Here is a 105,492-nt window from a genome sequence, read left to right as displayed (position 1 = left end):
GGGTCCCAGGTACTTATGTACTCTGACAGTCCTTTTAAAGTTGATGTTGTGACATGGAAGAGGATTATTTGACAACAATTAAACATCGGGCTATGGGGTAGTTTTGCCTGCCGACAAAGAACTTCAGATAACTTGCTTTCTGGGGGGGGGGGGGGGGGGGGGGCGGGGGGGAGGGAGAACAGCTTGACCACACAGCTACCATGACAGGCTTAGAGGCCCAGACACAGCTTCTGGCAGACAACACCTGGACCCAGGAAAAAGCCATAAGCTGACTCCACCCAGTGGGGCCTGCATCTAAGGGGAAATACCTGACATTCCAAACATTCCTTATACCCCTAGACAAATGTCAGCCAATCAGGGTCCTGGACCCTAGAAATCCCCTCACCCCAACCTCTGCTATGATAAAAAAAAAAAAAAAAAAAAAAAAAAAAAAACACGTCACCTGCCTGGGCTCCGGGCTCTCTGCTCTCACTGCTGCATCTGACAAAGAGCCCAAGTTCCAAGCTTGAAAATAAAGGCTCTTTGCTTTTACATATGGGATTCGGTCTCTGTGGTGGTCTTTTGGGGGTCCCCACGATCTGGGCATAACACTTTCCAAATCTCTGGCATTGCTCCCTCTGTTGGCTTTGGCTTCACCTCCCTGTGGTACATAACCTTCATGCCTGCTTCCATCGGGGCTCACTCCAGTGCAGCCCCCCACCCCCATCTGAACCACTGGCCTTGCCGAGCCAATTGCAAAGCATCCAGCACCTTTTGTTTTGGAACGTTTTATCTATAATGGGAAAGAGGTGGGATTACTAAAGAGCTTTAAAGCTAAAGTGATCTCAGTGAGTTAAGACTTAAATCGAATACTCAAACAGGGGTAAGATCCCTGAGTGTGTGGCCCACAGTGGAAAGGGTGGAATTAGAAATTAACTTAAAAGCAAGTAGCATTCTTTGCCTTTTTCCTCTATGACCCCGCTGAGACAGGCAGTGGACACTGTCTTGGGCTTCTGCTACCTAAAGGGCTTCCCTCCACGTTCTCACAGCTTACCCAGTCACCCTCAGAGGAAGGCCTGCAGTGGGCTGAACATTTCGTGTAGGTTATCTCAGCAGCCATCAAAATGAGAAATGTGCCCCCTGTACTCTACCGATGAACGCCTGAAGCTGTAGAGGGCAAGGTCAAAGTGGGCTCAGCCAGTAAGAGACAGAAGTGAACAGGGGTAAAGGCGTCGGAATCCAGGCTGACTCCTGAGAGGCACCCAGCCCACAGCAGTGAGGGAGGGACAATGTGCTCTCAGATAACAGAATATCCTGCACAGTAACTTACAGTTTCAGTTTGACTTTTCTACACCCTCTTTTCTTCCCTCCCTCTCTCCCTTTCAGTACTCGAGATTGAACCCAGGACCTCACACATGCCAACCAGAGAGTTCATACACTGAGCTAAATCTTCAGCCCTCTTTTTACTTTTTATTTTGAGACGTGGTCTCATTGGTGAATGAGGAAAAAAAAAAAGGCATGAAACTGGAAGGACATGACTGCTCCTAGGTATGGTAGAGGAGAAGGGCTTTTGTAGATAAAGGGGAGAACACAGCCAGAGGCAGAGACATCTGGGAGAGTCCAGAGTGAATATGACCTTGAGCTGGACCATGAGAGGAGAGGTGGGAGGGGAGACAGGAAGGGAGTGGCTGACCAAGAAGGGTGGCCTGGGCCAAGATCCAAAATTGCTATGATTGGCTGGATTATATAGGGAAGGGCAGCCCAGTCCTTTAGGGTAGAGGGTAGAGTATGCCAGCCTGTCACAGGAAGGGACTGGGGGATGCTGAGAGAACCTGGCAGCCAGGTCTGCTTTGATATGTTAAATAGGGACCTTAGTTAGTCATTTGTCCAGGGTTTGAGACCTAACAATTAAATGTCCTAGCTAGTTTTTTTGTTAGCTTGACACAAGGTACAGATTTGGAAGAGGGAGCCCCAACTAAGTAGATGCTTCCATCAGAGTGACCTGTAGACAAGTCTCGATTGATGAGTAATAGCCCAGCCCACTGTAGACAGTGCCGTCATCCCTAGTCACATGGTCCTGGGCTATATAAGAAAGCCAAATTAGCAAGCCAGGAAGTGCAGGCTGGGAAGAAGCACTTCTCCATGGCCTGTCCTTCAATTCCTGCCTTCAAGTTTTGTTGTGGAATATTAGTGTAAGCTGTGTTACATTGGTTTATGCTGTGGAATATTTGTTTAATGATGCAAAGATGTGTTGCATTCTTTTATGTTGCATTTGTTTTAACTCTGGAAAGCTATGTTACTTTGCCTGCCTAAAACACCTTGATTGGTCTAATAAAGAGCTGAACAGCCAATAGCAAGGCAGGAGAGATAAATAGGCGGGGCTGTCATGCAGAGAGAATAAATAGGAGGAGAACTCTAGGGAAGAGTGAGGAGTGAGAAAAGGAAAGGAAGGAGCCAGGGGCCAGCCACACAGCCACACAGCCATCCATGGAATAAAAGAAAAGAAAGATATGTAGAATAAAGAAAGATAAGAGTTCAGAAGCAAATCATTCCAGAGAAACGGAATAATTTAAGTTAGAAAAGCTGTCTAGAAACAAGTCAAGCTAAGGCCGAATAGTCATAAGTACAAGTCTCTGTGTATTTATTTGGGAGCTGAGTGGCAGGTGCCCACAAGAGTAAACAAACAAAACAAAACACACAACATTTCTTTCCTGAGTTCCTGCCCTGGTTTCCCCTGATGGACTGGAACCTATAAGCCAAATAGAACCTTGCCTTCCCAAGTTGCTTTTGATGATGATGTTCATCACAGCAGTAGAAGAAACATAAGTAGGAGACTAGTTTGTTCAGGATTACCTTGAACTCACTCCGTAGCTCAGGCAAACCTTGAATTTAGACCCCTGCTCCTGCCTCCTGAGTTCTAGTGTCCTAGCCTGTCTTGTTCTCTTTTTAATTCCTGGTTCTAGATCAAGACCATAAACTGACATGTTCACTTAGAGAAGACTCAAAGTCCCAGTAGTTAGAGATGTCCCACTGCTGAAATGAGTCCCTAGTCAGGCCCCTTAGGGAGCTTTGGAGTTCACAATCTGCTGTATGAGCCTGAAGCCATTATGTAACATGTTTGGCTCAGGTTATTTCTGGGCTTGTGCCCGTGATTCAACACCTTGTCGGGACTTTAGACACCTTTGTTTTAGGAGACTCAATCTTGAGATAATCAAAGAGAGAATGCAGTAGACCAGCCCTGGGTTCACAGTAGGAGAAGACAATGAAACAAAATGAGAGTGAGTAAATTGAAGTATTAACTTTTTAGAAACTGAGGGCTCTCGAACTAAACAGCAAGAGTAGCAAAGGAGAGGCCAGCCTCAGAGTCAGCTTATGCAGCTCCTGCAGCAGCATGTTTAACTGGACCCCAGCTTTCTTTCTTCTCTGCCCTCCTATTAATGTCACAGGCAACAGCATCTACAGAAATCCCTTTGTGGTATCAAGGAATTCATCTGGCCACCGTGAAACTGTCCGTTTCTGGCCTTATGAGCTTTAGGGACGCTCTTGACTTTGCACAACAAGACAGTTGTTATCAGTGGAAAACCCTACCCAATATATTTCTAGAGAAGATGTTCAGAAACTGTTCAGTTAGAAGATGTTAGAGGTTCTGTATAAATAAACCTGGAAAATACGTGCAGCTATTCAGTTAACTTCACCCTTAATTCCACCTCGAAGAAATACCAGCTACATTTATGACCTTTCCATCCAGGTCTGTGTTCTTTAGAGGAAGACTAGGGAGGGGGAAAAAGAGTTTATTTTTAAATAGGTTTTGATTTTGAGATAGGGCCTTCCTGTGTAGCTCAGGCTATCTTTGAACTATCAATCCCTCACCCTTGGCTTCCTAAATACTGGGATTGCAGGCAGTGCCCCTAGGCCCAGCTAAGAGGTTTCATTTTTTTAAATAAAAGTGCAAGTCCTATTCCTATGTGGAAGTAAGGGTGCAGTAAAGAAATCACTGACCTGGCCACTCCATGGTTAGGGAGAAGGTTTTTGTTGTAGGTAGGAGAGAGAAAGGGCAGTCAGAGGCATTTGGACACGTCTAAAGCAGAGAGAAAAAGAAGCAGACTGGACATGGCCAGGATTAGAGAAGGGGGGGTTGGCGGTGGAAAAATGGAAGTTATAAGGAGCACGAATAGATGGGGAAAGGATGCCTGTGAACTAGAGCAGAGTGGGAGTCCAGGGTAGAGGAGGAGGTGAGAAGGCCAGGAGGCTAGCACGGGCTTTGACATGTTATCCCAGGCATAGTCAAGGGAGCTGCCCTTTCTGGAAGACAGAAACCCATTTCAGAAGTTCCTAAGGAATGTTGCCTGTGAGCTTTTCTGTCTCCAACAGCAGCCCTCTTACAGCCCAGCTTGAGCTAAGCCAAGACTGGCATTTTGGGGTTCCCTTTGGACCCAACACTATGATTTAAATATGTCCCCTCTCAAATTTATGTTGCAACTTAACTCCCCTGGTGGCAATAGTAAGAAACAGGGTCTTTAGAGAGGTATTGTGCTGCACACTTGCAATTCTAGCACTTAAGAGACTGAAGCAGTGGGGTAGCCATGACTTGAAGCCCAGCCTGGGCTACATATTGAGTATCAGGCTAGCTAGGGCTACAGAGTAAGATCCTGTATCAACAAAACAAAACAAAACAAAACAAGAAGAAGTAGGATCTTTGGGTAATATAATTGAATCATAAGGGCTCAGCCTTTATAAAAAGACCTGGTACAAATTAGATTAGGCCCCTTTCGACCTTCCGTCCCATCTGTCATATAAGGACACATCAGTCCTCTCCATGATAAGAACCATTCAAGGCTTCACCTTAGAAAAGAGACCGAACCCTCACCAGACACCAAAACGACTGACATCTTGACCCTGTACTTCTGGAATTGTGAGCAACAGATTCCCATTTTTTTATTCATTATGTAGTCTTGGACCATTTGTTGTAACACAAGCGAACTGAAACATGGCATATGTACTGCCCTGCATCCCACTGCTTTATTTTTTGGTATCACAGTTATTGAATAAACATTTATTGGACATCCACTCTACACTAAGAACTGTGCTGGGTGCTGGATACAAAAAGTGGAAAAAGGAGACATGATCTCTCTCAAAGTAAGTGTTCAGAGGCAGCGGGGTGGCTCAGTGGGTACGAAAGCTTCCTGATGACCTAAGTTTGATCCCTACAACACAAGTGATGGAGAGAATAAATCTGAAAGTTGTCTTCTGACCATTACAATCTTTCCATGACAAGTGCATGCCCCACCACTAACATAAATAAATAAAATAAATAATAAAATGTGTAGATGAGTGTATAGCATGATGCAGAAGATGTATTCAGCAAATAACGGCTTATGTGAATGTATAGTTATCTCAAATACTCTGAAAGTCTAGGAGCAGGTGCTATGCAGATACATAATTAAAAATTTTCCTTCTGGATACTTGCTCCTTATCTTTCTCACCAGCCCTCATCCTCCTGTAATTTCTAGTTTGAGTTGGGAGACTCAACACACACATGAACTTTATAGGTAACAAGTGACCCAATCTACATCAATCAGAAATTTGATTTCTTACATTAATAATTATTAATCTTCAAATAGGTGCATGTCCACGCCCAAGGAGCCCAAACTAACAAAACTAAACTCTAGGATATTTGGAGGGTTTCTCTGGGAGAAAAATATCCATTTATTCCTGTTGCTGTAGCTGTTAAAATAGGGGAAGGATTCATTTCTCTAAGTAGCTACCATCAAGAACATTAGACCAGGTAGAGTGACATAGAAATATCAACAGGTATATAAACACCAATGCAATAGCACAAGCAACATGAAAAACAAAAAGACTCCCCCCAAAATACTAATCCTACAAATAGCATCCAAAGAGTGAGTTAGATGAAGTCTCTGATAAAGAATGCAAAAGAATGATTATAAGCATGTTCAAAGAAATCAAAGAAGAAAATGAGCTCCTGGTGGAGGACACAAATAGCTGGATGAAATAAGAAAGATCATGCAAGGTATGAAAGAAGAATTCAGCAGAAATAGAAATACTGAATCAAATTCAATGTGAAAAAAGAATACATGACAATGGGGAGATGTGTTGGGGGTGTCTGGGGAGAGTAGGGGAAATTTGGGGTGTAGATACATTATACATGTATGTCATTGACAAAGAGTAAATATATATATTGAATTTTGAGACAGGGTTTCTCTGTGTAGCTTTGCACCTTTCCTGGATCTCGCTGTGTAGACCAGGCTGGCCTCGAACTCACAAAGATCCATCTGCCTCTGCCTCCCGAGTGCTGGGATTAAAGGCGTGTGCCACCTCCGCCTGGCTGTAAAATATATTTTATAAAAGAGAATGTTGCGTTAACTGGTAGAGGCATGATCAAGCCCTGTTGAAATTTCCTGAGGCCTGGCTCAAGCCCCGAACTTTTTGGTTACTTGAACCGGTTTGGAATATTGCTTGTTACCAATTTGATTCTGGACAAGAACTGGTCAGAAAAGGATCCCTGGAGGTAGAGATGTGTCAGCTGTGACCCAGAATAGGAAACAAAACAAAAGGAGGCTATGAAAAGCTCACATAACAGAAAGCCTGCAAGAGTGAGTTTCAGAAGCACCACTCAATTATTATTTAGTGATCGTTGTGCTTGACGTAGCACGGCAAGATGAACATAAGGGAGCAGAAGGAATGGTGGATGAGAAGACGCAGGACCCTGGCTGGGAGTTCTTCTTTTTTTTTTTGGTTTTTCGAGACAGGGTTTCTCTGTGTAGCTTTGCGCCTTTCCTGGAACTCACTTGGTAGCCCAGGCTGGCCTCGAACTCACAGAGATCTGCCTGCCTCTGCCTCCCGAGTGCTGGGATTAAAGGCGTGTGCCACCACCGCCCGGCCTTGGCTGGGAGTTCTTAATGCTTTCCACTGCAAAGTGCTGTGGTGGCTTGGGAAAATGGATCGTAATGGATTTTTTTTTTCCATTACTGTTACACTGTGAGATTTTCCTGTGGTCAATTTCTAGTTTGAAAAATAGTATTTAAAGGATATAAAATAGTCCACTATTGGACTTTTCATATCCCTTTTGTTACTCAGCACAGAGATTATTCCCGGTTTTATAAAGGTTATATGCAAGTACTGTAACTGAAAAAGCTCTGTGATTCCTGGAGTCCGTGTCTTCAAAACTAAGGAAATTGTTCCCCATGTTGTCAGGACTCACTTTAAGTTCCTGACCACGAAACTCCGCCGCCTGAGGCTCCCTGGCAACCTCACTCCTCCGGTTCTGATTCTCCCTCCTCTGAAGGACTGCTTCAGCATCTCCTCTTCTTTCCTCCTTCTTCACATCTTTTGAGAAAACAGAAGCAATCAAAAGAGCCCTTCCTTGTCCCTAACACACCAAGCGCCCCAACCCAGCCCTGCCAGTCCCCATCATCCACAGGCTGTCCTTATCACAATAATAAACAACCATCTGCATGAGCCCTCCCACTGAGCGCAGTGGGGTGCTCTCTCCCTCACATAGACAAAGATCTAACCAGGCAATTTCCACTTACATCATCATTTCCCCTGTCTGGGGATTGTTCAAACACACAGCAGTCCTCTTATCTTCTGAAAACAAGGCGTCCTCAACCTCCGCCATCTTAACTTCTAACAGACACCTTCATTTTCTGCTCCTCTCTATTTACTTCCTTGCATTCTGCTCGACCCTCTCCCATCTGTGCCCATCCCTCCATGATGGGCAGCTCCCACTCTTCATTGCATTCTGTCTAAACTGCTCCTTGATAGGAAGTATCATTCTTCCGCAGGCACGGACTCCTGCTTCCTTGCTCTGGTCCTTCCGCCTTTGCTAAAGCCCCTCTTACTATGCAAACCCCTAAGCCATATCGCGCTCCAGCTGGGTCTTTGGTCTACTCCTGCCTCCCCCTTCATGACATGTGCAGGAAAGCAGGATATTGGGACCAGGCAAAAAGCACCTTGTCCTAAGTACTGCCATTTTGACTTCAGACTCCATTTTACCTGTAGGGTGAAACGAAGTTCAGGTTCCCAAGCCCTAGGGGAGCTGGAAACCTTCCAATAGCTGACCCACCTCTTCCTTAAACCATAGAAATAGTCATTATGCGTCTTCAGTTCTCTAGAAACATCATGACTGTTCCTAAGGACAGAAAGAACAAATGGATCTGATTGGTTGGACTGCCAAGCTTGCATTGTATGTTGGATTGACAATAATGGAACCCTTAAGGAAAGCCCCTGATCTTTGGATTCTGGTTGGTGAAAATTGTAACTGTAACTTGGCAACAAATGTTTATGATTTTTGTGCTTAAATCCTTGCTTCAACTGGCACTTGGAGTCGCAGTTCAGCTCCGGAGTCTGTTCTGGGGCCCTGATCAGCCCATCCCCCCTTCCCCTATTCTTTTGCACTGCCCTTCATTAAATCTTGCCTTTCGTGGTAACCTCTTGAGTCTGCTTGGGTTGATTCAGAGCCTCGAACCACAACAGGATAGTGTGTCTTCCAAAGCTGATAGTGTAAGTTTGGGTCTTTAAAAGGACAAGGAGGCCGGTCAAGTAATTAGACAAGCAGGATGTACCGTAGGATGTTAAGTCAAGATAAGGATAGAAAGAGTGAGGGAGTAGGTTAGGGGTTAGTGTGACTGGAACAAAGCTGTGCTTGAAGATTAATTTGAGAAGATACTTGGCCATGGGGCTTAGGGACATAATGGTAGGAGGAACTATTCAAACTACTGTGAGTATATCTGGTGAACATTTAAGAAAAATCTGTACCTTTAAGATTTGAGAAGCACCTAGTAATCAATTGGGAACAGAGATTCATTGTATTTATGTAACATAATGCGTAAACATACATGTTTATGTATGCAACACACATACATGCATGCGCGCACACGCGTGTGCGCACACACACAGGTTTACAACGTTCTACAGAGTTTGCATTATGCTTGTATTGCCCCTAGAAATTAATCAACAGTCAAGGTAGTATACACACTCTTGAGTTGTTTTCACTTTTACATGAGTGCATGAGTACATTTACAACATGCTTTCCCTGCAATCTGGGTTTACAGGAACAGGGGTGCATGCCCTAGAGCTCGAGCTATAGGGGGGACTAGATACATCCTCAAGGAAGGTGGCAGAGTCAGTAAGACAGATGTCACAGGTAGATCATCACCCAGCATATTCTCCATGGTGGATCCCTTTCAGGGAAAAGCCAAGTCTGGATCATTCATAAGTTAACTTTGTCCACTGTCAGTAAACAACATCAGCTCTCTTAAAACATGCATATCGATGAGAGAGGCCTGATTTCCCTGATTTTTTTTTTTTTAGTGCAGATATTGTAGACCAGTAAGAATGTGACATTATTAAGGAATAGCACAACAATCCTATGACTACCTTTATCTTTTTATAAGAGGTTTAGCTACCGATATCTTAATCTAGCTGATCCCTATATACTGGTGGTATTTTATCGCACTATAAATGTCTGATTGTCTTTAAAAAAGAAAAAGAGCACACAGCCAAAGGCACATAGGTATCTCTTGTCTTCTGGCTATTCCTGAAGCCTAATGAAGTCTTACCAACAAACAGTCTTTGGAATCTGCAAATAGACTCACCTGGAGTCATCAAACAGGACTTGTTGGGAAATAAACAGGTCTTTGCTTTCTGAACAGAGGCCATTGCGGGAGGCTGGTTAAAGGCTAACCAAACTGAAGATAAGTGGGCCTCCTGAGGAGTAGCCACTGACTTCCTCATCTGTTTAGTCTTATTAACTACCAAGTACCTCAAAAATGCATGCTGATGGTTATCACCACCACATGGAAAGGAACACGCTAAGTGGTGTGCATGCGCACCTTAGGAATTAGCTGGCAGCTAAAGCCACAGAGGAAAGTGCACCATGCCAGGGTCATGAGTGCTGAGATGTGGAGCCTCCGAAAGCATGGGAGCATATATGTGTGAGAGAATCAGCTTTGATTGGCTTTGCAGTTCGTGCTGGTGGACTTGCCTTCCTGCCCCCTACCTTCAGGATCCCACTCTGCCCTGAGTCCTGGTGCCACCCCCTCTTTCCCTACAACCATCTTACTTGGGAATTCTGAATATTCAAACAAGTGGACCCTCTGGAAAGTCTCAGCTCCTGGGCAGTTGTAAAGACTACAGATCAAAATCGTAGGTGATCTGGATGAGTCTCCTAAGACATAGAAGACGTTGGGGCCAGAACTAGGAGTGTGTAGGGGAGGCCGCCTCATATATACGTAAAGTCCTTAAGTGTGACTTCAACCTGTTGCCACATTGGTGTCTTACATTGTCATCCTGCTATGGAATGTTTGTTTGTTTGTTTGTTTGTTTGGGGGTTTGTTGTTTGTTTTGACACAAGGTCTTGTGGCTCATGCTGGCTTCAAATTCACAATCCCTCTGCATCAGCTTTCGGTTCAAGTAGTTGGGATTACAGGCATGGGCCACCCTAACTGGCTGATCACACTTAAATTCAACAGCAAGCAGAACTGTCCCCGTAACACCCTTTGTTTTGGAAACTTTAAGACAGATCAACTCCCCTTGCAATCTTTTGACCCTATGAAGGCTGAGCACGAAGTGCAGAGTCACTGGGTAAATTCATGGGCTGGACAATGGACTGAACCTCAGGACAGCAGTTCGAAATCTAAAGCAGAGTTGGAGGAAGGGCAGAACACAGTCACTTAGCCTCCGGTGACTTGGGTCAGGGGAAAGGTTGAGGACAAATCCCTGTCCAAGATCATGGACCATGACAGACATGTCCTGGCTCCGAGTTAACCTCACAGGAGGAGAGGTAGCCAGAGGGCTGTAGTGACCATTCAGTCTCTCTGACCAGCCAGGAGAGTCTCCTCATATGTAAAATAGAGATAACAACTCCTACGTATCTCAAGATGCTTGCAGGATTAAGTAGTCTGTACTCAGTAATTACAACTGTTACTACTGATAGTAGACTGCCATTAGTGTGAGCCTAATAAAGAAGCGTCCTTGCTTAACCACATCCTTCACCTCCCCCTTCTTCTTTCTTCTCACACTACTCGTTACAGGCCTGAGATTGTCCCAGATGTCCTGTGCACATCACTGTTCCTCTCACATTTGGGGGAACTGAGACTCAGAACGGTGAAATGTGTATCTATAGTCCCAGCACTCAGGAAGCCGAAGCAGGATGCAACAGACGCAAAGCCAGACTGTGTATGCCATGTAGTCCGTTCAAGGACAGTCTTGGCTAGTGTGTCGGATCCTATCTCAAACAAATGAACAACAAGAAAAGTCTTCTGATAGCTCACATCTGTAATTCAATGCTCTGGAAGCTGAGGCAGGAGAATGGCACATTTCAAGAGCCTAGGTTACACAGTGTAAGAAAATGGAGACAAATAATTTACATAGAGATGTGGTTTATTTTCACTTACTGCCTTGGAGGTTCTAGTCTGGGCCTCTGAAGAGGGGGTACATCACAGTGCACATATGTGGCATGGAATATGAGCAAAATTTGAATGAGCACAATCCCTTTCAAGGGCATTCCTCCAGTGAATTAAGGGGCTTGACTGGTCTCCATCTCTTAAACATTGTATTTCCTCCAAATAGACCCACCCTGTGTCCTATGCCTTTAATACATTCGTCTTTGATGGACAACCAATGTGCCAATCATAGCACAGACCTTTCAATGCCCAGTCAACTGGCCCAGTGGAACACAGGTACAGTCAGTCCAAAGGCTCCCAGTGAGGTGGCAGTGGCCTCAGATGACTGCAAAGCATGGGTTTCAGTTTTGCCTCGCTGTGTTGGCTCTGCCTGAGCTTCCTCATCTGTACATGGAGGTGATAGCGGTGGCTGACTCAGTGTCATTGTGAGAGCCAACCACAAGATACCTGGAAATTGCTTACTAAGGTGCCAGTTTCTAGTACACTGAGTAAAAGTGAACAGCTCTGGTTGGAACCACAGTTCATAAAGCTCGGCCCTGCACCAGTGCGTAGCTCTCACTTGGACCCTGTCTGCTCAGGAGGACCGCTACTAAGCTCAGGTTCTTACTTTCCTTCTCTCCCTCATTCAGCAAGCTCCAATGTGAGTTATTTTTCAGTTCACTTTGTCCCAAATACTCAGCGATTTGCTTCGAGTCAACCCCTGATAAGAAGGCCTGCCTGGGTTGGAAATAACAGTGTCAAGGCAGAGGACGTATTTCACTCTTATACGTTAATGAGTATAAAGAATTTGCATTAATTAATATGCTCCATTTTTTAATATACTGGCTGCAAGCTTTGCATTATTTATTAGTTAATGAACAGTTAATTACTAGACTACTGGAGGTGGCTTCCCTGCTTACAGGAATCCACCTACCATTATTTATTTCCTTGTTGAACCTGCTGAAGTTCTCTGGTCTAGCATGGTGCAAGATTTGGAATGGGGCTGGTCCTTCTGCCATACATGTATTTATGATCTAGTGTTGGAGCCAACAGGCAGGCAGTACATGACAGAAATAGTGTGTCTGGAAAGCTGGTAAGGGCCAAGATAGACAAAGCCAAGGGCGGGGATAGGGAAGAATGAGAAACATACTTGACTAGGGAATTTATGAAGAGATTCTGAAGAAGGGACATTTACCCTGAAATCTGAAGGGGGCCAGCTAGGTGGGGGGCTGGAAGTGAGTATCTGAAGGAACCCAGGTAGGGCTGGAGCGCAGAAGGCAGTAGGTGGTACAAGATCTTGGTCTCAGAGGAGCCTGGCCTTCTGGATTCTGATAAGAAGCTGTGGTTTTGTAGAAAAAGAAACTCCTTTTTCCTTTCTGAACAGCATTTATGAACTGATTCCTTGCCCACTCTCTCCTACCATTTCTCTTTGAATTCACTTGCAAATTATATGGAAACAAAGGCCGACCAGCAGGACCACAGCAGCCCACAACACAACACGCAACAGCGCATGAGATCCTTTTCTCTTGGGAGGTGGCTATTGGGAATGCCCTCCACTTTCCAGTATGGCCGTCCAGTCATTCAACATTGACCTGGATGGCCCTGCTGAAACCTGCACACCCAGGCAAAATGCCGTGTGGATGTCCGCTTAGAGTCGGATGTCTGATCAAATGAAGCCCAGAGCGGTGAAGAACCATGTTCTAGTTTTTTGTTTTTTGTTTTTTCAAGACAGGGTTTCTCTGTGTTATTTTGATGCCTGTCCTGGATCTCACTCTGTAGACCAGGCTGGCCTCGAACTCACAGAGATCCGCCCGGGCACTGAGATTAAAGGCGTGTGCCACCACCGTCCGGCCTCATGTTCCAGTTTTGTCTTCAACTTTAAAAACTGGGTTCTGGGGTTTGGGATTTAGCTCAGTGGTAGAGCGCTTGCCTAGCAAGTGCAAGGCCCTGGGTTCGGTCCTCAGCTCCGGGGGGGGGGGGGGGGGGGAGACAAAATAACAAAAAACTGGGTTCCAACAGTCTTGGGAGATTTAAAGACCAAGGTTTTTTAGGTCACAACATGGCATTGGGGACATCTAGTGTTCGTTATGAGTAATAGCTGCCAGTAAGAATCTATTTTTCTTGCTTTTTTTATTTTCTTTTTTCCTCACTTTCCTTCCTTTCTCTCCCCCTACTCCCCATCCCACATTTTATCTAAAGCGAGTAAAGTGTTCTATGGGGGAAATATTCTTTATGTACCAGGGCCACTCAAAAACATCTTCACTGACTCTCTGAGTATATATGGTTGGAGCCTTTCCAAATACAAGGAGCAGGATTTAGTGATCTCCTGGGGACTTCTGAAGCAATTCACATTTTTGTAAGTTTCAGATTTTCAAGATGTCATCGCTACAGTTTCTCCAAGCCTGTGATCCTGTGCAGTCCTGGTTGTGAGGCTGGGCGCTCAGTCCAATTAGAGTGTGGGCTAGCCTCAAATGAAATGGCATAAGAAAAGAGATCAGCGGGGAAATCAGTGAAGGAAGATTCAAACATGAAGCCCTGAGAGGTAATGTGGGCTTCTCAAACTCCATCCCTCAGGACCGGAAATCCAGGCTCCACTCAGTATTATTCTTATGTTGATTGGCTGCCGAGGAGTAAAGCCCTGATCCTATTGGAACAATGCCTGTTATGTTTCACACTGCTGATCTGACCCAGTCTGGCACAAACAAGCAGACAAGATTTCCGGAGAGGTGACATGTGGCAGGCAATGCTGAAACACCCACAGGCAACAGCTCATTGCGTCTTTGCTACAGCATTCTCTGCAGGTAAGTTTTCTCCCAACCCGGTAGACACATGATTAGAAGACAGTGCTCTGGGGAGTTAACCAGAAACCCACAGTCTTTGTGCCCTCCAACTCCTTCCCCAAGCCCTACATGAGCTACAGCATTTGGGCTCGGTGAGTGTATTCTGATTGAACCAAGATGAAACTCACACCAAGACCCTACTGAGGAAAGGCTCCGGATGGCCCCAGCACTTTGCTATGCTTTCTGGGCTGTGGAAATTCTCAGTCTTACAGCTCATTGCCCCTCCACTGTCCTTGGAGGGTTTTTCTCCCGTTGAGCACTTGTGGCTACCCTTGGAGAGCAGCCTCATTCAAACCCCAGCCTTGTTCAGTCTCCATGAGTTTCTTTTTTAAGAAACTAGGTATCAAACTCTCAAGGGCTGGCTCTGAGAATTCATGCATGGCACTGCCCACAGTAGACCTTATGTGAAAGCCTCTGTGTTCTTTCTAGGCAGTGAACGAGGAATTCAGCATGGAGCTAAACCACACATCTCAACCCTCACTACAGAGTGAGTTTGGCCTCCCAGTCTCCCATCCTAGGCTCTGTTTTCTTCCATCTCCCTTCTCCAAAGCAACTTCAAGTCTCAAGCCATTTCTGTCACTTCCCAGGGAAAGGAGGGGGAAAGGGAAACTAATACACATTCTTTGTAACAGATTCGAAGTCAACTACAGCTACTCTACATGCTTTCTTCTTCATTAGGCACACATTCTGCAGGTGATAAAAATGGCCAGTGTCTACAGTGGTTGTGTTACTTGTGAATGTTAACACAGCCAGGGACATGGCCAGAGATGGAATTTAAAGACAGTTGAATCTGGGGCCAAAGCCCAGGCTCAAGCTATTTCTACCCTATGCCAACCAGAAAGTGTTCCTTAACAGGTCTTCTCGGATAATTCTGCATTCTGCAATCCCTGGACAGAATAAGAGGATATATTTTGGAGTCAGAAAAAGTAGAGTTTGAGGAATGCTTCGCTATCTGTGAAATGGGAATAAAAATAATTGCTAACTCCGAGCTTTCTTGAAAGGGTTAAATAAAAGAGTTCAGGTAAATAATTTAGCACTGGAATTGAAAAAGAATGACAAGCCATAATAGCAATCTCTGCTCCCATCCCCTTCCACTCTGGACTTAGGTGACCCAATGCTGGGCCTCACATAAAAGACGCAGTAATATGAAACCATTTAAAAAATGCTGGGGCAGCGGCAGTATACCTCTGCACCCATCCACACAGCTTTGACCTCAAATATGCAGTCTCAATTCACGTGCTGACAGCAAATATTTGTACAACTTTATATCCAGACAGGCCTGGACTCAAATAAGCAAAATCTAAAATCATAGGCTGATGGCAAATGTGTTTTGAATAGAAAGATTAGTTCAGTTCTGGTTCAGGTTTTTAAATGAACTGCCTAAAATCAAACAGAGGAATTGCAAAGAGAAAACAGTAAGAAGAATATAGAACATTGAAAACACCATGTATCCAGATAAATGTCCTAACTCTTCTCCCACTAAAGTGCAAGTATTGAATAAAAAAACAGCATACAAGGAGATGTAGCTTATGTATTTCTTTACTCTTGAGATATACAAAGCAATTCTATGGAGGCATACAATTTCAACTTTATTTTTAGGTAAATATGGCAAACTGGAAGGACACATTCTTCTTGAAGTTTTTTTTTTTAAGACTGTTTTTACAAGGAACTAATATAAGAAAAGTTATAAATTAAAAATAAAAGATTGGCTTAAATTTGCATTTCTAAAGGTTCTTTGGCTTGCAGTGTGGTTTGCATAGTTTCCAACTCACATTCTTCTGTCTGCATCTTTAATGCATCCTTAGGGATGTGTGTGTCAATACACATGTAAGCAAAGCAGTCAAAATATTCATTTTCCTTCACATACCTCTTGGATTTTTTTTCTAAAATTTCTAAAAGGGGTCTTATAAATACCAAAAATTTCACTCTGCAAGTATGAACATATGAATAATAAGACAGTGACATACAAGTATGGGAATGTTATAATGAAACCTATTGTCTTATATGTAAAGTTAATTTTTTAAAAAGATCTATTTATTTATTACGTATACAGTGTTCTGAGGCGTATATGCCTACATGCCAGAAGAGGGCGCCAGATCTCATTACAGATGGTTGTGAGCCACCCTGTGGTTGCTGGGAATTGAACTCAGGACCTTTGGAAGAGCAGCCAGTGCTCTTAACCTCTGAGCCGTCTCTCCAGTCCCTAAAGTTAACTTTTTAAAATTAATTTTAAAGATTTATTTATTTATTATGTATACAGAAGAGGGCACCAGATCTCATTACAGATGGTTGTAAGCCACCATGTGGTTGCTGGGAATTAAACTCAGGACCTCTGGAAGAGCAGCCAGTGCTCTTAACCACTGAGCTATCTCTCCAGCCCCTAAAATTAATTTTAAAACAATTAGAATAAAAGCATTTTTTAAAAAGGACAGCTGGTGACCACAGAAAAACTTAGGAGCTGTTGTTTAGTTGACTTCATAGATCAGAGGATGACAAGACCAATTAAATCTACAAACAGAGCCCCTGGAGGGCCCAGGAGTCTGAGCTGCAGGTCTCCCTGAAGACCAGGGTGGAGGTGAGAGAGGCCACAGTAGTTAGTAGAGGTGAGAGAGACCACAGTAGTTAGTAGAGGTGAGAGAGGCCACAGTAGTTAGTAGAGGTGAGAGAGACCACAGTAGTTAGTAGAGGTGAGAGAGACCACAGCAGTGGGCAACGGAGTGGGACAGAGAGTGAGTGAGGCCTGGGTAAAGCCCGGGACACGTACTCAGTCTTAAACTCTCTGTTTAACAGCTGCTATGTGTTTGTCTGTCTACTTCTTTGCTCCGGGACAAAGAATGTGGACACTGTCCTCTAACCCAAATATCAGCCGGTATCGGTGGAGTTAGCTATGGGGATAGAAGAGAAGCAATTGGCCCTACCACCTCTCTTTCTGTCATGGGACCCAGAAAACAGGGATTCTATAAATCTCTGTATCTGGAAATCTGAGGTGCCACTTTTTTACACCCATCACTAACTCAGCCCCAGACATAGATTGGGAAACTCCAGATCCACAGACCAGGATCACTGGGAGTTGCCAGGAAGCAGCGCAGGCGGATGTCCCCACAAAGTGCAGGTAAGCTCTTAGCGCGAATGACAGGCAGAAACAAGCAGGGATCCTGAGACGGCTGACTTCCGGAAAGAGAAGCAAAGACGAGGCGGCCGGAAGCTGCCCTCAGATTCTGCAGACAGACAGACAGCAGGGGCTTTGCATTTGCGCAACTAGGACAGTAAAATGAAGGTGTTTTGGAGATTCAGAGAGTAACAAAGAGTTCTTGGAAGCCACCGTATCTAAAAGTCAAAATGAAATACTCCCCAGAAAATCATAACAGACCTGAGGAAATCATCCAGAGACTAGAACCGATGACGAAGTGACCGAAGGCAGGAAATGAGAGGAAAACTGTTGCAAGATCTGTCGAAGACAAAAGAACAGAAGGAACAGAGAAAATGTGCTGGAGACACCATGAATGGAAATAATCCAGGGAAATTTCCCAGAATTGAAAGACACAAATGGTCAGTTGTGGGGATCCACTGAATGCCTACTGAGGAAAAGAGTCATCTGAACACATTCCCTTGGCAGTTTCAGAACACCAAGGGGAAAGAGAAGATCCTACTTTTCTTTTTTTTCTTTCGAGACAGGGTTTCTCTGTGTAGTTTTGGTTCCTGTCCTGGATCTCGCTCTGTAGATCAGGCTGAACTCGAACTCACAGAGATCCGCCTGGCTCTGCCTCCCGAGTGCTGGGATTAAAGGCTTGTGCCACCACCACCCGGCACCTACTTCTTTTTTTTTTTTTTAAATAGTCATTATACAATACAATAAAGGAAAATTTTGCTAGTTGTGTTTTTTGTTTGTTTGGGGGTTTTTGTTTTGTTTTTGTTGTTGTTTGTTTATTTTGTTTTGTCAGCTTGACACAAACCTAGAAATGCCTGGGAAGATGGAATCTCAACTGAGGACTTGCCTCCATCAGACTGGCCTGTAGGCAAGTCTGTGTGGCATCTTCTTGATTTAATGATCGACATGAGAGGGCCCAGGTCACTGCGGGTGGTACAAACCGTGACTTCCTTTCCTGGTGGACTACAACTGTAAGCTAAAACGAACCCTTCTTTCCCAGGTTGCTTTTGGTCATGACCTTTCTCACAGTAATAGAAACCAAACTAGAATAAGAATAAAAGAGAAGAAAGGAATCAGAGAGATTAAATTCTTTGTTTCAATATGAGAACCCAAAAGACCATCCTTCAGCATGTTGAGAGGAAAATCCATCCTATGATAACATAAACTGTCACTAAGTATTAGCGAACAATAGAAATAGTTCTCTGATGTTCAAGGGCTATCCTCCACCCTCCAACGCCGTTATTCCCTCCTCTCTTCCCTTCATAGGATTCCAGTACTGCTCAAGTAGGAGAAGATTCCTTGATTTCAGGAATATGAATAAAGTTGTTTTGGTTTGTTTGTTTGTTTGTTTTGAGATAGTGTCTCACAGTGTATCCCCGGCTGGTCTGGCACTCACTATATAGACCAGACTTGGCTCAAGCTCACAGAGATCCACCCACCTCTGCCTCCAAGTACTGAGATTACCATCATTAGCCACCACACCTGACTTGGAATGTAGATTTTTTTTTTTTTTTTTTTTTTTTTTTTGAGACAGGGTTTCTCTGTGTAACAGCCTTGGCTGTCCTAGAACTCACTTTGTAGACCAGGCTGGATTCTAACTTATAGATATCTGCCTGCCTCTGCCTCCCGAGTGCGCTACCACATCTGGTTCAGGAATGAAGAAATCTTAAAGGAATGTTTAAACCCCTCTTGTTGATTTTCCACAAGTTATATTTGAAATGTGGCAGTTTTGACTGAAGACTGGTGCCGGCCAGAGGGGGCTCGTCTCCCAAAGAGGCTTCACACAGTTCTGAGAATGTGTCAGATGATCTTCCATGAGGGATTGGAGCCTAGACAATGACAAGTCAGTGATGGGCAGGGAGGACCACACCTCAGTCAGGTCTGCACAGTTCTGCAAACTTCTTGTCCTCTGTTTAAACCTAAACCTCAGGACTTTAAAGAGGGGTTTGGGGGAGGGGGTGTCACCAGGCCTCTGTATTTGTTCCTTTTCCCAATGTGGTCAACTGTGACTGATGCCATTTGGCCTATTGAGGCCAGCCAAGCCTAGCTTGTGTGAACAGAAGTTTCCAGGAAGAAGCTGTACCTCCAGGGTGATCCTTCTGCAAGCCTGATTAACCAATTACAATTTAATGATTGTGGAGGGTTGAGAATGTTGCGACACCAAAGTCAAATTATCTCGGGCCACCTTTAACCCTCTTCATAGATATTTATTTCTCTCCTTTGTACCCGACATAACAGCTTTGTGACCACTAAGTAAGTCCCTTGGAATGTACAAAGGCAGCATGGCTTCCCTCTGGGCTGAATTAACTTAGCAGACCACTAGCATCTACCAACCAAAAACTGAGTGGCATCAGGTGGCATCTGAGGCTTTAACAGAGGGTTCCCACTTTGTTGCCCCCTGCCTCTCTGATGTTTCCACCAATGATCTCTGAAAAGGGTCTTGATTTACGAGTTTTTTTTGTTGTTACTATAAAAACTTGATCAAACTTCTTCCTCGTTGGAACAGGGAATTATAACTTCCCAGGAATCTCCTGCTGGTGGAGAGGAAAGCTGAAGCCCTGGTACCAGCCTGAGGAGGAACTTGTGTTCCAGGAAGATATCTCGGACAGGCTGACAGCTTGTAGACCACCTTGGAGGAGCGGTATTGATGAAGATGACTCAGTGGTAGACAGAACTACACGAGACGCTGACTGCTTAGTGGGATCACTTTTTATTAGCTCTTCTTCCCAACGTGGCCACATTGAATAAACCCCTTTTCTCTGCTTTTCACTCTTACTCACCTCTATAATTGGCTTGCTGAGGATGGATGGCCAAGCTTAGCTTGTTGGGGCTTCCAGGACTCAGGCTTTGACCCTAAAACCCCTAGTAACAAGATTCACCAACCAATTTAGGTAACACCTAATTTTCCTTCACTTCACCAGAAATGCCTAAGAAGACTCTTTGTCTATTTTCATTCAATTAACTCTCATAAGGCCCTTGATCCCAGAAGAAAGTAGCTAGGCTTCAAGACTTGCTAGAATTGGGTGCACTGTCTTTTATGTTCCCCATTAAGCTTCAATTTCCAGATACTAGGTGCAAACACCAGAAAACATCTGTAATGGTATTTTGCCTTCAGAATGCCGCTCACCTTTGGATCTGGCTGTGCCTTGGTTTTGAGATATCAGCAAGAGGTGTAAATAAATCAATCAGTGCACACCCAGAGCCTCCACGGCCCTCATGAAGACATGGCAGATAGTTTAAATCGTGAGACTCAAGGGTATCCAAAATGACTGCAGGGGCACAGGAGCAACTTTGTGACTAGCAAGAACATCTGTAAATACGCAATTGCATTTTCAACACAGTTAGATGCTTAATTGGATGCTGTCATTCATTAATACAGGTAAACACAGGAAACATTAGACTTCTCAGAGGGCTACCTTCATCTACTGCCTTTTAAAAATCAGAAAAGTAAAGTTTCTTCTTCTCATCTCCTCATAATGGGGTGAATGGTTCATATTCACACAACTATAGTCTGCTTAATATTAGTAGGTAACACTGAAATGTTTTCTTAAATTTTTCTGAGGATTCATGTTGTAAATAACAGACTGGTGGTCCATTTTCAACAGATGAGCAGGATGCAGTAGGCACCTCACCTCTAGTTGGCAGCAATGGCCATCAGAGCAATGAGAAGAAACAGGTAGTTTCAGAGCCCACAATTAAAAAAGGGAGGCAGTCTCAAGCTCCAGGTTATTCATTAAGTAATGAAAAATGATCTGAATCCTGATGTTTTGGGAAGGGGACAAGTCCCAGCCTATAGGAGGACAGGAATTTCTCACCATCTGGCACTTTAAAAACGAATCTCACAAAAAATAAATGTACCAGCCATTTTTGTCTTTTCTCTATGCTGCCATCCCTTCCTGCAGAACTGTGCATTAAAACCTGCTGCATTTTCACTAGTCTCTTGAATTTGTTACTCTTTTACTACCAATACTGTGAAAAGTATATATCTCACATTTCTAGATATCAGGAATAAACATTATTGCGTAATTAGAATTTTAAAATTTGAAGCCAGGCGGTGGTGGTGCATGCCTTTATTCCCAGCACTTGGGAGGCAAAGACAGGCGGATCTCTGTGAGTTTGAGGCTAGCCTGGTCTACAAAGAGAGTTCCACGACATTTAGGGCTGTTACACAGAGAAACCCTGTCTCCAAAACAAACAAACAAACAAAAACAAAATAAAGATATTTAAATTAGTTATACTTGTGTATAAGGATTTGAAACATCTCCCTTTGTTTATTTAGTTTTGTTTTCTTGACACAGGAACACATGATCCTCCTGCCTTGGCTTCTTGCATGCTAGGAACAAAGGTGTAGGCACTATGATTCTTGGCTGGAATGTATATTTGATAATTTTCATTTGTTGATTTTCACAAGTTATATTTGAAGTGTGACAGTTAGAAAAAAACCAACAAAAACTTGAATTCATTAAAACTATGGCACTGGCACCCAAGCTTTAAGGAGACAAAAGGGCAAGGGATAGGACTGTTTAAAAGCATCTTATAGTGGACTGAGTAAATGTCCCCCACAGGGAACATTGATGCTCCCAGTTGGTGCTGCTGTTTGTGGAAGTCACAGAAGCTTTGGGTAGTGGAGCCTTGCTAGAGGAAGTACGTCACTGGAGGCGGAACTGGAGGGTGTACGGCATTGCTGCCCTTCCTGATTCTCTGCTTCCGGGTGAGGTTGAAACTGTGATCAACTAGTTTCCTATGCCCACTGCCACGCCATGCACTCCCTGTGACTATGAATTCTCTAAAGTAAATCCTTTCCTAAGTTACTTTCAGTCACAGGCTTTTCATCATAGCAACAGAAATGTAACTACTGAGGCACCCCAAACAACAAAAGGACTCCGTCAGGAAGCAGGGAAGTAAGCCACTGCCTGTGCTGTGATGTCTTTTGAGCTTGTCACAGTCCAGGCAGGAGTGAAGAGATTTTCAAAAGGCAATTGTGCTGTCCAGCTGTTGGGACAATGAACCCTAAAGAACTAAAATTCCCCAACGATTCTCCTATAAGGAAAAGTAGAAAGGGCTGACGCTCTCATGATGGCAAACGATAAACATGTTGTCCAGGAAGACGTCACACAGTGCTGACAACTTACCTGATAACTATCTTACAAGACAGACTGGAGCAGAGACGACGGATCAGTGACAGTTAGGACCACACTTTCCAGGACTGCTTAGCTGTGCATACCCATTGTGCTCTGTTTAAACCTAAACCTCATGTTAGTTAGTACACTAAAGTTGTACTTGGGAGTTAGTGGATCTCTCCTTGCCTCCCGCTTTTGTGTGTGTGTGTGTGTGTGTGTGTGTGTGTGTGTGTGTGTGTGTGTAAAAGAGCCCTGGCTGTCCTAGAACTCGTTTTGTAGATCAGGCTGGCCTCGAACTCATGGAGATCTGCTGGCCTCTGCCTACGCCTCCACGTCTGGCTTTGACCCCCATTTTTAACCCTTCACAACGTGACCACATTGAATAAAGTTCCTTTCTCTTCTTTCCACTGTTACTTGCGTCTTTAACTAGTATAATAGGGGTGGGTGGCCAGGACTATCTGAACTCAGACTTGGACCAACAACTTCAGCAACACCCTGAGTAACTGTTTTACAAGAAGTAGCATTTGGCTCCATGTGGGAGCCCGTTTTCAGGTTCCTTGTGGCTTTACCCAGTAGGTACTCATAGAGAGGATGATTGGACCACAAGCCTGAGTGCAGGTGTCTGAGATGGTCTGCACTTGGCTGTGCTGAGGGGGAGGTCTTTGCTCCACCCCTTGGTGTCTCTATAAATACCCTGGGGCAGAGACAGTCGGGGCCCGTTGGAATAGGTTCCAGGCCCTCTCGAGGCTATCCTGTATTTTCTATCTGTTTATCTCCACAATCTAAATCTTTCTATCTAATATTTCCTGCTGCTCAAACTCAAGAAAACTCTGGGGAACTGTGGGGTTGGTGGGTAAACGCCCCACAGCTCCAAGTACAAATGATTGGTGCAAGATAAGTATGCATTGTGCATGTAGACAGTAGCACCTGCCCAGCATCACCCATGCAACACGGATTGTTAACTTATTCCTAAACCTATAAATTACCGAGCTAGACTGGGACCGTACAACACGTGGGTTTATTAAAACTGATGGCTATGATGCACGGCGCTGGTGGCAGCACTGGTTACCGGCGGAAAAGTCACTGGCCACGGCCACGACTACCAGAATTACAAAGAGCTTTATTAGAAAGAAAGAGGGGATAGGAGGGAGGAGAGACAGGCCTGGGGGGAGGGAGAGATGGCGGGAGCAGAGCAGAGAGCAGGGAGCAGAGAGGGAACAGAAAAAAAAAAGGGGTGAGGGTCCGTGTCCGGCTTTTTAAGGTGGGTACATAGTCGCCAACGCCTGCTGATGACATCGTAAGACGCAAGTCCCCAAGCTGCGCATGTGCGGGAGTGAGGGCAGGATCCTAACAAAAACTATATATGAAAATCCAGGCCCAAGAAATTATCAAACACACCAGACTGAGGGATACCCCTCAGTGCAATACCCCGTGTCCTATGAAGAGGACACCTAACACTGTGATGGTGCTGTGTGCATCACGGAACTGACAAACAGAAGACCCTACTTGTCTCTAGGACTTCAGTTCAGCATAATCCCCATTTCCCGAAAAGATCCACGAAATCGTCAGTTTTTTGTGCACCCATTCTTGCATCTAGACCTGGTCCTATGCCTGTCTCTGGGGTCCTATTCTCTGTAGACTGGCTGGAAGCTACAGCTCCACTCTGTGCCCCCAGTGGCTGTTGGTTAAGCAGCGTCACTTGTGGCTGGCGGCTGGCCGCTGCCACCATGCCAATGGATGTTGCGGTGGCAGAAGAATCATGAGCCATGGTTACTTTTCTAGAGCTTTATTGGGAGAGAAGGGGAGAGGGAGAGGGAGAGGGAGAGGGAGAGGGAGAGGGAGAGGGAGAGGGAGAGGGAGAGGGAGAGGGAGAGAGAGAGAGAGAGAGAGAGAGAGAGAGAGAGAGAGAGAGAGAGAGAGAGAGAGACCCCACGCACGGAGAAGGGAGAATATGGAAGGAGAGGCAATACAGAAAGAGCACAGAGAGGGCACACCCCCTTTTTAGGCTGGGATGCCATTCCAGGCTGGTGATGTAATTAAGGACATAATCCTTATAGTGGCTCTCCAACTCAGACCTTGCCATTTCTCAGGCCAAACCTTGCAGCTGTCCTTGACTCTTGATTTCCCTCAGACCTTTTATCCAGGGCATCAGGAAGTCATGCAGATACATCCACCCAAATACAAGCAACCCAAGATTCCCCTGTGTTTCCTCTCACCCCATCCTTGACTCACCTGGGCCACCCTGCAGCCTCTCCAGCACCCTCCGTTTGGACACTAACCCCTTACAAACCATGTAGAGCAGCTGCCAGAATGACCTACTCACAATGCACAAGTCAGACCATATTGGTCTGGCACCCAAGGCCTGACACACAACAGGCTGCTAGGTTTAGGGAAAGCCATGGGCTTTTCAAAATTCCTGCATGATGAACCACACTCCCACCCTCCCACCCCCGCCCCGGCCAGCCCTGAGCTTTCCCAGGCTCTGGAGAGACTCCTCCTTCACTTGTCCCATTTGAGATCATTGCTTTTCTCCAGACACATGCAGCTTGCTCCGAGGGCCTGGATCCCTTGTTTTTACCAGGCTTGTCTAGCCCTGTTGACACATCACAATACTGTTGTATCCAAAGTTCATGCATGGGAACTTTGGAATCAAGTTTTTTTTTTAATTGTAAAAAATGAAAAGACAGCTTCCATGTTTCATGTAAATTGACAACTTTGTGCTGGGCTTAATTCATAGCCCATTGGCCACATGCAATCTGGGGGGCAGATTAAACACACACATGGGAGCTATTTTCTCTTCCCCGTCTCTTCTCTTGTTTCTAGCTTCGCTATCTCCCTCACCCTCCTTGAATTCTTTGTACATGTGTCACTCTGATCAGAGTTTGAGTTGGCAAGTTGTCGTCCCACCGCACCCACCTTCTGCCTTCCGTCTCCACAAGCCTGCTCCTTTCTTTGCTTCCTTCCATTTATTACTTCCTGGAACACTGATTACCTATTTGTTAGGTCACCATTTCCCTTGGCAAGAATGTAAATTCATCACAGCGGGGAGCTTCGCCTTGTGCTCAATGCTTTTTCAACAAGTGGAACTGTGTGTCAACAAAAACACAATGCTTAAAAGATAAAAAAATCATGTGTAGTAGACAGGCACTTGTTAGAGAATTCAGTAACTCAAAACGTTTCTGAATGCTCTAATCATGGTGCATAATTTACAAAATACTGTAAAAATCCAGCCCCTCTATATTTAGCCAATATAATAATCTGAGTGTGGCTATCCTATGCTTGGTTCAAAAACTGGAATCAATATGGTTAAAAGAAACACTTCAAAATTTTGGCATCACAGAGGGGAGAAATCTGAAGGAGAAAATGGCAAGGGCTTTGGCCTGTTGGCTTCAGCTAGCCCTTGTGGAAAAGCAGCTGGCTTCTGCAGGAGCTCCTCATCTGTGATCTATCATTGTGTGGTCACAGCTTTTCTTTGGGGAAGACAGCTCTGCATGCTGGTAGTCTGGTGGGAGCCCCATGTTCAGGACACTACTGCTGTATAACAAAGCACTCCAACAACACTCTGACTTTAAAAGACCATTTTATTGCCCACAGTTTTGTGGGTGAGGAATCTGAGAGTGGGATCCCATAGCAGTGCATGTTTCTGGTGTCTCATGATGTTCCAGACGTTGCTGGCTGCATCTGCAGCAACCTAAACACTCAGCGGCACTGGATGTGGAGGATGGGGCACTCCCAAGGCTGGGTGCTTACCCTGGCTGCCAACTGGAACTGTCTGGTTTCCCAAAGACACATGTGAACTGTGTGACATTTTCTGACCTAGCCTCAGAACACACAGTTCCTTTTACTAGTTTCCCAGACAGTTACCAAGGTTGGCCTGGTGAGTCACTAAGTTCACTGAAGTTGATCGGTTTTAAGGGGAAGAAGACAGATACCACCACTTCATAGGAGGAAGGTCTGAAACTCTGTGGAAATAGCTTAAGAAGTACAAAGCACCCAACAGCACCCACACAAGCATGAAGCTGAGGGTGGCGTTCTTACAGTCCCATGACAAGCAGAACCCCCAAAGTAGACTTTGCTGCTTTAGGAAGACCAGAAACACCTCGGCACAGCCTCCATGGCTCCACCTTTATAATCCCCCTGTACCTCCATCTACTACCACTACCAGCCTGCTGGGGAAGATGGCTCTGAAGAGACCACCACCCCAACTGTCCCACGGCAGGCTCACTTTCTGAGAGAATTCACGTCACTTAGTTTTTCATTTATACACAGAGCACCTGATTCGTACAAGTTGAAGCACCACTACTATTATAAACAAGATGTACCGCCATGCTTTAATGATCAACTTCCAAAGGGGTTAAGGGTAGGTGAATGGCAAGTGTGTTCCTCTCCATCTACCCACTCCTCTACTTGGGATTGAACTCAGGGCTTTGTACTTCCCAGGCAAGTACTGGGAACCACATCCTCGAAGCACCATTCAAATACCTTTGCTGAGCCTGATAATAGGTTCATGAGGCCATCCACAAATTCCCTGCTAACAGAAGTCAGCGGGGCTGGCAAGATGGCTCAGTGGGTGAAGGCACTTGCTGCTAAGCCTGAAGACCAGAGTTTGATCCCTAGGACCCCACATGATAGAGACCCAAGTTATCCTCTGACATCCACACATGTACCTTGGCACCCACACATCTACCCTGCCAATAAGTAAATAATTGTAAAAACCTTTTTTATAAATTAGAGAGATAACGATAAGGACAAAGGTGTAGCTAGCTGGGTAATAAGGAGGGAAGTGAGACCATTTTAGAACGCCCACTGTGAATGGTTCAGGGCTGTGAGTGGGTTTACAGGGAACAGCATGATTGGAGTCATGCTGTACCAGCTGTGTGGATAGCCGGCTGACGGGAGCCGGAAGGCTGATGAGAAGGCTAACGGAAAACGAGGAAGACAGTGGCCTGCACATGGTGACAGAAGCTGTCTGGTGAGAAGTGGCTGTGACTGGAATGTTTCTTGAAGGAACAGTTGACAACCTTTGTGCTGAGGTTCGTGTCTGTAAGCCTGCCGAGTTTTACTCATCAGTAATTATTACTTTCTTTGTGTGCAAAATAATGGGTTTTATTATGACATTTTCATACATAAATATCACCATACCTTGGACAAGAACATACATGGACGGACGGACGGATGAACACACACACACACACACACACACACACACACACACACACACACACGTTTTCAGTATACAGTTGCAATTTAGGATTCACTAGGGACCTGAGCAGGACTCCTGGAGAAAAGGTATTAGATAGTATGACCCTGAAATGAAAATATATGAAAGCACAGGAAGACCTTATCACTGAACCCCAAATCACCTGAGACACAGCCTGCAATCCCAGCACCAGGAAGCAGAGGCAGGAAGATCCCAAGTTAAAGGCCACTATCAGTTACATACAGAGTTTAAGGACAGTCTGGACTACATGAAGCCCCGCCTCAACAATAACAAAGTGGGGAGGGGAACTGTTTCCATACAAGTAAATCCAGAAGCAAACACATCTCTACCTGACCATGTGACTTCTTCTCCCTTTAGTGTCACTCGGGTTTGCTGACACAACCCACCTTCCGGGAGCCGCTCTCTAATCCCTCTGCCTCCAACAGCTTGAGGAACACTGCACAACACAGATTCAGCACTCAAAGAATGGGAAGACAGACACTTAGTTCTGTGAATAAGGGGATGGCCTCTAAAAGATCTAGGAAATCAAAGGGTTAAAGGCTTCCAGGGCAGAGGTCTTATGTGACAGACACTTGAGGACACACAGGCTGGCTCCTACTTCAAGAAGCTTTCATGAAAAGGAAGAAAAGCATGTGTGTTACTTGTTACCATGCATGTGTTAAGTCTTAGGACATTGGTTCAAGCATCCAGTAAAAGACTGGGTAGGTCAGTGATTAGAGTATGTGCTTAGCATGTTCTGGGTTTCCGTTGTTAGCATGGTAAGAAAACAACCACAACAAAAACCATGTGGTATCTGGATCATGTGAAGATCTACTTCTAGCGTTCTGAGGAACCTCCATACTGGTTTCCATAGTGGCTGCACCAGTTTGCACTGGTACCCACAGTGAATGTGTTCCCCCTTTCCCACACTGACACTAGCATTTGTCATCTTTTCATTTTCTGACTGGCATAAGATGAAATCTCAAAGTTCTAATTTGTATTTCCCTAAGAGCTAATGGTGGTGAACATTAAAAGAAAAATGTCAGCCAACTTCTCTGCTTCTGGTCTATAGTCTACATGTAACAGGCTAAGCCACAAGCTTCTGCACGCCTGCCATTCCCTGAAACCCAGAGTCAGGGTAAATCCTCCCTTCTTTAAAAATGCTTCTGCCTTCTCTTTATTTCTTAGTATTGATTGTTTTTGATGATGTATATGTGGGGGAGGATGAGAGGAGTATGCACGCATGAGTGCAGGGGCACTCGGAGGCCAAAAGGCGGCACAGGACCTCTTAAAGCTGCATTATTGTTATTAGTAGCTTGATGTGGGTGCTTAGAGCCAAACTTGGGTCCCCTACAAGAGCAGTATCTGATCTGAACCGCAGAGCCATCTCTCCAGCCCCGATTCTTCCTCCTTTAGGTGGCTTATCAGAAATGAGAAAATACAATTTCATGAGGCAAAAACAGAATACTGCTGTACAAACTAGAATATACTGTTGTTGAAATCCACACCCCCACTACCCTTCACCCCTGCCCCAAATCTCACACACACACACACACACACCTCTACCTGGGTGGATGCAGACAATGAATTTACATTTCTTGCTCATGGTGTGTGCACCTGAGGTCCAGAGCAGAAGTGTCTTATGGATGGCTCAGTGTCACACTCCTTCCTCCACGTGCTCCCATGACTACCAGGGAGTCACTCACCTACAATGAGAAGCTTCTTCCCCACTGCTGAGCAGAGCTCAGGAGTCAGAGACACAATTAGAGCAAGAGCCAAGAAAATACACAGCCTCACATGCACAGCAACAAAAAAATGGAAATGTATCAAAAACACTGGAAAGGCATACAGTGGAAGTTTAGTGGTGCTTTCTCTGAGTGGTTTAACTGTTTGAAAAGCTCTGTGTTTCCTATCACTTGGCAGAATCTTACTGTATTGTTTGCTTTTTTTGAGGCAAGGTCTCATGCAGCCTAGGTTGTCCTCAAGTTTTCTGTATGGTTCAGCTCCTTCTGCATATACCCTCCAAATGCTAGGATTACTGGTGTGTGTCACCATGCCCAGGTCCTTTTCTATCATAAAAATGTTTTGACCTGAGAGGAAAGACATGATATCTAGTTCTGAGAAACATACAGTAACTTGACTAGTTAGGCCAATCTATCTTACTGCGTTAGCTGAGGATTCAGTTCTCCTGGGTCTGACCCACCCTATCTAACCTTGTAAGGCTAAGGCGTGAGCACAGAAGTAGAGCTTCTCTTTGCATCTCTGTGCAGTTATCCTGAGCTACACTAACTGGTGACTCCTCCAAGCTTCCCAGACTTCAGGGCTAACAGAGAAGGCACCTGCCTTTAAGTCAGACACAGGGACAGACAGATGGACAGACAGATTTTCATTTTGTCATCTGTAGAATGAAAATGAAAGATAACTTGAGGCATGATGGTAGAATTTAAAAAGATAATGAGGATAACTTGTCCAGAGCATATGGGTGTAGATGTAATTCTGAACGGTTTTATTAAGAAACATAGAGCCAAATGAAGAGTTAAAAGCCCAAGAGGTCAGAGCAGCAGCCAAGAGCTAAGATCAAGACTGCCTTCTTACCCCTCGCCGTCATCCTTCCCCTCAGAAAGAGACCTACTTCCTGTGTGTCTGTCTTTTTATTGACTTTCTGTTCTGCCTTCTCATTGCTTGTAAACCCAACCACATGACCTTCTCGTCACTGCATGTCTATACAGACCTCCAGGTCTCTATGGTTGATATTGAGATTATCTCTATGGTTGATATTAAGCGTGTCTCCATGCTGGCTGTGTCCTTGAACACACAGAGATCTGCCTGCCATGTGATCGGGATTAAGGGCGTGTGCTACCACTGCCAGACTTCTGCTAAATGGCTTGCTATTAGCTCTGACCCCCAGGCAACTTTATTTATTAACATACAAATAAAATCACATTTCAGCATAAATAAAGTATCACCACACATGGGATGCCAAGTCAGGGTGACATAGACATAGGCATGTCCTGTGCTATGTCCAGAGCAAACAAAACAAACACAAGTTAAGCAGCATGGTAACAAGCAAGGGAGATTTTATTATATGCATATTCTCCAAAAAATAAACAAACAACAATAACAAATGCCCCACAAAAACAAACCCACAAATAGAAAGGACAAAATTTTCCAGCCTCTCTGGGATACACAGGGCACACAGTATTATATGGAAACACAGCTGTACAAGGACAAATTGAATTACTTAATGTCACCTTTTTGCTTCCCAAGTCAAAAAAGCCTACAGAATAAAACACTTTAAATTGTTCTCTGATCGAAATTTGCTGCACAATTAAATTTCAACTTACTCAAAGAGTTATTGTATAGTAAACTGCAGAAGATAGACGAGACATTCAAGAATCCACTCACAATGAACAATTAAGCATTAGACACTTTCAGAAATTAGCATGTATTACTTATTTGTTAAGCCTCCCATGTATAATGAGCAGATAGATCGTTTTTCATTAATAGTAACTGGATTCTTATCATTTGGGAAGATATCAATAGTACTTTAATGAAACACTGATTTTCAAAAATATCTTCTTGGGTCTGGGCTGCTATTCTACTTATTGTATATTTTGATCGTTTTTGACAGTATAATAAATACAGATGCTAACAAAGTGAATCACTGTAAGGGAGAACAAAGTAATAAACTCTGGAGTAAGTGTTTATTGGTATCCTCCAGGCAGCAAGCTAAGAGTAGGACACAGTAAACAGTTACAACCTAGCGAACAATAAGTGCTTTCTACCAATTACAGGCCTAGTGCTATTACTGGGACCAACTAACACAGGGCCACTGGAGAACATGTTGAGAATAAAGACTCGGCATCACTTTAGTACACACTAGATCTAAGTACAAGGCTCTTCTCTAACATTCTGCAGTTCTTCACCCTCATCTGTACACATCAACTTGAGAATTCTGGGATGGAAAAGACGGTCGCTGTTACTTGAGGAACTATCTTAAGTGACTCATTTTGCAACAGAGTCCAAATAAGGCAAAAAGCATGAGCCTTACTGTCCCTACCTCGTGTGCCCAGTCAGTAAACTTGAGAATATAATTTTCACCCTCTATAAAAAATATGACCCTGTTTGCTACCTGACGTGTAACACACAGGAAGAGCCTGGCACCAACATTTCTGAAGGAAGTGATCACAGGCCGAAGTGAGGAGCAAACTGCATTCTAACAGTCTGCATTCCTTCCCAAGGTCCCCTGCCCTAATTCTTCCTTAAATAGAAATTCCTTCCTTGATTTCTACTAGCCCCTTAGAAAGCTCAAACCAACCTCATGCTCTCTACTCCACACAGGGTTTTATACCAAGAAAGAGGCTTTCAAAATAAAAAAGCTTCAAAAATATAGAGTGTTCAGTTATCTACCACAGATGTCCAAAAGTCACATTTTACAGACTTTTTAGGAAAACAAAACCACACAGGGCTCAGCACTATTCCACAGGGCAACGACTCCATCATGTTCTAGTTCCCTTTGCGTGAGCAGAACCACGGACTGAGCTGAGGTAAGCAGACCAGGGAGAACACTCTACATTGTGGTTTCAAAGCATCCCCCAGTCTCTTGTCCAAAGCACATTAGCAATACACATCATGTAGAGTGTAAGCAGAATCTGGTGAAGGATCGCCAGTTAAGGTGACGTAACATACAAATTAAAAGGAGCAACAAAACCCTTTGGTCCTACTTCTGAAGACAAGAGCTTTCAGTGTAAAGCTAGAACCCAGTATACCTGGCTGCCTTTTCTTTCCTCGCTATTTGTGTCATGGTCATCATAGTTTTATTGCCCGATTATAAAATTTTTCCTCCCTGTAAGCCGTGTTAATAAAGCATGTTTAGTCCCTTAGTCCTATCAGGCCCAATGGCCCTGATCTTGATGTAATCCAACACAGAGCAGCAGTGAGATTTTTAGTGGATACCCATTAGCAAGAGTCACACAGATGCTGTGGCCATTCATTACTTAGCCTTGAAAGCAGTAGGCCCTTTCCTGTTGGCTCCCACAGTTCTACTGGAATAACTCATGTGCTACTGTTAACACAAACATACATAAACATCTGGACATTCACTTCAGGCTTTCCATCCTCCTCCTCCTCATCCTGGTAATCTGGTCAAACACCTGGAAAATGCACTTTATACAACAGCTTTTCCAAACATGAAAAGTGACTTACAAGTTAGGGGTTACTGTACAAGACCTGGTTGATAATTTCAGCAATGGGCCACCCATTTCTTCCTATGCAACATGAACAACAACTAGTGACAATCACAACATAACATAACATAAAAGCTTCAGAGTACTTGTTCTGAGGGGCATAAATTGCTACCGTATCACAGGGGCTCATCTTGGGACGGCAAACAAATGAATCTGTTAGCAGGACTGGGCTATATCTGTTCCATGGACCAGGCTGATGGCATCCATCACCACCATGCTGGTAGCTGAGTTTGCCACGGGTCATGACTAGCTATGAAGAAAAAAATGTCAGGAGGCTTGTACAACAGCACCATAAAAAAGCTTTGTCCACGGATCGGGTTTGGGAGAAAGGGACAACTGTGGGCTGTCTTGTGAAACGACAATTGCAAAGGTTCACCCATGGGACACTGGCTGGGAGAGAAACAACGGCAGTGAGCCCAATCCACGAGCAGATTATGGCTCGACCTGACGGGAACAGGTACCTTGAAGATGCCTATCAGCAACTCACTGCGGAGAGCATTCACATACAGCCAGCCTGTAGGGAGGAAGCTTGAGTTTCTTACACCCTACCAACTCTCCTGAAGAAAGACAGCCAGACCTTCCTTCAGCTCTTGCCTGAACAGCAGAGTGCCCTCAGGGACCTCAAAGGACCCTCTCTGTAGACTCCATGTGTGCTCACAGGTTTGCGTTGAAGAAGTTCTAAGCATTAATCTGTTTTTGTTAAAAATTTTTCCCTCTAAAAACCTTCATTTGCTGGATCACTCCCTCCTTACCCACTGATTCAGTGTTCATGAGGCAGTTTTGCTGAGGAAATTCCATTCCTTAGGAGATCACTACGGACAGACCTTTTAGGTGTTAATCCCCACAGATTAATTTCCACAAATACCCCAAAACACACGTTTATATATATTTTTTCTTTTTAAAAATATTGATTTGTTTGTTTAGGTGGTTACTGTCCATTTACATGACAGTGGCTGTTGAGCTACATGAAGGTTTTGTTTCATGGAGGTCGCTGTGCGCAAAGTGTAGCCGACATCACCCAGCTCCAGGATCAGTGTGGAGAAAATCCAGTTGCCAGGCTGCAGCCCACCACAGGAGTCATATCCCATATCTACAAGGAAGGCACACAGAGAAAGTACACTTACCACTGGGTCTCATTTCAAGAGTTAGCACTGACAGACTTGCCTGGTTTTTGGCTAGAAAACCCCCCTTAAGACTTATATACAGATAAAGCAAAGTAGTTCACTAACTACACTGAAAACAAAACAAAACAAAACCCCAAAACAAACAACAAGAAAAACACTTCCAGATAGCATCTTGAAACCTGAAAACAATGTCGTAATATTTTACTATAATGTCTAAGAATATAAAATATTTCAGTTTCACGACTCAACTAAGTAAAAAACATTTACTTCAACTTCTATTTGTGATCTAGAAATTAGTTAAAAAACCAGTGATTATTCCTCACAAATAGGATGGGATGTGAAGGAACATTAGCCAAGAAGAAAGGAAAAGTTGTGGACACGGATTGGCAAAGACCCAAGCCAGATGGGAGGGGAAACCTTGAGGCCAGCTCAGAACCCACAGGATCTAAGGGGCACCTAGCCCTCACCATCATGACCAAACAAGAACCAGAGTGACCCCCACCCCAGGGGGTCACAAACATCTGCTTAGTCACTCAGGGCTCTGAGCAGGCAGTCAGTTGATTCTAAAAGGCAAAGGTGAATGGCAATGTTATCTGAAATGTCTTGAAGGCCACTCACAGCATGAGGATGGCTCTACTTCAGGTGAGATGCTAACGGGCCAGCTTACCTTTACAACACGATCTGTCCCACAGGTCACCATCAGTCCCCTTGCAATGTCCATGGACATATGGGAAATGTTATGTTTCCCTTCATGAAACGTTGCTAGAGAAGTCCGACTAACAGAGAAAAAGTGTCATTGAAATGTACTGACTGTGTTGAGAGGAAAAGGGAAGGGATCCTTTAGCAATACAGGTGGCTTGCGTACAATAACGGTGTTAACATTAGCTTCTAAAAAACAGCAATGGTTTTATAATTACAGGAGTACAGAAAGGTAACAACCAGGCTGTCTGTACAAAAGGTTTCATAAGGCCTAAGAGTATAGCTCAAGGGCAGAGGGTTTGCCTAGAATTAAGAGTCTTTGGCTCCAATGCCAGGACCTCAAAGAGCTGGAGAAGGGGTTACTCAGCATAAAAATAACCGGTTGTTTTCATTAGAAAGACTGGCACATAAACACAAAACATGCGCCTATAACACTAGAGAAGAATAGTTCTGGAGGAGACTATGGGCAAAATTTGTTAGTAAGAAATGCCCCTGAACCTCTGCCACCCATAAGAGCCGTGATGCAGCAGCACTCTGCTCTGTGGCCAATAGCACCACTTCCTCCCATCAGCTCACTGGCTACCATGAGCAGGGACACAGGCCTCTGCTACTGCAGCCATGGTTTAAGGAGAAAGAAAAGATAATGGTGATTATTCTCCTAAAGAACCTGCCCACATCAGGGCATGTCTGATAAAGTTATTTAAGAGAGTTTGAAGAAAGAGCACAGGTCTTCGTAGTCTTCTTAGTAACTAAATTTGTATGAGGGGACAAAGGTCGCTAGCCCAATCACTGCCGTCACTTACACAAGAACATGTCTCTGCACAGAACCCTGGGAGTTGGGCCCCAGCGGCTGGACTACTCCTAGCCAGCCTCACAGTACTCAAAAAAACTGTCCTGGGGACTAGAGAGATGGCTCAGCAGTTAAGAGCACTGGCTATTCTTCCAGAGGACCCAGGTTCAATTCCCAGTACCCACATGGCAGCTTACAACTGTCTATACCTCCAGTTCCAGGAGATATGACACCCCCCGCCCCAGACATGCATGCAGGAAAACACCAATGCACATAAAATTAAATAAATAAATCATTAAAAACAAAAACAAAAACCTGCCCTAGCCAGTGGAGCAGCTTGGGATAAACAGTAGCAACCCAAAGTCATAAAGTAGGACAGGAACTTCAAATGTGGCTTAGCAGGTTAAGGCACTTTTCCCACCAGTTTGATTCTTAGGGAAGAGGGACTCCACAGCTGTCCTTGAACCTCCACACCCAAGCTGTGACACACACATGCCCAACCCACGAATAAACAAATGTCATTCAAAACAAACAAATGGAAATGGTTTATGACATTCCAAAGAGACAAGCGCGTGGGTAGAAATCGAGATCCTTCCTCAGGCTGCCCACATTCAGATGCCAGTCAAACAGAGTGGGGCGGGACACAGTAAGACAAATTCCAGTGGGCACTTACTCTTCGTCTTTGATGGAGTCGTAACAGGAATCACAAACTCGGACTTGGAACTCGAAGCCCATGACTGGGTAACTGGACCGCTTGCTGCTGCACTTCCCGCAGACTGCCTGCCCACACTTCCTGCAGTGATGCTTCCGGGGTGGAGGGAGAGGAGTTAGCTTTGCTTCACGGGAAAGCAGGGAAAGAGGGCCGCGGAGAAGATGCTTGATAGACCCTCAACATTCATGGCATCATCAACTGACACTCTATACGCTCGACAGGCAAGGGTCTCAAAAACCACCACCACAACAACAAAAACAACTTCCCTGCTCTCTGGACAACAGTGTGGCTGTTGTCCCATGGTGTTTGGTCTATAATAAGCAACAATATTCACACCAAACTCAAGTTCACTTGAGAACCCAATTGCTGGAGATTCTGGGAAGAAAATCTATTCCTCCATTAAAGTAAGTTTCAAATAATCTGTATAGGGGAATAGTGGTCTTTTGACCTTTCAAAGTCTGGCTCTGGAAATAAGCCTCCAGAACACTCAAAAACACTCCAGTTATTATTGCTGACTGACTGTAACAGACTTTAACCACTGATTCTTTAATGGCCATTTCTCTCTCTCCTATTAATTATTAACGCATAAGAGTAAAATTCACCCCTCCGAGTTTTCTTCAGAAAGAATACATCACCAACTATAATGTGCTATTCACCACTACACAAGCATCCCACAGAGCGTTTCAGGGTGATAAGAAATCAAAGAGGCCCAGCCTGGGCTGCCAGTCTGGATGGGGCCTTGAGGGGCAGTTCTCTGAGTGAAAGCCATGGTAGTAACACTTACAATGCCAGGCTAATCCCTCACCACCAACGGTGAACAAAATTATCGCATTCCCACTTAGCTGACCAGATCCATACTGGCCTGAGTGAGCAACCACCTGCCAGACAGTGCAGGAACGCACGGCACTGCAGAACTTAGGAGTCACATGAGCACCTCAAGCTACCAGGAGCTCGGAAATAGGCTATTGGGGGCCCGTTTCTTCAATTAAAAAAGTTTAAGAGAGATTTGAGAAAGCCTTAATAGAAATGTTCCAGATGTATTTATTTATCCCGGCACACCTCGGAATGAACTAACAGTCACAGGGTCGGAGCACCCTGGGGAGGGCTGTTATTAACCTGCTAGTGACGGCTTAAGGCGCATCACTGAATCTCCTCATTTTTCTAATTTTATTCTTGGCTAGTATGAAACGCTGACTTTGACAGGAAGTAGTGCCAAATGCAAGCAATTTCTGCAGTTTCACAGCAGACTCTAGGCCCCCTAGCTTTCCGATGCAGGACAAACAGTCATGGAAGAGCTCTCACCAGCCCCAGGACAGACTACGCCCATTGTCAGTCACAAGACAGCAATATCAAACAGTAGAGGAATTAACCACATTTGGAAGAACAGAGTATGATTCCTCAACATTCAAATTAGTGATACAGATGATGAGACACAAAACCCTTACAGGATGAGGAAACACTAGCTACTGACCTGTCTCAACCCTAGTGTCTTTGTGTCCCACATCTGCTTTATATTCCAGAAGAAGGGCTGCTCACACTTCTGACAGGAATCGCTTTCCAACCACTGCGGAGCCTAGGGGCAATGCAGAGTTCAGACATTAGTTCAGAGTTCTAGAACTTTCTAGAGTTAATATTTCTTTTAAATTCCACAATGTATTTTAGCTGAGGTTGTCATGATCAATACCATGGTGTATAGATTTTTTGTTGTTGTTTTTGTATGTTTGGTTGGTTTTAGGAGACTGTCTCACTATACAGTCTGGCTGACCTGGAACTTGTAACAATTCTCCTGCCTCAGCCTCTCAAGTGCTACCTACAATCATAGGTGTGCACCATCATACCTGACTCATGGTAGTATTTTGACAAATCATGACAATTTTAGTAGTGCTTATAGGGTTGTTCAAATTGTAACCTACAAGTAAGAGAATAATTTGAATCTTTAAGGATTGTCTTAGATATTTCTTTTTTATGCTAACGTTATCTGAAATCTCTATCTACTTGAATAAAAATGCATTTCTTGCGCAACCTGAACTACCTCTTGGAAATGTTTGTAGGGCCACGGTAAGACAGACCAACAAAATAGAAACTTCTAGTTGTTCTGTGTGGGCATCATGCCAGACAGACTCACCACCCCTGCCCATCCTGCCCAGTCCTCAGGAGCAGGTCCACTCCTCCTATGAATCCTCTGCCCTCTACTGAACAGCAAACTCTGGTGTTCTCTTCCCCGACACTGACCAATGAGGGTGTTCTCACACACTGCCACCTGCCACACAGCCCTTCTCAAGGCTGTTTTGTGAGGGGTCTCAAAACCCAGTTCTGGAGGATGACAGCTAAGCTCTGGCCTTGGAGAGCCACGGACTGAGACTGAGCATTACTTTGTTGAACTAGAGGGCAGAAGAGAACAAGAGAAGAAAAAAATGGTTTTTTTTATACCTTGAGATAGCAAACTATAATCAGTGCAGAAATAGACACGTGTTTTTGGAACAAGTTTTAATAAAGAAATCTGTAACTTTATTTTGTTAATACTCAGAAGTCAGCATTAAACCCTAAGCTGTTATGAGCCACTTGGCTTTGTGAGTGCTGTCTAAGGAGAAAAAGGGTTATTTGCACCGAGAAGAGCGAAAACGAGCAAAGAGCCAGGGACAAAGCTCAACTGTTGAGTACTTGCCCAGGATGGAGGCGCCCTGGGTTTGATACCCAGCACTGAACAAGTTGGATGTGGTGGTGCACGCCTATATCCCAGTGCTCAGGCAGTGAAGCCGAGGGAGACCTGGAGGTCAAGGTCATGCTCAGGCTACACAGACTCCCAGGCTGGTGGGTTACACGAGACCTTGGCTTAAGAAAGAGCACAAAGAGAGTGGTGGGGAGCCGGGGCCTAGGCACCCACACTAGGCAAATGCTCTACCATTCAGCAACATCCTCAGCTCAAAAAAGAGGATATCAGCTAAGCACTATGACTTTCTATCTCCTTTCTACATCCTGTTCCACCTGTCTAATCTGAACAAAGAGAATGCAAGGATAATCCCACTTTATTACGGCCACTGCTAACTCACTGATGCTGTATTGATACATACAGTATTACACATCCTGAAGTCTGCCTGCTTAAACAGTCTCCATAACTAGTTACTTGTCCATTCATACTTCATGCTTCCAAAAAGGAACATCCCTGATTACAATCTGGCAGGGAAACAAATGTGCTCTATTCTGGGAGGGGCTGATAGCCACGGAGAGCTAATAGCCATGAGGGGCTAGGAACAGTCCTGTCGGTATGGACAGGTGACTAACTTCCAGAGATACTCCAGGTGAGCGGTGTGGACTGGAGAACCGTGCTTTTCCCTCTGGATCCTGGCTAAGGAAGACCTGGACACTGTCCAGATCCCTGACAGGGTCAGACCTCACAGACAGCAGGCTGCTCACCTTTGCACTGCATTTCCTTAGCTAGAAAAACTTAGTGGCTACCAAAAATAATGCCTCTTTTGGTATCATTTGCTTTCCCCTCTCTTCCAGAGATGACTAACAGGAAGTCATCTCTGCCACACAGGAAGCACCTTGACAGACAGGCCTATCATTTTCTTTTCCCACATGTACAATTGCAGTTCACATTATGTCATTTGAAGGAAGGGTGCTGCTCCCACTTTCAGACTGCATTTTCTGAAGGAATGCATAAAGGAAAACAAAGGTGTTGAAATCGGAGTGGTTAAACCCGTGAGAGAATCCCAACAGTCGTCCCTGGGGATACAGGAAACACACCCTCCCTCTCACATCTCTGTTCTCTCAGGATAAGACTGGGAAACAACGGATCGAGAACCTGGGAGACACAACAGCACACCAGCCGTTCTTCGTGCATACAGTAGCGGCTGAGGAACACGGAGCAGAGTCTTAATAGACCGTGCACGGAAAGCATTATCACGCAGCTACACGGAGCTGGCGCTAAGTATGTTGTACGGTACACCACTCCAAGCCTTACCAAAAGATTTTCAGAGTGTGCAAAACCAGAAGTTAAATGGCAGTCATGCAACCAGAGTTTCCTGTTTGGCTTGCCACACAAGGCTGCCAGGAAACCTAGCAATTAGCACGCCTCTGTGTTAGGTACCACATATTATCAGTCATGGGGCAGTCTGTTTTCTTCAACTTAGCCACAAGTTTCTTGTGGGTGAGAAGCTGAAAACGAGTCTGTCACTACTGCTTCCTACAGACTGAAGCCCCTGATTAGTACTTATGGGGCACACTAAAGACTAAGGTCTATTCAATGAGAACCACACAGAGCAGAGCCATGCATAGAAGCTTACAGGGGACTCTGGATTGACGCGGCCCCCACTGCAATGGCACACAGAGCACCCTGAACTGCACAGTGACCTACAGGACAGTATTGGGAACACGTGTGACATCACGTAAGACAATACCCGTTACAATGCAGTATCAAAAAAAATTCACCAGGACACGGGAGATGGCTTGCTGGGTAAGAGCCTTGCTGTACAAGCATGAGGACCTGAATTCAGAACCCCAGAATTCTCATAAACGCTACAGAGAGTTACACATCTGTAACTCCAGCGGGGGGTGGTCAACAAAGAGACAGGATGGCTGGGATTTGCTGGTCAGCCAGCCTAGACAAAAACCAGGACCTCCAGGTTCAGTGAGAGATCTGTCTCAAAGGGATAAAGCAAAGGGGAGAGTGCAGGGCAGAAGCACACACACACACAATTTAAAAACCACGCAACACCCAAACAACATCTACCACGCGTTTCCCCTAAGTTGACAGACTGTGTGGCCACTCTGTAAGAGCTTAATGAATGCTTCTCAAGTGGAACTGACTTTACCATCCATCGTCCTTCTTCAGAATCTGCTTTTGCCATCAACATCACAAGCCACGGATAGCACTGAGCAAAGAAGGACCGCCCTGGTCCTAGCAGAGATGAGCAGGAAATCCTGCCTGGAAACCATCCGATGACAGCTATAAAAAGCCTACGGACAGACACATCCCTCCACCAGAATCTATTTTCAGAAATTTGCATGGGGTGATTAACTGAAGAACCACACGATGACAAGGTCAAGCACAGTCCCTGCAGTGTGTCTTAAAATAAAAGTATGGCAGGGAGACGGAGCAGACAGTGACAGATGCTAAAGAAAGGGAGGAGGCCTTAGACATCATCTCAGGAAATGATTTCACTTTGGAGAGGAGAAAACAGACACCCAGAGACTAAAACACTTACCTAAACAAGGTCTCACACCTACTTAGTGGCTCAATGAAATTTAAACATCAAGTTGCCTAAAAAGAAATCTGTTATCAGCATAGATCCAGTGGAAGAAGCGCAGGACAAAATAAAAGCAGAGAACAGAGGTACAGTTTCTCCATGACACTCCCTAGCTATGTCCTGCGACATCCTTCTCAGGGCTTCCAAACTGAAACGCTACGGAGCCACGTGAATGCTTCAGAAGGCCTGCATGGGTCCAGATCCCTGGGTGAGCTAGAAGGCTGCTGGTTGCAAAGCGTCCAAGCTGATATTCAACCTCAATGCTGCCCATCTGTTTGCACTGCTCACCAATGCCAGAAAGTCTCACCCGGTGCCGGTTACAGCACACCAGAGAGGTTTGGAGAGGCGGAAAAAGGGGATCCCTGGGGTCTGCTGGCCAGCCAGGCTCGTCCAATCAGTGAGCACCAGCCTTGGTGTCTCCAATACTAAGATGGAGAGTAAGAGGGGAAGACAGCCAACTTTGACCTCTGGCCTTCACATGCATGTGAGACCTGCACCCATGCATATACATACATATATATATGTATATGCATACGATACATACACATCATACTTACACACACACACACACACTCACACACCAATAAAGTAAGTTAATGTTAAGAATTGGAAAGAACTTCGTTAGACAATAATCCATAGGTGGAGCAGTGAGAGAGGCGGGATTGTTTACACAACTTCCAACCTGCAAGGTGGCAGACTGAGAAGCCAGAGAAGGCTCTCCTCTGACCCGCCTGCCATGTTCTTGCTTCTTACCTCTTCTCGGCTAACATCCATGTTCCACACCGCAATCCCACCGTCCGAGGAGCAGGAGACAAGCTGCCTCGTGAGCTGCAGGTAGCAGAGGGACTGCACCCTGTCACTGCAAACGGCACACAAGTCACACGTCAACACAGGAAAACCCAGAACCCTCACTGGAACGCAGCACTCTAGCCTCTTTCTGTTCCCAGGGACTACTTTATTATTTGATGTGGTAACAAGGACTGTATGACAGACTTCACCCAGCATGCCTTAACATTACCCAGATCATATTCTCTGCAAAATAAACGCTACTCCTTTTGAACCTGCCATTTAAACTGCAAGTTGGAGAGGGCTAAGAACTACAGACGTCTGTGTCCATCCAGCACCATAATCTCTCGTTCACACAATGTATTTACTTGTTCAAAAGACAAAACAGAATGTAACTCTTACTGGCAAGCAGTTCATATGGAAAAGTAGTCAGATCACCAGGGCCATGATCAGCCACCTGCACACGCAGCCACAGGTGACTCACATGCACACCCGGGTAGAACTCTGCCCTTTTCCCAAAGGCTCTCGGACCTCGATGTCAGGCAAACAATCTCCTGACCTGGTAACTTTTGCACCTAACTTTTTCCTGGCTAAATTTCAACTTGACTGTAATTACAGTCAACAGCTATGGCCTGACCAGCAACAAGGAAGAAAGGAAAACATGGTGAAGGAGTGAAGGAGGTGCTCCTTTTCACAGGCTGTAGGACAAGCCCTAAGTATTACAATGTCAGAGCTTAAGTGACTTAGCTACCGATGCACATGTCCCTTTTTAATGAAATGTATTTTACAGTTTAATAGAATGCTTATGCCCCCAGCTCGGGAGTAGCCCGGCACTTTAACACACACAATCTGCCATGGTCAAAGTTCTCGCCTCCAGTCTCCGACCCATGGTGCTTTAAGTAGGTATTTCACCAGGGCCATTCCTTGGGAGAAAAGAGTGGTGACTTCTTTAGACTAATGAGGAAGAACACCTCACACTCCATTTTCTTCTTTTTACATAGGATTGACAGAAGCAGTTAAAATGAAGATAGTCCAGAATACCAGTGCCCTCCCCTCCTGACTCACGGTCCCAACCCCAAATGGTCACATACTGGTGGCCCTGAAGGAGAAGTGTCCGGCCTTTCCTTCCACCGATGTCCCACATGATGATGCTGTTGTCCGATGCTCCTGAGAAGAGTAACCGTTGGAGGGGGTCCCACCAAAGGCAGGCGATACTACCTAGGCATGTGAGAGAGGGGTCAAACAGAACTCAGCATCAGGACACACGTGCGGCAGTGGAAAACCCAACTATCAGCTGGGCCTTTGAGTACAACATCTACCTTTGTCATGCAAAGGGCCATTCAAACCACCATAACTCTCATGAGTCATGGAGAAACCACTTCAAATCCATCATCCAAACTTGGAAGATGAGGATTTCTGACTGTGAGCCACATAGCTTTGAATACAAAGGGTTTAAAAGTTTTTCCTTGTAGGCAGCTCAAAAGGTTGCAGAGTCTCTTCTTAGCCATCCTTACTGCTTATATATCCTTGGTGAGTGGGGAAAGGGTTCTGTGCCATCTGTTAACTCTCAGGGACTTCCTGAGACTTGTGAGTTGTTTACTTCCTGCATCTTACTGAGCCTTCCTTTTAGGTTCTAGCTGTCATGAGTCATGACCTATGCTATGGTGGACTTTCAGTGATGCAGCTGCCTTTGAGTTATCCCTGTTCCTGTAAGCAACCCCTTATCCATATTCCTGTGAGCAGCCCCAATAAACCGAATGGTTCATGGGGAAAAAAAGTTTTTCTTTGTTCTACACCAGTAATTTATAAAGTAGTTAAAAATAAAACATCAGAAAACTTCTCAAGAGAAAAAAAATCCCACCAATATGTCAAGAAAAACACCTGTAGTTTACTGTGGGTGTTTTATATAAGATGCAGATCTAGGTTATTCCAGACCCATGAGACTTTATAGACATTTACCCTAGGATGCTTTTATCTATGGAAATTAAATTAATGCCTCAAGAAAAAAAAATTGGTGCAGGTATATGAAATAAATATATCAAAGAAATTCAGCTTAAAAAAAAAATCCAAACCTTACGTTTCACACTCTTGTACTAGCTAGCCTATCAAATTGGATGCCCTTGGGGGAATCTTGTGTTTCTAGAGATTTGTCTTCCACCATTACTACTGAACCAGTGACACAGAACACACACTAACAATTCTCCTGGAGGTATACAGAAACTAATGAGGTCACCTTCACAAGCAAGTAAGATGAGTCAGTTTCCCACACAAACCTTCTCAAAACAAAATAAAGTGAAAACCAAACCAAAAAGCACTGGCAAAATGAGCTTCGGGACCCCCCCCCTTTCTTTTTCATGAATTGTGTTGAGTCCTGTGACCCTCATGTGTCAGCTAGTGGCCTAAACCACAAGTAAACACGGTCTGACATAGGAAAGTCACTAAGCAGCCTCTGGGCCCATTCTGTCCTCAGAAGATGCAGCTTCACCAGGAGTCTTGCTTCTCTGCAACAGCTTTCCCCCAGAGTCCCTGACCTTGGATAGTCTATTTCATCTAAACAACTTAGCTGGACAGTGTCTGATGAGTCCAACATGTTGCACTCGAAAGCCTAAGTACCATCTTAAATAAACACACTATTGATCCTCTCAACAAACTTTCAATTCTTTAGTCTAAACTAGAGACCTCAAAGTTCCAGTCTGTGACTCACACTGAAATGGGATCCAACCATCTGTACAAAAACATTACATTTCAGCTCAGTAGTCAATGAAATTAACTTATCATTCACATGCACAGAAAACGTTTGCCCAGTTCAGCCAACAGAATTTTACTTTCCTCCACTGAGCCCCACACCACACTGCACTACAGAAACAAGGAGTTTTGTCTAATGCTTCACTCTCCCAAGTCATTACCCAGTGCACAGTGACCAAGTATAAGGCTGACCAGCCCATAATTTCTCTAATTGTACTGCTCTAGAAACTAACGAAATAAAAATAACAGTAGTGGGAATTCTTCCAAAGATCTGTTTAAAAGAAATGGTCTAAGGATGGAGATGTAGGTCAGTGGTAGAGTTCTTGCTTGGCATGTACCGGCCCTGGTTTCAAAACCAGTACTGCACCCTGCCCCTGAGAAGTTCTTACGGAAACAATGATTGTAAAAGCTTGTTAGGCATGGTGGCTCACAACTATAATCCCCACACTTAGTAGGCTGATGGAAGAGGATCACTGTGGGCTGAGGCCAGCCTGAGCTGCATGCTAAGTTTCAGGATAGCCAGGGTTAGCATCAGACCCACTTCAAAAACCATCAATCAATCAATAAGCAGATAAGGTTAAGCCACATAAAGCATCCCTTTGAGCAATTCAGATAGGACTTCTGATGTGTGAAACTGAAGGTGACATCTGACTGACAGTCTTCTTTTCCATCCCATCAAACTGAAAGCTGGTTGGTCACAAGGAGGGGACCACTCCCCAAAACCACAGTGCTGAAGACTAACTTTGGATGCCTAACATAGGTGAGAAACTTACAACCACAGCCTACCTTCATGTCCCTTGAGGGTCGTGATAACTGAACAGGTGCTCTGCTCCAGCTTCAGCAGGGTGATCTGTCCCGAGTAATCGCCAACGAAGGCATGCTGAGTATCCAGATCATATCTGAGAAGCAGTCAAGGACTGGTAACACACTCATCACACACCCACGAAGCAAGCAATACCAGCCATAGACAAAGGCTTAACACGGAACTCAGGTATTCCAGGAGAGTGACCACAAACCTCAATCATGACGTGAAAGGCAATGAATGAGCAAATGGCAGGAAGTGACAGGTACATCCTGGAAGAGAAACTAAAGCAGCCAGATTCGTAAGGAAATAGTATCCAGCCAACAGTTACTGTAGTGAGGGCGACAGCATAGGAACCGGTGATAAAAAACATGAGAGCTGGGGGGAGATGACAGATAGGCAGTTACAATCAAGTTGTAACAAAACATTAAAGAATAAAGTTGCTCAACAGTGAGAACAGCAAACATACACACACACACACACACACACACACACACACACACACACACACACACACAAAGCAAAAGGATGTCATCTTATGAAGTGTCTCTGAAAAGGATGTCATACTGACAGCCAAGCACAGGACATGGACTCATCTTCCTTTTTGCCTAGATAATGTAGCTTTAAATGAAGACCATGGCTTACTTTTAACTTACAGAGGGTAGTTCCATAATCTAGACATCAGCTATCTGTGGTGGTAGTCAGATTAAAGCATATTAACTACCAGTAACAACTCATTCCTCTCTCACTCTGTAACCACGGACATTTGTAGAAAACCAGCATTGTCCACAGAGTGACTACGAACAGTCCAGAACACACGGTCGGGAGAACTACAAGCCAGGCCACGGCTGTGACTTTGTTCTGCAAGGTCATCGTGACAGCTCTTATCCACGACAGGAAAGCTCACTCAGAATATAATATATGATATAATATATGAGCACTTCTCCCTTGTTGGAGCCTTAACTCTGTGTGTGTGTGTGTGTGTGTGTGTGTGTGTGTGTATGTAACTATAACTGTATATGTCAAAGGTTCATTTTAAGTAGCTCATGTTATGCATTCATTTGTAACAAAAATTAAGAAAAGCAATTTGACGTGTGTGTGTGTGTGTGTGTGTGTGTGAGAGAGAGAGAGAGAGAGAGAGAGAGAGAGAGAGGTGCAGCATGTTCAGCATGTTATCATGAACTGTCATAGGGTGATGTCTGTGCTTACGGTCTCCATCATGTTGTCAGTGGTGCACACAGCACGCAGAAGTCACTTGAAGCAGAGGTGAGTGTGTGTAAACCAATCTCGTATGGCTGGAAAGCTAAAGCAGGGATTGCTAGCATCTGGGGAACCCGAGGCACCGTGACAGTACTCTAAGAATCAAAGCCCTTTTCATGTTCATTAAAAAAAAAAGCATTAAGTGAAGTTTTGTATAAAGCTCCTGGCAGCCCATGTATAAAGCCCAGGGCAAGGTGAAGTTTTCCATTTTGGAATGAAAGGTAGGACTTGCATTAGCAGGGCTCTACAACTTTGTATAAAAAAATACATCTCCCACAGAGAACATATTTATGTCATTATTTTTAACAGATATGCTTTATACAAAAGAAAAGCAGACACGGAAATTCTTGGATTCTAGGTTAAATCCACAGGAATCATTCTACCTTCAGAATAACTAATAATTCAATTTCAAATTCAACAGTGAGGTGTGAGGTGGCTGGAAGAAGGGGTTCGGTACTCTGAAGGATACTGCAAGCAGGAAGCCCAGGATGCAAAAAAGTGGCGGCCAAGCATGTTCCCACTGCGTGTGCACATCCAGCTCACACACTTGTCATGGCCTGTGCTGATCACCCACTCGGCTGGCAAGCTGAACATGATAGCAGACACTCGGTTCTGATGGGCTGCAGGAGACAAACAGAGGGTCAGTGCCCTCCAGGACAGAGGCTGTCTTCAGAAACACCTCCCCACACTGGGCTAGAGCTGAGGCTCAGCTTCCACAGTGTGTAGTCAGGATCCCAGTAGACTCCAGACAATCTGCTTCTCTCTATCCCCACCATGCTCTGGCATGGGCTCTCTCCAAAGCCCTGGGCCACCACACATGGAAGGCTGTCAGAAGCCAGGAAACACTAAAGAGCCATGCTCAAGAAGGATTCCAATAACAACAAACAAGGTTTTTTTTTTTTTTTATTATCTGTCTGTCTGACTGTGTTCAAAGGAACATTTTTATTTTTGCTCTTGAAGACCTTAATATGCTATCTACATGGACAGTGGCAGATTTTTCTCAAGAGAGCAAAGGTGTTTTTTAACTGCTGATTAGCTCATCATGGCTCATGCCTTTCCTGCCATGATAGACGATGGACCCCCAAACTTTAAGACAACCTAAACCCTTTTTTCTGCTTTTTGTTAGGTCTTTGGTCAGAACAACCAGAAAAGTCACCAATACACCTGGCCAATATCTTTTTGCACTTATCTAATAGAAGATATACCCATTTTAAAATAAATCATTATTAATAGGATTCTTTTTATAATACTAGCATTGCATATAAGAACAAATGCAATTTTGTGAAGTTTAAAAAGAAGCCTTTTATGGAATAGTTCTGTGTGTATTTTTTATTATTATTTATAAAGACATCTGTCGAGCCCTCTGAATTAGTAGCTGAGAAAGGAGGGAGTTTTGCTATCACTTAACCTCTGCAATGTTTCAGGTTGATTGGGTACACAAGGCAGTGGCATGACTCCGCCTTATGAGGCACGAGACTGCACACAGTAGGTATCTAGTAAATGCTCAATAAGGTCAAAGGGCAGACAGAGAAAACGCTGCCTTTGCTCTCAGCTGTGTGAGCTGCTCAGAAGAACCGAGGGGCCCAGAGTGTCAGTGGGACTGTCATACGCACAGATTTCGAGGAGGCCATGCTAAAAATTACATGCCCCCTGAAAGCCCCGAAACTTCAAGGGTGCTCCCACAGCTCTCAGCCATAGGATCAAGCAACCCGAATCCCAGATGGTGACTGAGTGACTGCTGTGGGGCTGAATGGGTTTTTCGTTTCATGTTTTTCTGCTTTGATGGTATTTCTAATTTCCACAAACACAGGGTGCATATCAATTTCAGATACAAAAACTGAGGGACATGGTTGTTATTCATAGAATACATGTTAAAATTAAAAGATAAATTTGTTCTGTCTGACTCCAAACACTTTTCCCCCTGAACCTATGGTTGTCAAACTAAAGTAAGACTTATCCCAGCTCATGGTAAAGGCCTCAGAATGGCAGTCAGTTGATTTTCTCAGGAACAGCCATCTTATTTGGAGGCTTAGATCCTTTTTGCTATTGTAGTTTTTCAAAATTTTCTTTTAGGAAAGGATAGTGAATCCTGTTAAGGCTTATCCTGCTTCACCCACCATTTCTAAAATCTTCCATGCGGTAAAATTAAAATTGTGGCAAACTCTATTCAGTCTTCCATATGGTTTTCCACATGTCAAAGGTCACCAATGAAATGCAAACTCTAGAAAGCACTACAGAATTATGCTGTGTATATATATATAGATATATATCTATATATCTATAGATATATATATATCCCATAGAGAACTCTGAAAACTTAAATACAAATTTCTTAAAAGTTGTATTTCATAGATGTTCCAAAGCACACCTTTTAACTCAGTTACAACACACTGCAACTCCCTGGGAATACAGACACAAATCACAATGGACATTCAGAGAAGACAAATGACCAACGCTAAATAAAGCTGAAGTCATTTTAAAATTGTGAACTCTTCTATCAATCTGGAACCAAATAATAAGGCAGCAATGTTAGGAAGAGCCAGTAAGATGGCAGGCACCTCACTCGCTCACTGGTCATGAAGTTGCAAGGAGTTGCATTTTTGTTTGGGAAGCAGTTTGCAAAAATAGATCTCTAGCACTTAAGTAACTTTTTAGTGTATGGCCTGGCTATTCCTCTTATAGGAATTTCTCTTAAGTAGAAGTCATCAAAATTAAACATCTAGAGTCAGTGTCACATCTAGAGCCAAGAACAGACACAGTTATACATGTAACTATGGGTTACACCTACAGACATGTGCATGTACACTCAAATTCAGGCATGTATATTGTACTGTATGTTAATAAAAAACTGGAAGCAGCGCACATCTTCTTCCAATAACAGAAGAATGGTGAAGTTAAATCTTGTACACTTACACAATATACAAAAATGTCAGTGCAAGAAGCAGGAAAGGAGGATAAATAACTTAATATTCTCTCATATAACTGGTACAAAACAATGGAAATGCTAACATGGAAACCTACCTTCAATGTGTGTGTGTCTAAATGTGTACACATGCAAGAGTGTGTGTTATTACCTGGATAGGTCTTGATAAAATTCATTTTATTAAAATCTTCAGAAACGTGAAATTCCTAAAAGCAAGCATATGCAATAAACAGACAGTTACAGTTCTTCAAACAACAGGAGCTCAACTTGAAAGAGAATCCAAACTTGAATCAAAGTCCAAAAAATGCTTGACACGAGGCATGGCACTCAAGGTGAGCTACAGAGGGGATTCGAACCGCTCCTCCCAGCTAACATGTCCTTGGGCCATCACTTCCTTTAAGGAGGAATTGATAAGCTGGAATCCTACAAAGAAACTGCTGCTCACTAACTCAGCGCTTGAGTCCGATGCTTTCTCCATAAGTCAGCCTCGCTCTAACTGCAACACTTTGTTAATTGTGCTCCTTTGGCTCTGCAAACTTAAATTAATGAACCCCTCAAGACGACACGTAAGGAGCAAATGTTAAAGACCTGTTGTCAACACTGTTGATGACTTACAGGAAGGACACGGGGATGGCTCAGCCATTTAATAAGGAAAATATGCATGTTGTGTGCATAAACATATCCTCTAAAACACAAATTTTAGAGATCGTAGAGGGTCTTTTGATATTCTTGTATTTTCCAAATAATTAGGAGAGAAAAAAGTATGCATTTTTATAATGAAAAGAATCAATAAAAGTCAAAAGAATATGCACTAATTAGGAATCCTACTGATCAGTGTTAAATTGTTAAGGTGCTATGTAATGTAGACATCATAAACTGCAGACTGATTTAGAGTGAGAAAAACACACATAAAAGAATACAGACTTCCTGTCCTCCATCTGGCTTTGTTGAGTACCAAAGTTCATCGGCACTGTAAATGACACTCTAGACAAGGTGGCCAACCCAGAGGTCAACTGCTGACTCCTGCTGAATTTGATTTGCACTATCCCTTCCTGCTGGAGCCACCGCTTTTATGTGTTGTAACTACAGCCTCTTCGACCAAAAGTCAGAGAAGATGAATCCCCGAGTGCGCACACTGCCACCCGGAGAAGAAGCTTGCAGCTTACACTTGAGGGTTTATCTCACATGAGTGTGTGCATCATCATGATATTCCTACAAAGTCTTTGGAAGGAGAGGGGCAGAGCTTTGCCCATCATTGCTAGCTACCCTGTGTGCAGAATGGTCCTTGCCACCTTCCAAGGCTGTATGAACGTTAGGGCTCTTTCTTCTCAGCCCGTAAACTAATCAAGACATCTTTACATTAAAAGGCAAATCAACTAAAACAACAATGAAGATCTTTGACCTACACAAGACTCTTCTCCCCCTTCTCAGCAAAAACCCTTTTCTTATGATCTGCCCTTCCTAGCGACCCTCAGGCTTTCCCACCATGGTCCCTTCTCCTACCACTGTGTTCCAGGCTTCTGTGCCTGCCAGGAAGAGTGTTCTCCCTCCTAGCCCTGGCTGCCTTCTTTTATTTACTTATTTATTTTGTAGCTAGCATGTAAAATACTAGATAATCTTGAGGAGATTTTCAAGCACACTATGTTTTGATGGTCCTCTCCCCCTCCACCACTTCTCCACGCATCACCCCTCATCTCCCTTGTCGCACCCCAGCTCAGTCTCTTTGCTTCTTTCATGACTGCTGTGTCTTTGTGCCCAAGCCCATCCTTCCTTATTGCCTAGCTAGTTCTGCTTTCTAGCTTCTTAAGCTTTACTCACGCTTACATCGGTTTATATATAAACACGTGCTGCCTTCTCGGTACAGCTTGAGCCCAGCCTCTCTCGGTTGCCCTTGTTTTCTGGAACTCACCACCTCTCTGCTCCCTTCTTCAATTCCTTGGGAAATGGCACCACAGCCCACTTAGTTCAACCCCAAATTTGGTGTCACCTCGCATCTTCCTCTGTCTTCTCAAACTGAACCTACAGCAAACATGCCAGGAGGCATCTTAAAGCATCCACTCTGTCCACTTCTGAGGCCACTGTCCTTGATCCCAGATTCCTGGTTGCTATGGTAACTTAATTTTCCTTTCCATTCTTGTTACTCTCCAATTCAGTCTCCACAGAGTTAGTCATCTAAGAATATAGCCAGGCACAAGAATATGGGTGATACCTATAATCCCACTCTACAAGGGTGAGGTGGGAGATCGTAGGTTTGAGGTCAACGGGGGTTACATAGTAGGTTCTAGGGCCAGCCTGAGCAGTGTAGTGAAATCCTATCTGAAAGAGGTGGAGGAGGATATGAATTACAATATATCATTTGCCTGTCAAAACCTTTTTGCTAGCTTCTCACTAAATTTACAATAAAATGCAAAACTTTACTCATGGGTCTTGCATGACCTGGCCCTTGTCCATGTCTCAGTTATGCCTGGGTCCTTCCTCTATCATCCAGTGCCACCCAGCCAAGATACCTTCCTCCAACACAGACCTGTGTCACCTCAAGTCTTTACAAAGCTTTCACTTCTGGAATCTCTGCTGGCTGGCTGTGACAAAGGTGCCAAGAAAATACAAGGGGAAAAGAAAATACAAACGAGTTGATCCGAGCTCCTGGGAGCTCCTGGACTCTGGACTGACAGCTAGGGAGCCTGCATGGGACCCACCTAGGCCCTCTGCATGTGGCTGACAGTTGTATAGTTTGATCTGTTTGTGGGTTCCCTAGAAGTGGGACCAGGATCTATCCCTGGCGCACGAGCTGGCTTTTTGGAACCTATTCCCTATGGTAGGATGCCTTGCTCAGTCTTGATGCAAGGAGAGGAGCTTAGTCCTGCCTCAACTTGATATGCCATGCTTTGCTAAGTCCCATGGGAGGCCTTACCCTCTCTGAGGAGTAGATGGAAGGTGGGTAGAAAGGAGGTAGGGGGAGAGAATGGGAAGAGAGGAGGGAGGGGAAACTGGTTGGTATGTAAAATAAATTTTAAAAAATTTAAAAAAAAAAGGAAATATGAATGGTACTGGGAAAACTTTGGGTATCCACATGCAAAAGGGTAAGTGTGAAACTATCCCTCAGACCATCTACAGAAATTAATAATGGGGCCAAGATCTAAATAAAAGCTAAACTGTCAAACACTTAGAAGAAAAGAGAAGTGTAACGTATCTGTTCCTATGACAGGATTAGGCACACTCAGAGTGATATGGCCACAGATTAGTTTACTCCTGTGATAATAGGATAAATGACCTTGAGCCAGGTAATTAAAAGTTTCTCAGATATTGCAGCCGAAGTACAAGCAACTACAAAAAAACAAAAGAAAAGATAAATTGGGCTTTACAAAACTTTAAACAAGAACCTACGACCCAAACCCAGGGCACCGGATGGTGGTGCATGCTTTTAAGATCAGCACTTTGGAGGTAAAGGCACTAAGGGGGTGAGTTCTTGGGCCGCTTGGCCTATAAAGCAAGGCTCTAAATAAATAAACAAACAAATACATAAAATGGACAGAAGATTTCCTGAAATGTTAGTCACCATATGACCCAGAAATTCCATTCCTATATCTCTAACAAATTGAAAAATGTAGATTCACACAGAGATGTATACACAATGTTACTAGTAGCAATGTTCACAACAGCCCCACATGGAAATAATCCCAATGCCAGTCAACTGATCAATAGACAAAAGTGCAATTTATCTAAGAGAATACTCTATCTGAGAGGACATTAGTCTTCCATAAAAAGGGATGAAGTAACTAACCCAAACTGTAGCAGGACAGACACACATAAGAAGCTACACACAGAACATGATCCTGTTCACACGAAATGGGTAGGATAGACAACTCCCCATTCACAGAAAGCAGATTAGAGACATCTAGATTGGGGAGGTGCACTAGGAAGCAACTGCCAACGAAGATAAGTTTTCTTTGGGGGATGTGAAAATGTTCTGCAATTAGAAAGGGGTGACGCTGACATGATCTAATGAGAATACAAACGACTAACATGTACATGTAGAATGATGACCAATATAATGCATGAGTTACATTCCTATCGAGGAAATGAACCTATTATGTACACACCATTAAATGTATAAAAAACACCAGTCAGTAACAGACTGAAAATTTAAATATCCCATCCTCCACCAAAGGCAGTTCAAGGTGCACTGCTTTCCTCTGGAACCACATGAGTTCCTGAATGAATAGCTGGTCTGTCTTCTCAGCTCTGTCTTTCACAGTCTCGAATCCACTGTAAAAAGTCTATGCTTTGTGGGTGACCTGAGCACCAAAATACCAATCATGAGAACATTTTGAGATCCACAGAAATTGGTTTACAAGCACTTAATTAAATTGAACTAATTTTCAGTCTAACATCAATGATGAATCCGACACTGCTCACGACAAACAACACGTTCAGCATAAGTAAACGTGGGGTAGTCTTACAAAGGACATACTGAACACATCAGAGACACTACCTACCATTATAGCCCCGTTATCCTGGCCCACAAATATCCGTCTGCTGTCGTGATGGTAAGCCATAGCAGAGCAAGGAGCTGCCAGAAAGACAAGACCACATTATGAGAAAAGGTAAGTATTGGAAGCCATTTCTAAAAGCATATTATTATTAAGAGTTATGCAGTTTAGGTTTTAAAAATAGACAAAAATGCTTCATGAAAAATAAATTGTACAGATTGAAAATGTAATTGAAGTTTCCCATGGCTTATGTTTAAAACTGGAATGGTGTAAGTCATCTCACAGTTACTTTTAGAACTGTGGGTGAAGTTTGCCAGTGTGAAGTCTCGTCTGGGTGGAGCTCCTGCTATAGCACAGATGCCTCTGGAACTAGTGTTTCTGGGCATGCTCTGATATCCAGATGCTCACCCTGCCCTGCCACCCTTCCCCAGAAAAGACCTATGATTAGTTGGACTCTAAACAATGAAGGGTACTGGCATGAGAATTCCAATCCCATGGCATGTGTGAACAAGCAAGGAAACCCACCACGGGATTATTTTTTTCCTCAAGAGAAAAATAAAAATTAATCCCTTTGCAATAAGCACACACACCCCAGTTTGCAGTAAGCAGAGCTGTGACTGCATGGGATAGCACCGACCTCTTTCATACACACACCCATTATGGCCAACCCATCCCTCTTCCAGGAATCATGGGCAACAGAATAAATTTCTTAAACAGCAGAAACTCCAAACTGTCTTCTTCTAAATCACAACAAATGTGACTCCTAAAACCGAACATTTGGAGACAGAACTGTTTGGGTTCACTCCCCATAAATAATTTTAACTAGCAATGAAAGACCCACAGCATAAAAATGCATTGGGGGGGGGGAATGAACCAGATGTGTATGGCTTTGGATTAAAACTGTCTACCAACAATAAACAAACAAACAAACAAATGAAAGCTGGGCTGGGTGGTGCAAGCTTGTAACTAAGCATTTAGAAGGCAGAGGGAGGAGGATCAAAATTCAAGGCCAAACTGCCTACCCAGAAAGTCCATGCTGCCTGGCGTCCAAGCAGAGTGACACACTGTCTCAAATCCCCAAAGGAAAAGTCAAAGAGAAAAAAATCTCCAAAGGAAGTTAGAGCTTGAAAATAACTTGAAGTTTTCTCATTCCATTAGGCTTATGCATTTCTTGGCTTTTATTTTAGTGTGTGTGGCACGTATACTTCTTCGTGTATGTGTATGAATGTGCGGCCAGACGTAGACATCAGGTGTCTTTTCTTGATCTCTTTCTCCCTTTATGTTTTGAGACAGGGTCTCTCACTGAACCTGTAGCTGCTAGCCAATGAGCTTCGGAGATCTGCCTGTTTCCATCATCTTTCCTATCTCTGCCCTGCATCGCTGGCACTGTAGACAATCGGCATTGTGTCCAGAACTGCACCCCAAGACGATTCTAAGATCGCACATAGGAAAGGACTATTTCAGTTGCATTCAAGAACTCTGCAGGTGAAGGCAGCCACTGACACCATACACAACTCAGCTGGAGGTGTGTGTGGCTTTGAACTGGCTCCAAGTGCGCACACTCCTACATTTATGTTTTGAGTTTATAATGTATAATCTCATGTTTAATAATTATACCCTCCACCAGGCATAGTGGCACATGACTTTAGTCCCAGGACCCGGGCGGGAGGCAGAGGTAGGAGAGTTTCTGTGAGTTGAAGGTCAGCCTGGTCTAGATAGGGAATTTGAGGCCAGCTACATGTACAAAGTGAGGCTGCCTGAATTAAAAGATAATTATAACCACAAAGATATATTGTTACACACACACACACACACACACACACACACACACACACACCCCAACCTCAAGCAATTAAAGCAATCATCAGCTGCTTCAATGATTTAAAAGATTCACTGTTACCATTTTTGTTTGCTTATCAGCTGATGATAAATTTTGATGTTAGCTTTAAGCTTCAATTCTTTTAATGCCTGACACTATCATAAAACTGCATAAATATGTAAAGTTCCCCATTTGTGTAAAAATGTCAATGTGCTGAGTGATTTTATGACACTAGAGAGTTGTTTATTTATTATATTATTGTCTTGTGTGTGTGATGGGGGGCACACACGTGCTACAGTGACCATGTGGCGATCAGAAGATGACTCTCAGGAGTTGATCTCTCTTTCCACTGTGGGCTCCAGAAAGCAACCTCAGGTTGCCAGGCTCATGCGGCATGCACTTTCACCCACGGCGTCGGCTCATGGACCCCAGAATTTTTTAATTAAAAAAGCTTCCCCAGTTTGGTTTGGATTTTATAATACCCTGGACCTCTTTTTCTTCAGCACTGTGAAAGTGACTCTTGCTAAGGGAAGCAAGGTTCCAGGGCAGGACTGGCCACCGATGGCAGCATGGAAAGGGTTACCTCGGTCACAGGGAAGCTGGAGTTGGTAGACGGCCACTAAACATCTTAAATCCAGTAATCTGCAGATCGTTTGTAGAAAGGACATCTTTCTTGTATTTTGAATTTAATTATGCAAGAAATGTCATGGGAAAATAGCAGTTACTTTTTACAATTCATTTCTCTATTTCCTCATTACCATGTTACTGAAGCTTAGGCAATACGGAAGTGTCTCAGCTGGGACTGGGGCTCAGCACTTGGGAAGCTGGACAGAAAGACTGCTGTGAGTTCAAGGCTAGCCTAGGCTACCGAGTGACGCCTTGTCTCAGACAGTAACAACAAAACACAGCAGCAGCAGCTGTGTGTAGAAACAAACACGCGTGCATTGTCAGGCAGCCACTGCAGGGCCAGGGGCCTATTCTTTCCAGCCCTCCTTTTTTTTTTTTTTTTTTTTCTTTTTTTGGTTTTTCGAGACAGGGTTTCTCCTTCTTAAACTGGGAACTACCTCAAGAGAGCCAGTGAAGCCAAGAAAAGGACGGATGGGGACAGAGAGGACCATGGTCACATGCTCAAGATCTAACAGCCATGATGGGGTGTTGGTACCCTAAGGAAAAAAAATCAGTCACAGCAGGGGCAGCAAGAGGGCTCAGTGGTTAAAGGCACTTTCTGTCATGCCTGATGACCTGAGTTTGATCCCTAGGATCCACACGGTAGACGGAGACAACAGATTCCCACAAGTTGTCCTCTGACCTCCACTGGAAGCATCTCCCTCCACACAATATAAATAGATGTAACTTACTGTTTCTAATTCACAATCAAGTTGCACAAAATATTTGGAAAAGGGAAGGCTAGAGACACAGCTTCCCAGCACTGCAAGAAAAATAGTTCGGGGGCCAGGGGAGGAGGGACGGAGAATCTGAAGAGTAACAGTGGAACGTGGGGCACAAGCATCTCAGTCTCAGCATCTTAGGAGCATGAGCCCCAGTGTTCAGGACCCAAGAGGCTAAGTTATGACCCTACTGTGAACTGTGGAGGAAAGCAGGGCTGGGAGCCTGAGAAGGTGAACACCAACAGCACTGAAGAGGTGTTCCACCATGACGAGCACGCTCTGCCAGCACTGGGGTGACTTCCCGGACCGTTGCTCCCTCAGCGACCAGATCTGCGGCTGAGCCATTGGGAAGTAAGAAGCCATGAGTTCAGCCGAAGCCTCTTGTGTGGCTGGTGTAGCTAACGAGGCCCAGAGGATATCACCTCCTGCTGCCCTGTTGCTCAAACAGGCTCCAGAAGCGCTTTAACTAAGACAGTCACTTCATAGTTAAGGAGAGAATTCTGAGTAAGGAACCAAGGCTATGCTGCCACAATACATGCAGACACGGGCAACTACTACTTGGCATATCATGAGCAGCCTTTCAGGGAGTCTTCCAATGTGCTCTGTATTCCATTGCTAATATTTACTATTAAGCAGGATTCCAAAAGTGTTTCATTTTCATTGAGTGATTATAAACATAAAGAAGTTGACCAGCTGTCCAAAGCTCTTGGAAGGTCTAACACTGATAAACCACTAACATTCCCATCACACAGAATATCCTGAATAACTGCTGATCCATACCCGTACCAAACTCGGCGTTTTCGGAAAGCTTCTCACAAAGCTGTGACCAGTGTCAACAGTAACCAGGACAACTGACATGAGGCCTCTTATGGAGGAACTTCACAGTGTCCTTCAGTAACAAACCATTAAGCTCACAACAAACCATTTCTTTTCTAGGAACAGTACCTCAAGGAGTCCCACGGTTGTGGCTGTTCGCTCACTAGTTAGGAGCTAAGACCCCATTACAAAAAAGGCCTATGTACTCCATTTACTCCTGTGAGTATGACTAGCCTTTAGCCTGCTCCTGTCCCACCCCGCCTCCCCATGTCATAGAGGCCCAAGGTGGAACACTTTCTAAATAGAGAATTCCCTCAGAAGCTGTCTCCTTTGTGGCTGTTTGGGACAGAAGGAGTGACCTCCCACTTGGCCTTGGGTGGCATCCAGGCATTTTCTGCAGGGCTTTGTCTGAGAAAAGCTGAAGAAAAGAAGAAAGATAGCGACCTGGTAATGTGATGGTGTGTACACTGGCTTGACGATGTATGGGTAATTCTATGTCAGGACATCCTAAGAGACAGGGTCTCATGTAGCCCAGGCTGGTCTTGAACCTTGCTATGTATCTATGATCAACCATGCCCAGTTTCATGCCATGCTGGGTATTGAACTGAGCTGCAAGCATGCTAAGCAAACACTCTTCCAACTGGGCTCCAAGGTCAGCTTCTGAGAAGACTCTCCGTCTCCAAAGTGTTGATCCTTGGTCCACATCTTTCTACAGCACTGAGGGACAGTGAGAGGAGCAGGTGAAAGGCTGCTCACTCACTAACCTAACTACTTACCCTAACCACTGAGGAAAAAGTGACCGCTGGGCCTATGAGAAGGCTCAGCATTTAAAGGCGGATGCTGAAAAGCCCGAGTTTGCTCCACAGTACCCACATGGGAGACAGAACGGAATCGACACTTCAAGTTTTCCTACAACCTCCAAATATCCGCCAAGGTAAGAGCACTTACACAGCTAAGAAACTGTAAAGGTCATTTTTGTGAAGTCACTACGGAGTTGAAGCTGGACAAATTAGGACAAAGGAAAGTGGCCTTTTCCTGTTTTGTTTTGCAATCATTTCTTTCTTCAATTGTGGTCCTGTTTCAGTTAGGCTGGTAGACAAAATGCCTCTGGAAAGGAGTGTTCCTGTGGTTTATTACGGCCTGTCAGAGTCTTAGGCAACAAAGGAACATATTCTGAAACCCAGCAGCAATTTTTAGCCAGGCTTTTTGAAATTAAGTCATCAAAGGCGTCGGAAATAAGGCCCTTAAGTAGAGAATTATGTGACTTACAAGCCATTGTGTGGTAGATGCTGGGCCAGTACTGGCCGCTGTCTCTTTTCAGCCATACTCGGATAGTTCTGTGGAGACAAAGAGGGGGAGAGTAGTACTCAGTCATTTTATCTATAAAATCTTCTGAATGGCATGCCAGCTAACTGGGCAGAACTGACACTCATCTAATACTATAAAACCAGCACACACAACGGGATGAGAATTAACGCCCATGCCAAGTATTTGCAGACACTGTCATCTTTAAACATTTCCATCAGTGGCATCTGACTCCCCATATACATTAACGTACTTCACACAAGCACCAGCTTACCATTCTCCAGATTCAGTGCAAAGCAAAAAGCAGCCTTGGCAGAGAGAGTTTGCTACGATGCTTTAGAAAGGCTTACTCTAGTCATAAGAATGCTCACCCTCAGTGGTGTATGCAATGGGGTTATCCTCTTTTGTAATTCAGGACAATTTTGTTTTTTATTTAAAAAAAATTCAACAGTTTTAAATTGATCTTACAAAGTTATTCAAAGGGAAATATATACATACACAGAATTTAGTATATTATATATGGTATACATACTTATATATATTATGTATCATACAGTATGACCATGGTAAGTTATATAATACCTAGAAGTCAAGATTTCAAGTAATTTTAATAATTATAGTAGAAACATTCACTATAGAATGACATACAAAGGAAGCTGAAAACTATCAACTACTTTTCTGGGTAAAACATATTGTACCAACAAAGTCACAAGACTGTCTCACCAGGAGACACTAAAGAAGGCATCAGGCACACAAAGAAAGAAAAGCTGGGTTCAGGGACACACACACCTACAATCCTGGCACTTGGAAGGCTAAATCAGGAGAATGATCATCATGAGTTAAAGTCCAGCCTCGGACACATAGCAAAACCCTATCCCACAGAAGCAAAAACAGAAAAAATGAAGTAGCATGCTTATGGAAAAACAGTATGAGATTGGCAAAGGAAGAGAGGTATAAGTGCCTCAGTCAGTGGGAGGTCTCGCCTATCCACCACAATCCTCAGCCTCCTGTCCTGGAGAAAAGTGTCCCACACTGTGTCTCTGGCCTCTTTTTCATCAAGGCACACAGGGCTGTGAGGAAATCCTTTGTGTGCAGGAAAGTAACTGAACAACAGAGCCAAAGGGCAGGGTGTGTGTGTGTGTGTGTGTTCACTGCAGAAGGAGAAAACAGTAGGGCCAGCCTGGGCCACTCCTGCCCTTGCCGAACCTCTAAGGCAGGCTCTGCTCCAGTCCCCTCTTTGTAACTGCATTCCAGTGAGGTCTGCTTTGCTCACAAGTTTCTCATCATCCACTGTCATTCTTTGACAGCTGTGTTTATATTTCTAATCATGGGCTGGCAAGGTGCCTCATTGGGTAAAGGCGGTTGCCATCAAGAATGAGGATCTGAGCTCGATCCTTGCTACACAGTCAAAGGAGAGGATTGACTCTCATGGGTTGTCCTCCATCCCTGAGCCGTGGCACTCACACACCCACACATATACACACACACAAACACAAAGATGAATAAATAAAAGTATAATTCCAATAGCAACATGACAGTTGACAAATGTTGATAAGTTCAGACTGAAATATATAAAAAACTAAGTGTTGATACATAGTTCCATTTATTTATCAAGTTATTTCCTTTTGAAGTTCAAGGCAAGTAAAACTCTTCCACAGGGACAAAACTCAAGAATGGCTGATTGATTCCGGGGAACGGCATAGATTGTAGAGGAGTGAGGAAGAAAAAAAGGCGAGGCTCTGGGGCTGGTCACCAGAGCTGTGTCCATCTAGTAGGAGACGTCCCACTACTCTCAAGATCTGCATAGCCCCCTGTGTCTGTGTGACTAGACGGCAATTCACACTGGACAGTGATCTTCACTGACTAAATCGATGACACCATGACACAGCACAGAACCCCACACTATGGATGTCTTAAGGCCAATGGAATCTGACCGGTTTCAGTGTATGGGGAGGACAGAGGGACAGGAGAACCTGTTAAAACACCATGACAAAGGTACTGCAGCAAAAGCAAACCCAGGATTCAAGTGGCAAACGTAGCTCCTGTAACTCCCCAGCTCAGGCCTTGAAAACCAGTGAGCTGCCATATTTCAAGTCTCCAGATGGTTCTCTCAGGTTATGCCCCAAGCTCTCCTCCCTCACCATTCCACCACGAACTATTCTCTATAGACTTGTCCTTCGAGGTAGATAATAGGTTGGATACTATTTCAACACAACTCCATCTAAAAACTCAATGGAAGTATACAAGAATTATCCCTAGAACTGATTCTCAAAAGGGGCTTACCTGTGCTGACTATACTCCATGTTGCTTAAATCAGAAATGTGGTGATATTTTATTTCTGCTTTAATAAATAAAGTTTGCCTGGAGATCAGAGGAAATAGCAAGTCATTTTAAGTAAAGAAAGAAGTCAGGCAGTGGTAGCACATGCCTTTAATCCTATCATTTATCAGGCAGGATCTCTGTGTGTTCAAGGCCACACTAGGGAACAGAGCAAGGTGGTGACACACGCCTTTAATCCCAGTACCAACCATAGAGTTCTGGAGGCCTGTACAGACAGGAAGTGACAGAGCTAGCCAGGAAGAGGAAGTGATGTAGCTAGACAGCAAGCCATATAAGCCTGGGTAGACAGGAAGTCGCCCTTTTTGAAAGCTGCAGAGTTGGCGAGGTGAGGTTGGCTGGTGGCTTTCCCTATTTCCCTGATCTCTCTAAGGTTTTTACCCTATATTTGGCTCCGTGTTTTTTATTTATTAAGACCATTGAGAAATTGGTCTACACAGAAATGCTATGGCTACATTCAGCACAATAGACGATGCCAAAGCAGAGTAATAAGTTAAAGGCCAACTCTAAGGTGAGGATTAAGTCTACTCAATGATCCTCCCTCCTGTCCAAATTCAAGGTACAAAGGCCGCTGAAGATCAAGCCTTGTTCCATGCAGCTTTGCTTAAGCTCACTGGCTTTATTTACAACAGGGCCACTGAAGGGTTAAATCTAGCAGCTAACCACTGTCAAGATTTTTAAGTCTATGGAAGAAGATGATGTTGGTAATTCACTAAAACTCTGCCACCACGAAGGTCATGTGTAGCTGAAGTTTTTTCTCCAGGTCCCGCCAAGCCCCGGCAGTCCGACAGCCCACTTATAAAATAAACACACAGATGCTTATATTATTTACAAACTGTATGGCTGTGGCAGGCTTCTTGTTAACTGTTTTTATATCTTAAATTAATCCATTTCTATTAATCTATAAGTTGCCACGTGGCTCGTGGCTTACTGGCATCTTAACATCTGTTTCTCATCATGGCGGCTGGCAGTGTCTCTCTGCCTCAGCCTTCCACTTCCCAGAATTCTCTTCTCTCCTTGTCCTGCATATACTTCCTGCCTGGCTACTGGCCAGTCAGTGTTTTATTTATTAACCAATCAGAGCAACACATTTAACATACAGAATATCCCACAGCACTTCCCCTTTTCTAGTGGGATACACTTTTCCCTTTGTGCTCAGAAAGGGCAACATTCGGACATCAGAAGACCCAGTCGGGAGGAAATAATCTTAAAAGACCATCTCTCCCATGCGTCACTAGACCTGAAAAACAAAATCCACACCTTAGGGATGGTATTTAACCTAGCCTAAGGCCACATTCAGATCCCACTTAGCTGGATTCCAGCATTTGGAACATGGCGTCATTTTTCTTTATAGAACAAACAGCATACAACTTGGTTGGCACAAATCTGACCCTGGCTAGGACCCAACCAGCAAGCTAAGAAACTGAAACTTTTTTTTTTTTTTTTTTTTTTTTTTTGGTTTTTCGAGACAGGGTTTCTCTGTGTAGCTTTGCGCCTTTCCTGGAACTCACTTGGTAGCCCAGGCTGGCCTCGAACTCACAGAGATCCGCCTGGCTCTGCCTCCCGAGTGCTGGGATTAAAGGCGTGCGCCACCACCGCCCGGCCTGAAACTGAAACTTTTATAGTATCCCTTGAAAAGTGGTTATTGTATGAAGACAGAGAAGGCCAACCTCACTAGGAATCAGTCTCTGAGCAGGCAGTAGACTTCAGCTTTATGCCCTCTACCCAGAGTTCTCATCTTCAACCCATCGCCATTCTTCCCCTCCCTGTACTGCTGAGGACTTCCGTGTGTATGGTTCAATCAAACCAACATTAAATCTAATCCCTGACAACCCAGGATCTTCAGGAATCTGTATGTTAATGTTTTCTAGTGTCTACAAGGTACATGGGAATCTGTTTCATATTCTGATCAGAGTGTTTCTCCTTTCCTTAATGGGGGTTATAAAAAACAGGCTTCAACTGGACTAGTTAGTAATACTTTAAGAAAGTCCAGGCTAAAACACTGACTAGTCAGCAAAGTCGAAGCAAAGGCTGCTCTCCAGTAAGTTGAAAGCAACAGTGTGTGTGATGTTTTACTGAATGCCAATTACTCAAAACCTTGAACCATATAATAAGCCAGCTCCATTAAGCACTGAGATCTGGTGGTTTTGTTTGTGGCGCACAGGCCCAATGTTTTCTAGCAGAACAGTGTTGAAGCTGCTCCCTCACATGTTCCTGTGTGGAACTAACCCAGCAGAACAGTTCGTACTTGACAACTCTACTCCCATCCCAAAGTTTTGTTTTTGTTTGTTTGTTGTTTGTTTAAATTTTATTTATGTATGTAAGTTTTTTGGTATGAGTGCTCTGTCTGCATGTATGCCTGCATGTCAGAAAAGGGCATCAGATTCCATTATAGATGGTTGTGAGCCACCACATGGTTGCTGGGGATTGAACTCAGGACCTCTAGAAAAACAGCCAGTGCTCTTAACCACTGAGCCATCTCTCCAGCCCAGTCAGGCCCTGCTTTTCCTGCTACCTTTTCTATTCATTCCCTACTGTGGCTGGACCTCTGATATTCCAAGACCCTAGCAGCCTCAAAAGAAAACTTCCTGGGCAGTGGTGGTCGTGCACGCCTTTAATCCCAGCGCTTGGGAGGCAGAACCAGGTGGATCTTTGTGAGTTCGAGGCCAGCCTGGTCTACAGAGTGAGTTCCAGGACAGCCAGGACTGTTTCATAGAGAAACCCTGTCTCGAAAAAAAAAAAAAACCAAAAAAACAAAAAAAAAAAAAGAAAACTTCCTAAAAAACACCTTAGAACCATTCTTTTTTTTTTTTCTTTTTCTAATTTCAGTTTTCAAACAATAGTCTGCTTTTCCAAAAGATACTTGGAATGGAAGTACATCATTTCTTTCTGAGCCTACGTAAGTGATTTGCAGTTTTAACCACAGCCCTATCTATCCCTGTGGAGGGTTCCACCACCCATCTAGAAAGAGAGCAGAGATGGCTCAGAGCTGTGATCCTGTCCATCAGCACAGGAGACTGCAGTTCTGAATTTTCAATCTTCCACACTAAGGGTCTGGGTACCGCGCTGCTGTGCAGGATAAGCATGGGAACAACTCAGACAGTAGTAAGTGCCCATTGCAGGACTCTGAGGTTTTTGTCAGCATTCTAAACTAGAACATGTTGGCAAGAGCTTGGCCGCAGCACACAGTAAGAAACAGACCTTTATCTGACTATAAGAGCGAGACAAATTAACGGCAGAATTCTGGGTCACCAGGTAAACGTGCTTGCCTCTGAGCCTGAGGACCTGAGTCCGATCCTCAGAACCCACAGTGGGAAAAGAGAAACACCAAGTACAAATGAGTAAGCGTGTATCATTTCTAAAGGAAAGATGGCAAACTTGGTTGAATTCAGGGATTTCAGGCTTGGCAACTGTTCAGGAGAAATTAATGAAGTAGAAAAAAAAAACAAAACCCAGAACTTCCCATCTAAAAGTTAAAAGGTAAGAATCAGGATTTGGAGAAAAGGTTAAATAATGAGATGGGTTATCAAATGGCATAGTAGCTTAATAGCTTATATGGTCACTAAAAATAATTATGAAGGCCAGTAGATGGGTGGGAATGTTTATATAATGCAGTTCTCTCTTTTAACACTTTTATCTGAAGTGTGTGTGTTGGTGTGTACGCATGTTGGTGTGTACACATGCACACAGCACACAGGTGGAGGTCAGAAGACAACTTATGAGAGTCAGGTCTCCCTCCACCTTGAGGGTTCTGGGGACCCAATGCGGGTCCTCAGCCTTGGTGCCAAGTGCCTTTACCTACTGACCCATCTTTTAAGCCAAAAATACTCAGTTTTCCTTAAAAGAGCTAAATGACAGTTACATAACTAAATTGTATAAGCACACTCTAGGGCGCTGTGGGCACCAGGTAGAGGGACGGGGTAGACAGTGGAGGAGTAGCAAACACTGACTCTAGATCCTTTCCAGGATCTGAGGACAACAACAGAGTCAGTCCACGGGGACCTTCTGACAAGCCACCAATTACACACCTTGCAATTAGTTCCCAATGTGCAGGGATGGGTTTTGTCTGGTGTTCAAGTGTAGTCATCTAAAAGAGAAAATGTAAAAATGTTCCACTCCTTAAGAGCAAAGAAGGCTGATGAGTGTAAACTAAATAAAGGCTTAAGCTGGTGTGCAGCCTCAGGCACAAGAATCAGAGGCAACTTCAAATAAATGACAGCCGCTTGTCCTTCCTAACAAGACCAACCCTGGAGGCTTCTGTGTGCCTCACTAAGACGCCTGCTCTGTGGTCTGCTGGCCATCAATAGGAACTTGTGCCTGGTACAGGCTTGGCCAAGTATAGCTGTAAGTTTTCTCAGCTCCCGAGTCATGTCCCGCCCCCACCCCTCGGTCTCTCAGTCATTTATAAAATATCATTCAGAGGCTTAATATTATTTACAAACTGTATGGCCTATGGCAGGCCTCTTCCTAGCTAGCTCTTATATCTTAAATTAACCCATTTCTATTCATCTGTAAGTTGCCACGTGGTCGTGGCATTACCGGTCTGCTGGCATCCTGCTGCTCCTTTGGCAGCAGCGGGTGTCTCTGCAGTCTCTGCCTTTCTCTTTCCTGTCTCTCTCCTTGGATTTCCCACCTGCCTCTAAGCTGCCTTGCCATAGGCCAAATCAGCTTATTTGTTAACCAATGGGAACAACATATGTTCATAGTGTACGGAAAGACATCCCCCAGCAGCCCAGAGTCAGGAGTGTTTCCCTGCAGGCCACTATTGCGCAAAGAAGGGACTCTAGCCCCCATAAGGGGACACGATGGAGGGCACAGCTAAAGTTCCTGGATGGACTAAGCCCTGATAGGATCACTCCCAAAGGAGCAGAACACAGGGCCTGCAGATCGGGACTAAGAAACCAGATGCAAGAAGGCTGGAGAAGCCGGGTGGTGGTGGCACATGCCTTTAATCCCAGTGCTCGGGAGGCAGAGCCAGGCAGATCTCTGTGAGTTCGAAGCCAGCCTGGTCTACAGAGTGAGATCTAGGACAGTCAGAACTATTTCACAGAGAAACCCTGTCTCGAAAAACCAAAAAGCAAAAAAACAAAAAGGAGGCTGGGAAAGAGATTCTCCCAAAAGGCACCAGGCTCCCTGGTTTGAAAGATGTAATAGGCTATTACCCTCCAAGTGTGTCCCTGCTTAGTTCCCGTAAGTACTTAGCACTGAACTGTGCAGGTAAAGATTTTCCACATTCTAGACCCACACAGGTATTCCGGAAACACTTGTGATCTGCAGAGAGCAAGCTACTCTGTGATGAAGATGATGGACATTTTTTTTTTTACCTCCAGTTTATGCTTCAGGAGACAGAAATGAGCAGAAAGTTTTCTTCAAAATCACACAAGCCAACACGGCCACTGCAACACTGGCCGACTCAAGCTGTCTTGTCCAATGCTATCCATCTCTTACTGGAAAGTGAGAAAATCTCATCATTTTAAAACCTTACAAGAGATACAATCCAATATAAAGTAGCTTTGTATAGTTAAAAAAAAAAAAAAGTAAAAGAGCCTTTCCAGAAATTTACGTTTTCCACTAAAGCAGTAACTCCTAAACAAATAAACATGAACTGTTACATAGCAGGTTCTTTGTTCCCCTAAACAAAGAGACTCAGAGCACCCAAAAGTCTAGGTTCAACTAGACTTATGCCCCAAAGCTGGAAGAAAACCTGACTTTTGTGCTAAGTTGGAATAGTGATGCTAATAAAATCTCTCACTACCTCAAGGTCTGGATTTAGCAGGACCTAGCATGAAATGCAGTGTGTCAGAGTTTGTGGCAGATAACTGTGTGTGAAGCGTGCTCGATGTTTTTTTTACCCCTTGCTGCTCCGTGCCCTTTACTATCTGATTTCACAGCCTTTCCCATTGAGAGGCAGAGTCTATTCCTCCCACTCCTGTGGGTAGGCTGCCCGGTGTGTCTCTGCCGCCTATGGTGTGTCAGAAGTGGTGCTGGGGCTCTTCTGAGAAAGGCCTTTCCTGTTGTTGCTCCCTGTCCTGGAAGCCTGCCAAAATACATGAACCAGGGGGGCTAGCCTGCGGAGGAGAAACTACGACAGGAAGAGGGAGCCTGTGTCTTAGCTGAACTGCCCTCGACCAGCCTGGAACTAGCTACTTCTCCAGGCGCTGACACACAGGACTGGTCATAAGCACAAGTCAGCTGAACTGAGTCAGTTCAACTCTTCCTCGGACCCACAGCTCACGACAATGAAATACCTGCTGCTTTAAGCCACTGCTTTGAGGTGCTCTGGACAGAGCAAAGGCTAACTATGCAGGGAAATAGAATACATGTAAGAATACATTTTAAGCCAAGCGGTAGTGGCACCTTTAATCCCAGGACAGCCCGGGATACACAGACAAACCCTGCCTTGAAAAAAACAAATACACACACACACACACTCACTCATATTAGGGAACTACCAACACCAAGCCCATAAAGCCAGTCATATTCATTCATTCATTCTCTCTCTCTCTCTCTCTCTCTCTCTCTCTCTCTCTCTCTCTCTCTCTCTCCTCTCTCTGAGACAAGGTTTTTCTGTGTAGCCCTGGCTGTCCTGCAACTCACTCTGTAGACCAGGATGGCTTCAAACTCACAGAGATCCTCCTGCCTCTGCCTCCCAAGCGCTGGGATTAAAGGCGTGCACCACCACGATGATGTGAGAGCAAAGATGGACACACAGCATGGTTCTCCCCCAAAAGGCACTGACTCCCAAGCCAGGAAGCATCTAGTAGAACTAATGAGTACTATTTTCAATCTGCAACCCCGTGAGGACATACATTTCGGTGTGTTACATATTTTCCAGGACATATTATGATACCGGAACAATAACCTTGAATATAACCACATGCCCACTTGTGATCTCCAATGACACTCAAGTGTTTCTCCAGAAGCCCAAGGTCAAGCCCTCCCCACCTCCAGCAATTAACACTTCCTCCTGGGATAACAGAAATAAAACAATTTAATCATTTTCTACTTTTACCCTGATAAATAGGTAGTGTTCAACCAATTAATTAAAAAGCGAATTTCAGAATATACAATATGCTACAAAGTAAGACCAAGGTCCTGATTTATCTTAAACTCTGGGAAAATCGTGATTGTAAAGAAAGCTGACTATTGTGACTGCTTGCAGGGACCCTGATACTACCAGACTTTGGACTCTGAACACTTCTGTCCCCTACAACAAAGGACATTACTTCCTAGTCTGACCGTACCTCTGGAGGATCCAGATAACAGTGTGGAATTCTGGCACTAAGCTAGGTTCTAGAACACTGCGATGTTAGCCTGAAAGGAAGACGGAATGATACCATCATCACTTCAGTCTGGCTTTATCAAATAAACAGCAATTTCCTTCCAACCAAGTGGCTGGAACTCTGACCTCTGCATTTCCGCTAGAGAACAAAGTGTCTCCTTTGGTAACAGGGAGGTGAAGCAGCGAACAGTTGCTGAGTGGATCTTCTAAAACAAAAGACTAGAAACGGGTCTCATTTTTAGAGAACAATAAGCCTGGCTGCACTTACTGGCTTGCACTACAGGAAAGAAGGAATACTGGACAGCTTAAGAGTATGTGGGGACACTGTACCATCCAGAGAAGGCTCACAGGGACCCCAGCACTCACACCACCCGTAATCAGTAACGCCTCCCAGGAAGCCACAGCCATGTGGCTGAAATGGCTCCTGCAGGTTCTCTGTGTGACTGGAGAAACCAGTCCAGACGTAATCTTTTACTACTGGCATCAAAATGATGTTGTGTGACTCCTGTGCACACAAGAAGCCTAAGGAAAACCCCACCCCAGAGGACAGGAATAATATAGACAAGCTGAGGTCAGCATAATAATATTAATAATAATAATAATAACCAACGAACAACTTCAGCTCTACCCATAGCCCAGCAGAGCTGTCTGGAAACCCAAGATTAAATTAACCCAGGGGAAACACATCTTGAGTTAGTTTTATATTGTGCTCTCTGGCTCTTTATTAGTTTGTTTAGTGATTCAATCAAACTAACATTGGACACACTGTTGTAAACTTTACACTGTTTTAAATTCTAGAAGAATTTAAAAGGCCAGTATTCAGCTGGGTGGGAAGGAGATACCGAGGCCAGATCTACGGGGATGGTGAAAAGGTGGGCTGACATCTAGAAATGCAGGTGGGAGCAATGGATGGGACAAAAATGGTACCCTCAAAGTTCAGACCCTTCAATTTCCCCAGAAGGGTAAGCACACAGGCAGGGAATGTTGGGGGGAACATAGTTAGTAAGAAGGCCCTTTGGGGTACTCAAGTACCCAAGGAAATCCAGTCCATGTAGTATTTTCTACAAACCAACCATAACGTAGTACCCCCAAATGCTCCCTATCAACAATGACTTCAAGCACCTCTAATTTCCCCAGAAGTCTTTCCAGGTGGATGCCCCTGCCAGCACGCAAGCAAAGAAGATGAGATAAGAGGAGGAAACTATCCCAAAATCTGTACAAGAACACTGGCTGCAGATTTACTTTGATCTTAAAGGGAACTGTGCTGAGTAAAGCTGTGTGTGGTCTATGAGGGAAATGAATCATTAAAAAGATGATTTTGAACTCAGTTGGTGGGGTGCTTGCCTAGCAGGCACCAAACTGAGTTCCAGCCTCAGCACCACATAAACAGCGTGTGGCGGCTCACACATGGAATCCCAACACTAAGGAGGTTGGCCCAGGACAATTAAAAACTCAAGACCATTCTTGAGTAGATAGTTAATTTGAGGGCTGCTTAGTCTATACGAGAGAAACCCTGACTCAAAAAGAAAAGAGATTATTTGATTATGAAGTATGAAAAAATACTCCATAAAGTGAGTAAGTACACATTCCTACTCTCTTAACTTTCAGAATGATTTGTTAAGTGCCTTTTACGGAAAGAAGGTAAGATAAACAGCTTAATTCTAAAGACCAATATCACTGGTTACATTTCAGCTTTGTTCCTACGGGAGAACTTGCAGATGGCTAAAGTCAACCAGATTGGGAAAGGCCCACGATACAGCAATGTGAGTCTCTGTCAATCAACCCAATGATGCTAGTTGGTTGTAGCTTTGCATGGCCTGCTGCATGAGCTGCTCGTTGGAGGTACTGGCCATGTGAGAGGATCAGAATAATAAATCCAAACCAGCAGCACCTCACACCTGACTGTAAGCTGGAGGAAGCTGACAAAGGCTGACAGCGGTAGACAGGGAAGAATTACTCCACGATGGAAAGAGAAACAGAAGTAGCCCTAAAAGGCTGGGATATGGGAGACTGGGGAGGGCCAATGGTTTGAGGAGGGTGCACGTGAACCCCAGCATCCAAGTGAGAGAGCTGTAAGACGTTAATGGGACAGAGAACACATTGGCAAGAACCACTAAGAAATGAGAAACAGACGTGGAAATAAAGTTGGGTACAGAATAGTTACAAGCGCCCCTGCATCCAATTACAGATACGATGACAGACAACATTAACGAAAGGTCATGAAAAAAAAAAAAAGACATCATAAAAGCCATTTTGGAGACACAAGTTTGGCAAGACAGATTCAAGGAGGGCATGCTAGGGCTCAAGAACTCCTCATGGAGGCTACTGTAGTGATCAAGGTTTAACAGTGGTTAAAAGATGAGAACCAGCCTGGGGGTGAAAATGAGAAGGCATTCACAGCAGAGTCAGGCTTGAGACAGCTGTCCTGCCTTCAAGGCTAGCCCCTCAGCTGGTGTCTCCGACCTTGGATTTCTAGGAGGTTCCCAACATTCCCAAACTCAGAAGAGTGGCTTACCCTGTTTAATGTTTGTACAAAATATATGGTTTATGCTCCTCATTTGTGTTTCTTTTTTTGGTTTTTTGAGACATGGTTTCTCTGTGTAGCTTTGGTGCCTGTCCTGGATCTCACTCTGTAGACCAGGCTGGCCTCAAACTCACAGAGATCCGCCTGCCTCTGCCTCCCGAGTGCTGGGATTAAAGGCGTGCACCACTGCTGCCCTACCTTATTTGTTTTTCTTTTCAAGACTCCCAAATTTTGGTACATGCTTACAAGAGGGTGCCCTTATAACTACCCCCCAATAAACAGCTGGCATACTGTCTCCGCTGAACTCCCGTGATAAACAGTATTGAACACAAGGGGGGGGGGAGTGGTCACATAATTCAACAATGGAGGCATTTAACACATCTTGTGTGACTCCACAGTCACTTTGGAGGACTCTCAAAGCTTGGTTTGGTTTCTTCCTGTCTTCCCTGCATGTGTTGGGTTTATGTTGTGCCCTGGGACTACAATATGCTATGGCTGTGTGTATGGTTGTAAGGTGTGAGTCCTTCCAGTGAGTCAAAGGACCTGATCTCAGGGTTCTCTGCCACAGCAGAGGAAAGATCTATGTGGGACGTGAATATGACTGAAATGACTTGTAACGGACCAAATAAGGAAATAAACAAAAGCCATGACTCAAAGTCAGTTATGAAAGTTTACATTTGTAACTGGCTCCCAAATGCTAGTGCCTTATTTAGGGCAGGGAAAATTTTTTTACTTTATTCATACACAAATACATGCACAACACACACTCGCACACACAGGGCAGAAATATATTTAGCTTTGTTGACATAAAGGAAAATAAATAGGAATAAAATCACAACTGCTAGCCCGTGTGCCAGGCTCTAAGTTGATCTATGTTATCAATCTGTCAGCTCTTCACAGAACCCTGGGAGGTAGACACTACTATCTATATATGTGCTTGGCAGCTGAGAGGACCAGGATGCAAAGGGGTTAAGTAGCTTGTCCAAGGTCACATGACTTGGATTCAAACTCTGGCATTTATCTCTGGAGCCTCTGTTTTTAATTACACTATAAAAAGAAAATGACTGTCCCAGCGAGGGGTCACTCTAATATGGGAGTCACTGCGCTCACGTCTATGCTGGCTTCCTGCCACTCTTCAGTTTCTTTTATAACACAAACTAAAGAATCAACTTTTAGGCCTTGAATGCCAACCAAAATACGGCCATTAACACCCCGGACACGTTTTCCTTCTATGCATTTTACCTAAAAAACAGGTTTAGAATCAGTTCCCATAAACAGTAAGGAAATACACAAATTTTCCTACACACTGTCTTAATATGCTTACAAGTGTTCAACAACAGTTTGGAGACATAGCTCAGCTGGTAGAGTACTTGACCAACGTGCACAGGACCTTGGGTTTGATCCCCAGCACAGCATAAACCTGGCTCGGTGGCACATGCCTGTCATCCCAGAACTCAGGGAAAGAGGCTCACAAGTTCCTCAGCTAAAGGCCAGCCTGGGCTACATGAGAGTCTGTCTCAAAAACAAACAAACAAATATGTTTAAGAGGCAACAAATATATTAAAAGAGCAGTGGACTAAAAAGGGAAAAATGATAAAAGTTTTTTTTTTTTTTTTTTTTTTTTACTTTTTTAAAACCAGCTTATGCACAGCACCTGAAAACACAGATCTGTCATTGTCTGACTTAAGCCAAAGAAAAGCGAGTTTCCTGCAGAATCAATGCTGGCCTTACCCGCTCCTGGAGCAGAGGCAGACAGAGAAGGCTCATCTTTAACCTTGTCAAAAATGAAGACAGCAAGTCTGTAGTTTTCGCTTCGTTAGAAAGCTTCCTAACAAGACTTTCCACCTCCGAAAACTTCTATCACGGGACCAGCTGACTAAGTTTTTGTGCAGTCCTAGCGGAGTCCACAAACAGCCATGTGTCTAGGGAATCAGCCCCTGCTGCCTCACACAATTCAGCTCTGCCCTGCAGGCAAGCTCAGCGTCCAGCTCCCCTCCAGAGACTAACTGCTCTGACTCCAACTCTTAAATTTACCACGGAACAGTATTTGATGGTGGTCTTTGTTTAATTTCCTCAACAGGAAGACACTGCTCAAATAATTCTTAGTTCAAAAGTTTAGGACCCCAATTAAGCCTTATTATTCATACTGACTTAATGTCTTCAGAGGGTAGATTGTATTCAGCTGCTACATTAGTCTGATTTTACTGGAGAGGAGAATATTATGCTTTGAATGTTTGTGTGTGTGTGTGTGTGTGTGTGTGTGTGTGTGTGGTGTATACACGTAAGTGTGCAAGACCCACCTGTCTGTGTCCCCCAACCAGGAGTTACAGGCATGCACAGTCATGTGCAGCTTTGTAAGTAGGTGCTAGAAATTTGAAGTCGGCTCCTCATGCTTACCGAGCAAGTACCCTTACACTCTAAGCCGTCTCCCTAGCTCATGGTTTATATCTTAAATTCCTCCCAAAAGGTAATGTGCTAAAAGGCTTAGTCCCCAACCAGTGATGCTATTAGGAGGTTGTGGAAACCTTAGAATGTGGCTGGTGGAAGCAATTGAAGGTGGGGGTGTACCCTTGAAGAGAGTATTGAGACCCTAGCCCTTCCTCTCTTTTAGCTTCCTATCTGCACTGGTTTGAAGTTTCCTCTGCCATGCTCTCCCAGCAATGACGCACTGCCCTGCCAAAGGTCCCAAAGCAACCAGGCTAAGGGACCACAACTTAAAACCATGAGGATAACCTTTCCTTCTTCCAAGTCGGCTACCTCCCGTATTCTGTCACAGTGACAGACAGAGTCCTTGATACTATGTGGCGACGTGTATAACTCCAAGGAAACATACCCAAAATGCTGAGAAAAGGAGAGGCGGGCTGGGGAGATGGCTCAGCAGTTAAGAGCACATACCAAGGACCGGAGTGTGGTTCCCAGAATAGCTCCAGCAGCATGGAATCCAACACCCTCTTCTCAAGTCCACAGGCACCAGCACTCACAGTGCACAGACTCACATAGCCACACAATTAAATCTCTTTTTAAAGCGGAGGTGTAAAGAGCACTCTTCCCTGGTGATTGATACACAACCTTCCTTTCTTGCACAACACGGGTGCTTTGAAGGTCCTTGGATCAACAGCATCCCTCAGGTACTTGACAGAAATGCCAGGTTTCTCAGCCCCGCCCCCCAATCAACTTTCCTAATCAGAATCTCCAGGGGTGGGGCCCAGTAGTCTCTGGTTCACAAGAGCTCCAAGTGATTCTGATAAACACTCAAGTTTGAGAACCACTTTTTTTTTTTTTTTTTCTTTCGGAGCTGAGGACCGAACCCAGGGCCTTACACTTGCTAGGCAAAAGCGCTCTACCACTGAGCTAAATCCCCAACCCCTGAGAACCACTTTCTAAAGAGGAGAAAGACGAGTGACTGGGGTCTGTATACCACAGGATGTTGAGCAGTCGCCCTGGCATTGAAGGCCGCTGAGCCATGAGCCTGGCATGGGCCCATATGCCAACAGTATCTTTCGCCCTGCAACCCAAAGTGAATGCAGATAGTTCTGAATGTCCCCTGGGGCCCACCAGTGATGGTGGAGCCACTGGCACAGACTTTGGAAAAGTGGGCCCTGACTTCAGGAAGCCCCTGGATTCTTCAGCTTTTCCTTTCAGGACATCCTCGTTCTCTGTGGCTTTTATGTAATAGACTGACTTCAGCTGGATCCTGCTATAAACATTCAGAGTTACTTTCCTAAGCAGATTTGTGGCACTACACATCTACAACCCCTGCCCTCGGGGGACTGTTCTGAGCCAGCCTTGTCTCAAAAATAAAAAATAAAAATTGTGGTGGCACATCACCATAGTCCTAGCAATAAGAGATGGAGGCAAGAGAGTTAGGAGTTCAAGACCACCCTGTACTGCTCAGTATATTCAAGGCCAGCCTGTGTTACAGGAACTCCCGAGGAAAAAACTAAAAAATAGCTGTTGAAAAGCTCAGCCTGTCTGCCACAGACACACCGCGGTGTGTATTCATTCACGCTCATACATACATTATTTACACACACTAATAAATGAAGGTATACAAAAGTTACTTTTGTAAGCATTAAAACACAAGTTGCAAAGTTGCAAGCCATTTCTTTAAATCCTGAAAATTAGCAAAAAGGAAGGCTCCTTGATCAAGGCAGAAAGTGAATCCCGTCATTTTGTATTTGTGGCTGACCTAGTAAATCGCTGACTGACATGGCCTGGACTCGGTTTCTTCTCATGCACAGAGGTCTATTACAAGAAGAACTTGGGATGGAAGTGGCAGAACTGGATTTAGTTCTCAGTCCTACCACTTAACAGCTTTGTAGTCTTGGTAATTATTTAAGTGTGGTTTGTGCCTCAGTTTTCCGATCTGTCTGTCAAATGGCTATCAGAATATGGTATGTTTATCTTATGTTCCATATACTCTTTAAAAAAAAGATTTATTTATTTATTATGTATATAGTGTTCTGTCTGCATGTTTGCCTGCATGCCAGAAGAGGGCACCAGATCTCATTATAGATGGTTGTGAGCCACCATGTGGGTGCTGGGAATTGAACTCAGGACCTCTGGAAGAGCAGCCAGTGCTTTCCACCTCTGAGTCATCTCTCCAGCCCTCCATAATACTCTTGACAGAGCATTCTCAACTCCTGCTGATTATGCAGTAAAACAGACTGCCTGGGATAAATAAAATTTGCAAAGTTTCATCTATTCAGATCAAGTTTTCACACCAAATGATCCTTGAGAAAACTTCCATATACAGGCACTTCTGACTTTGAAAATGTATTGAGTTTTCGAATTGCTGATCAGAGAAATGGACTGCACTATTCTCATGGGGGGACATGAGCTTGGGTGTGGTGATACACACACCCCCAACACACACAGACAAACACACGGCCCAATTTTGCATTGGTAGAGAAGGGACTTTCTAAGGCCATTTCTATTGCCATTTCTAAACATAAATCTCAATCACATCATTTGCTTGTTTTGAACTCTTAGAGTTTGTCCCTGCCAGCACAATAAAATCCAGTTCCTAAGAGCCACACTAAAATTCTTTTCACTGGACACTGCCCTTCCAGGCCTCGGCCCTTTCCTGCCATGGCCTCCCATACTTTCTGCTCCGGCCACTTTAAAACATCTAGAGTGGCTACCACGTCACGTCCTTCTGTCCTTTCCCTCTGCTGGAACCAGGACCCACACCCTCCATTCTATAAACCATCCCTTTATCCTTGAGGGCCTCTCCTAAAGATGGTTCTTCAACCCAGGCCACGGAGTCTCTTCCTTCGGTGTCTCCCAGCATCTGGGGAGCGGAGTATGAAGGGCCATGTCCTCGGTAAACTGCTCAGGCCTTCAAAGAGCTATTTTTAATGTCAGCCGCCTTTATGGTTACGGTGGAAACAAACGAACGGGCATTTCTGACATATTCTTGGCTGAATAAGGGAAGCCAGTGTCCTAAGTCCTCACACATATACAAGGTCCATAAAGAGCAATAGATCAGAAGTTATATGAGCACAGGCACTGTGGCTTTTGATCCCTCTTTTATCCCCAGGACCTTACACTCAATAGATACAGTATTCCTAAGTGAATGAATGAATGAATGAATGAGAGTATGACAAATACAACACTTTAGAGAAAAAAATAAGACCCACCACAAACAAAACTCACAGCCCACACTCATTAAATCCCATGAATTGTGGTACCTACAAAAGGGCTTAACATACACATCAGAAACCTCCAGTAGCAAGCAACTCCTTGGTGGTCTAGTCATTTGCCAGGATCCTACAGGACAGTCGAGTAGTGGAAAAAAAAAAAAGAATCCAAACTCAAAATTCCCCTAAATATCTGAGTCCCCAAGGAGCTTAGTAATCACTTTCCATAAAATCTTTATTAGCACTGTTCCTACCCAGTAATCTCAAATATTCGGCAATTTACCCAACATGCATGAGTCACAAATAAAATATTGTACTGAATAAAGCCTGCTGACTTTAATAAGCTGTGGTCTGCATTCCTGTGTATATCAGGCCAATACCATTATTCTACCATTTGCCTTGTTTACATCCCCTTCTCATCTCCCGTTCTCACTCTCCCCACACCCTTTCTGTTTCACATCCAGGCAAGAATCCTACCACCTTGTTTGAGGTTAGGTAGATGTAAACTGCAGGGAAAATAAGCTCACTACCTGAGGAGAAAGCCCTAACTAAGCTCATTCAAAAGCCAACAGAAAGGTCCAGTAGGAGCTAGGGGCTTCAAGTTTCCTTTTCCCATTCAGGGCAGGCCCTCAATTTCACTCACTTCAGAAGGTGGGAGGACAAAAGGCTGGCCTCTGCCTCCAGCTTTCAGAGAACAGTAGAATACTCTCACCGAAGTCTTTCCAGTTTGGGCCTATGGCTTGCTGCTTAAGACTACAAGGAAACCGTTTCCCTCAACTGTGTATCAAACCTTTAAGGTTTCAAACTTGCTACAATTCTAAAGCAAAGGCTGTTTCTCCCGAAGGCCAGATGACCAATCCCAGGTTCCATTTCTGGCTTCCTCTGCATCTCCTTGACTCAGAGAAACTAGTTACACCACTGTGACTTCAGTTCCCTCTTGGGTAAAATGAAATCACTGGACCAAACGAGTCTTTTCCTAAGTATAGTGACCGGCAAAACGTAGGAACGTTGATAACATGGCTTGTTTCAGTCTTACCATAAGGGGCATTCTGTTTCTCACTTGTGGAGATAAATTACTTGTAAACAAAATTACTTACTTGCAAATAAATTGTCCTTTTAAAATGAATGCGTCTAGTCTTTTTTTTTAAGAATGAATCATTTTTATTTAAAAATTGAAAAGTATCTTGGTCAGAGAGTTCTAGCAGCTGAGGTAAAAACAAAACAAAACAAAACAAAAAACTGATCCTGAGGCCAGGTGAAGCATTGAAAGGTACAGCCCACTCACACCCACCCTCCACACCTCACCCCACCCGCAAACCCAACTCCAAACTAACTAGAAGGAAGAGGTGAACGTCCCAGGAGTTCCTTTAAGAAATAAACACCCGCACCAGGTTCCAATGTAATCAGCCACTTATCCTCTGGGACTTGGAACGGACCCAGGAGAACCCAGAAACTCTGGAGCACCAGGTGAACCCCCACGAGGAAGACTCAGGAGGCAAAGGTCTGAGGTTGGAGCAGCACCCAGGGACAGGGTTTGGGCGGCAGCGGGGCAAAGGCTGGCTAGAAGACCAGGACGACTGGCGTCTCAGAGTTGCAGGGACGCACTGGGAACCCAAGACTGGAGGCCTGGGCGGGAGCAAGGGGTTCTGTCTGGAGGGGACATGGGGGGGACTAGGTCCCAGACTGAAAGGGTGTGGAGAAGGTGCTGAACTGAAGGCGGTAGGGAGGAAGACCTTGGACTGGAGAGACTCTGAGACGGGGTCCCAGGATGGAGGGGCGCTGTACGTCAGGGTCCTGAGATGGATGGGCCCTGTGGGTCAGGGTCCCGGGCTGGAGGGGAACTGTGGGACGAGGTCCGGGACTAGAGAAGAGCTGTGGGGGACGGTCAGTGGCTGTAGGGGCGCTGTAGGACAGGGTCCCGGGATGGAAGGGTTCTGGGGGGTCGGGGTCCCATGATAGAGGGGGGCGCTGTAGGACAAGGTCCCGGGATGGAAGGGTTCTGGGGGGTCGGGGTCCCATGATAGAGGGGAGCGCTGTGGAACCAGGTCCTGGATTGAAAGAGCGCTGTAGGAAGGTCCGGGCTGAAGGAGCAGGTTTTGGGGTGCCCAGGAACTAAAGGCGCGCGGCGGGGGAGCAGTCCCAGACTGGAGGAGTGAGACAGAACCTCCTGATGGCACCCGGATCTCGGTGGACTGCAGGGACGCGGGAGAGACGGGTTGGCCGCTGGACCCGAGATGACCACAGGAGGGGAAGGCAGAGCCGCGGACCCCACGGTCCCCACGCCTCGTGGTCGCCCCCTCCTCGCGCGCGCGCTCCCAGACCCTACCTGTCCTCGCTGGCGGTGATGACGCCGTCCTCCTTGGGGATGAGCAGCGCGGCCGTGACGGCGTCCTGGTGGCCCTCGATCTTGCTCAGCAGCACCGGGCGGCTGCTCTGCGGCCTGGAGTGGATCTCGGCCGCCATGTTCGCGCCGCGGCCTCCCCCCCCCGCGGGCCGCCCATCAGCTGACCGCCGGGCGGGGACGCGCCGGTTGCTCGGGGCAACCGGGCCGCGTGTGCGCCGCGCTGCCGTAAGCTCGCGAGCGCCGCCGCAGCTGCCCGTATTGCCTGGGAAAGCCGCGCAGATGTCGTTCCGTGACCCGGGAGAGAATCCCCCTCCCCCAGAAAAGTCAAGCAAAGACCTTGACGAAGGTTAAAAAGCCAAACCGTTCTCCTGGAAACAGATTGAGCCGAGCAGCAGCAGCGGAGCATGCCTATGCTCAACCCGCCCCTCAGACAATACTGCACGGTATCCATCCTAAGAAGCCATTGTTTGAAAGACAGACACACCCCGATTTCAAGTCATGTTAAAAAGTGAGGAAATAGTGCATCAAAGAATATTTGAGCTGCAGTAGATGGCACTGAATGGTGAACACATCCTGGTTTCTTTACACGGATGATCTCAATACTGATCAGTTTAAGAGATGGAGATGGTGAATGTTTTTGCCTCAAAACTGAACCACACAGAAAGACCACTCCGTGCTTAACGTGGCATAACTATGAGAAAAACACGAGCAGCCCTACCCTGGGAGCTGGGCCTGATAACATCATCTGAGCGCTGATAGCATGTGCCCTTTGAAGAGAGACACCGCGTAGTTCTACTCTATGATCATTAACTTTATGCGAACTACAATGCTAAACACTCTCCTGTCCAGGAGAATGTGATCACTACTTTTTCTTTCCAGTTACAGCTTTCCCTTCCGTCTAGTCTTGATCCATCTAGTAAGATGTTAGAATACAAAATTTTGTATTCCTCCACACACACTTCTTGCCAATTTCCTGTCCAGAGGAAAGCTCTCTTTTCCCAAATCACCTAACACCAACCCGTATCCTACAGTTACCCTGTTCTGACTCCCTTTTACCCAGATGCCCAGTGGCTCCCTCCCCATGACACACCTTCTGTCAACCTCACCTGTTCAAGTACAGGCGTGTTCCTAGTGGGTTTTGACTGGAGGACATTGATAGAAAGTTTAAAGGGTCATAAATGAGACCCAGTCAAAACTTCACATAACTCCCATTTCAGTCCTCCATCCCACACAACATCACGTGACTATCACTCAAACTGCAGTATTGCACTAGAACTAGGCTGTGGACACATAAACCATGGGTTTGTGAGCCACAAACCAGGGGCCAAAATAACCCTTTCATTCACTATTTTTTCATCTGGTAGTGTGTGTCACGGCAGTGAAAAAAGTAACTAATTCGGTGATAGAATGCTTCCTTAGAACCTGAGGGTTGGGTAGCAGTTTCCTCTGAGGTTGAAAGTGTCCATCTGCCAGGAGCTCTCAGTAAGACGGGGGGTTTCACAGGGAGGTAAAACAGAGTGTCCTAAGGGGAAGGGAAACATTGCAGCCCACAGGGAAGCTCCTTGAGCTCAGGAAGTGAACAACACAAAATAGCTTGAGGAAGTCCCTGAAACTAACCAGATTCTCTAGGCTCCTCCTCCCAAGCATATAGAAGCAGTGAAAATGGCTGAGGGACCTTCTCAGATAAGGCAAGCTACCTAGAAGACTCTCAGACAAGCTGACCTGCATGGGAGGGGCAGACACCAGCCAAGCTGTGGGAAAGAAATAGAGATCAGCCAAGGTGGTGCCTGGAAGATGCAGAGACCAGCTGAGCTCCCTGGAAGAGGCGCCTATCAATTAACCTACCTAAAAAGGACTCTCTCCAACCTGCCGAGGGGCCTGCAGGCTGTACAATGTGCTCCAGGTTTCCAGCTGTCATGAGCTGTCACCATGCTCAAGTGAGCTCTGGGTGACACAACTGCTCTGTCACCTCTGAGCCTGTCCCAATAAAATGCATTGGTTCACCAAACTGAATTTTAGTGTTATCCCTACTTTGGTCTGTTGTTGATTCCCTAGCTGGGATCCGTAGACATTTGTTCACGTTTTCCCAAGAATAGTGTCATAAGACAGAGTTCCAGCTACAGTAATATTAGAGAGACAGACAGAAGAGAGAGAAAAGGGGCTGACATTCTACTGAAGGAAACGATAATATGTGGAAATAAATTAAATTATATACCGTATTAGAAAATGTTGGATGCAATTAAGAAAATAAAGCAATGATGGGTAACATGGACTATAGGGGTATTAAAATTCTAACTAGGTGGTATGGAGAATACAAAAATGACTGCACAGAACCACCTTCATGGAGGCAGTATGGCTGTAGTCTCTAGCCTTCAGATGCTTCAGGATCTGCCTCAGCTGCTGAGAAGCCTCAGGAGCCAGCCATCCCCTTTACAGGACACCTTGCATTTTATAACTGAGATAGGAACAAACAGACCTGACCGTCAGGACACATTGCTAGTCAATACTGGCTCTAGAGCGCTCTCTTGGCCTAAGCAGGGCTTCATCAGCTCTATGTTTCCAATGACTATTCCTACCTAATCTTGCTAGCCCCCTCCCCTTCACAGGTATTAGGCTCTAATAATAAACTGGGTGCCAACCTCTAGCTCAGTTTCTGCTTGTAGAGAATACAACCTGAGTCAGGTGACCAGTGGAGGCCTCCTCGCAAAGACATTTGAGCCAGTAAGGAAGTAAGCCCTGTGGAATGTGGGCAGAATACTACCCTGGACAAGGAAATAGCACACACTATGGCCCAGAGGTGAGCAGGCCTGGGGTTTTATGTGAACAAAGCAGCATCCTGTGATGCCGGGGGCAGGTGGAGCATCAAGAAGAGAAATAAGACAGTCTAAATAGATAATGCTGCACCAGGAGACCTCGTAAAGATTTTAGTTTTTTCTTCATATTTGTGGGGAGGCCAGTGACAGATTTGAAGGAGATTGGACTTCTGCTTTTAGGTTTGGGCTTTGGTTTCGAGATGATCTTGCTATATAGCCAAGAGGGTCTTGAACTCACAAATCCGAGGCAACTCAGAAATCAATTCTCCTGTGTATCCCGAGTCCATCGGTTTCAAGAGACCGTTAATTATCCTCCACTGCCACCAGTCCAATTCATTTTCTTTAGGTTTCGCTCTCCATTTCCAGAGGCTTTCCACCAACTTACTTGACTGATCCTCATCAGTTGCCACAGCCAACCATTCCCTCCTCCTTAAACTAAATATCTTCTTCTATGGGCTCCAAACCAACACACACTTAGCCTAGTTTTCTCTTTATTCACGGGGCTTCCTCCTCTGTCCTCTTTCTGGGACCTCTTTCTCTTGATAACCTATAAATGGTGATGTGTACAAGGTCTCCTCTGTCTTCTTCACTTACACCAGTGGTTCTCAACCTTCCTAATGCTGCATCCCTTTAATACAGTTCCTCATGTCGTGGTGACTCCCAGCCATAAAATTACTTTCATTGCTACTTCTTAGCTGTAATTTTGCTACTGTTATGAATTGTAGTGTAAATATCTGACATGCAGGATATCTGATATGCCACCCCTATAAACCCACAGGTTGACAACTGCTGGCTTACACATATATAGCACATATTTTTCTTCTGGACTCAATTGTATTCTCCTATCTGTAGGCATAAAATATATACTTAAAAGTTAGCGTGCATTTGAACACTGATTTGATGAAATATGGTATAAAGGAGAAATGAAATTAAAACTTAATTTGTTTATATAAACTGCCTCCAAGATATAGCTAAAATGGTCTATGTGTCTTTGGAGGAAACCATACAAAAGCAGCCATAGTTATAGGAGACTGGAAGAGATGCACTTTTGGGTCAATCCACCTCAGTAGTTTGAGGTGAGAGTTATTTGGACTTTGTATACATTGAACAACTGTAGGGGGTGATTCATTTTTCTCTGCTTCTTAAAGTAGTTTGGAAAATAAGGCCTATTAAGGAGGCAAACTAATGAACAATAAAACTACAAAGAGTATATCCAAGCAACTAAAAAGTAATAAATCAGAAAGGTTCAGACTCAAAGTGGTTTGGGGGCATCCTTTGAAGAGAGGCTTTTAATGGGTGAATATTAAGGAATCATAAAAAATGGTTAGTCACAGCTATTATGTGGCCTTGTTTGATCTGCCCCACTGGGAAGATTCTAGTTGTATAATTAAGGTCTTGTTGACTGCTTCTGATTGGTTGAGCTTAAGTTTTGTTTTCCTCTACTACAGGCATTTACAAGAAATGGGTCAAGTTCAGTTTCACTCATGTTTGCCAGTCAAGAATGGTTAAGGTCTCTGATGAGGTTTAACCGGCTTTGTGTGCTCAGATAGACATCAGGCCTGAGTAAACACTGGTCTCATGTAGCCCAGACAGGATTCAGACTCACTATGTAGCTAAGGATGATCTTGAATTTCTAATCCTCCTTACTCTACAACTGGGATTACAGGTGTGTGCCACCATGCCATTTTGTGTGGTCCTAGACCTCACACACACTACTCAAGGACTCTACTACCTGAACTACATCCCTAGACCAGAATTCCTGAACAGCTCTTTATGGATTACCTGCCTTTCTTATGTATTTTCAACCATCCTATTGCCTTCAGAACAAAAATTAACTTGGTTCCTCTCTGTTGCTGCTAACCACTGAGCACCTCTGGCTGCTAAGCACACAGCATCTGTATGCCTTGACCTTCCAAAGTGACATCTGCAGAGCAGGAAGTAGTGCCAGTCTTCCACACTGTGTGAAGAACTCTTATTTGTCATCTTGTCACATTCCCTTGGAGGCCCAATAGACACCTTCTACTTCCTGTTGAAAACTGAACCGCACACCAGTTCCTTCATCATGCCAGTTTAGAAAGTGGTAACCAGTCTTCTAGTTATCAGCCCACATTTTTATCTTTCTGTCATGGCCCATGAGGGTAAAGATGAGTGGTAGTGTGTAGAAATGATAGGAGACTAACATGTGAAATCCCTAGGTCCCTCCTCAGCACAACATAAAAATCAATCAATCAACCATTCAAATTAGAAGTAGCTAGACATGATGGCACACACCTATAATTCCAGTCCTAGGGAAGCAGATGCAGGAGGCCTTTCATGGTATTGAATCACTACAGTGAAAATAGTATTAACTTTCATTGGTGATGTAGGAAGCAAAGATTATGTAGAATAGCCATGAGGGTTAACCCAGGTTCCTGACCTTGGATCTCACCATTAATCACCCATTTTGTCATGACCTTTTAAAATTCTACTTCCTTGTGACTTACACTAGATTCCTTGAGGGAATGTCTTTATGGTTTCATTACAATGGTAATAGTAATAGGTACAATTATCACTAATTGCTAGTTTTAAAAAGTTTCTATGGTTAACATTTGGATGAATTAAAAGTATGTTAGCTTAATAGGTCAGCATTCTAATTTGGCCTTGGCTTTTCACTCTTCACATCTCTGCTTCTTGAGTATAATTACCTTGCTAGTCATTTTCCTGTTTGCTAGCCACCCTTTCCCTGCTCAGTCTATGTTGTAGATGGCTTAGTTCTGCACACAGTCTTCCTAGACTCTTGCTAATCTGTTCCCTGATATGTTTGTACAGTGGCAAGCAGGTGTGGGAGACTAGAAAACGAGAGGGAAAGGGAAACCAGAATATTTTACCTGCTTTTCCTGCTCAGGGAGCAAAGTCTTTTCCCAGCATCTCCAATTTCCACTGAGTATAGCTCCCTCTTTTGTCCTGGATCTTAGAAGGCAGTCTTGGCTAGGATTCTGGGGTTCTGGGGCTCTCTGGTGTGCGGTGATGATATCTCCTTCCCCATGATTTCATGTAGGCCTTTCAGTTCTTCCAACACCTTGAAAACAGTTCCTTTTATTAACTTCCTTCAGGAAGGCATCTGATATAGGTCCCATTTTCATGATTAACCCCAACTGATACAATTACTCTGATAGGATAGGCATAGTGGCTCAGCCAGTATACCAGCACTGGGAAACTGAGGCAGGAAGAAAGCCAGGAGTCTGAGGCCAACTGGAGTTACAGAGTAAGACTCTGTCTCAAGAAACAACACACACACACACACACACACACACACACACACACACACACACCAAACAAACAAACAAAAAAACCAACACTGTGATACCAATGAATTACCAATAGCATCACGAGGATTATATGGTAAAACCTCTGAACTATGACAGCATATATTTACATTATAATAAATAAATAATAAAGTAGGTATAAATAATATAATTGATGTAAATGATAGGCTTCTAAAAAGATTATGTGCATACAGCATTGAGGTTGTTTAGAATTTTTGTGGCTATAATCTGGTTAATTAATAGGAAATGTTTAACATTATCAGCATCTCTCTGCATCTGTTATATACACTAATAAACTTTTATCTCTTTGAAGCATGTTAAATATCTGTGGTATAAACTGACAGTAGAATCTCAGTGTTATCTTGTTCCTTCGCTAACTCAGCCTTGCCAAAAGACATAAAAACACAGTCTGTCCCAGAGAGGAAAGGAGACTTGATTTCATCTAGCCATTTCACCTGTTCACAAACTGTTCTCTTCATAAAGCTCAAACAGCCTCTATGTGTTCATTTACACAAAGCAGAAACAGCATAAATGGAGTTGGAAGCTTTGGGATTATAGCCAACATGGTCTGCTGTCTCCACTTTTATCTCGCTAGCCACCTGGTTTTACTTATTGTTAATATTCCTGTTCCCACCATGGTCTTCACTCTTACTCAAGTGCAAGTCCCGTTCAGTTTAAAGAATCATAAAGAAGATGTAGACACTGTGCCCAGCACCTCCAATTTCTGTTTCTAGAGTTTGTTTCTAATAATAGGAAATAGAATCTACAACTATGGGGTGTTCAATGGCAGGAATAATTTCACTAGGTGGAAGGAAATTTACTAATAGTCCAAGGACTGCCATCTCAAAATACACTCTACAATACCAACTGCTCTGGAGAGAGTCAGCAATACATGGTGAGACAAACTGCCCTGATACCTTCTTGCCTACCTGAAGCCTGAACCCCTAATGAAGTAAAGAATTACCTCTGGTCCCTCCACTGAGTTTTCATTATCTCTGGGGATAGACTGAAGTCTGCTAACACATCTGGACAGGTATTCCTTGTAGGTCATTGTCTTTGAGGGCATCACTCATTATTCCAATGAGGGCCACTTGCAATCTGTTGTCTGTATTTCCTGCCCAAGAAACTTTACTGTGTGCTGTCATGTCTCTCCAAGCCCAGTAAATTCCCCTACAAAACATCTACATTTCCTTAAAGTTGTTCATAGTCCCTGTGAGAGGATACATAGGTTCTGAATCATGTTGAGCTAGTGGGGAATTTTGCTTCCTGATTTGTTTCTATGGACATAAGTTTGGATGTCATCTCAATTGTAGGGCGCCTGCTATCAGTGCCTCCCAGTGAATGAACCCTTCTTTCAGCTCTACAAAGTCTTAATAATTCTCCTCTTTGTGACTTTGTACAGGCTATGAAATATTGCTTTTCCTCCCACCTCCTTCACATTTAGCAAATCTGTATTCATCCAGACCCAGCCTTTCATTTTATTTCTGGGATGTGGAATATTTGTTATGTTGCCATTTCACCCAATCGATTTGATCCCACGTAACAAATTACTACCAAACTAGGTGTCTTCAAGCATAGTCCCCAAAAGCTTAGGCTATGAGAGCAGAGTATCTGTGATTCTGCCTCAGGCTCTCTTCCAGGGTTACGGTCAAGGTACTGCCTAGCACTGGTGACCCTACTTCTATAAATGCTTCCCCGACCCAGCTCTTTCAGGCAGAGGAGTCTCTATTTGTGGCTGCCGCCCCATAATGACTTTTGTAGCATATTATTAAAATGCTTACATTAGATCTATACTGACATTTATAGGTTTTTATGTATTTTATTATTTTATGTGTATCTTCTACTACACTTGTGCCTGCAGAGGCCACAAGAGGGCACTGGATCCCCTAGAAATGGAGTTCCAGATGGTTGTGAGCCTCTAGTGAGCTTTACTAGTTTTCTACTTTGGCTATTATATCTACAGAGTCAACTTCCCCAAACTAGATTTTACAAATATAACTTCAGTGGAGCAGATTTAATTCTTTATCCATGCTTAGTTACTCCAGTTTTTAGACAGTTTTAACTCTAGTAGTTTTATGTTATGGCCATTATTTCTATCTGCCGTTTTCTTCATGAGGGAGTTTATAGACCATTTTGGATATGATTCCTTAGCTAATATGAAAGATGAACTGCTTTCAAATGGTTGAGATTGCTAGTGTGCGGGCAAGCCTACTACACACCTCACCCTCTGTTACTTTTAATCTTTCTGTGCACTGTGTTTCAGCTGCCACACCATCACTAAAGGACTGAATAAGCAAAGTCCCTGATATAAAAACATTGGTTAAAGGATTCACCAATGGTTAAAGTGAAGTCTCATTACTTCATCTTCTCTCCTTCCTAAATATGACTCTGCCCACTGTTCACCAATGTTGACAAATTGGAAAACAGAATGTTGACACTTGTAAAGCTTTGACCAAATTAGGAATTATATCAGATTAGAGGAAAATGGGGTTCTTAAGAGAAAACAAAAAAAAAGTTTTTTCTTTCCTTCAAGTTTTTGGGCCTGGATCCTGGATCCAAGTAGTTGTCTTCTTACTATGTTCATTGAAACATAATTAAAAAAAACAAGTTTTCTATATGAGATTTGTAATAGCCCTCCAAAGTCCATGTAGTAAAAGTTTGGTTCCCTGCCCATTGCATTACTGGAAGATAGCAGAACCTTTACTAGTTGAGGGCTAGCGAGAGGTTGTCAGTCACTGAAGGAGATTCTAGGTCCCTAGCCCTTTCTTCTTCAATTAACTCTCTCTTATGTCCTAGGCATGAGATGAACAGGCTTTGTACCATTATACACCCTGCCATGATGTATTACTATTTTAACATGGCCTCAAAAGCAAATGAGTGTGCCTGACCGTGGACTGACATCTCAAAAAATATAAATCCAAATGTATTAGTCAGGATTCGTTAGAGAAACAGGACCTATGGAATGAATCTCTATGTAAATAGAGAGAAGGGGGCTTTTTAGAATGGTGTATAGGCTATCTGTGGTCCAGCTAATCCAACAATGGCTGCCTATGAACATAAGATCCAAGCATCTAATAGTTGTTCAGTCTATGAGGCTGATGTCTCAGCTGGTCTTCAGTATATGCTGGAATCCCCAAGAAGTAGGCTCTAATGCCATCAAAGGAATGGTCTTACCAGCAAGAGTGACAGCAAGCAGGCAAAGAGAGCAAGCTTCTTTCTTTCCTGTCCTTTATACAGGCTGCCAGCAGAAGGTGTGGCCCAGATTAAAAATGGCTTTTCCCACCTCAAAGATCTGGATTACAAGTAGACCTTCTCACTTCAAATAATTTAATTAAGAAAAAAATCCCTCACAGATGTGCCCAGCTATTTGGGTTTCAGTTAATTTCAGCTGTAGTCAAGTTAACAACTAAAAATAGCCACCACACCAAGTAAACCTTTCCTTGTTTTGAAGTTATTATATCAACAGAACATCAGAAAGCTGAATACAGACTTCAATTCCTGAGCTCCACGTGGGGCATTAGTGGGAGAAACTGCTTGGGACCTAGAAGCTTTTTTTTTTTTAATTTGAAAATCATATTCTAGAGGACAGTGGCTCATGAGGCTCAAGCAGACAACGAGGCGGCGATGTCCATGGGCCAGGCAAGCGCCAAGGGGGCTGTGTCCTCTTCGTGGGTCCCTGGTAGCAGAGCAGAGGCCCTGGTGTGTCCTTCTGCCCCACAGCCTGAGGCTTGGAATTCTCTTCATCTGGATCTGGAGGCTGTTCAATCACCAGGAGCACAAAGTTATCATTGCTGGGCTGGATAATGCAGGGAAAACTGCCATCCTTTACTAATTTTTCATGAATGGAGTTGTACATACATCCCCTACAATAAGAAGTAATGGGGGGCTGGAGAGATGGCTCAGAGGTTAAGAGCACTGCTTGTTCTTGCAAAGGTCCTGAGTTCAATTCCCAGCAACCACATGGTGGCTCACAACCATCTGTAATGAGACCTGGTGCCCTCTTCTGGCCTGCAGGCGTACTTGCAGACAGAACACTGTATACATAATAAATAAATAAATCTTAAAAAAAAAAAAAAAAAAAAAAAAAAGAAGTAATGTGGAAGAGATTGTGGTTAGTAACGCACATTTCCTGATGTGGGATGTTGGTGGTCAGAATCCCTTCGTTCTTCCTAGAACACTTACTATACAAACACTTAGTTTGTGATAGTTATGGACAGCACAGACCGAGAAAGGATTTCTGTAACTAGAGAAGAGCTCAACAAAATGCAAACCCACGAGGACCTAAGAAAGGCTGCATTGCTGATTTTTCCTAGTAAACAAAATGTTGAAGAATGCATGACAGTAGCAGAGATCTCCCGGTTTTTGAAGCTAACGTCTACAAAAGACCACCAGTGGCATATCCATGCATGCTGTACTTTTGCTGCCGAGGGGTTATGGCAAGGACTTGAGTGGATGGTGTCACTGTCGAAGATCAGATGATCTCTATTGACCTCTTCTCACGGACTCTGTATCAACAAAGTGGTGGACATTACTTGAAAGCTGAGAGAGAGAGAGAGAGAGAGAGAGAGAGAGAGAGAGAGAGAGAGAGAATCTAGATATATTTATAATAAACTGATTTAAGAGTTTTCTATAAGAAGAAAAATTAAGACCACTTATTTGAAAACAAAGATGAAATGTCACTACCCAGTTTGCTCTTTCATTCCTTCCAAAGTGCGTCAAAGCTGTGACTGACATTGTCTCATGATGAATCCCCTCAGGATATGGTATTGCTGTGGTGAGTACAAAGTACTGTAGAGCTTTATTGTCAGCGTGACCCCAAGCTGAATGTTCCCTTCTCATTACATTGAATCAAATACAAACCAACACAGACACTGTTCCCAGTTTTTAAAAATGTAATATTATGGAAAGTGTTTTTGCTTAAAGTTAAATATGTGTTGTGTATATACCTCAAGTTCAGGTTAATGGCTTTGATGTGTGTTCTAAAGAAAAGCAAACAGCGCACACAATAACCTTAGTTATTACCCTAATGTCACTCAGTACCAACACTGGCGTTAAGTGCCATTTTTGTAGTTTCCTCTTCTGTTCTCTGTATTGTCCTAACAAGCCAAACCTGCCCCGGAATTGTTGAGCTGCTCCTTAAAAACAAACAGGAAAAAGCTTGACATTGCATACGAATTTTTCTTGCTCGGTAATAGAGATGTGAGACTATAATGCAATTGCGTAGAGTTGTCTACTGGACTCCTGGCCAGGTGTGACTGGGCAGAATTACACAGTAAGCAATTGTCAGACTTTCCCTTCTGTTTACCCTTATGCCAACTCAGCTCCTAATCAGTCAGTCATAAATTGTGATTAAAACTACCAGGTAATTCTTAATTGAAAATCATGGTGTGAAATGTATCTACCCACAGAGGTAACATTCTATAAATAGTAGTAATTAATTTAGCTGCAGCCTTTTTAGGTATTAAATTATATGACAGAGAGCTAAAATGAATTTGAGAGTAAACATAAGGCATAGTTTTCAATGAATATTGGTAATTTCTCAATTTGCAGATTTATTTGTTTCTATAGGTTTTTCTTACATGTTTTTTTTTCCGCTGCATAAAATGTCTTGTTTAATAGTTAGGAAATCTGCTGGGCAGTGGTGGCACACACCTTTAATCCCAGCACTTGGGAAGCAGAGGCAGGTGAATCTCTGAGTTTGAGGGCAGCCTGGTCTACAGAGTGACTTCCAGGACAGACAAGACTGTTACATAGAGAAACCCTGTCTGGGGGGGGGGGGGCAGGGAGCTAGAAAATCCAAATACTCTGAATGCTTTCAAGAATTTGATTGAAAATTTGATATGTTACATTATTTGTACTAGAAGTAATTTGACCCAAACCACCTTTTATATTTGCTATTTTTAAAATTTATCTAAAAGTTGAAGGTATTTCTGTTATAGCTATAAACAAAATTATCATGTGTTTTAACATATTCTTGGTGACTCTATATGCCTTTTGTGCCCTGGAAATTTGAAGGTTAGTCAAAACTGTCAAGACTTAGAATATTTAAAAAAAAAAAAAAGATTTAACTAGTTTTAGCATCAGCTTTAAAATTTCCTAAAAAATTTGATAAGAAATTGAAGTCCACATTGCAAGCATTGATGAAACTTGGAAAAAAAATCTTTCAGTAAAATGTAAGACACTTAGTGTCTAAACCCATGGGTACAGATGATTGTTAACGGGGATGCTTTGTGACTGAGAACTGCTGTGAGGCGCCAGTGCACTCTCAGCATTTAATGTTCGCCCACCTGCTCTGAGAAAATCAGCTCTCAATCACTGGGCTTCGTAGTGCTAAGTTCTGGTCATACATTCTCATACTTTTTCAAATCACGATGAGAATTTTCCTCTTGGATATTAGAAAATCCCCTTAAAGACTCAGATCTACTTTGTAGTTTTGTCAAAGACAAACAGCCTCTAATGCAGCTCCGCCCACCCCTCCCTCACCCAGACCTACAGCTTTTTAGCTTTTAATTTTTTAATTTGAATAATCATGTACATAGTTGCTTGGATCACAGTTACATCAGTTCAACACATACCAGCACATCCGGTGTTGCCAAGGTATTGGCTAAAATTTATTCTTAATTGGATGTCTAAAGCATTTGGTCCATTGTTAAAATTGGTGTAGTATAGTCAGTTATTGACATGTCATAAGAAAGCATGAAACTTCACCACTTTTACAAAATATGAGGGTTTTTTTAACCTAAGCATAAAAAATAATATGATGCTGGTGTACTTGTACATAAAAACAAAATTATGGCCGAGTAAGAACAGATTTAATATATGAAAATATCAAAACTGTCAAACAGTATTAGGCCTAAATATGACAGAGTACCCCTTGACGTCATGCTGGCAGTTTACATGTCACGGGGCAGAACTCAGCAAGCCTTGTGGTTTCAGATGTTAATATTCGACTTCTGGGTATAAACAAACACCTCATTTAACCTCACTGTGCTCAGCTTTGAAAAGAACAAAGATTTATACCTCTGCACAAGTGGATAGATTTAAGGGTCCTGTTTTGATACTAATTTTGGAAGTTGTTTAACTTCTCTTGATGTCTTGGTAAAAGTGGCCATAAGAAATCACTTGAATATATTTGATTTTGTCATAGCATTTATAAAGTGTATGTTTCCCATTAAAAAAAGAAAATTATGTTCTTGTTGTTGCCAAGAGCCTCTGCACATAGAGTCACATTACCTTATTAAGCTTGAGGTTACTGCTAATCCCACAGGTGTGAGGAGAAAGACCACTAACCCAAATCATTGCCAAATTAATTAAAGCAAGCTGTTTTTTTTAAAATTTGTGAACATGGGCTGTCTCTTCCTAGAGATGGGGTTCAAGAGATCAGCATTGGACATGGGGAAGATAAGGTCTTTTATAATCCAGGAGTAAGGGGTCTCCAAATGGGGGATTTGGCAGGCAAATAGACAGAAAGCAGTTACTACAGAAGCAGAACAAGTTGGTCACAACCTCCTGAAAGAAAGACAGGGTTGCAAGGTGGTCATGACAAGGTGGTTACAATAACTTTTTGAAACAAAGGCATGGTTGTTTTTTCCTGGAACAGGCAATATAGAACCATTTGTAGTTACGGTTACAGGTGGGGCATAGCCCAATCCTTGAGAAACAGACATTTGATCATAAACAGGAATGAACCTAGTTGGTCTTTATTATAAGATGGCTTTTAAGCCTAAAATGGAGGCATGCTGGTTCATCAGTTACATCAACCAGCTTTAGGTTATTTCTCCCAATAATAAATGAAACATTGCAGAAATAAATGATGAAATAAATATATAAATGAAATATTGCAGACATGGCAATTCCCTGTAATTTGGTTGAATCTACTTACCTGACGATCTACAAATTTTCAATGTTTTTAATACTATTTTGACCTGTTTTAGAGAATTTGCTTTAACTACCATTGGAAGCCCTTTTATAGGTTTAAATAAGCCATTCAGATTCTTCATCTTGAAGAGTTAAGCTAAGAATCTCAAACTGTGCTGTACAGTCCTAGTGTTGAAGACTGTCTAACTAGGCATTAACATGTCTTGGTCTATATTTCAAGGGAGGTGAAATGGATGTCTGGGCAGAAAGAGATATAAGTCTTGGTTGGAGATCAATTACAGTAACCAGAGAGAGGCAGGGAGAAACCTGCTGTGGAAGTAAATTGAAAAATAATTTAGTAACCAGAACAAGCTGTTTGTGAAAACAGGCACCCTCAAAGACACAGGAGCCTAATCTGAGTGACGTCAGGAGCACGGCTGCCTTTATATAGAACTGTAGAAAGGTTCCTCTAAAGGTCATGATGTTCAGCACGAAACTAAAGCAGACACACTTCCCTTTGTGACTTCAGGGCTTCCATTTATATTTTGTTAGGGAAGCTGCAGACATTAGTAAATATTTTTAAAAACTAGTTATTTTCATTGTTAATATTTTGACACATCCCCCATATCTTTTCCCTGTGGTTAAAAAAAAGGTGGTAGTTTTAAATACAAACTTTATCCTAAACTCAGATGCAGAGACCCACAGCCAAACATCTGGCGGAGTTCAGGAACCCTGTGGAGGGGGAGGGGGAGGAGGAGGAAGAAGAGGGGGAGAGGGGAAGAGGAGGAGGAGGAGGAGGAGGAGGAGGAGGAGGAGGAGGAGGAGGAGGAGGAGGAGGAGGAGGAGGAGGAGCCAGAGGGGTCAAGGACAGCACTGTAAGGCTCACACAATCAACTACCCTGGGCTCATAAGGGCTCACAGAGACTGAACAGACAACCAGGGAGCCTGCATGAGACTGACCTAGGCATTCTGTATATATGGGACAGTTGTGTAGCTTGGTCTTCCTATGGAACTCCTAACAGCAGGATCAGGAGCTGTCTCTGACTCTTTTTCTGGCTTTTCCGGCCCTACTTCTCATTTTGGGTCTCCTTGTCCAGCCTTAGTATATGGGAAGGTGCTAGTCTTACTGCAACTTGATATGCCATGTTTTATTGATACTCACAGTAGACCTGCCTTTTTCTGTATGGTGGGAGAGGGAGGAAATGGGGGAAAGGGACTGGGAGAGGAGGATGGTGTGTGTGTGTGTGTGTGTGTGTGTGTGTGTGTGTGTGTGTGTGTGGCTGGGATGTAAAATAGATGAATAAAAAATAATAACAATAAAATATAAACGTTAATCTTGGTTAAATTAAGCACATTTCTGGACGCAAGGCCTTTGAGAGCGAGACTATTTGGAGAAGGGTCAGACGAAACCTCGAACTTGTGCTCAGTAGTGACAGGATTGATGTTCTGCAACTTAACGGCTGACTGTAAACAAGAAATGTTTTCCTTCTGGGGATTTAACTGCTTTCATTACACTGAAAGTGAAACAACTTTTTGTTTTACTTCAATGAGAAAAAAACACAAGAGAGACTGTCAGGGTCAAGCGACTTTTCCCACTCATTTCTTGCACCCATACTCACATCCTAGGCGGGAAAGGAGCACTTGCGCACGCGCAGTATTCGCAGCCCGTCGCCGCCCCGCCCTCGTGGGTGTCCCCTGATTCTCCGTCCTTCCCTCGGCTGCACAGTTCCCGGGGAACTGTGTTCTGGCTACACCGGTCCGGCTGGTTTCCTTCCGCTCTCCCTTGCCTGGGTCCTGCCATGGCTTCTGCAGTGGTACGGCTGCTGCAGCAGGGCCCTCGCTGCCTCCTGGCTCCGGCCGCCCCGACCCTGCTCCCTCAGGTTCGGGGAATGAAGAAGGGGTTCCGTGCAGCCTTCCGCTCCTACAAGGAGCTGGAGCGGAGGCGCCTGCTGCGCTGCCCGCCGCCGCCCGTGCGACGGTAGGCGTCCGAGGAGGGTTGAGTGGCCAAGGTGGCGGTGAGGGCACCGGGCTGCAGCTGCAGGCAGGCGGTGGGGTGGGGACCTGGCGGCACGCGGTCTGGGGCAGAGGAAAAGGGCAGCAGAGGCCGGGCTGCCCCCCTGCAGAATCTCAGTAGCCCCAGATAGAGCAACGGGACCTGCTAGAGAGCAACCGCTTGGGGAATGGCCCGGTTTTTTAATTGCCCAATCTCGGGCCTGAGATTCTATGGGCTCCTTTAAGAAGGATAACATCATTCCTTCCATGGCATTGAGAACCAGGGCAGAAAAATTCACTTCTGTGTAGAACTGAACTACGTGTCCACTGTCCGGAGTAAGAGGGGGAAAGTTTAGTTTTTTGATCTAGTTAATCTTGTCTCTGTCTGGCAAAAAAGAATCATACGTTCTTAAGAAGTGCATCATGCTTGTATATGATGCACTTGCATTTTCTGTTTACTGTGTCTTTGTGGACAAAAATACACGTAGACCTACTTCATTCTTAAAGTTGCACTGGTGTTTGACTTCCATTAGCTTGTTACCACACCCAAAGAAGCGGGAACTGTCTCTAGTTTTTTTTTGTTTTTTGTTTTAGAACTTATTCCTGATATGAAATTTGATTACTACTGTAGTCTTGCTCTCCAGGAGAATATTGATCCTGTTTACACTAATTCTAATTCTTGGAATTGTGTATGTATTTAAGGTGTCCATGCACACACCATTCCCTTGTGTCTGCTAGGCAAGCACTCTACCACTGAACTACCAAAGCTCCAAGGTTCGCCTATGGTTTATGAAGTTTTAACATGCTTATAATACTGATACTAGCTTAAGTAGCTGGTAATAAGTAGGCATTTCTGAAATTTAAATTAATAGGATATAAACTAAACATATTTTTGGTTTCTGTCCTGAACCTGTATAGTTATAATTTGTTCATACTTAGGTGGAGACCATAATTTCACTGTTAGAGCAGAAAGCGGGGATTTAGAAGCTAGAACAATAGCCTAATCTGATGTGAACAATCACTTCAATGTGGCAGTTAAGCCAAAGGGAAAATTAATCCTAACAATATATGTAGAATGTAACAAAGGATTGCCATGTCCATCTACATTACTTGTTTGTATTTAAACTGTTAGAACCTGATATTAAAAGAAACAAACTTTATTTTGTCCCTTTATATAATAAAGCTAGAGCACAAGTGTACATGGTATCATGCTGTTCTTACCGTCTCTCACTGTCTCTCACTGTCTCTACATCCTCAGGTCCGAGAAGCCAAACTGGGATTACCATGCAGAGATACAAGCCTTTGGGGCTCGCCTGCAAGAAACCTTTTCCTTGGACCTTCTCAAAACTGCCTTTGTCAATAGCTGCTACATCAAAAGTGAGGAGGCGAAACGTCAGAAACTTGGGATAGAGGAAGAAGCCGTTCTTCTGAATCTCAAGGACAATCAAGACCTAGCCGAACGAGGGCTGTCTTTTTCACAGACGTGCCTCACGCAGTCTCTTGCGCATGAGTTCCCAGACTTGCCTCCCGAAGGCATCGAAGGCCTGGTTAGCTTTCTTACTGGCGAGGCGGTGGTCTGCCATGTGGCTAGTAACTTGGCTGTGGAGCAGTTGACCCTCAGCGCAGAATTCCCCGTCCCCCTGCCTGTATTGCGTCAGACCTTCTTTGCCGTGATTGGAGCCCTGCTGCAGAGCAGCGGCCCGGAGAGGACCGCGCTTTTCATCAGGGTGGGTGTCACCAAGTGCACTTGTTCGAACATGCCCGACGTGGACAGAAGGAAATGATTCTTATTCTCATCCATTCCTTTGACCTATTGTTATAGAACTGACTGTTTCTCCCCCCAAAACTGACAAAGACCTAAACTATTTTTATGGTAGTTTTGTTGAAGTTATTTCAGTTTTCTTTTTTTTTCCCGGTTACAATGGAAAGCAGATATTAAATGCTGAGTTGTGAGTTCTGAAGGATTTAAGTCGTTTTCAGCTTTTAGGTTTTTTGTTTGTTTGTTTGTCTTAAGGGAAAAAGGTTTATTTTAGCTAAGAGTCTAAGAAGGAATGCAATCTGCCATGGTGGGAAGGTGTGGCCACATCAGTGTGCCCTTAGTCAGGAGGTAGGTAGCCACATGTAGACATATGCTTGTCTTCTATGAATTTTGATAATTTGATTCTTGAATTGTAAAGTAGGAGTCTGCCTTCTCTATAATTTTGATAGATTATATTGCTCGGCATTGTTTTCTTTGGTTTTGAAATTGAAATTTTTTAAAATTCAACTATGATTTTTTTTATTAAAACTATAAACAACAACCTATGGTATAACTGGTAGAGTTTTCTTGTCCTGTATGTGTGAGCCCATGGTGGAGAAGCCCAAACCAGAATTCCAAAGCCAAAAACTGAAAATGCTCTATAATCTGAACTTTTGTAAGCAACACTTTGATACAAAAGTTTTCAATTTTGGAGCATTTCAGGCTAACTACTTAACATGTACTTTTGCCACTCATTCCCATCAGTTTCTGTGGTGAAAATGGATTTGAATCTGGTCGTAATATTCTTTGTTCTAATTTAAATGTATGAACGGTCATTTTCTGCACAGGACTTTTTAATTACACAAATGACGGGGAAAGAGCTCTTTGAGATGTGGACCGTTGTAAATCCCATGGGACTACTGGTGGAGGAACTGAAGAAGAGAAACATTTCAGCACCCGAGTCTAGGCTCACCAGGGAGTCAGGAAGCACAACTGCTTTGCCTCTGTATTTTGTTGGCTTATACTGGTGAGTAAAAATTATTCTGCACTTCATACTTTGATTGGAAGCCCTAAAGATAGACTTCCAGTTTTTCAATGTTCTTCTACCAGCAGCATTAAAATTGTGTCTCTGAACTGGGCATGGTGGTGCATGCCTTTAATCCTAGCCTAGCATCCAGGAGGTAGAAGCAAGCAGATCTCCGTGAGTTTGAGGCCAGACTGGTCTACATCCAGGCCAGCCAGAGATACATAGTGAGACCTGGAGGGTAAAGATGGGGTCATCTCTGATTATCTGGTATTTTTTTTTTTCCTTTCTTCTAATAGAGAAAGCCAAGGTATCTGTGTTTTGCTAATAGTAACTTGTAAAGATTTTATGTGTATGAGTATTGGCCTGCATGTGTGTCTGTACCACATTCATGTGGAAACCAGGAGAAAGTGTCAGCTCTCCTGGAGCTGGAGTTATAGATGGTTGTTAGATGCTGTTTTGGTGCTAGGAACCAAACCTGGTTTCTCTGCAAGAGCATCCAGTGCTCTGAACCACTGAGCCTTCCCTCCAGCTCCTGCTAAGTCACTCTTGGTCAGCTATTTGCTGTAGAATTTCGTGGGGTATAAGCTAACCTCATATTTTCTATATAAAAAAATAAAAGTTTGATTTCTATCTTGTGGAGGCCCAAATTACTCAGGGTCAGAGCATCTGAGCTTGCTTTACCCAGCAGGGCTGCATAAGGGGATGATTTGACCACGGGCATGGTTACCAGGTGTTTGGAAGGGTCTACACTTGGCTGTGCGGTGTGCTTTGATCTAGGAAGGTGGAGGTCTTTTGCCCTGCCCCTTGGCATATTGTAAAAAGCCCTTTTGAAGAGGCAGGAGAGGCCATCGGGTATTGATCCAGGCCCTCCTGAGGCTGTCCTGTGTTTCTGTCTTCTCGGCTAAGCCTATCATTCTATCTGACGTTTTCTTATCCCTCTCTCCTCCTCCTCCTAACAACCCTGGGAAAGGTGGGAACGGTGGGAGCCAGACTCCCACAGTCTCCCACACTATCTGTTGGAGCTTTTTCAACTTGCCTCAGATTAGAAGAAAGGAGCTTTGCTGTCTATCAAAGTTTCAACCCATTTAGAGCCTTTTAGTTTTGTTAGAAATGGACCTGCCTTAAATTGATTTCAGGTTTTAAGATTAAAGTAGGGTGGAGGTGTAGCTCAGTGATAGGAGCGTGCCTAGCAGAGAGACAGAGACAGACAGAGAGAGAGAGAGAGAGAGAGAGAGAGAGAGAGAGATTGATTAACTAGAGTGCTAGGTATGAACACTGAGTATCTAAGATAACTAGATTAAACTTTCCGCAAACATTTTTCTAACATTTGACGATTTTCTAGTCTAAGGAACTTGCCATGTAGACACAGCTGGTTCAGATTCAGAGACCTGCCTGTCTTTGCTTCCCAAATGCTGGTACCCAAGGAGTGTACCACCACAGCCAGCTCTAATCTTCGAACTCCTGATCCTCTTGCTACACTGTGCTCTGACTTGGAAACTATGGGCCTCCTGGGTTATTATACTTATATGGAATGGAAGACAAGGCATAACTGCCTCATGTGCTCGGCTCTCCTGTCAGTCAGGCTCACTGTCTGCTTTCTTTCCAGTGATAAGAAGCTGATTGCAGAAGGCCCCGGGGAAACGATCCTCGTGGCAGAGGAGGAGGCCGCTCGAGTGGCCCTGAGGAAGCTCTACGGATTCACAGAGAACAGACGGCCCTGGGACTATTCCCAGCCCAAAGAGAGCTCGAAAGCAGAGAAAAGCAGCATTGCCAGCTCGGCGGCAAGTCGGTGACACCGTCACATCTAGAGTGAGGCAGCGAGACAGAGATGCTCCGGGATGAGCAGCTCAAATACAGGGAGGGACGCGTCTTGTCTCCTTGTTTTTACTGTCTTCCTGCAATTAAACAAGTGTTTATCAGGTGACGGGTATTTGTTTTTTTTTCCTCTCTGTCTTATATATTGGTTTATTACTATGTGTATAATTGGTACAGCTCGGTGTATTTTATTCCCTTCCAGCTTTGAAGTCTACTCAAATATGTCATGTGTGAAGTTTGTTGTAATATGAATAAAAAGTTCTTCTTTCAGATACATTTCCATTTCATGCTGATGCAGGAAAGAGGCCGAAGAAACAGCGGTGGCTGTGAGTGTCACAGGTTTGAGAGCAAAGCTACAGGATTGGGTCCCACTGTAGGGGCAAAGGGGCAGGACCAGGTCCAACTGCAGGGAGAGCAGGGCTGCCGAACAAGTGCAGATGGCAGTGGAGGAGGCCACGTCATCTCACCTACTGAGCTGAGTTAAAGCCCCAGGGACAGTTGGGAGTTCTCTGCCTATTGGTCCTTGATGCCTACATTTGGTTGTCAGATGCCCGGTCAGTGGGAGCCATGCAGCACTAAATGTCCGCTGCCTCTTAGCATCCAGGATCCAGGTGAGTTCTTTTGGACTTGAAGTTGATTTTGGCCAATTTGAGCCCCAGAAAAGCAACAAGAGATCAGGGGTTTTGTTCATCCAGCGCCTTCCTGCCCTAGGCATCATGGGCTGGCTGCCTCTACCAAAGGTTGTAAATGTTGCTGGCTGGCCTTTTTCCTTGGTCTAGTGTGCTAACGGTAGTTCAGGTTGTTGCTGGATGGCTGTCTCCAGATTCTTGGTGTTTGTCCAGTAATGAAGTAAAAGCCCACACTGATGGCAGAGTTGCAAGAAAATTTTATTTAAAGCAATAGAAAAGCTCAAAATAGCCTGCAGGGAGAGGCAGGCCATAAGAGGGAAGATTCTCAGTAGCCATGATTATTGTTTGGGGCTTTCCCTTATGGAGTCCAAGAGAAGGAGGAGGGGAGTTCCTAAGGGGCGTATTTGGGTGTATTGTATGGAGAGGGGTGTGTGTGCATAGTTCACGTAGGTAAAGGAGGTAGACTGCCAAGTGCATTATGAGGAGAGGGAGTTGTTCATAGTCTACCCAAGTAGAATCAGGTTGGCTTTCTTGTCTCAAGTGTGTCCAGTAAGTTCTTGGGTCTGTTTTCCCTGATAGTATATTTTTTGGTTTTGGGTTTTTTTTTTTGTTTTTTCGAGACAGGGTTTCTCTGTGTAGCTTTGCGCCTTTCCTGGAACTCACTCTGTAGCCCAGGCTGGCCTCGAACTCACAGAGATCCCGCCTGCCTCTGCCTCCCGAGTGCTGGGATTAAAGGCATGCGCCACCACCGCCTGGCCCCGATAGGATTTTAATATGCCAATGTGTCCCTATTGTCTTAATTCTCCCCCAATAAATTATACGATGGTGGATTTCCTGTTTGCAGGAATAAGCCATTTATCACCATGGTGGTGCCAGACAAATGGTGCCATTCATGTGTTTGCACAGGTACACAGTCAACCTCCGTCCTCAAAATGGAGTCAAGAGCTGGTTGTAAAATTGTCTCTCAGGACCTGCAGTTCAGAGCACTTAATACTATTTGTAGGTGTTGGGTTCCCAGCACCATGTGCTGGCTCACAACCTTCTGTAACTTGAGGTGACTGATGCCCTCTTCTGGCCTCCATGAGCAAGCACTGCATGCATGTTGTGCACATATATGCATGCTTATACACCAAGTTAAGTCAATACTTTTCTTTTAAAGCAATGGAGAATGGAGTCTATCAGGACCAAGCAGTCTTTGAAACTTTCACTCAGTGTGGGGTAATTTACAGCAGGATGCAGCCTGATCTCAGCAGGACCGCTGCCTCATCACCAGCTTCCAGGACTACCTCCTGTATCTCCAGTGTGTGAAAAACATAGGTAAAGAGGAGGGAAGTATGAGTGAACTTTCCAGTGCCATGGGAAAGGGAGGAAGGTCAAGGTGGGGCTTTGTTGGGCCCCACTGAGAGAAAGAAACCCATTTCCACCTGAAATAGCACAGCTGTTCTAATAGCTTTAACACCTTTTCTTTCTTTTTAATCTGCCCCATTAGTTGATTTGGGGGGGAGGGGCAGTTAAAAAATAGAATCTGAAATGTATCTGTGGCCTTGGGTGGAGACACGACTTTCTGCACTGCCCTAAAGGTTACTATCTAGCAGGGAACTCTGAAAGGACAGACACCATGTCTCCCCTTTAAGGGTTCATCCCAAAGGGCCTGTTGATCATGTGAACTGGAAAACACACTTGAGGGAAACTGTTCCAGACACCAGAAAATACAGTATATGGCAACTTAGACATGTAGGTCATCATACTGGTCTCGTGAGCCAATCACCTGAGAGTATTTTCCTCTACAGTAGCCCCTTTGGTCATTCATTGTACGCTCACCCTTGACAGTGTTTCATGTTTTTCTGTAATAATCCCTATCTGTCTTCTACACGAAGCCCCGTGTTTCTTCTGAATTCATTTGACAGAGATCCCAAGGCTAGGGGATGACTGCAGGCCAGAGCTGGATCACAGTACCATCTTGACCCTGATTCACAAAACCTTGAGTGTGTTTGTTTCTGGCCTCTCCAGGGCTGCCCCTTGAAAACAAGAGTAAGAGTCCCCAGGCCTGTGACGAAATAGTCTACCCAGCATTCATTCTGAAGCTAGAAAGAAACGCCTCTGAGATGAGAGACAATATATTGTGAAGCCTTGGTCTGCGTAGAGCGAGGAAGCCTCTGAGATAGTGGAGCGGGCAGCTGTTTGAACGGTCACTACCAGTGACACCTCAACCCACCTGGAAAAGGAAAGCCTCTTGTTGAGACTGAAGGGCAAGGTGGAACTTGGGTCTTGTGTGAAAGACACAATGTCACAAGTAAGAGAAACTGTTTCCAGAGGGCGCTTGAGAGGCATCTAGTCAGCTAAATCAGTAGTTTTTATAAAATGTTGATTATTCTTTTGTTTGTTGAATCTCATTCGTGGCCAAGGCCTGCCTGGACCTCTCATCTTTCTAGTTCACTGTTTCTGTTTTTTCTTTTTGTTGTTGCTGGGTTTTTTTTGGTTTTGTTTTGTTTTTAATTTTAGTTTTTTCAACTTTAACTTCAGTTTCAGTTAGATGCAAAGATAACAGACCAAACCCAGGGCAGACCTCATTTGTGTTGTCATCCATGAGTCAGCTTCATCCAAGCATCTCAATAAAACCATGGAGTCAGTTATGCCATGAAACACAAGACAACAAGCATGTCCAACACCAGCCCAGCTTGTGTGAAATGCCAGACTCTTTAGAGTCCGTTGCAGGTTTCTTTAGGTAAGCATTCTTCTTAGTCTTTGGTGAATTCACTGGCAAACTCAGTAATCCTTTTCTCTCAGAGTTGTGTGGGAAATGCAGTTTCGGACTTCTCTTGCTCAGGCTGAGAACTCTCTGTGTTGTCTACAGCAGTGCCCGGGAACCTAGCTGAATTCCTACGCTCATTCACCTTGCTTTTCTCTGAGTACTGGACGTTGGAGGTCTCTGTTCCCTTGGGCTTATAGGATTACCTGTCTCTAACTTCATCATGATCCCATGTGCATACTAAACAGCATGACTTCCAGTGCCTTGACAGGTGATGAAGGCTGTGGAGGTGACTAGAGAGCATAAACAATAAAGCATGGCTACTCCTGCCCTTTTCGTAGCCTTCCATTTCTTTACTCTGGAACCTCCCAGTCCCTAGGGATGCAGAGTTGGTTTTCTAGTTTACCTCCAGTTGCTTGCTATTGAGCAAATTCAGAGAAAGGAAAAAAGGAACCAGTTTGGGGGCAAAAACGGGCTTGTGACACTTCCTTCAGCTTTCAAGCTGAATATAGGAGTATAGGTTTATATAAGGAACAAATGTAGCTTTAGTACATAAAATAGTCTACTTAAAAATACCCATATTTTTCATAAGGAATATGGTTTCAACACATTTCTAAGTAAAATCTTTGAACTCAAATTGTTAGGCTATATTTATTTTAAATCTTTTTAAAAACCACTGAAATGTGATGATGGGCTGGAATGGAGAGAGATCAGCATATTCCCACAGTTCCATTTGAAATAGCTTAAAACTTGGAATCAATCTCGGTACAAGTTTTACCCTATAAGAGTAAACTTTATACATGGTATGTGGGCTGGAGGAACATGTGGGCTACATGGATGGTGAGCGGAGCATGTGACTAAGCTCATTCAATGGTCATGGGAGTGCTAGCTTTTTGACCAATGCCTTATCCACATTGTAAAGGTAGCCATAAGAACATAAGGGAATTACTGAGCTGTAAAGACATTGTTGGTTTGGCACTGAAAAAGGAGTCATCTATTATGCTTTCTCTCCTGTCTTTTTTCACTCTATATTTTAAGCTCACAAGATCTTAAGCCAAAAATGGAAGATCGAACATTTAGGATAACATAGAATAATGTAAACCTTGTTATTTTAAATTCAAACTGTATTTTACTATATGCATCTACAAAATGGAGACAATTATTCTCAAAGTGTTACCTAGCCACAAGAGAATGTACTAGGAATGATATAGTTCCGGTTAAGAAAGGAACAAACCAAGAGCTGTTTTTGTAGTCCTGGACTGATCCTGACCACAAGATGGTGCTCCATCCCTACAGCACAGCTTAGGATGTCACACACCTAGTGGAGACTGCTGTCCTCCTCTTAGGAAAGAAAGGATGTAGCTTGAATATTATTAAAGGACCTGCCTTAATAATATTCTTCCCGGGGGCCCAGAAGAGAAACTACGAACAGCGAGATTTATTTTCGGGAAATGAATCTAAGTACACCAAGTTCTTAGTCCGTCTACTTTATTCCTCTGAGATAAAATCCTATCTACACAGCTTCAGGTCTGTTCTTGTGCCTAGTTCCTTTCTTGCCTGTTTTCTCTCTGCCTTTATCTGCTGTCCCCTCT

The 105,492-nt window shown here is 44.1% G+C and overlaps 2 protein-coding genes and 1 pseudogene across 4 annotated transcripts; 2 read left to right on the top strand and 1 right to left on the bottom strand.

Annotated features, from left to right (window-relative positions):
• Nucleotides 1-30,752: 30,752 nt before the first annotated feature.
• On the bottom strand, nt 30,753-85,841 carry Wdfy1 (WD repeat and FYVE domain containing 1). 3 transcript variants are annotated; one of them, XM_059278853.1, is made up of 12 exons: nt 85,656-85,841; nt 59,811-59,878; nt 54,525-54,598; nt 50,180-50,234; nt 47,575-47,725; nt 45,830-45,942; nt 43,390-43,516; nt 42,266-42,371; nt 37,735-37,836; nt 36,225-36,355; nt 34,730-34,838; nt 30,753-34,028 (listed from the first exon to the last, which is right to left on the bottom strand). In XM_059278853.1, the coding sequence occupies exons 2-12, from the start codon at nt 59,815-59,817 to the stop codon at nt 33,969-33,971; spliced, it is 1,035 nt and encodes a 344-aa protein (XP_059134836.1). In that variant the 5' UTR covers nt 59,818-59,878; nt 85,656-85,841; the 3' UTR covers nt 30,753-33,968. The 3 variants fall into 3 exon arrangements, with proteins under 3 accessions (XP_059134836.1, XP_059134833.1, XP_059134835.1); XM_059278850.1 differs by lacking the exon at nt 85,656-85,841 and adding an exon at nt 79,958-80,174; XM_059278852.1 differs by lacking the exon at nt 85,656-85,841 and adding an exon at nt 62,130-62,191.
• A 3,985-nt stretch (nt 85,842-89,826) lies between these two features.
• On the top strand, nt 89,827-90,572 carry LOC131923494 (ADP-ribosylation factor-like protein 5A; annotated as a pseudogene).
• A 5,123-nt stretch (nt 90,573-95,695) lies between these two features.
• On the top strand, nt 95,696-100,792 carry Mrpl44 (mitochondrial ribosomal protein L44). The gene is made up of 4 exons (XM_059278170.1): nt 95,696-95,928; nt 97,201-97,669; nt 98,529-98,707; nt 100,314-100,792. Exons 1-4 carry the CDS (start codon nt 95,750-95,752, stop codon nt 100,498-100,500), a joined length of 1,014 nt encoding a protein of 337 aa, XP_059134153.1. The 5' UTR covers nt 95,696-95,749; the 3' UTR covers nt 100,501-100,792.
• Nucleotides 100,793-105,492: the final 4,700 nt, after the last annotated feature.

This window comes from Peromyscus eremicus, chromosome 13 (genome assembly GCF_949786415.1).
Source record: "Peromyscus eremicus chromosome 13, PerEre_H2_v1, whole genome shotgun sequence".
NCBI lineage: Eukaryota > Metazoa > Chordata > Mammalia > Rodentia > Cricetidae > Peromyscus > Peromyscus eremicus.
Note: the sequence above shows the minus strand (reverse complement) of the source record. Positions and strands in the feature narration are given on the sequence as shown.

Excerpts from the sequence above, each read along its gene's own strand:
- Wdfy1 (XM_059278850.1), bottom strand. The coding sequence starts at position 80,094 with ATGGCGGCCGAGATCCACTCCAGGCCGCAGAGCAGCCGCCCGGTGCTG. Across the intron at positions 45,943-47,574 it reads TCCTGGGCTTCCTGCTTGCA|ATATGATCTGGATACTCAGC; the intron begins GTATCCTTCAGA and ends ACTGCTTCTCAG. Across the intron at positions 43,517-45,829 it reads GACCCTCAAGGGACATGAAG|GTAGTATCGCCTGCCTTTGG; the intron begins GTAGGCTGTGGT and ends TCACATGCCTAG.
- Mrpl44 (XM_059278170.1), top strand. The coding sequence starts at position 95,750 with ATGGCTTCTGCAGTGGTACGGCTGCTGCAGCAGGGCCCTCGCTGCCTC. Across the intron at positions 95,929-97,200 it reads CCGCCGCCGCCCGTGCGACG|GTCCGAGAAGCCAAACTGGG; the intron begins GTAGGCGTCCGA and ends CTACATCCTCAG. Across the intron at positions 98,708-100,313 it reads TATTTTGTTGGCTTATACTG|TGATAAGAAGCTGATTGCAG; the intron begins GTGAGTAAAAAT and ends CTTTCTTTCCAG.